General features: G+C 40.9%; 4 protein-coding genes across 4 annotated transcripts; 1 reads left to right on the top strand and 3 right to left on the bottom strand.

The window, feature by feature from the left end:
• Positions 1 to 75,939: 75,939 nt before the first annotated feature.
• CETN3 (centrin 3) lies at positions 75,940 to 88,859 on the bottom strand. Its single transcript, XM_075020034.1, has 5 exons — positions 88,725 to 88,859; positions 85,740 to 85,875; positions 83,775 to 83,889; positions 80,984 to 81,175; positions 75,940 to 76,386 (listed from the first exon to the last, which is right to left on the bottom strand). The coding sequence occupies exons 1-5, from the start codon at positions 88,739 to 88,741 to the stop codon at positions 76,343 to 76,345; spliced, it is 504 nt and encodes a 167-aa protein (XP_074876135.1). The 5' UTR covers positions 88,742 to 88,859; the 3' UTR covers positions 75,940 to 76,342.
• Positions 88,860 to 97,157: 8,298 nt separating this feature from the next.
• Positions 97,158 to 103,803, bottom strand: MBLAC2 (metallo-beta-lactamase domain containing 2). The gene is made up of 2 exons (XM_075020365.1): positions 103,320 to 103,803; positions 97,158 to 100,592 (listed from the first exon to the last, which is right to left on the bottom strand). The coding sequence occupies exons 1-2, from the start codon at positions 103,762 to 103,764 to the stop codon at positions 100,207 to 100,209; spliced, it is 831 nt and encodes a 276-aa protein (XP_074876466.1). The 5' UTR covers positions 103,765 to 103,803; the 3' UTR covers positions 97,158 to 100,206.
• A 312-nt stretch (positions 103,804 to 104,115) lies between these two features.
• Positions 104,116 to 121,575, top strand: POLR3G (RNA polymerase III subunit G). Its single transcript, XM_075019962.1, has 8 exons — positions 104,116 to 104,540; positions 106,573 to 106,701; positions 108,638 to 108,767; positions 112,910 to 112,972; positions 113,709 to 113,759; positions 119,001 to 119,071; positions 119,943 to 120,077; positions 120,519 to 121,575. The coding sequence occupies exons 2-8, from the start codon at positions 106,582 to 106,584 to the stop codon at positions 120,603 to 120,605; spliced, it is 657 nt and encodes a 218-aa protein (XP_074876063.1). The 5' UTR covers positions 104,116 to 104,540; positions 106,573 to 106,581; the 3' UTR covers positions 120,606 to 121,575.
• Positions 121,576 to 123,437: 1,862 nt separating this feature from the next.
• LYSMD3 (LysM domain containing 3) lies at positions 123,438 to 129,699 on the bottom strand. Its single transcript, XM_075019961.1, has 2 exons — positions 129,374 to 129,699; positions 123,438 to 127,212 (listed from the first exon to the last, which is right to left on the bottom strand). Exons 1-2 carry the CDS (start codon positions 129,647 to 129,649, stop codon positions 126,607 to 126,609), a joined length of 882 nt encoding a protein of 293 aa, XP_074876062.1. The 5' UTR covers positions 129,650 to 129,699; the 3' UTR covers positions 123,438 to 126,606.
• Positions 129,700 to 138,741: the final 9,042 nt, after the last annotated feature.

Below are 138,741 nucleotides of genomic sequence, written 5' to 3' on the forward strand. Positions count from 1 at the left end.
TAGCTGTCTAACCTTCAACTAATGCTGCTCAGATGGAAGACACTTCTTTACAAGAAATCTAAACTATGCTATTATTTTTTATTAAGGTTTGGGTATCATCACCAGTGTTGGCAGCTTAAAACATTGTTGTTCTTAGTGCACTGTTTGGTGTATTATTTAAGGCTGCAGCTTCTGGAGTTATGAAAATATGTCAGAATTTATGCTTAACTTTTTTAAGCATAAACATCTTTCTAGCATGCATCGTGGAACAAAATTTAAGAAAATATCCTGATGGACATGGAAAGTTCAAACCCACTCATTTAAGAAACTTAGCCCCAGCCATTTTTCTCCTTCATCTCACTATAGTTACAACAATTTCACAATTTTGGAGCACCTTACATATTGCTTGATTTGTGACTTTGGCAGCACTGCAGTAATACACTCTGTTTTTCACAAAATTATAGTGGAAGATATGAACCTTCTGTCAAGAAACCATGGTGTAATTTAGTGAGATTTCAGACTGAGTGGAGCAGCCATACATACATTGGCAGGATCTTGTACATCTAAACAGAAGATCATGAAATAAATGTAAGTTTAAAGTTTAAAGGACCTGAAAGGCACAAAGAAGCTTTGAATTTTATTGTTAATACTGCCATAATCACCCTTATTCTCCTTTTGTTTCCCTTTCTCTGGCCAAAAATTAAGAAAAGCAACATTTCTTCATCACTGTTAATTTGTTCAGTTTGGGATAATCCTCCAGAATGGGGTCAGTCCTACTAAGTGTCATAATAGCTGCAAGAAATATATAATAGCTCTGTAACCTCAAAAGCAATTGTTTCTCTGCATGTTTTTAGGACAAAAACCTCTAATTCTCATTGTTGTGTAACAAACTTGTCCTCAACTGTTGCTAGCAGTCAGATTAAACTACAGGAACACTTGGTTAAATAGCTTTTTAACCACTTAAAAAAAAAAAATTAAAAATCAGGTTTATTCTATGATTTCAGTAATCAGTGTCGTGTGATGTGCTAAACAGTCAGAAGGAAAAGCTTGGATAGATTGTACTAATTTTTCTGCTATACTTCTAGCTGTCTGTAGCAGCATGGTCCTCCATATTACAAGCTGGTATGTATTTTATTTGGTTTCATTCCATCTACTGCAGAAGGATCTGGTCCCTACTTGAGTTTCCCTTAGAAACAACAGGGAAGGGGAGGTGTCAGTATTATTTTCATCCCTTTTTCCTTCCTGGGCACATACAGTTTAGACCTTTTCTTCCAAATTACCCTTGGACTAGAGGGAATCTGACTTGGCAATTTTTGTGTGTTGAATGGTGTTATACCATAGCTGATGAACAACCAGTGACCACCTTTAAAGGATCATCTCCCATTGATTATTCTGGTCTGATCTCAGGCAAATTGTAATAATGGGAGCCAACTTCTTTAACCATATAGACCGTATTTTGAAATATTGATGTATATTTATATGAAGTCAAACATGTCAGGAGGTTCTCCAGAGCTCTTTGTCAAGTGCTTCTGAAGTTTTGACTGTGAAATCATTCCTACCTTCACTGACTAAATACCTTTACAAAAATTAGGTCCGTGATCCCTGCTAGTTGACGGTGCTGAAGGTGGATGCTTTACTATCTGTATGGTTCCTCATTCCTATGTCCCTGTGCACAAAGCTGAACTAGCGAGATTTCCTGGTGATATTGGTGCTGTTACCTGCACAATTGCGTGCACATGTATTACAGTGCACAGGCTGTCTTTACCCTCATTACTTCATGCAAATGCTGTTGAATTCAAAGACTGGGTCAGTGATGAAGGCGTTTCCTTGGGGGATTCAGATGAGCTTGGAAACAGGCTCATCCATTTAAACTTATCTTCCAACTATGTTATGATCTTAAGCTTATATCTTTTCATGGATTTTCTGACCAAAATATGATGAACACTCAGAATTTGACATCAGACATCCATGATATGAAAACTCAATTTCTTCACAGCCTTGGTAAAGTGAATTCTAGCACATATCTTTTAGCTACCTGTTTCTAAAAACCACTTAGAGTTTGCAGTAACCTCCCACTTGAAGAACAACCTGCTTCATTTCCTTCTGAAGAAAGCCAGCTGCAGATCCAGTGTCCAAGTTGCAAGGACAGACAAGGACTAACATGCCCTGCTGAGGCACGTTCCATTTGGGGAAATCCATCTTCAGGTCCTCTGCCCCAAGATGCTGCTGCACCTTAGCACATGGGTCCATCTTCACGCCTGTCAAGTCAAGAGGTCATGAAGCATCAGCTTTCTGTATGGCAGGGAACTACACCAAGGTTTCACAGCTGGATTTGGGGGCAACTTTTCTCTAGCAATTTTGCATGTTTGTAACGCAGCCTTTTAAGCACGGATAAACTGCTTCTGCTTTCCTTTCATTTTCACAGTGGAGAGTGCTAGCAGTCATCTCCTTTCCTGCAAAGCCATGTCTGCTAATGTTTTATACCCCTTTGCTGTGACTTTGTACGAGGTTCAACAAGGCTGAGTGCCAGGTCCTGCACTTGGGTCACAACAACCCCACGCAGCGCTACAGGCTTGGGGAAGAGTGCCTGGAAAACAGGAAAAATTTCTTTACTGAAAGGGGCTGCAAGGCCTTGGAACAGGCTGCCCAGGGAAGTGGTGGAGTCACCATCCCTGGAGGTATTTAAAAGACATGTAAACGTGGTGCTTAGGGACATGGTTTAGTGGTGGACTTGGCAGTGTTAGGTTCATGGTTGGATTTGGTGATCTTAAAGGTCTTTTCCAACGTAAATGATTCTGTTTCTATGACTTTGCTCAGGAGTTTCTCACAAACAAACAGGTTTGCAGGTACAACTCCAATGCAGACTGCTACTATTTCATTACAACCAGCTCTGCTCTCCTTGTAAAGGTTTTTAAACTCAGTCTCAAAATGTATGCCTAACTCTGATGCATTGTCTTGCTTCCCACTTAATTTGCCTTAAGCAAGCTAGTAATGGGTATCATGTAAATCCCATAACAAGCACAAGGCAACATGTTTGAGGTAGTTCACTTTGAGCTTTGGTAAGGAGCTGTGGCCTTTTCCAACCAATTTGAGTCATTGTCATCTCTCAAAATGCAAAGGAGGATGTGTCAGAGGGTTTAGCTGAGAAAGGACGGTGGCTTTGGGGCACAATGGTAGCAGACGTGTCCTGGAGGGCCTTGAATGGTCGGAAAAGTGGGAAAGGTTGAGAGCAAGGAATAGCAAATCCTGAGAGCTGGGACCCTGTGGACGGATAAGGGGCATGCAGGACCTCGTGAGACTTCAGCTGGTTTAAAGAATCACTTAAACTTTTGGCTATTCTCCTGAAACTTGCTTCTGCTAATATCACTGGCACCATTGTTCTGCTCCGTTGTCTAGCTACAAAATGTCGTGTTGTTCTTGTAGACATAATTATCTAATTGTTATTTGAATCCTCCTAAACCCTTTCGCTGTTCGTTTAGCAAGTTACCAGCAAGGCTAATGACATCAAGAAAATTGCTCTGAAAGGAGTTGCCTGTATACTGTGATGTATCATAAATATAGATGAATGCAAAGTAAGATGCTAGGCATAAAATGCAAATGAGCAGGGAATGAGATTCAGTTGTTCACCAGAGATTCCAGTCTTGATGGAGAAGCCTCTGTAGGGCTACCAAGCAAAAAACAGGCTTATGTTTCAACTCCCCAGCTGCTGCTGGGTAGGGACCACAACCTGTCATAGAGCACTAATTGAACAGGATGCTGCTGGAAGGAAATATGTGTCAGTGCCAGTCCCTCAGCGAAAAGCCATAAGGCAGATTCATGGAGGAGCAACACACAAAGAACAGCTTGGGCCAAAAATGTAGCCTTGAATGCAAAAGAGTCAGGAGGGTAAGCAGCCACAGGAGAGCTCTCCTGTGGCTGAGAGAAGCAAAAGAAGGTTAAAATGCCCCGAAGATTTAAATGGCCTCTGCAAGAGAAGCAGCAGAAAGACCGCTGAAGGGGATAAACAGCTGCCATGGGAGGTAGTAATTCAGTGCAATGCAACTTTATTTCACTTTGCATCTTTTATACAAACCATCGCCCACACCATTTCCCTGACTTAAGAACCCCAGGACAGCCAACGGTACAGGGCAAATTGCAGGAGGCAGTAGAGGGGGAGCGGGTGCTGCATCCTTGCCAGCCCACCTCCACAGCCGGTAGGCATGCGGGGAGGCAAGGAACACAGACACTTCTCACAGCAGTTTCGGAAGCTGCCACCACCTGAAACAAAACTTCATGTTTTGTAATATTTCAAATTATTGTTATTATCTAGATTTGTTCAAAATTAGAACCAGCGCTCAAAGCACTGAGGTCTCCCAGTTAAGCCAGCCTGGAACACCACAAAGGACCCTGAATTTCAAAGGCTTTTCTAGTTGCCTAGCAAATCTCACATGTGTAGCTGAAGTAATCAGAGCGGTTTTGTGATGACAGTAGTAATTTGAGGTGGTGGAAGACCGCTTGCATCAATGGAGCCTGCAATCTTTGGTCAGCTTGAGCTAGAAAAACCATTCCACAAATAAAGATAGGAAATCTTTTTCATAGCTCTCCATGTCTCTATTTGGGCATATGGGGCACTCAGTTGTGTTAAAACCTACAGTGCATGAGCCACAGAGCTACGTAAAAGTTTTGAGAGAAGTGCACTCCAACAACATCTCAGAAGCATGTGTGGACAGCTTAGATATGAGTTTGCTGTTACACAACTGCAAAGTCTTTCATAAGCTTCCTTACTTTCTGGAACTATTAATATTTGCATCTCACATTTTTTGGATACATTGTGAATTATCTCCTAGGAGATTAACTCCTAGGACTGGGATCAAGAAGCCCATCTAGATCATAATTTCAAAAAACCTTTTTGCTTTCATTTATCTGGTGAGTTAGGCACGTTGCTTGTGGTCAGACATGCTGTTCGGTTACATAAAATTTACAAGCTGGGTTTTTTAGCTTTATCCCCACATCTCTCATTACTTACAGGGAAGATGGTATTCTTGTTCAGTTTTTCACCCCTCCTTCCTCAAAACATCATCTGTAAGCACCGTCTATATCCTCCATAGCGTGCTGAGCTTTGCAGAGAGATTTCTGAAGGGCCAGGCACAATCCCAATGGCAGTCTGATGAAACTGCCTCTCAGCACAAACCCAAATGTACACAAACGTGTGCTTGATTTTTCCGCTGGTCCCTGCCAGATCCTGGCCTATACCAAAGTGAAAGTAGGAGCACAGCATAAATTAGGGAGATGTGAGGAAAGAGAAAAGATGCCGGAGATAATAGCAGAGAAAGAAAACCTGGGAGCAGCAGTGAGCATTTACAGAGCCTGGAAAAGATGCAGATGGGGTGTGAGGAGCAGCAACTGATACCGAAAGGGAAAAGAGGCCAACACAAGTAACATGGAGCTTTGCAAGCCCTTTTGGTGCAGAAACAAATAATTCTGAGGTTGAAGCAAAGAGTCAGTATTATTGTTCAGATAAACAGTATCGTGTTGTTCACTACGAGAGTTTGATATTCCTCAAACAGACTTACTGTGTAATTCAGACAGTTTATTATTACTAACCATCCTTTCATTAATAAACCTTGTCCTAGAGATGTCCTAGGAGTGGGTCGTCAAACCACTTTCACTAAGGGAAAGGGATTTTTTATATTGGATATTGTTTTCTGTTCCCTAAAACCTATCCTGTCAAAAGTTGGATAAATTCCTGGAACTGCCTTTATTGCAAGGATGCTGGGGAGAGGCCCAGAGAAATCATTCCTGTTCCAATAATATGGAAAAGTATTTTGCTGATGAATCCTTTTCCTTTTAGGGGACAGCCCTGTTAACAACCCTATCTGTATCTTGCAGAAGAAGAAAATCAACCATAAGCCTAGTTGAAAGGGGATGGATACAAAGGAAAACTTAGAGGGGAAATATGGAAATATATTTTTCAAAGTCGCTGTCTTTTCTGAGCTAGCAGCTATTTGAATATGACTGTTGTGCAGGAATCCACTGATGTGATTTAAAAATAAAAAGACTCTAGGAAAATACCAGTGGTTTTCATTATTTCTCCATTGGGAATTTCTGGCTTCGTTAGTAGATTCAGACTTCGTTGTTAGCAGCCAAATGCTGTATACTAAACAAAGCATTTCCTCCTAAATTAAATGAAGCTTTTGAATTATGCAGCTTTAATGCTCACTCCTCTGCAGAGAAGAAAGGGTTAACAGCATGAAATATTACCTCTCTGTGAGAGAGGAGGGATTTAATTTCAGAAGGCAAGATCTTACAGCATATCCTGACTCAGACATGCTTTTACTGATTCAGCCATAGCATTCACTTGGAAAGCTTTACATCATGGCCTTGGCAGACTCCCAGGCTTTCCCAATGCAGGCTGCTATTTTTCCTTTAGCTTACCAAAAATAGCCATGCATAGATTTAGTGTACTTGGTTTGCTGGTGTTTACAGGCATGTGAGTGTTGTCAGGATTGCTCTGGGCAGGCAGAGACTATTGCAGGTCGGGGAAGAATGGGGGAAATACCCATTCACTTTGCAGGGAGAGCCACCCACCCTACAGTCTGGGACTTTGGAGACCTCCAAGCATCTGACCTGTGCACTTGCCTTACTCATTGCACTGGCCCCATCATCTGCACGTGTGTTCCCAGCTCAGGGCCAGCCTTTCTGCCAGCTGGTGGTACTTTCCAAGGGGTTAATCGCTCCCATCTCCATGACCATCATGGTACACTGGCCATCAGGGCAAAAAAGGTAGCTGCGACTTTCTTCAGAGTGAGAATTGCCCGAACTCTGGCTTTAAACTGTTGAGCCCTAAAAAGTCAGTTGCTATAAGAGGGGATGAGCATCACAACAATGCCTCCGTACAGATTTGCTGACCTCTTTCTCGGCCCTTTTTCCTGCAGCCGGGAGGACAGACCCTCAGCTGCTATCACAGCTGTCATGCATTACAGCTCCTGGGCGGACGGAGCTGCCTTCTGCTTCATGCACTATGATGTGAAGTGACTGACACACCCCGGCACGGAGGATCCTTGGGTATATATGGCAGAAAATTGTGAAGGAAGACCAGCAAGACGCCTAAACCAGGACAGCCTTAATGCTCAGCTGCCAACATGGGCATTCGCAGATCGCTCCTTGTCCGGGAGGCACAGCGAACACCAGCACTAGCTTGTCGGCCACTGCGGGACTTCCTAAAGCAAGATATCTAAAAGGCAGTGCTCCTGCCAGCATCCAGGCAGTAGATGGAGACTGCGATTTCAGAAGGAACACACGGGTGTTCCTTGACTGTAGAAGGCAGTTGGCAATAGCAGTGAACACTCAACGAGGTTTTCCTGAGACAGCTTACACAAAACAAATCACAGCGTGAGTTACAGCAACAGGTTAGCACATATTTTTGCTGGAGCTCACTACTGGCCAGCTTCGTTAGCTTCCCAGCACGAATACAGCAGGCTGACATGCTCTGCGTCCAAGCCCAGGGTTGTTGCAGTGATCACCTCCAGTAGAATGATGAAAGGACCTGACAATCTGGTACCTTTTGGCCCAATTTCTTTCAAGAAAATTATCTGAAAATCATCTCAAAGTCTGGAAGATTGGTGAACGGGATAACTGCAAAATGTCACAAGCTGTCATAGCTCTCTCTGCTGCGCTTCTTGTCTCATTGGTCATAACCAGCCAACACCTGTGGCACAAATCCAGGGAGAAAACAAGACCAAGGCACCGTGGCCATATGGTGTGTCACCACAGCGTACCTGCTCCTCACTCTTCTCACCCCCACCAGGGAAGCACTCTATCAAGCATTAATCTAAAATACACTTCAGTTTGAATCTCACTGGGACCATGAGTCCTGTTGTGATGGCATTATTGAAAATGCCTCAGTCAGAGCTCACCTGGGGAAGGCAAAGTTTGCTGAACAGATCTGGGTCTAGGAAATAGTTTGCTTTTAGTTGTATGAAAAGTCGAGCAGGGGACTTGAGTGCCCCATTTAGTGACTGGAGTTTTCTTTGTTTTCTTGTCCCCCACAGACAATGAGGAGGAAGCTCACTGTTCAGATCACTTCATCCCAGGGTCTTTTCCTAACATTTTTTTGTATTGATTTACAGAAGACCTCACTTTCTAAGTGGACAGAAACACATATATCCTCTTGTGATACCACTTGTCCCCATATCCTTTCAGTTGCATACTCTTCTCTTAACAGCATGCTCTCTTATTTCATCATCCAACACCTTCCTTTGTTATTTTTCTTTCTTTTTACAGGTGTTGCTCATAAGAGCTGGAAAGGACAGAATATCTGTGAAACCTGACAAAAGACAGTTTCTTTTACTTTATTCAATGTATGGGGTGAAAGGCTCTGTATGTGCCTTCATCTGTACCTAGGTACATGCACATATGTGTGTGTGTGTGTGTGTGTATACGTTTTGTTTTCAGAATCTTTTTTAAATGTGCCCTTAAATGCTGACAGTGCAAAACCAACAGCCCCATGCAACTCTGGCAAGTTAGAAAGTGTAGGCTGGGCAGCCAGCACCAACCCTAATAACCAAAAATAACTGCTTGGGTCTGAACCAAGTATTTTCTCATCAGTATGCAGCACCAGGGTGTAGGAGGAGGAAAATGAGGAGTGGGAGGATATAAAACAAACAGTAAAAAGGAAAAATGTCAACTGTGCTCTGGCCTTCCTTTCTGCTTCTCACAGCCCACCCCAAGCAATGCAGTTGTGGTATGTGATGGGCTGTGTACAGAGCCAGGGTAGCACGCATACAGCTGAACACATCTGGTGAGCAGTTGCCTGGTTCTGTGCTGCAAGTCAGCCAACAGCATGCATATTTCTAAGCGAGTCCTCTGCCATTGTTGCAGAGTGGTTTATGACTTAACTTTCCCTTTGTAATAGGTTCATTCCTCCAGCCAGCAATACTGCTGTCACTCTTTCATCTTTGCCTCCCCGCTTGCTACAGCCTTCATCCACACATGCATACATGCAGTCAAACTCAGGGCGATTGCATCAGAGAGGGAGTCGTTTGCATTGGAGAATTTGATACAGTACTTCATCTGAAATGCTAAATAGCTTTCCGTCCTAAGGCCATTCCCTTCAAGGCAAACCATATTTATTTAGGTGTGTAACACCAGTTCACAGGCCTGACTTTGGCATCAAAGTGGAAAACTGTGGCTTCAGTACTTCCAGGTACAATGCAAGATGTACGTTAGTGTTATTTCTTGGGCAAGCTGTGGTTTTGTAAGGAAGTGTAAGAAAATGGAAGAACTCCCTTTTTCAGATTAGCCTCACTCAGCCAGGAGCGGCACATCTGTCCTTCCCCTCTTTTCTATTGCCCATGCTATCAGGAAAGTGGCTAGGGACAATTTTGTCCTTTCTGAGCTTTGTTTGATGTATTGGAGATGGTGGTGGGGAAAAAAGCCATTGCACAGGCTGCTACTGATTACTGTTCTCATTTTTATTATTTCTACTTTCCCACCCTGCTAGGACACCAAGGTTTCAACGAGGTTGGAAGTCGACAGCAGTAGCATGACAAAGGTTTAGATAAAGAGAAGAAAGCAGCTAGACCAGCAGACACATATCTGTGAGCTGGTCCATGTGCAGGACAGGAAGAAAGGTTGGAGAAGAAACTCTCCCTGGGCACTGGAGGCTACACCAGACAAAGAACAGAGATACAGCCATGGAAATACAGCTGTGCACATGGAAGATGTGAGAGACTGGCAAAGTCAAATAGCTTCAGAAGCAAAATTAACTGTGATTACTTGATGCAAGACATCACTCAAACCAATCAAATTGTTATTTTGGGAAATCATAAATTTGTATCCAGAGTCAGTTTGTCACTCATTAAAATCTTATAAGAATGATTAGGAAATGATCTTAATAAGTAAATGTTCTCCTCTTTTTCATTTAATAGCTTAAAATATAAGATGATCTCACCTGGCTCTTACATGACCCCTGACCACCTCGCAGGTAGGTAATTATTTTTATTCTCATCCTTACTGCTAGGATTGGACCCAGTCTAATTCTTTCTGGCACAAGCATAGCTGAAGTCTTCTTGCTACCATCTTTATCTGGATGAGGAGTATTGTCCTGGTATGGTGCATCTGTAACTCATTTATGCCAACTCATTGCTTGCTTTCCAGGGCCAGGGGCAGAGTAATGCTGCAGTAACCACGAAGTATGTGAAGAAGTAAAAAGGAAGAGGAATCCTTATGAATCCTTATGAAACAAATGAAGGGGGTGTAATCCAGAGCAGCCTCGTGATTCCTTCATAGTATAAGGTGAATTATTTTGGTGGTTACATATAATAGATGGAAAATGGTTACTTAGGCCACTTCTACCAGCCTTTTTGGCTCACTTGAAAAGCTGTTCTTGCTAGGAAATCCCCCACAGGGGGGACTTCACAGATCAGTTCAGTGGCTTTTCATGTGTGCTGCATATCTGTAGACTCAAACTGGGGATCTTATTTTATTTAAGGAGCTTCTGTGAAAGACACCATTGTTAAGATATGCAGAAATAGGCACAGTAGTGACTGTGACTTAAAGTATTGCCTAAATTACATTTTGAAAGGGGGGCTTAGGTGCATATCATTTCTTTTGACTACACAGGGGCATATTTTGCCCACAAGCATATGTCATATTTCTCAGTGAAGTTTTCCTCTCTTTCCAAGAATTACCCTTGTAAAATGATGGACTGGATCAGTACATGAGAGAAATACAGACCAATCTGTATCCTTGAAACTAACAGGTAAACCATACTGGAGAAACCATAAAACAAATTCTCCAGAATACCAATTTAAAAAAAAAAAAAAAAAAAAAAACCAAAAAAAACCAACAACCACAAACCAACAGTTTTTGAAAAGGAACATTTTCAAGTGCAAGTTACTGTAACACAAATGCAGCAGTGAATTCACTTTGCCTTTAAATTTTACTTTTCCTTACATGGAGCTACAGGCAATTGAAAAGCTGTTGAAATCTGTACTTCTTAAGCATTCTTTTCAATAGAATAACTACAGGAAACCCAAGGGATTCAAGTGCCCAACAGGTTAAGAGCAGTTTTATTTAATACATTGTCCTGCTTTGCTGAAAGAGAATGGTGATCTCTTTAAGAGACCTTTTTGATTTGCTTTCAGCTCATCCATGCTTCACAGTGCAATTCTCTATTTCTTTCTCTCCATATCTAGAAAAAAAAATAAATGCCAGTGTGACACATTTTCAGAAAGTGACAACATGGTTTAGAAACTGTCAGTACCTAATGAAGCATTTCAGCTCTATTTTATAAGCTGTGATTATCATGATCATTTTACTGATACATATATGGATTTGACATCTGCAGCCCTTTAGCCTTTTAAATAATCTGGTCAGCAAAATTGCTAGTATGTAGGTCAATTTAACCATTTCTTTCTAGGTTTTCTGGTGGTTTTTTAGTCTTATGCTCTGGGTATATTTTGCTTCTTCCCTGTAGGAAACAGAGCAGAGAAGACTTGGAAGATATTCAACAAACTCTATAAACTCAGGAACTTCTTATTACTTACTATATTTGTTCAAGGCAATGCATCATATAAGTAACACTGACAGAAAGGCTCTGACCCAAGAATTAAAGCACAGGCCAGAACTATTGCTCCTGCTGCTCTTAGGTTAACAAAATGTTTGGTTAATTGTAACTCTTCTCATATAGATCTTGAGATGACAAGACTAATAATGCGGCTGTAGGAATGAGGAGAAGAGCAAAAGGAAATGAAAACCCAGGAATTAGGTGCTGGGCTAGCATTAGGAAAGAGCCCAGCCAACATATCTGAAAACAGAAATAGTTAATGCCTTTCTCCCATTTTCAGACCCATTCACTTTGGTACCATGCGGCAAAACCCTGTGCCTGTGCTTTCTGCCTGCATTTGCATGGCACTAGCTCCCATACGATTAGCTCAGTTTAATGGTGCTGGCAATGCTGCGTGCAACCAAGCTGCTGCCGACCCGACCTGGCGAGGGGGACGGTGCAGGTGCTGTGTGTGCAAACAGGGCAGCAGTTGTGCAAGGCACACACCCCTTGCTCGTGCATGAAGGTACAAACCAGTAGATACATGGAAAATAGCAGAATAATTTGGGTTGGAAGGGACCCCAGGGTCAAGATTGGTCAGGTTGCATAGGGGTCTGTCCACCAACAGTGGACTCACGCTTACAGACGTTTCCTCTGGTGGCTGGCTTTTGCTTTGCTTGGAAGGCAGTTGATTTGGGTCCAAGTGTGACCTTATGCGAGTAACTGCGACACTAAGTGAAGCGTCTGAATGTGTGATTCCCTTTAAGCACGCAGGTGGTCCTGGTGAAGTTCTGCTGCCTGCAAAACATCCCCACGGCAATTTGGACGGAACTGATTTCACATGACGACTGTGCAGTCTGACACACAGTGTGAGTGGACCTCATCAGCAGTTCGTTATCTTGTTCATAACAGAAATCCTCAAAACACTGATTGGGTAGTGTCCCCACCCCTTGATTACCACTAAAATTTTGCTCTTACTCTCAAAGATAAGAAAGCAAATTATGCTTGATTTGCCTAATGGTTTTATTTTTCTTAGAAAACTAGAGCTTTTACATTGAAAAAGTAGTACTGTACCATTGTTCCAAGCTGGAGATCTGTAACTAAACTTCCTTTCCAAGCAATTTTGAAGAGTGTTTTTCAGAACGAGGCTAAAAGCATTTTTGTGTGTGTGTTTGTGATATGGTTGGTTGGTTTTCAGCTTGGTTCTGCCATTCTAACATAATAAGTACAATCTTTTCACGGAAACAGGTCTGTCTGTTCTTTTTCACTTTGAAATCAAGGTGGTTGTTCAAGCAGCCAGACACAAGGAGTGCAGGAGATGGTACACAACTCCGAACCTGAGCGCAGCGGCATAAGAAGTGCTGTAAATGATGTTCACAAGGTAAGTGCCACTGCATTTGGACACCTGCGCTACATATTCATGCTGTGCATGAAGTGCTTTCCTAGACCTACACAGTGCTGGTGGTAGGTCTAGCACCACGACATCAAATTTAAGTGAAAGTTAGTGATTCACGTGTGTGTGTCTGTGCCTCTGTGTGTGTACACAGAGATACTCACACATATAAAAAAATACGTAAATGCCAACTAGATTTTTAACATCAGTTTATAGGTAACTCGGCTTTCTGCAAATGCTGATTTGTGCCTCTTCCTGGAAACCACCTACAGATAGCCAAGAACTAAAGAAACCTTGAAAACTGTCATAGCAACATTTCAGATTGCAGTTGGGAAGCCTGTGCAATATTGGTGCCTTGTTTCAAAACTGACATCCAAAAATTCAAGTTTAACATGCAGCACCTGTTTGGTGCTTTTCTGAATCGGGACTATTCACAATAATAGTCATTTGCCCATGCTCTTGCTGCATGTCCAATTTTTACCCCATGGGATGCATTTTCAATAAAAATTGACCAAACTACATTCTTATTATGAATTGCCTCATGAACTTTCCTGAAATAAAATATGCTTGCTTGCTTTCACATGAAACTATAGCATAATCTTCATAAAGCAGTACTCACAGATGGGAACTCTTTCCCCTTTTCAGTCTTCTTTGTAAACAGATTTTTCCTATAAGAAATGATGAGATGAAATTCATTCCAGGAACTGTGAGTACAACCCCGTGTCAGATCTCGAGGATCTTGTTTTCATTTTCCAGTTACTGTACAAATTAAATAATCATGAGTGCCCAGTGAACAACTACGCTGGGTCAGAAGGTCTTCTAAATTATTAACAGTTCATTGCACCACAAAATTTACTACTACCTACCACAGTTTAAGCAGGGATGTACCATAGATTAGCTACTAATTAAGGACTAAACTCTCAGCTGAACCAGAGACAGTGAAAACACTCTCTTTTAGACAAGCTGGTAGCCTGATTCCAAAGTTCATGAACCGATCTGTGGTTCAGCGTAGCGACACCTCTTATTTTCAAGCAGCAGAACCAATGGATGAAGTCAGTTCTGTTCTAGTGCAAGAGATTGGAATATCGAGTCTCACTTAAAGGATTCATCACACATGTCGTCTTCTTCGACAAAATCTCCTGAATGTCTCTTTCCCTATTTTTTCACCCCAACAACACCGTGACTCTATCGGAGGCCTGGAGATTCCACTGCCACCCGCACCCAACTGCATGCCCGCAGTTTCGTGTTCATTTAGGCTCAGTGCCCAGGACCTGACGTGCTGCCCTTGCCACGTATCACCCATCACTGTGCAGCTGCTCTCTGTCTCCGTGCTGTTAGTCATGAAAGGACGAACGCATGCAGAGGTCGAGGCCCTTTCTTGTACTTTCTCACTGTTCTGCGAGAAGCGCAAGTTGGTCTACAGTTGTGCTCATTATAAGGACCGAGCGTAAGACGCAGTATGAATCAAACAATTGTAACCTCTCTCTGCTTCTGATGGCAGATTTCCTATACTCAAAATGCATCTTGGAAAATGCAAATTTTCTTCCTTTTTTTAAATTTTTCTTTCTGTATTGACCCCAGTTGTAGACTCATGTCTCCATTGACTTTCTGGCTGGCGTTTGTAAAGAAGACGAAAAGCCACTCTTTCCTCGTGGTCTGTTTTACATGATGCTCAATCCAAGAGAGCACAAACATACATGAAGGGACTTTGGACAAGTTCTAGGGAAGCTGGCTGAAAAGGACACAAACAGTGGAAAACTCCTTTGGGTTTCTTCGTCCCATAAATTCAGCTCCTCTCAGCTGGACCAGCTTAAAATTAGTGCACACATTGTTTCTGTCCTCTTCTGTTGGCTGAACGCTTGCAGACAGCAACCCTATAAAGCATGTGTACCATCTCTCTTTTTTGCCCTCTTTTTCTCTCTCACACAAACCAAAACACAGACACAGACACACACACACACACATGCGCACACACAGTCACAGCTTGTCAACAGCTTTAGCAAAGTAAAATACAAATGATAATTAGAAACATGTGACCCTAGAAAAGCAGCACAGAAACTAAAAGGTCATCTTTTTTCCAAATGACCTAATTAGAAAAGCCTGGAGTGTTGGCTACAACATAATGGTTTTACACAGCTTTTTAACATAGACTTCCTGTTTTAAAACAGCACAATTTAGTACTCCTGCAAAAAAAAAAAAAATGAATTGGCATTTAATGCCAGCAAAATTAGGCCTCACAACAACACCTGCCTCAAGCAATCTCCAGCCTGTTAGAGCTATCAACGGAGCATTGCGGATTTGCCATCCCATAATGACCATCGAGAAGCCAGCACCAGGACCGCTGCCAGCTTACGAGAGAGCCTGAAGAGGCACTCCAGCATTAGATGGAGCAGGCAGGCACGCGGGGATCGTGCACATCCCTGCCCGCAACCAGCCGGCTGGAGCATCCTCGCCTTGGCCAAGCTGGAGGAGAAGGGGGGATGGAGCAAGGAGGAGAGGAGGTGGAGGCATGAAGAAATGCTGAAAAAAGATTGGAAAAGGAAGGTGGGGGCCAGGCAGCAAGGGAAGGAGCAGATGAAGACTTCTTGCCCAGGGTCATCTTAAAAAGAAGACCATGGGGTACAGTTGGGGGATTTGCTCGGTTTAGTTTCACCTCCTCACTCCTCACTCCATGCTCCTGTTTAATAATTTTCTTTGTTCTGGTGAACATGCATGCCATTCATTTCTGCAAAACTATTAATCCCAACTTATTCATCGTTTAGCAAAGCTATATTTAGTTTATGGCTTTTCCTCATAAATCAAACCCTGCAGGCTCCTCGATTTTAAACGGTTTAATTATGGCAGCTATTCCCGAGCTGTAGGGCATGCCCCCACCGTGGTGGGAGTGCAGGGGGCTGCAAGATCGGCTCAGGACAGCAGAGAGGGGGGGGACGTGAGCTGGCTCCCAGGCTGGAAGTAGAATAACCAGGACACCGTGGGTCTGGCCTGAGTAATTAGAGAGAGGGGCAGACTTCACAGAGGAAGAAAGAGCTAGAGAAAATAGCTCGGGAAGCGCCGAGTTCAGGCCATAGTCTGCATTATTAAAGGCAGCCAAAGTATGTTTCTGTGGATTCAGCTGAAGGGAAGCCCTAGCTTTCACACGGCAGACAGGCTTAAAACTTTGCAGCCGTCATAAAGGTGGGAGGGACATGAAGTTTGCGCATCCATGTCCCCAGGGGCTTAGACGTTCTCTGCTCATAGTGGTTTCATTGGGAATCGACGGCATTGCCCATTTCTCAGGCAGTCTCCATGTCCCATAGGATTGAGCTGGATGAAGGAGCATGGAAAAATAATATATACTGTGCATGTAATATGCTGCTTAACCATTTTTTCCAAACTTGCAAAAGCATGTGATCTTCATTGAAAACTGTGTACATGCCAAGTTTAGAGCTTTACATTCAAACTCTATTTGAGAGTCTGTAATGGAAAAAAAAAAAAAAAAAAGAAAAAAAGAGATACACTGAGTTGCTAAAAAACCCATAATATTTCCTCGGCTTCATTGTTCTGAAATGACTGCATGGATTTTATTCAGCTGTTTATTTTTTTGTTTGCTCTGGTTTGAGGAGAACAAATGTCAAAGTTTAGCCTCAAAGGTAATTTTACTATGAAAGCCATTGAAAATAGGGGGTGAAAAATAAAAGAATCATAACAATAGTAGTGATAGTGCAATGCTATTATGTATTAATAATGGTTTCCTCATGGTAATACTTTTAGTAATAGTGGGTATCTCATCCATAGTTAGACGGGGGCATTCAGATATACTCCGTGCTTACAATACATACCACAGATTGAAAAAAAGAAGGATCAGTAAGATACTACATCATTTGTAATACAAGTTATGTGAATGTTTAAAGTTAGAGTGGCAATTTGCATCTTCCCTGTGTTGCACCAAAAATGTAGCCATTATCCTCAAGACTCTTCTTTTTTCTCTCCACACATGCAAGGCGTACTGAGTCCCACCAAGGCAGAATCAGGTCCCTGTAAAGCATTCACACCTGCATGGGGCTGTCTGTTGATCTGGGGAGAATCAGGTCACTAAGATGTAACTTGGTTTCAAAGACTGAAAGGTACTAATTTTATATGCCAGTAAATCCATCAGATCACAAGGAGACTGAGGAAATGCTTTTATCTTTAAAATGACAGGCATTAATAATGTTACCAGAATTTCCCTTATATATAACTTTAATAGTTTCGGGACTCTTCAATATCTGCACAATGTGAAAGCTTCTGAAATATAAAAGGCAGTGTCCCCTTCAGAGTTTCTAGCATTGCCAGCATGGGTGTGAGAAAATGAAATATGTTCTCGGGAAAAAGAAAAGGTTGGACAGAAGAGAGGAAAGCCATAACCGTTTAAGGAGACGTAGATTATATAGACACTCGTACTGACAGTATTGTGGCTGGTCCTGTAAAGACCAGCTCCAGAGCAGGGTTGCAGCCACCAATTCAAGCAGAGAAGATTTGTGATTAATTCCTGCTCACAGGTACACACGAGACGTGTTTCAAAACAACCATTGCTAGCAGCCTTGCAAAGTCAATGGGAAATTTACTACCCAATGCATGAGGTCCACAGCAAACACTCTGGAAATCCCAATGGACAAGCTCCAAGTATGATTTAGATATGAAATGTCTCACCTGTTTTCTCAGAGCATCATAGTTTCTGCAGCTTCCCTTATCCTTCCTCAGGCAAGTTCCTGGGAGCCAATGGCCAGAAAATGGCTGTTTAATCTTAAGCAAAAAGTGGATGGATAAAAGACTCTCTTGGGATTGCAGGTCATGTTTTAATAATGTCATGGTTTAATAATCTCAGGTTAACGGGCTGTCAATCTTCCCTCCACCCCAGGATAAGAAAAAATGACAAAAACCGTTTCTTTTTATGTACATGCCATTAAAAGAGCTCTGCATTGTGTACTTCTGATATACATATGCTTGGACCACGGTGGTAAGTTCATGACGAGAACATGATAAGCACAATCTACCTTTGCACTTACTCAAAGCCTCTAATAATTTCCTAGCAGGGTGCCAACATGCATCTCATCTGAATGAATCTGGAGCGAGCATGGCATGACCTGAAACAAGACTAATCATTCCCTGAGCTACACCCAGGAGAAATTTCTCTCGATACACGTGAGAGGTAACAGAGAGAAGGTAACTCATGGGCAAAATATAATGCAGCAATGAGTCGCATGGGTTAAGTGGACATCCTTGCAGGTAGTACTTACTGGCTGCCCCATGTACTGAGCATTTAGCAGCCTGTCTGGATCATTACTTTTTTGCTCTTTTCTTCCCAAGCTAATGGAGTTCCCGGGAACGGTTCAGTAATGGAACTCTGCAGGGAGTTAGTGTCCCTGCTTTTTTGTCTTCTCACCTTACTTAATCATCTTTCTAATATAGGACCTATATTAGCTATCTCATATAGGAGCTGAATCTTTGCCAAAATATGGCAGAGCTCAGAGGGTGGGGAAGAGAGATCACAGAAGCAGCAAACCACACAACTTTTTGGTTTTGCAGCGTGAATTAGTCACTACTACCCTACACCTGCTTCTCTTTAAAAATCAATGAAAAAAATATCCTGGTAAAATGATACAGGTGAACAATCAGATTTCTTTACTGAAGTTCCTGTAATCTGAACTTCTGTTCTTTAAGATACTTTTCATTAGTATCACGTTAGTACAGCACACTGAGATTTTTACAACAGCAGCAGCGATTCATTGCCTTTGTTAAAGGTTATTTGAAAGTGTGCGCAGAGCAGATCTATAGAAAATCTACAGGATATTCCATTTGGTTTGTATGATTCAAGCTCGCTGCAGACTGTACAGTCACAGCTTCCCATTTCTGCTGGAAATACTACAAGCTATTATATATTTTTTTATTAGCTATAATGTGCAGATATGGAAACTGAAGGATACCCAGCTCCTTCCACTTCTCACTTCCAGTCGCCCACTCTCTCTTTCTTTCCCTTTCACACACACGCTTCATTGATCTGAATTCTACATTTATTTTCATCAGAGAACAGATTTAGTTGATCACAGAAAGTTGCTCATTCCAAAGTGGAAAGATTTTTTGCTTTGTTTGGCAATGGGAAACATTTTTAACAGGTTTGGGCTTTCAGAGTTTGCATTTCATAAGCTAACTGCTTGATTCGGCTGAGGCAGCATGAGCAGAAAAGGCAATAGAATATGCACAAACAGCTCTGTAAACCAAGGTTCTTCTAATACCACTTGCTTTATTACCTCAGTATCGGCTTTACAAAGTTTTTTAATTCACAGAAATCCTGTGTACGAGATAATTGCTGGTTTTCCTCTTGGTCTATTTATTTTTTTTTACTTTTCTGCTCAGTGAACACCAAACCAGACAACTGGCAGTGTCTTTCATTGCTGTCTGATTATTAACACAAGCTGCAGGGTTTACAGGGTCTGCACAAGGGACTAACTTGTTTGTGCCGACCTACCAGAACCCCAAAACACTCCTTCTGCATCAACGTGAAATACTGAGCGCCAGCTGCAGCGAGTTAAACCCCAGCTCCTGGACAGACTTGCGCAAGCATCCCACTTGTGGCTGACAAAGAAGGAAATGTTGCAAAGGTTATCTGTGCCTCGAAGGCAACACCAGACCCAGGAACTCACATTTTTGAAGCTGTCGCTTGGGGACTGCTGAACATGTATATTATGACTGTAGGAGTGAAGCTCAGAAGCGTGGCATGCAAGAAACTGAGTTCTCACTAGGGACTGGGAGGAGAATAATTCAGAAGAAAATCCTTCTCTTCTCAATTTTATTATTTTTTTTTTCTCTACATAGCCAGTTCAAATAGCTGTATTCCTCAACTGCTGGGAAATCAAACACAGAGATAGTTCCTGGAGTGTATAAAGCTGGCACCCAGAAGGTGCAGGAGGCTGGGGGTAGGAGCAGGGGGCCCCCGTTAGCGCACCCATGGGGAAATAAATTGGGAAGTCACTCCAGCAGAGCCCCGTGCTGGTGCAGAAAAAGCTGCTTGCAAATCTACAGCGGGTGGGGGTACAGCTCTTGTCCAATGAACAAATCCTGCTCCAAGAGGGTATGTTTAGATGCTGAGTTTTGGAGGGTTGTTCCAGGTTTCTCCACCCTCCATGGAGAAGGGAAACAAAATGTTGGATTGTGGATGAGCAGACAGCAGTGCACATGAAATACAACCTCACGGGCATGCTGGGCAGGCATTAGGAAATGGCGCCTGCACTGAAGCTCCCACTCCTGAAGACTTTAGTCCAGCAACAATAAAATATGCCGCTGTAATCGATCTCTGCAGCTACGGCCCCTCTGGTAGGCTGCTCTGCAGCTTGAAGGAGTCATGCCCAGAAATGCAGAGCCTGGCGTGAGGAGAGCAGGAGGCCATAAACTTGACTTTACCGTGGATTTTTAGACCCGCAGAAAGACAATAAATAACTCGGTAAGCATCGCTGCAGGCAGGCAGCACTGCTTTGCGCAGGAGGGGTCAGCAGGACAGTGTGTTACAGCTTCTGGAAGTCACAGTAATTACTGAAAGAAGAACTCCCTATTGTTTTAGTATCAGTATAAGACTAAGAGGTAGGTGTTGTCCTCCTTAGCATCTGCGAGGATCCTGATATCTGACGTGGGGAGCCATGGGCAAAAGCAGAGCCAAAAATCTTTGGGCCAAGGAGCTGGATAATCAGATTTTCAGGGAGCTTCCTGGTGGCACAGTCCTGACGGGTAGCCGTGGGCACTGCAGGGACCAGCAGGTACCCTAAACCCCTGCAGTTCATCACAGAAATACTTGCACCTGAGAGGAGCAGGGGTCCTGCACTGCAGCAGCACAGGAGTATCTCTTGTTCATTTAATAAGAGGTCTAGAAAATGTGGCTTATCACGGCAGCGTGGGGTTGGGCAATGCACCGAAGGCTTCCCGTAGGCTGCTTGGGGCTGGCACAATCTCGGCAGCAAGGTCAGGTTAGGCACATGGAAGGACACGACCTGCAGAAGCGGTGTTTCCATCACCACTTCCAGAACTGCCCTTAACGGCTTGTGGCTGAGGATAGGGGAGAAACTGGGGTGCTCAGAAGCATCAAACATCCGCCAGCCTAACTGCCCTCATGACCACAGACCAAAGGCAGGATTTTACCATCAGCATCCCCGCTGTTAAATCCACCCCTGAAGTTCTTCCTCAGGGCTTATTCAGTTATATTTCAGGCCAGCCTGTGAGCTTTCCTGAGAAAAAGCCATAGGAAAAGGTGTACAGAGGCTGAACAAATTTCTCAACCTTTTTTTTTTTTTTTTTTTTTTTTTTTACCTTCTAAATTGTTTCCTTACTGGTATTTGAATGAGACTGCATCTCGCTAATACAAATGACAGCTTGACTGGAACATGCCAATGAAACACACATGTACAAGTTATGGCTTGTTAATATTAATAATGATATTTTTCTGAATGAGGGTCCTCAAGAGGTGGACAACTTCTTGATTGCAGTGCACCTTTGGATGGCTCGGACAGAAGCATCTTCCTCTTTCAGCAGGAATTTAAGTCTATAGTTTAATGATATCTCATGTCTGGGAGCTGCAAGATCATCATCATATTTTATTGGAGGTGGAAACAATTTACTAATTATCAGCAGTGAGTTTCTGAAAAACATTTTTTCTTTCTATTAAGTTTGTTTCTTACTTTTCCTCAGAGGCAGAACTGAGTATTCACATGTAGATCAAATCACTGTTAATTGGCTTGTTGCTATTTTTTTCAGATGGACTGTTAACCCATTATTTTTATAGCATTTTTACAGCATTTGCTATATTTTTAGAATCTTCACTGGTCTGTTTAATTAGTTGGAAGGTTGGTTTTTAAAAGCTAAATAAAAATTTTGTTCCAAATCAAACATTTATAGATTAAAAGCCATACACACAACCTCTTGTATCTGCACCTACAATTTTGTGGTTGGAATCAGCTGCACATGATAATTTGGCATTTGGGTTTTTCAGCGTTTTTGAAACTGATTTTCAAAATTAAGCATCTGGCCAGTTGTGAGTACAATTACCCATTTTGCATGGGTAATTGGAATATTTCAGTATGAAGACTCAGTGTTCAGTTCTGCTCCATTCAGTATCACAGGCAAAATCACATTGATTTCTTATGGCAGGATCAGACTAAGCGCATGTGGCCACTCAACTCTCATAACTGGATAAACCTTAATTTTTAAAAGTGGGGCTTTGGTCACCTGATCTTACTTTACTGACATGGATGCAAATTACAAGTATCCAGGGCTTCCTTTTAGTTTTGTAAAACTACATCATCACTACAAACATCTTTACTACAACTTGCAAAATGCTTAAGCCAGAGTCCTGTTGTGCTGGGCACAACATGTGCAGAAGTCAATCACGACACCAAAAAAATTTATAAACTATGTAAATTTTTATTATTCAGTTTTTTCTTTTCCCCACCCCAACCCCATCCCATCTTATTTATAGCAGAATTTAAGTCTTCATGTTCAGCCTACAGATGAGTGTAGTTCAATTTATTATATCAGTTAATTTAATTTTACAACCTTGTCTGAAAAACACCCTAGATTGGCTTTACCTATAAGATAGCTGGCTATGAAAAATCAAGAGATTTAATGTTTGTTTGTTTCTGTCTTTCTTTTAAAAGAAAACTGGGCTGAACTTAAAAAGAGGACATCTAAGTTAAATTCTCAACTTTGCCAGAAATTCCTTTTGTACACTTGGGAATTAATTTCATTTCTCCCTGACTCTGCTTCCCATCTTTAAAAGGGGCATAAAAACTTTTTTTTTCTCTCCCATCTATTTAGTTCCCTAACACTTCCTTGGCCTCTTGCTGTTTCTAATGGTCTTAATACTTCCAGATGCCAACGTGATACAAGTAATAATCACAGTTCTCATGATTTCCGCTGGGGCAGTGTGAGAAGGACTAGGTCTGATGAGTTTGTTGCAAGGTCACATTGGGCTTTTTAGGAATGAAGTGCTTTAGGAAAAAAAAAAAAGGAAATAATATTGCTTTAGGAACATTTATCAAGTCTTTAGCCAAAGCCCATAAACTCTGTATACCTTAGTTTCTCTATCTATACAGGAATAAAAGAAAGGAAAAAAAAATCTTTACCTTCTAAAAGGACTATCAGTAGTCATCCCCTCATGCTCATGAGGCTCTCTGTTAATGAGTCTCTGGGAGTGAGCTCCATAGAAAAAGCCCATCAAGAACAGAGCCTAATTTTCCCATCTCACAAATTTCAGACTTCAGTTGTAAGATCATGATCCCTTCCTCTGTGATACTTAAAGCTGGTGCTAGCTGCAGTAAGGCTTCTCAAAGCCCTTTTATGACTGGAAAATAAAAACCAGAAAAAATTTAAATAGGAAAGCAAGGAAATACTCTTAGGATATCAGGAAGCACTAAAGGAAAAGAAATGGGAGACAGATTCACATTAACATGTGTGAGTTCATAAAGAGGTTTTCTTTTAAAATTCTTCTCCAAAATGTTAGTCTGTATAATGAATTGGACTAGCAGGTATGCTATAAATGTAGCAACTACTGTAAAATGCCATAAAAATGATGGGTTAACAATCTAGATGAAAAAATAGTAACAAGTCAAAATAACAATGATTTGATCTTTCATGTGAATATTCAGTTCAGTCTGTGATGAGAAGTAACATTAATGATGAGAGGATATAACTGTCAAAAAATCCTAGGAAAGAAACTTAATGGAAAGGAAAATATTATTCAGACCCCAATGCTAGTAATAAGTAAATTATTACCAACTTTGATAAAATTGGACAATTAATATGTAGAAGTGCCGTAAAAGCTTGTAGAGTCTCTAGCATGCAACATGAGCTGTTGCTTAATAATAGAGGACCTGGATTAGTCTAAAACTTTCATAAACAACATCCTTTTATATTGTCCTTTACATTTGGAAAATTATCCCATCTTTCTTGAGATCTTTTCTTAGGGTGTTAATAACAGAGTAGAGAGTTTTTGAAAAGGCTTTTCAGAGATAATCTTCTCAATTTTTAAGGAGTGACTGCACTTCTCATTTGATAGCAGCAATTTTACTTTTAACTGCATATAAGTTGCCCTTGACTATAATGAGGTATATTAAGGATGTAAATATTACATAGGCATACATCTATAAATGAGTCTACGGAGCACATGAAGGATATGTACGGGTTATCCGTGGTTATTCAGGACTGCTTCTGCTGTTAGGCAGATCTATATTGAATTGGTAGCTGAGACACTGTCAGACATCTTTGGAAATGTACGTAAGTGGTAACATACAGGCCATGCATCCTATAGAAAAGCTGGTGCAGACAGCCTTTAAGGCATCTTGCTGCAGATCCAGGAACGCTAATTCAAGCCATGCCCCAGACTCAGTCTGAAGCCAGCCCTCACATCTTATCATCCCAGCTGCAAAGAGTTAGGGGTCATTTAGGCTAGAAAGCAAAAAGCACCCAGCTGTGAGCCTTTGTGTGCCCTTCTTTATGCACCTACTTTAAGGAGACTTCAGAAACTGTCCTAGGGCACTAGCCTCAGGTGAGACTTTGTTTTAATATGTTCTTACATGTTACAGGAGGCATATTTACAACACGAGAACATCTCGTGGGAAAATCTATTCCAGAATAGGTCTGTGTAAGAGGGGGTGTTTTCCTACCTGCGAAAGACTTGGTTTGCTTTCACAGCAAATTCGCGGTGCACATCAGGGCTCACCCAGAAACAGGGCTCCGCAGGCGAGCTCCCTCCCTTCGTGTCCTTCACAGAACTGGCCCCAACAATAAATAATAAATGTTTCTCTCCTGTGACCTGACAGGTAGATGGAGCATATAGGATTAGCCATAAAAGCAGTATGGAGAATTCCAGCAACATCTGATATACAGAGTTACCTAAAACGTCTCGGAGAGGTTGAACTGGGATGAGGTCTGATATTAACCAGCTATTGAGGGAGAAGATCTTCTCCATCTGGGAAATGATGCCAGAAATGTAGTCAGCAGAAACTAAATGGTAAATGAGAAGAAGCCAGCACAGAAGCGACATCCTTCTGCTCCCAAAGGCTGCAGTTTGGGTCCGTTCAACTTGTTTTTCCTTCTCGAATGAGACCCAGCTAATAAAGCACTATATAATGTATTCAGATTCTTGTGGTAACAGTGGATCTTTCTTTTTTGCATGACATTTTTTCAAAGTCAGCTTTATGTATATGATTCCCATCTGCCAAATATCTGCCCCATTTGAAATCTATATCTAGCCTGAAACATTGTGTTTTGCCCTCTGGTTGACCGTCTGCACCAGTGAAAGACATCCTTGTGAAGAAGTGCCCCTTTGCTCCTGTGGTTACCAATACTGTTCCACACAGTTTCCAAGGGTGATGCTATTATATTGCTCCAGCCACTGTATGCACCCTATTGAGTAATTTATTGGCCAAGATCCTAACAGAGGAAAGGCCTGTCTAGAATCCTGCTGAATTTTAAAAGGTAGGAATATTGCACTTCATAACAAGCAGCCATTAATGATAACCAACAATATAATTCTTATGGAATTATGCCTTGCATCTGCATGAAATTCCCAAGCATAATAAAAAGCGAACCAAAGAAGTTAACCTCTTGTGTGCCGCGCTTCCTGGAGCATAATTACGGAATAGTGGAAAGAGCGTGACCCTGTAGCTCTCCAACATTATAATTAGCATTCCCCATACTGAAGCCTATTGTCTGGAGGACAGTTTTGTCTCTCCTCTGTTCTGACTTGTGCAAAATTATACCCCTAAATGTGAGTTCATGGCCCTTTCTCAAAGCCAGCCTTTTGTTTTCAGTATAGTCCCAAAATCAATGGACTGGCAGGATATGCAGCATACATCCACAGGGTCAGTTTGATGCTCATTCACTAGATACATACGGTGCATTGTAAGAATCTATATGAGATAACAATGATTTTCCACTTTTCAAATGTAGCCACATGAGATTAGGGTATTCGGCAGAAAAATGCTGCCAACTCTTTATGTCATCCTATTAATGGTGAGTAGCAGAGTCTGTACATTTTGCTTGGATTACAGAGAAAAACCTGTTCAAAAATCTTCCCGTTTCTCTTCTCATGTATAAATGAAGCTGTGCATTGTACCTCATTAAAACAAACTAAGGTACCTCATTAACACCCTCCAAGAAGTAGTTTGAATGTCAGAATTGGAAGTCTGTATAATTCTGACACAAAAAGTTTTACTGAAGAAAAGCTCTGTTTAATTAAGGAGATACTGACAGGTTTTATCAAAAGACTAACAATCAGAAGTTCAGAATTTTGCCTAGACTGAGGTCTGGTGAAATATTATGATCCCTACCTCAATCTGTTTTTTCTTGAAAATTTCTGGCTACGTTAATGAAGGGGTCTGATTTTTTTTTAGGTTTTTTTTACCATTATGTCTCTCTTCTCTCCAAGGGGAATGAATGGACCTACACAGGTACCAATGTAACTGTGGGGCAAGTTTTCCTAATTTTGGCACCAAAATAAGTAGTCTGATTTTCAAAAGCAAAGCTCATGTAAAGCTCCAACTGAGCTCAAGCAAAGGAAGTTAGCTAGAAAACTTTTCGGATATATTCACTGTTTATAAAACTGTTTTGTCATGGGACCCTGACTGGCACGCTGGGTGATCACCACTGTTAAAAATCGGGCATTTGTTTAAGAATCTAACAGGGATTTAGGAGCAAAAAATTAAGACTCCTCTTCTTGAAAAATCTTACATTAGAAGTTCACAGAGATACTATATGTAAAAATGTAATTTTTTCTTATGGTTTTTATTTTTCCTGCAATGGTGGTGTAAGGAAATAAATACAGTGTTCTCAGATCTCTGTAACTCCATTTACTTCCATAAATTCCCAAATAAGTAGGAAAATTGTAGTCCAAACAAGAGTAACGCTCTAAAACTGAGACACAACTGCTGCTGCCTGCCCAGAAACACTGGTGTTACATGTGGTACTGTACAACTTATACTCAATTTGCCTCGGCTGCCTAGAATAGAAAAAATCCAAGCCTAATCCAGTTTGAGTACTGTGAGTAACCATCAGTTCAATTTGTCTTGAATGAACTTTTTGTCCTTAGGAAGATTAAAGAGCTGGCAGCACTGGAAACTGAAGTCTACGGTTTATTGTGGCAGAGAATTAATGACAATTTACAACAGGATCATGCTCTGAAGGACGCTGAGACGGCGTGTGCCACATTAGCGTGATCCAGGGTCAGAGCTCTGGACCGTGCCAAAACCACACAAGTCTTCACAATACCAGTATAGCACACATTGGGCTGAAATCAGCCTCGCTTTTACCTGGGATTTCCAAGTAGATGTAGGCAGTGTGTTAAAGGTAGAAAGCCAGCATCTGACTGCTGAAGCTTTTCCCTTATATGGTCCCTTTTGACTCATTTCCCATCTTACTCATAGCCAGAGCTGAGTGAAAAATTTGTGGTAAATAATTAACACAACAAATATAGCCTTTTTTCCTACTCTGCAAGCAAATAGTGATTTTTCAAGCGAACTTCTGTTCAAATTTATCAAATGCATGCTGTGCAGTTGTTTGGTTACTCCATGGCTGAACACAGATAGCTCTGCAGGCATATTAGACGACCAACTTCTGAAAGGTGATTCTGTTTAATTGCATTTGATTAACTAGGAGTTTTAGCCTTATTTTCTGTGTGAAGGATGAGAAGCAAGTTGTACCACTCTCCACCATTTTCCTCCTTTTTTTTCTAAGGCTGGTGCATTACTAATTTTTCTAACTCCATGAGGTACAGTGAAATTAATTTTCCTAGGTTTTATTTTAGTTTTTGCTCTGAAGAGTGAACGACTCAATGTGTTCTAAAATTTTCCTTATTCTTATTGAAATAAGTAATTCATTTTTAGTGTTCTTATACAGCTAATAGCTTTTTTTTTTGTTTTCCATAAGGATGAAGGAACGCATGGCACAGACCACACTAATGTATGGCCCTTATGGCTGGCACTAGACAAGAACTTTCATTATAAATTTATGTTAAAAAGTTACCTGCTCAGCTAATTGCAACAATGATTTCCAATAAATTGACCTCCATAAAAATATTTCAATTTCCTCTTGATTTGGAATCCAAGATTTTTCTGAATGGTTTCTTTATTTTCTATCAGTTGTACTTTTGTATAGTTAAACAAGTTAAATTCTTATATTAATGACAAGAAAGTTAGTATTGTGAGCTTTTCATAATTTTGTAATGAATATATAAATAGTCTTAGTTCATGAGAATTTTTAGCTATTGTATGCAGGGGTTTTTGAGTCATATAGCTAACCCCTCCCAGATTTGCTCTTTTTATACGGATGTATTCAGAGAAAAGAGCTGATATTAAGTTTGTTTCCATTATTCAGTGCCAACTGAAAAAAAAAGACCTTGAAAAAAAAAAAATGACCTGTTTTTTAGCATCTGAAGTTCCCAGTCCAGTGCAGAAGTTAAATGTCTTTGCTTTTCCACTGTGCAACGCAGAGAATGTGGTGGGAACAGAATAGCAAGGCAACTCAGCTGGAAAATATCTCAGATACATGAAATATTTGTCAAGCTGTTTTCTCATGTGAATATGCCTCTAGTTGGTATATGCCAGTCACAAGAGCATGGCATTTGTTTTATCTTCTGTCCCAAGGATTTATTTTAAAGGAAAAACTGCTGTGTAAGGCATCAGAACTGTGGAGACAACAAAGCAATGCAAGTTTAACAAGAGCTCTATCTTTCATGAGGCTAACAGAAAGAGTCAAGTTTTAATATCCTTAAAGGTCCTTTCTTCAGATAAGAATTTTATAACAAAGGAACCTTAAGGCAGGTTCCCTTTCTTCCTCTCTGTTAGACTCGTATTCATTATTGCCAAAAAGGCATCATTTTGCATTTTTTAAAGATGCAGACATCAAATATGATAGTGCTGAATTTAAAATGAATAACAACAACTATAATATTAAAACCCATGTTTTTCCCAGATGTACTGATGTCTCAATAGAATCTCTATGCAGAAAAGGAAACAAGGCACATATAAGTGTTTATCAGCTTTGCAGCTTACAAAACCAATGTCCTGAACAAAGACAGCAACACATCCAGTGGGTGTTATCTGATCAAAAACATTCCACATGTACAAATCAAAGCTAGAGGGAAAAAGAGCCATATAAAGAGGAGATAGCTGAGAAAGCAGCCACATTAGGAAAGGGGCTCCTATTTAAACAGTTAGGCTTTAAAAAAGGCAAAATGAGAGCTAAGCAAATCCCCCCTCGGGGTTCATGTTCTCACAAATGGGTCTCTGAATTGGATAAAGATACATAATGATTCTGTTTTCCAGCATGATGTGGACACTAATCTCTCTGCAGGGCATATTTGAAGGGGTGTGTGGACAAAAAAGAGAGAATTAAGCCCAAAAAGTCATGCAGGCAGCAATTGGTATCAAAATTACAATTAATGTTACAAAAGGAAATAATATTAACATCATGAAAAGGAAGACCCCTGTAGTATGCTAATGCATAATACCTGCACCATCCTAATTTACTGCTGACCCACATTGAGAAAAAACAGTGTCTGTCTATTACTCATCTCCTGGATGAGGCACTAAGGCAATGCAAGGCGGGGGGGGGGGGGGGGGGGGGGGGAGTGTCTTTCCTACATACTGATAAAATTCCCATGCAAAAGTTACCCAGTTACTGGCACTTTCTTGTCCAAGATGGCCATCCTGGAGATTGTTTCAGTTCTTATTTGTAAGTTACTTGTGTCTCTGACCATAAGGGTTCAATAAATAGTTCAATCAGTACTAAAACTGAAGAAGCTGGATCATTTGTGTATCCTCTTTGACTTATTTTCATGCCTAAGGTGTGAATTCCTCATGAAGATGTTATCGGGGGGCACACTCATATATGAACTCTCTCTCACCTATATTCCTTGGGGGTCCAAAAGATGTCAGATTATCCTAATGTCCAACCACCACCCTGGCAGCATTTTTAGATGGTTTGTTATCTATTTCCACAAAATATTAAGGTATTTGACAGCCTTTTTGTTGCATATTCATTTTTGAGCTTTGCATTTTTAAGGTTTAATATCCAACTAGTCAGTCCTGAAAAAATTTGCAAACAAATAAAAATTGCTATTAAGTTTATAAAAAAAAGAATTGCTGTTATCACACGACTTCTGAGTTCAGGGCCTTTAAAATAAGAAGAACTAAAATATGTAGAAGTTTTATTTAAAATATAAAACAGATTAGTGCTGGCAACACCAAGATAGTTCCCACATTTCACTTGCCAGAGGAATCTTCCAGGAGCTGTTTCTAAGTAAAAAAAAATACTGTGCTGGGAGGATGAAGAGGGAAAATCAATAAATGTGGGAGTTGAAATTAGCCCTGAGTAATTCTTATTTAAACATACCTCTTTCATTTGTACAATAACATTTTCCTTCATGCTTTAAAAGAGTAGTAATTAGTAATCACTTGATGCACTTGAGTAGAGGGGCAGAAATGCTATTGATACAACTGAATCAAATATGCTGGGAAACCAACAGGCTTGGATTGGCCACCATACTAAACTCGTCCATAGTCTTAAATGAGATAGGAATTACCTACTTACTTGGAAAAATATGAAGGATTGTTATTGGTATAAAATTTGGAGGTGCAGTATCCCAATCAGCTTCAGAACATAATTTGTTTTTCCACAAATGGTGTGGAAGAGCCAAGGCAATGGTCAACATCTTGCACTGAAAACTGTAGTGAATGGGATGGTTTAAATGCATGCTGTGCAAGCCAACGTATGTCTGAAAAAAGCCTCTTTCAATTTGTAACCTTTTCTGGGCAATGTAATCACCATTTTGAAGCACAGTAGCTTGCGTTTTAAGCAGGTATCTATGAATGACAGGAGTCGTCAGAGGCAGACTAATGCGGTGTGGAATAGCATAGACATCTTCGCAGCTATTCCACCAGCGTAGGACTGGGACACTGAATGTGACCACTAAGTCTATAGGAAACTCCCTTTTGCATCTATCTCTGTAGATAGGCACCAGATGATGGCAAACAGACTCAATCAAAGTCACAATTAGCAATTACATATCCTAAACCTCATGTGTGTCTCCTAATGTATGAACTTAGTGTCACGTTTCCTCCAGCTCCTGTGTTGAGGACCTCTAGTTTTGGAGTAAGAGGATGAGCGTGGAAATACTCTGAGGTTGTCTGTTCAGGATGGTGATGACACAGACTATCTATAACTCTTACATTGTTGTTTTGGGTTTGTCGTTAAGAAAAAAAAAACTTGAAGTGCTTACTCAGCTCAGAACATATTTGCTTTGCACATCACAAGTAACAGGGCAGTGTAACTATAACCCACCAAACCAGTTATGATTTACTCTCCTGACAGCAAACAGGGAAGGGAAAGGCACCATAAGATGAAAAAAGAGAGGAAAACAAAGTGGTTATTACTGGGGTGAACATTCAATCTGTGACAGGGTAAGAGGAGGAGCCACCAGTTCTGGACTTATATACTTCATCACAAATTATTCTGCTTTGCTTGCAGCCCATGACAGTGCAAGTCACCAACTTGTGATCCTTTACTCTAGAGCCCCAGGAGCCTGGGGGCTAGCACCTTGTTCAAAAGTTCATCTCATGACAGTTCCTCCTTCAGATTGCTCTGACCTGAAATTGGGCAGCAGTTTTATTTTACAATAACATTTGACAGATTATATTTTCTAACAACACTTTTTACTTGTCTTTGTTCTCTAATACAACGTAAAGCATGGGTGCCTTGGCATTTTAAAGGATAATTTGCAGAGGACCGTATCATCTGATGCTACCTTCCTTTAGCAGGCAGCATCTGCTGCCTGTGTCAGATGCCTCATTTGCTGCAGGTAGCACAGGCAGCATAGCCTATAGCTAAGGTTCCCCAAGCCTCTGCAGTGTAAGACCTTGTTTTCAACTGTTTATAACTCTGCCAAATACATTTGTATTAAACTTTTCACTATGAAGTAGGTTCTGTTTTGTTTTCCTTGCCAGTGATGTCAGATGTGTTGTCCGTTTGCATCTGGAAATCTTAATAAGTCTGGTCACCTTTCATGAAAGAACAAAGAAAACTGAGTTTTAGCAAATGAGAAATATGAAGGAAGTATTATAAGTGGCATCTCTTGGCTCCCAGAGGCAGCTATTACCTCCTCCTGCAGGTCCTCCCACAGCTGTAATCCCAGCCGACTCTTGTCGAACTTGGCTTGAAGTCAGTGCTGTGATACTCAATAGCTTTGAATCAGTGCTGATGACTGAGATAAGGCAAACTACATGAAATGCCGGGTATTAAAGACAGAACTTCTTTTGCTATGAACATGCCAAATATTGCTGATGCACCTGTTTTATGTTCAGAGTGGGAAGATGGTCAAAAAGGAAGTGGCCAGCTTTAAAAGAGAAGCAGCGCTTTCAATTTCTGAAAATAGCCCAGATACAGAACTGGGTAATAAGAATACGTTACTGAGTAAATGCATGTTTGAAACGTGCTTGGGCGTTTTTTTATTATCACACACAAATAGTATATGCGATGTTTTCAACATAAAGATTCATTTTCGCTGTTCTGGAGTGCTTCTTGTCTCCATCTACCACTGGCAGGGTGAAGATGCTGCTCAGTGACAGTGGGCAAAGGTTTTTGAGAAAGCCTGCAGTGAAATCCATTATATTAATTGATTTGCCCCTTTTCCCTGATTTTGACTGCAGTCCTTCCACAGATATAATGGAGAGCACCAGAGATGTTGGTGTATGCAAGTTAACATTCTCTGGCATACAGATTTTCTAAATCTGAAGGCAATTTTTCTAGGCAGCATAGTAATTTCCTCAGTACTCAACAGGAAGGCTGGCTGAAACTGCACTGCAGGCAGAGAAATTATAACAGGTCAGAAACTTGTAGGAGCGTTAGAGAGTAGAAGAAAATGTTGGTCATTGGCAAAAGAAACCTCTATTAGAAAATGAAAGTGTGCAATATCCTAGGATGTTAGGGACAAGGAAAAAAAGCATTCAGCATATGACATATCTGCTCTCCTTTGCTGGCTGAATCCAGTTAGATGGTACACAAAAGTGTCTTATAATGAAGTGAACAAAGATTTTCCACACCTACTAGGGTGGTAACCCTGGAGCTATGAAAGAAAAAAAAAGAATCTCTTAGAAACCACAGAACACTTGTTAGTACTTTAAAAAATTGTACAAGCCAGGAGAAAAGGTTTTTATGTTGGCTAGTTGAAAGAGCCAAGAGAACTTACTAAGAAGTATGGTGTGATTTTATTTTTTTTTCCTTTTCTGTTTGACCACAAGTCCCTCTGAGCAAAGCTGAATCTTTGCAACCTGGGAGCTTGGTTATGGGGGGAAAAAAGAGCATGAAAGGTGTGGTGCTCCTACTTGAAAAGAAATCTTGATTCACTCCCACACACGTATAAAATATCTGTGCTACACAGTAGTACATAATGGAGTCACAGCATTTTATCTGTAGGTAAATACAGACCTATAAGGTAAGTGTGGCGATTCCTCTGCCTTAAAAAGCAAAACAGTTGTAGAGACTGATGACTGTGGCGGGTGGGTTGCTTGGAGCTGAGCTTTCAAGCCTGCTAAGCAGGCAGGTTTCTGAGTCCTCACACAGCACATGGGAACCGTGCGAGGGAGTGATGGTGAAGGGGAAAGGACAAACCCCCGGGGACAGCCCTTGAATCATGAGAGCTGTTGATCCAGCATACCATTTACAGGGGAACGTCAGCGCCGTGGGACTGGGAGAAGGACAGGACTGCTGGTGGTGCCACTCTTCACTGCAGCTATTGAGCTCTGCTAAGAAGAGAGTCCGGAGAAGACTAACGCAGCAAAAAAAAAGCGTGTGTCGAACAATTGCCTCCCGAAAGCCTTGTTTTTCCCTCTGAGTTAAAATCCTATCCAATTTGATATGTTAATAAACATTCATTCCACATATGGAATTTAAAAGCAAGAATCTGCTCTCAAAAACACACGCAGCATCTGGACATGCTGCATATAGAAAATCAAATAAATAGCTTTGGAGAAAACGTTTAATTTAGAGCAGAGAAATGTCTAGTATTCAGAGCACCAGGTTTCATTCAGGACTGTCTCAGCTCCAGAGTTTGCCATCTGAGGATTCGTCTAATGTTCAGGACTAAGGGCCAAATTCGGGATCAATTCCCTTTGAGGATATGGATACTTAAATGCTATTCCCTATGTATTTAACTTCCTATAGGTACACAAATATGTCGTGACACCGAGAGGGCCAGAAGGCATTCATCTCCACGCCTCAAGGAGGTGCCTTGCAGTCTGTGGAGAAAGTACAACACACACACATATCCCAACCAGTTCAAATTGCCAACTCCCAGCGTGCATTTTTTGCTAAAAGGACGAACTTGCACTTTCAAGGATCTTCTGTGTGCTTGACCTAGCTCCCCGGTTTGTTCTTCAGCAGACAGTGTTTTGCTAAAAGCTGTGAGCAGCTGTCAGAGATGCAGAGAGCAAGGACAGCAGTGATATTCTCCCACCTGCATCCTCCAGCCCGTACCCTCCATTCCTGGTGCTGAGTGTTGTTCCCAGACTGGCCCTGAACGCTATCTGCTTGTGGTATGCTAGCTAGATAGCGGGCATTCCTTGTGTCCAGACAGCTGGAAACAACAACTGAAATCTCTTAACTGTGACCTTGAATAAGGCTTTGAACGTGGCTTTTTTGCTAACATGGACAGGAAGCACTATAATTAATATGTTTGTGTTTTGGTTTTTTTAATGATGTTTGGATTTTTTGATTTCAGGATACTTTCAAGCCTTCTGTAGTACATGCTGAGGTGTGAGACCAAATGCAAGCTGGGCATTTGAGAATGGTAATCACCCGCAGGCAGCGTCTCTGTCTGGAACTGTAAGGAAATTGCACAAAGAGCCAGATCACCCATACCTATAAATCAGCCCCTTGATATCAGCAGGGCAAGGCTGACCCACATTATCTAAGAATCCTACTCCAAATTCCCCAGACGTCCAATGACGCTAAGAATCTGAGGTCTAGGATGCTAAGGTTTTGACTCAAATTAACATTTCCTCTGTGATTTTCTAACTTTAAGATGTGTTTATCTGCACTACTACCTCTATCCCTCACACTTTTCTTAAGACAATCTTTTGTAAAGAATAAGCTTTCTTTATAGAGATCTGAAATGTTAGAAAGATGTTCGGAGAACTTGTTGTTGTAGTTAAAATAGAACCAAAGTAAAAACAAATATTCCTTCACTTATAAAAAAACAGCAAGAAGCACACTGATATAAAATCACCGCAAGAGTTTTTAATGTAAGGGGCTACAAGAGTCTAAAAAAGTTTTTATTGCTTTTGAGAAGCACAGTCTCCTCTGATCCCTGAGAGACTACTGAATGCTGTATAATTTACCAACAGCCATGGCTAGCACAGCATATTATCAGGATTAGCTGCCTTTCTGTATAAGCACATTGTAGCCCGTGTGGATCACACCAAAGACTTGCTCTGCCATGGCTTCATATGCCAGTGTGCTGAATTATTCACTGTCTGCTATCCGAGTGGCAGAGTTTGCAGAAGTCCTTTCGAAGAAATGAGAAAGGGGAGCTGGTGAGGCTGGTGCAGGGGAATGAGGGACAAGGTTTGGTCCATGAAACATGCCAGGAGGCACTTGCAGATTATTGTGTTTTGATGTGGTAAACAATCCCAGCTATTACACAGAAGAATAATGTTTAATAAAGATTATAGCTAGTTAATAGCTACGCTGAGTGCAGAGAAAGGAAAAGTGGAGTGGAAAAAGCTTACTGTCTGCCTCAGATTATTTATTTCTGGAAGCGACATTATTTTTTATTACATCTACGTATAAAATTCCTCACATGGAGCAAGTTTAATCCTCCCCAGATCTGTGAACAGTGGTTAGCATCAAGATATTACTCCAGAAAAGTCCCGTGACACTGCTTGTTATTTCAACCGGGAAGATTTCTTTTACAATTACACTGCAGTGATGGAATTAGCAGGGTCAGAGGAGGTAGCATGAGAGATGAGAAACAAGCATATGTGACAACCTCCAGGAGACGATTTACATGCGCGAAGCAAAATGTTTCCAAAACTAAGAGCCGTGCAAGCTTGACAAGCGAGTATTCAAGCGCAGTCGTTTTGAAAGCTGGGCTGCCTTAAACAGATGGGCAGCCACTGAACCAGAATAGGAGTTTATTTGCTGGTAAAGGTCAGAAGTTAGGCTAACTATGGGCACCGGCAGAGGGGAGAACCCAAGACAGTGTCTTTGAGGTTGGGGTCACTCCCGGCCCCAAATTTTGGTCAGCCTCTGTGAAGGGAGGAGTTAATATCTAGAGATGGCACTGGCATTAAATGATACTGGGGCACATAGCTGCCTCCAACCTTGACACACTCGCAGCCTCCGGCACAGCCTGCAATGCCATGACCAGTTTTCCCAAGCAGAAGTCATCACAAGTGGTTGTGTTCAAAGAGTATTGAAGGTTTAGACTGAAAAAACAGCTTTCAGGCAGTCTAATCTCGTAAAGTATTACAATGTACAAGGGCAGCAAGAGTAGGTGTTCACCTGTCAGTCTGCTGCATCGAAGACAAGAGCCTATCTCCACTCTCCCATGCACTGACTTTAAAAAAAAAAAAAAAATCACATGGGGGGGAAGGAAAAAAAAAAAAAAACCAACATCTTTGCTACAGAGACATTTTTAACAAGTATTCCAGAAAGAGCACCAGCTATCAAAAAGGCTGCCAGGACCAGAAGGAGCCATCAATCGAACAAGTTTACATTTCAAAGTTTTTTGAGAACAGTGAAAATGTCTTTACCCTCCTTGATGGGAAAACTGCAGTGCTATAGGAAAGTAGCTATTTGCTGCTTCTTACTGAAACGCATTTCTCTGAAGTGGGCCTTTAACCCTGGGAAGGGTGCTAGAATGTATAGACATATATATATATTAAGTAGCTCTCCTGAGAGCTCTGCTCAGAGCTGCTTTAAGACTGTGAAGTCAGTCTGCTCTCTTTTCCCTTTGTATATGCCATTGTTCAGCTCCAGAGCTTCTCTCTGATATTAGAGATGAACTGGTTAATTTTTTAAAACCCTTTCCTGATAGTATTTAAGAGATGGCAGAATGCATCTGTCTAATTTTGACATTTATCAGATAATTCAGTCAAGTTCCCTCATGTGACACAGCTTTGTTCCCTCAAAAAGAACCTGCTGCAAACAAAAGGCCATAGTATATTGTACGGCATCGCTGCTCCCAGATGTTTCAAAATTAAACTACTAAGCCTCCCTGGCCCTGTGAATCCTGGAAGAGTACAAAAAATGGAGTGACTCTTAACAAGCTGCATTTTCTGTATCTGTGCTACTTATTTCATCTCTGTGCTTGATTTTTCTGAGTCATTTGAAAATGATTAGGCAGCTCAAATAATTGTTTCCTGGGTATATTAGCAGCACTATAATTGTCATGTTTAGAGCTAAAGTTGGTAAAGACTGTAGTCTGCTCTGGAATATTCTAACATCCAATATACAACAGCTCACGCATAAATATTTTGAAACTTTTATTACTAGTTTCCCTAGTAGTTCTTTTCTTTGTTTCTTTGACAGGACCCCAGGTGGATTTGGTCTGACACTGTTCTTCATTTACCCAACGGCACTGCCTGAACTCTGGATTCAAAGGTTGTCATCTAGCCTTTGGCCAACATCTTGCAGTTGCTACCACACGCTGGTTGTTGCATACTCTTGTTTCTGGGTGGAAAAGGTAAAAGACAGGCCCTTGCTTCTTTGTACATGCAGAAAAAAACAAATGCCATCTACCACAATATATAATTTATGTGAGTGCAGTCACAGCCTCAAACTGACTTATTGAAATAAATTATACTTGGTATAATTCATTTGGAAAAAAAAAAAAGTTATCAGTTACCATGCCAACACTCTTTGTAAATACCATTGGTTCTCAATGAACTCCTTTTGACCCTCTGGTCTGAGGTTGTTGCTGTGTGATGTACATAATTCTCTCAACACTGGTCCATTACTTCTGCTCAGGGTTGGGGGTCAAGCCTGTAGTGTAAAGTCAAAGAGAATTAGCAGCCCTATCAATAACCAGCTGCAGGACTGCAGCCCAAATGATAGACCAGAAAAATCCAAGGAAAGATGAATAAAAAGTGGAGGAACATGCGTGTATATTCTATAGTTTGAGCAGCTGCTGTGGACTATCAACATCATCAGGAGACCTCAGTGCATTAGCATAAATTCAAATGACAAATGCACAGTGCTATTCAGAGACTCATTAATTTGCAATGGGTGCAGTGCTCATGACATATTAGTGAAAAATTCAAATGTCTTTGTAGCATTGTGAGTTTAGTTGCGGGACCTAAGTTGCTAAAACGAAAACATGTGCAATTTTTTAGCAGTTTATTAAATTATGAAGTGTGATGACTATATCTGTGCATCTTTTTAAGCAGATGAGGTCCAGTGTGCTCCAGCACCAAATTGCATGGTTTGTGTTGAAATCTCCCCCCTGTCAGACAAATTTCGAGCAGGAGCCGAAATACAGGCTGCCTGCCGGCTGCTGCAGCACGCAGGCTGATATCTCCCCCTCCTGGGTGAATTGCATTGCCACCGAGAAAGAAGGGAAATTCGGTCGTTTCATGGCTTGTGCTTTGTTATGCCTGCCTTCTCTGCCACTTTTAGCCACCGATTTTGTTGCACGATGTCTAGAGGAGTCAGCGATAGCAGAAATAAAATAGTGCAGCATGATTGTGTGCGAGCGTGATGGCTTTCTCTGTCAGTCCCTATGCACATCTGTATGTGTAGGGTAACTTACATGTGTAGGATATGGAGAGCCTTAATTACGAGTATCTTGTCTTAAGCAGTGGCTTTGTTTATCTGTACAAAATGGAGAGCGAAAAGGTTTATGTTTTTATATGGGGAACAACCTGGCCTTAGTACTCTGTCATAACATTCTGATCAGGCTTGCAATTATAACGTACGACAACTGAAATACACAGCAGTGGTGTTTATTCTTGGTGCCTTGACTCTGCCCTGTGTGTGCAGCTCCGGCACACTGCTATACCCTCCTGACCTCGATGAATACTGCAGGCTCCACCTTATACTTCTGCTTCCCCTTGGACCTCTAACTATATCATTGCCTGGCCCTGCCTGAGTTCACATGTTTTTCTGTCCACCTGGCTGTCACATCTAGTGTGGGTTTCCTTTACCAGGAAAATATACTGTAAGATAATTGCTAGTACTTTTTTTGAGGAATAAAAACCTTAGTTTTAAAGTGCAGGAGCCACAATACCTAACTGGTAAAAAATAGCTTACGTTTTCAAAGGCACTAGATTTTAGCTGCATAGCCTCTGAAAAATTTTGAAGCAACCTGATTTTTAAAGACAGGGGAATCAGCTGCCAGTTGCATGTCCAAACCTATTAGCTGCTCTTGAACATTTGGGTGTCTCTGTAAAACACAATAATATTTTATATATACATCAGTCATTAGGTAGCACAATAATAAAAGCTTTAATAAGGTTTGCAGCATCTCCCAGCATATGTCACACCTCAGAGTGAAAGGAAAGCCATTTCTCACTCTGGCTTCTCATCTGTGTCATCCCACCTGCCACATAGGATATGATATGTCACAGCTCAAAAAAAAAAAAAAAAAAAAAGACTAGAAAAAAAAAAAAGATGGCATGCTTTTACCATCCCTGTGAGGAGTGGCACATTCCTCTGTGCCCCCCAAGTATTTGGATAACCATGATGCTCGCCGGGTGACCTGGGCTGCCAGTGAGCTAGGTGCACGTGGGAAGTGCTTCGCCCTCTCTAGATAGGGGAGAGAAGCAGTCAGAAAATCAAACTAAGACTATAAATCGCTACAAACTGGCTTAAAGCTGTAGTTTCCAAATTACACAAACAGATTAGGATGCTCGTCTGCCTTCAGCTTCTGTCCCCTCCAAAGGTTTTCCAGGTGAGCCTCCCATTAAAGCCAGTTGAAGCTTCATCACCCGCTAACATAATTTATTTTCGTTACCCTTGCCCAAACGTGACGTGAACCTCTGCATCACTTTGGATCTGAGTTATTACAGATGGAAGGAAGGAGTTTGGGAAGGAGAGGGCAAGGTGCGATGCAGGCAAAGGCTGCGTCTGGGTGTGCAGATGTCAGGATCGGCTCGGGGCCACGCCGTTCCTTCCCTCTCCAGGTTTCAGCCGTGGGAAACGCTAAAAAGCTGGACCAACAGTCGAGACTGGACCTACAGTTATTTTAGACGCAGAAGGGCAGACGTTCAGCCACGCAGACCGCTCCAGGGGATTGCAAGGGGGGAAGAGCTAAGAGCGAGCAGAGCCACATCTCCATGGCCCCGACGGATGGAGGAGCACAGCAACCACCCCCCCGACTCTCATTTCCCCTTCGCCACTGAAATCCCAGTGTTGAGCAACAGAGAAGAGCCTTAACACAGGCCTGTCACGTATTTCAGGTACAGGGTCCCTGTCCTGACCGGAGCTGAAGGTCCCTCTCCAGCAAAAAAAGCCTTTGGTGGCCCTCAGCTGGCTCCGGCTCTCCGTTATTTCCTTCTCTTCCCTCCAGCCGGGATGAGACTGGAGCAAACAGCACAGTGCTGTGGATGATTGCCTAACGTGATTGTTGATGCCAGCAGGACCCTAAAGCTTAAATGACAGCTGTGGGATCAGAGGAGCCTGGAAATGAATGAGTCGCCCTTCTCCTCTCACCACCCACATCAAAAGTGCTGAGCAGGAGCTCAAAGCGGCTGAGGATTCAGACCGTTAGCTAAATGTCACTTACCCCTACTTCTGTGGAGAGATGAAATTTTATTTTGTGTGCAGCTCTCAAAAGCCCAGTTAAAGAAAACAGGGCACAGGTGGGGTTTTTTTTTAAGAAAATGTTCTGTGTATCTTATAAGGAACAACTTTCCTTCATTAGCAGGCAACACTGGACAACAGGGTTTGGTTTAAAATATAATCACCTAATCTCTGCAATAAATAGCAGAGTTTTCCTTGTATTTATGATAATGCACTTCAGGTTTAGGCATCGATGGAGAAAGCATTTTGTACCTGATCAAGAACATAGGCAAAAGAAAAGCTTCATTGCAAAGAAGTTGTTTTCCATTACTGAGAAAGGCAGGGTTTTGCTTTTGTTTCAGAAAAGCCCCAATCTATTTTTCACTTTGGGTGGGTTTTTTTATGTCACACCACTCAAGAGGCAAGCTGTTATGATCACCTCATTTCCAGGGGCGACGCTGATTTCAGAAACATGTTCTATGAAGAGGTACCTTGTCATAGATGTTGGGTGGCTGTCAGGCTAGCAACAGGGCTTGAATAGGGAAATGTCCCATCTTAAAATCCTGCAAAATTATTATTGCCTGCAGAAGAATCCCAGCAGAGGGAGTTTGATGACACAAATGGAAAATTAGATTGTGTCTACAAGCTGGCAAAACCAGTGAACTCCCCCCAAAAATGCAGTCAGTGGGAAAAACTCTGGTCTGAGCTACTCAAGTGAAAATCCAGTTGGTCTACCAGCTTCAAAAGTAAAATTTGGTCCGGAGTGGTTAGGAAGAAGGAGGTGACAATATTATTAAACTTATGACACTGTTTGTGTTAACATCTTTTTTTGTGCAGAACATGTTTGTATTTCAATTGGCAAAGTATTTACAATGAGACTAGATATACTCACCACCAAGGGCAATTAATTCAGGGTTATAAAGCTTGTGTTTCAGAACAGGCATGAATAATTCAGTGTTAGGTTGTTTAAGCGTGTTTTGTAAAATAGAGCTGCAGCTTTTGTTTTTCTTGAAATCTTCTGGAAAAAAATGTGATTTTTGTTTTTTTTTTTCTTTTTCTCTTCACCCCTGGGGAGAGCAGTGGCCTTTTGATGTTCCACGTTGACCTGCATTCCTTGCTTGTTTCCCACTAACTTGAAGTAAATGCAACTTAAAATGGGAGGTTTGCATGTAAGGAATACAGCACTAGCCCTGGGTGTCAGAGCCTATCAGATAGGCTGCGGTGCTTCAGACTGCTTTAATCATTACCAGCCTTGCTGGATTGTGAACTTTTACGATGCTGATAATCAGAAACGCACATACACATAAATGCAGTACTTGCTTTTAAGTGCAAGTCTAACCTGATAAATGACTTTACAGAGTCGAAGGGAAGGTGTCTGTGCAGTGTCTCTCCATCTCTGCTTCAGGTACATCACATTACCTTCACGTTACTCCATGGGCTACATATATAAACCTAAAAACCAAGCCTGGGTAACTGCTGGCTGATGGCTGAATTTGGCACAAAACAGTCTTTACCACCCAAACTTAAGAGACAGCAAAAGGGAGGAAGTTCTTTTACAGCCTATGCAAACTGTTGCCATAGATCAAGACACGTACAAATCTCTTACAGTCCCCATTAGCAGCTGGGCGGACAGGGATGCGTCAGGGGAGAAGATGCGACCTTCATTATGGTTCTGTCATGTTCTTCAGAACTTCCATATTTGAAGGCCCTTGTTGAGGAGTGTTTTAAATCAAGACATAACAGAAAGCCAGAAACAATATACCTGAGAGGTGTAAACTGCCTCAGTGAAGTAGTAAGGCATTAGCTCACATAATTGATGTTCATAATGTAAATCTTGATGGACTTGGTACCTTGGCAGAGCTTAGGAAACTTGAAGGTCCCACCAAAAATGTTCTTACACAACAGGGCAGGCACGGCCAATCACACCAGTCTTGGTAAGTATCATGTGCTGAAAAACAAACCACCTCAAACGGGTAATATGGGAAACAGCCTTGTTTTTTTCACTGTCTACCTAAAATGTCCTCAAAGGATGAAACCTTATGGTATTTATGTGGTAGCTGAGTTAAGCCTTTTCAGGCTAGGTCAATAACCACTAGATAACTAGCTCGAGATAATCTCTGTATCTGTCTGGACCTCCACAGCCAGAGAGAATGATGCATGGTACAGCTGAAATGCTGGATTTTCACACTTTTCTGCCCAAAATTCTTTGTTCAAGTAAGCCACAAGACTTCTGAGAAGGAAGGAGAGTATGTGCACATATCTTTTACTGTCACTCAGACCATGTCAAGCTCACCGACACCTTTTCCTGGGGACCTCCACATGAGGGATAATATTTGCTCCCACAAGAGCACAGCCCAGGAAGGTTATAGAGAAATATCGAGACTGGTAAGTCAGTGTTTTCAAGATGGTCTTTCATATTTTTATAACAAATGAGATAACATGGAAGTAGACAGGGCAAACTCTACATCCGTTTTTCCCTGTGGGAAAAGGACAAATGGGAAAGTCAATATTGAATATTTGCAGTAAGTTGTGTAGCTTATACAGGCTGTCTGCAAGTTTAGTGTGATTAAAGATTATGATTTAAAGGGAAATAAATGTGTGCCCCACACCAGCATTTTTCTTTAGAAAAAAGTACGTCTTTAATTGTTACCTCCATAGCACTTGTTGTAAGGTTGATTTATTGTTTTTCCTAGAGTGATAAATCTCAAACAAATGCTTGGATGCTGTAGTGTATGGCAGTGTATAGCAGATTTGTTTTCTAGTTAGCATTCCATATTTCTTTTTGTTTGTGCTGCAGCACAAGAGCAGCTGAGTGAAATATCCAGACCTAGTGCATCTTAGGACCGCTGGCTTAAGGAAGGATACATTAAGTGCTGGGAGAGTGTGGGAAGGAAACAAATTGACAAACAGCCAATGGGAAACAGAGAAGAAGGCATTTTTACTGCACTATGTTTACAGTTTGTACTTTCTCAGATCCTAAAAAATCCGCTGTTTTGCCTACATGTCTGCAAGACATTATAGTTCGAATTGGTAAAATACCATGCATGTCAGTGCGCAGTTATTAAAGTAACAGCTTCCCCAAGCTAACATGTGCTGAAATTCAGGTTTAGAATTGCCTGTAAATTCTGAAAAAAATGGAAGATTTAATGAAAGGATCTTCAAATTACTAAACCTAAATGGTGAATTTGCAGCCTGTCCCTTCTTACTGCTTTTATTTCTGTATGATAGTATTTTATCTTCGGAAGTCGCATCAAAGATCTCTAATCTGAGAGTGGGCTAACATAAAAGGGAGGATATACGTGTCTGTGTCTCTGTGTTTGTCCTGTGCCTGCTTCTTGAGTTTGGAAAACAGCTGACGTACAGAGCAGCCAGGAAATTGCAACGGAGGCAGGTCAAGATATTCCTGGATACGTGTATTGGGGGCAAAATAACATTTACAGGACTGCCTCCTTTATTTCTCTTTCTTTTCTAGACGAGGTACAGCTGTGGAGGCGTTGTGTGCCCGCAGAACTCCCCGTACCGTGCTAGATCTTTGGACGTCACAGACCACCTGCATCCATCACCGGGGACACGCGGCAGGTTTCAAACAGCAGCATCCTTTCTTTCTCACATTTTTAGACTTACTTTTTACGTTGTTAGAATAAGTTAAGGTCCAAGCCTTAATAGTTACAAAATGCGTTCAGAAAACTTAATTTACACATGATGCATTTTCTAAAAACACATCCATAGAGTGATGAAGAAATTATTTATTAGATATGTTCAAAAATATTGAACCAGGGCTTCCTTAAACCCCTTTTATTATGTGATAGCTTGTTTTCATCTACCTTACAGTAGTCTTCTCAGCCCTTGTTTCACTAACAAGGCCATTGCCTTTGTTTTCATCATACTTCCTCGTTATATTAATTATTTTCTGTTGTTCTTTACTTGTCTTTTGCTGTTAAGAAACTCCTCTGTGGCTGGCAGTGTAACAGAATTATCAGAAATTCTGTGTATTTGGTTTGCTATTGTCTTCTTTAATGAATGTGAACTCGTAGACAGTTTACAATACTGCATTTCCCAGTCTGCAAAACATACACAGTGAAAGAAGTCCTGTGAGAAAGAAAGACTATATTTACAATACCTCTGATAACAAACCTGGTATAGAGCTCACACCAGAGCCAATCTAAACATTACAATACTTAATAACTGAGCCACAAAACATAATCAGCCCAAAGTACACCACATTATAAAATGCTTGGAATATTTACCATTTTTTGTAGTCCTGCCACTACTAGCTGAAGTACTCGTGAAAATATTGAAATTTGTTATTGATTTCATCAAAAAAAGTTTCATAAAATAAACGTAAGGAAGTAACTGTATCTTCAGTTTAATACAACTAGTCATGCCTATATCTTCTGAGTTAATAAGTAATAATAAATCTAACAGCTAACGGTACTAAAAGAGACTAGATTACTATCTTCTGAGGCTTGGTCTAGGTGTCGTTTTTGTACAGACCCAAAGGCATGAGCCCATAAGTGGTTAGCCAGAAGGTGAGTTTGGGTTTGAACTGTAAACACATCAGCTGTTTCAGAGATGCTGCCCATGTCCATAGTCTTACCATCTCCATGCTTACATGCAGAAAGGCTTAATGCTTTCACGGAGGGCTTCATCATCACAAATCATCTTTGGTTTTGGACCTGAGGCAAGAGGACCACACTGGTGTCACCAGGCTTTTGGTGGCAAATTTCTCAGTAGATGTTTTTTCAGAGCTGCATTCAGTTGCAGTACCCCAGCAGTGTCCAGTCTTCCTGACCAAACAGATATTCTACCTTCTTCCACTAGATGAAGGATGACGAATGATGCGTTTTGTCATCCAATGTGGAGGACAGTTGATCTAAATAGCCTAGGGCTCCTTGCCAGGGGTTTGCATGGCCTCAGGATGTAGCCAGGATGGAGATGACCTGGAGACATTGATCAAGCTCAAAATTTGAGAATCCCTTCTCTTTCCCATAGCAGGATATTTGAGCTTATGGTCCTCTGAAAGCAGGAGTGGACAGGTTTCACCTTCAATCACAGGTGAAAGAGACAATCTAGTCAGACCCAAAGACCGAGTGAGGTCAGAAAGGGCAACTTTTATTTTTTTAAAAGAATTCTGGTGCCATGGGTATTTTTTATCTGCCTTGTCATCCAATTCTTTCTGTTATCTTCAAGTCTGCACAAAGACTGTAAGACTGTATTTCATGCTCCGACACCAGCTACTCCCTTAAGACAGTCCTTGATAAACAAATGCAGAAGGTGATGAAGATAAAGGTTATAGAAAGTTTATCTTTTAAATTCATATGGAGGCATTGCCTAAAACGGTCAAGTTTTCTCAAAAAGATCTCTACTCAGTAGCCCACCTAGTCCAGTTAAGTCATTCTAAATTGCATGTAAACAGTTCATTAGTCTTTTTTTTTCTTTTTCCTTTTTCTTTTTCTTTTTTTTTTTTTCATGCGTTGCAACTGAGGTGCTTTGTTTCAGGGAGAGAAACAGACAGCAAAGAGAACAGACAGCAGAGAGACACAAAGCTTCCTGAGCCTCTTCTCTATTATATAGTGGAGTGCATAATTGTTCAGAGCTGCAAAATAGTCTAAAGGGACCTGATTATGCAAATACATTAAGCATCTCTTAAAATCTTCTGAAATTATACCATATTAGCCACACAATTAAAGAAAAAAAAAAAAGATCATCTTGTTTGAGTGTGCATGGTCTTTCCTATTTGCAAAAAATTTGTTCCTCAAAAGGAGAGAATGGAAAAGGATCATGATAAAAGCCCAAATCCAGGTTACAAAGCTGGACTGCTAGTTGTCTCATGAGATATAACCCAGTGACAATTGACATTTTGTCCTTTAACCTTACCTCAGCCTTCACACAGTTGTCTGTTCCCCTTGAGCCAGGCAGATCTAAGCTGTCAATTAATAGATAATGTAAGTTTACTTAGATGTCATGTAATGCTGTTATCCATGTGGAAATACATCAAATGTCCTAGTTTGCTCTACAGGCTATGGCGCTTAGTAAAAATCTTCTCCCATGGGAAACCTAGGCTTGACAAATGCCTGAGGATTAGTCATAGTCAGCCATCTCTTTGTGATGCAAAATGACATAATCATTGACTTTTTCAAATAGTATTACACTTCTACTTTCTCCAAATAAAGAACACAATTCCAGGTTTGCAAACAGTTTAAAAGATTTATACAAAAGATTGTATAAATTTGTTATTGAATAAAGATGTCTTGCTAAATCTCAGGAACAGAAGAAGCACAATAGCTCAAATACTTGCTTAAATTTTCAATAAATTCAAGGATGTCTAAAAAGCAGTGTTTTCTTTCAATATTTGCCACAGTTTTGCATCATACTGCTGCAGCACTACATGATCAATAACTTAGACCATTCTCTCCAAAACAATTCTGATTGTGCACTGGAAGCACTAAAAAGCTTGCACAACACAGGCTGATATTCCATTGTAATAATTGTGAACTTTATTTATATTATTTATCTTAAAGTAGGGCATCTTTAAAAATAAATATGTTTTAAATAGGACCAAAAATCCATTAAAATGCTTATTTTTCCTAAACCCCAACATCCAAAACATATGGAAAAAATCGCCTCTAGGTATTGAAAGTTGTTGCCTTTATCACACTGTGCATCTAAATTCCCAAGGATGATTGATTTAACGAGGTTTGCACATTAAAAATCTTTTTCTTTGTTACAATAGAGGAAATCACAAGAAAGATTAATGCCCTCTGCATGGTGCCACCGAATTAAAATGTCTTTCAAATGTCTTCACTCCAGGAACACTTTGCTATCCAGGCCTGTACTTAGTAAAGCTTTTCTCAGTGTAAAGAATGTATTAGTCATGGCTGATGATGCTGGTGTGCTATAACCTAAATACCTGGAATATGCATATATTAGGACAAACTGGGCACTTCAGAAGGCTTTAAAGAAGTGTTCATTTTTCAGGTTGGTGTAATGGATTCCATGTCAGAAACACATGAGGCTACCCAAGGGTATGACATTCAGTCTTGACATATTTTCCCATTGCAGTGGTGTTATCTGACATGAAACAGTAATATGCTCCACCACAGCTTCAAAACTTTCTTATGCATAAAGCCTCAGCAGTATTTTCTTTGTCTGATATGACAATGTGTTGCCCTAGCATCTACTGCACTGATGTTGTACAAACCTCGTTTTTTAATTTCATCTGCTCTTACATCATGAAGAGTATTCTGCTGATCCAAATATTTTCTGCATATTCACATGCGGATTCAGGCTCGACTGTCTTAGAAGGCACCTCAAAGGCAACGGACACAGACCAGCTTGAACATACACTTCTTTCTTTAGGGAAATAGCTTGCATCCATACAACATATTGACATATCATGGAAAAAGAGCTTTCCTATCCTCCCTCACTATCTAACACACACCCTACTTTTGACTTGAGTGGAGGGATGGGGAGAAAGAGTGTAGGAAGAAACAAGACTACTGAGGTGGCTCTGGAGTGTTGGACTATGTCTGCTGGAGATGATATCCATGATGGATACAGCAAGTGTCAGTCCATATGTCACACCAGAAGACCATTTAATTCACCCCCAGTCAGAGATTGGGCCACAGGTGACATAGATGCAACACAGGTGACTGGGGGGGTACAGCTCTGTGCAAAGCAGGGAGATAATCAGTCTGATAATACAGAACAACCAGCACAACATGCTGGCTGTTTAGCTTTACACCTTCCTCGAGAGAAGTATAGGTGCTAGCACATTAATTCCTTCTGGAAGAAAGAATTAATTCGATAGCTCCTCCAAGGACAGTGCATTATATAGAAATATGCTTGTAATGCAGGACTAGGGCAATGAGCGTCCCCCTGTACTGGGCACTGGTGAGGCCGCCCCTCGAGTCCTGTGTTCAGTTTTGGGCCCCTCACTGCAGGAAAGACATGGAGGGGCTGGAGCGTGTCCAGAGAAGGGCAACCGAGCTGGTGAGGGGTCTGGAGCACAAGTCTGATGAGGAGCGGCTGAGGGAACTGGGGCTGTTTAGTCTGGAGAAGAGGAGGCTGAGGGGAGACCTGATCGCTCTCTACAACTACCTGAAGGGGGTTGTAGTGAAGTGGGTGCTGGTCTCTTCTCCCAAGTAACAAGAGCAAATGGCCTCGAGTTGCGGCAGGGGAGGTTTAGTTTGGATATTAGGAAAAATTTCTTTACTGAAAGGATTATCAAGCACTGGAACAGGCTGCCCAAGGAAGTGGTGGTCACCACCCCTGGAGGTGTTTAAACGATGTGCAGATGTGGTGCTTAGGGACATGGTTTCCTGGTGGACTTGGCAGTGCTAAGTAAACGGTTGGGCTTGGTGTTTTTACAGGTCTCTTCCAACCTAAACAATTCTATGATTCTATTGGAAAAATCATAGCTCTTGTAGCATTTGCTACATATCAAGGTGCCACGCTTAGATCACTGGTCGGCCCGGACCAGGGAAAGAGACAGATAACACACGCAGTGTGAGCGCCAACTTCCGGCTTTTATTGCGCAGTTAATTCCTTTTATACTAACAAGGGGAGGTGGGGTTACAGGTACATCACAAGGCTGCGACTAACCCTCTAACTTTCCGTGACAACGCGAGATCTTCCGAACGCCGACCCCTACAGCTCTATTTAGGCATGAAGTCAGGGTATGGATATTTTACAGTGGGGAGAATAGAAGAAATAAAGAATCACAGAACCATAGAAAACTCCAGGTTAGAAAAAACTCTGTAGTTCATCAGATCCAACCTTTCACTGAAAGCAGGGCCTTGGATTAGGTTATCCAGGGCCACACCAAGTCAAGTCTTCAATATGTCTATTAGGTGAGATTCCAGCACTTTGCTGGGTAAAATTTCCAATGTTTGAGTATTATCACCGTGAAGAATATTTTTAACATCCAGGCAGAATTTTACCTCAAGCAACTTCTGCCTGTTGCCTCATGTTTCGGCACCATGCATCCTTGTGAAGTGAGGATAACTCATTCTCCCTAACCACCTTTAAGTTATTGGAGGGTTATGATTAGAACCTCCTGAGCCTTCCCTCCAGGCTGAGCAAACCCCGTTCCTCCAGTCTGTTTCCATACATTGAGTTCTCCAACACATTCATCACCCTGGTGGTCTTCCTCTGGACCTGATGGCCTTCCTCTGGATCTGGTGGCCTTTCTTTCTTGAACCAAAGGGATGAAGATAGTTTTCCAAGGCATGGTGTAAAGAAGTGCCCACTGGAGTGGGATAATCACATCCCTAATCCACTGATTATACTACTGGTGATGGAACCCAGGACACAGTTGGCCTTCACTGCTGCAAAGGTGAGCTTGTGTCCAGCTTGCCATCCACCCAGTGAGTCCCCTGCATTTCTGACAGAGGCGGGTGAAGGAGGCATTGATGCAACACATAATATGACCACGGTCTTGGTGCTGCACAATCTTCTGAGGTGTATTATAGGGTTTGTGCTTGCTCCTGCAGATCTAACCAACAGGTCAACAGGAATCAGCCTGCCACCATAAATTTGGCCCATGTTTCATCCACAAAAAAAGAATAAGAGTACTTTCCCGAGGACTTTATGAATGATTACAGTGAGAATGCAAGACAGAGAGAATAAATGCAGTCATGATGCAAAACAGAGAGAATAAAGAGTGAAAATATAGACCTGAGCTCAATAAGTGGGCAAAAGTAAATATCAAAAGAAGATTCCAAGCTGAATAGTGTTGGAAAGTGAAATACCAGAAGAGCAGCTTAGAAATGGAGGCATGCTTTCAACAACAAATGTAGTTCTTCAGACAATACGTGAAAATTGGGTGTACTCTGCCATCTACTATAATTACTAAAACTCATTTGTTATTTCTAATTTAGCAATATGTCATGAGTTCCACCCAGGCAATTTCCCACTATCCTTCATATTCTACAAACATATAGTAAGAGACAGCACCTGTCATGACAAGCCTTAAATGCACAAGGTAAAAGATAGGAGGAAACATGGAAATGAATCACAGAAAGAGACAAGTGATTAAGTTTTTTTAAATAATTGAAGTGAATTTTAATCCTTTCACATTTAATAACAATACCCTTAGTGACTGGCTCAAAGACAAACAGGAAGTCTGGTGTAGAGCCAGATATTTAGCAAGTATGTTCTGAGTCACCATCCTGAGCCTTCAACAAAGGCCCGCGTACCATGAAAGACACTGACTACGGGGCATGGAGGTAGCATTACTGCCACATCCCTGATATGTTTTCTTAATATTTTACAATCCTATTTCAGGCAGGTTTTTTAAACAAAAACGAAAATGTACAGCTAGTCTCAGAGGGGTGGGATGGACACATACCTGCCATTCCATCTATTTCATTACTTCTCAGTAGAAAAAAATCTTTAAAATAATGGGTTCTGTTTCTAGGATCTCCATTAAAGGAGATATAAAACTCCATTTTATAATAAAAAAATGTTTTAAAGAATGCAATGAAAACAAGGGATAAACCTATAATGTTGCACATGCAATTACATTTAGCTGGTAAATGTCAATTAGAAACATCTAAAAAAGGGTAAAACTAGAGAAGACTGTCAATGTCAGGCAATAAGGTACTTTGGACCCATAAATGGGAAGAATTATGCCTTTTCAGTGTTCTTGGGTTTTGACCAGTAGGGCAGAAATATTTGAAAGGCTAAAACCTGCAACCATTTTGGTCTGCTCCTTACAGTGGTGCAGGAATGACCACCCTTGGGGGTCTTTTACCTGCTCCCTTACAAAACCCATGCAATGTAGAAGACACTGGATCATCTGCCTTGTTTACCTGGGACTGGAAAAACAAAAGGAAAAGAGGAGCAGGAACAACTTGTGCACCTTTCCTTCCTCCTCTGTGCAAGAGAAATAAATGTGCTCTGGAGAGGGTGGTTGTCCGAGAAGGAAAGCAAAAGTTTAACAGAGAGTGGAGGACGTAGAGGTGGGAGGATGGTAACCAGTGGGACATGGGAGAGGGAAGGAGGACACATGGGGGTGAAAGGAATGGACAGAAGATGGGGAGGACATGGGGTGTTCGTGATGACCAACACGCAGTGGGGCATGAGTTAGGGCAGAGGAGCAGAAGGAAGAGTGGGATTTGGTCTCTGTTGCAGGGGAGTGACAGAGGCAGAGACTGTTATTCATGAACTCTGGAAATGTGGTAAACCTGTGGATTATCCTGGTGCAAATTCATTGTGCCACAGCCACAGAGACGATGGATTCGTTCCAGAGAGGGTCCTCTAATTTTAATTAAATTAAATGCAAGCACACTGCTTCCAGAGTCAGCACAGTGGCACAGACACTTTTGGGCACCACCAAATTTAATGTACCCTGAGCCAGCCACAGAAACCATCTGTGAAATCCCCTAACCACGCCGCACTGCGCTCTGCCACAGCAAGACCCTTCCCATCACCACGTTTGCGTTACCCACCTTTCCCACCCCTGCAGAAGGGAACAGTGGAAATAACTCAGATGATAAACCAGCCTGGCACCCAAGTGCACGGATGGGGTGGGCAGGAGGCAGCAAGCAGCCCTTGGGCAGCCTGAAGCTCCACATCCCTGCTTTCTAATCACAGAAATTAGGTAGGCTTTCTTGGGACCTACCTCAGCAACAAGATGTTTGACACAGCTCCTTCTACAAAACCAATTTATGGAACATGAGCTCTTTTTTTCCCCAAAGACACAGGCCATAATTCTGCTGATATGTCAATGACTGGAGAATATTTCTTGAAAAATGCCCCCCCCCAGTAGGCAGTAGGAAGTGTTTCCTTTTCAGTCCTAACATAAGTGAAAGGAAACTGTGGTCATGATTCATCAGATGATTTTTCATCTGTGCTTTCTATACTGTTGAAATATTCCCTGTTCCCCTGGACATCTTTAACCTTTTCTTCAACTGGATGTACTCCTACCCTTGAATTACATGTATGGCCATGAAGCCATCTCATTCACCTCATTCTTTAACAAATAATGTCTGCTTTCTTAACGTTGCATTGTTTCAAAAAAAACCCAAAACTTCCACAGTGTGTTTTTAACCATACATTTAGTTCCTGTACAACTGAAATTAATAAAAGTTCCTAAGCTGGTAGAGTCCATTCATTCTGGCTGCAATTCCTCAGTACCTGTTAGTTCTTCTCTTCCTCCTGCTGCTTCATATCCTTGGAAAGTGATAAATGCATTCAATTTCTTGCATTTTTTTTTTACATGTGAAGCGTGTCTTTTGTTATTTCCCGCCGCAAGCACACTTCAATTTTTACAAAATTAGACTTTTAGTAACCTCTTGCATGTCTATCATATCTGCACTATCAGAGCTCTTATTTGTGTACTCAGTAGTCTGACAAATTCTTTTCTTCTTTTTCTGTCTGCCTGTCTCAGTTACTCCCTTTTTTCTCCCAGCATTTTGTTCTAATCAGCAGATAGTACTGAGCTCTCTAAAAATGGAAAATTGGCTCATCAACATCAGATTATCTACAAATTCCTCTGTGTTTTTACCTTCTCCCTGCCTTATCTGTGTAAAGCTGTGTCACACGCACTTTTTATGTTCATATAGTAGGTTCTCAGGCTTTGTGAAAGCTCTGCTGTTAGTAACTGCTGTCTTACTTTATGAAAAGTTTTTACCAGATGAAGTACTTCCAAACCAAGTCATGTCAGAACAATGTAATCCTTTTTATTGCACTCCTTTCTGGTGGCACCCGCAGAGAGGAGCCATTATGGCTTTCCCCATATATCCTCAATAAATCCAGAGGGTTTTAGCACTGGTGGAACTGTATTTTTTTCCATCTTTCAATCAGGGAAGGAGTAACTTTGCCTTTTTCCACTCCTGGTCTCATGTGTGCTTCCAAAGTCACTAAAGCAGAGGCCACAGGCGCACATGCAGTACGTGATAAGCAATGTGCAACACACGTCTGCTCGTTTGTACCAACATTTCCAGCTAGGAAACTGCCGCCCATCCTATAATTTCCAGACCGGGAGCCAAGGAGCTGGCTGTGATTTCATCAGCAGGTCCAATATCTGGTCCAGACCTGAACTGAGCCTGCCCGATCTGTCATTAATTTGGATACACCAGGTAATGAGGATAGTCCTGCGAGAGGCACGCTGCAAGCACTATGCCATCTAACGCAGCAGGGAAGGCAAGTCCCAGGACTCTCAATACTGGGGCTGTTTGGAGAAAGGAAAACCCTTCCCCTATTCAGTTGCTAAATTTAATTCCCTGGCTTGAGCTGCTACAGCCGCGAGAGCTGCAGGTCGGTGGTCAGGTGCAGAACACGACGATGCCGGCACGGCAGCGGATGCCACGGAGGGTCTCGGCTGGCGAAGGGCAGAGCGGAGCAGCTGTGCCAGCTGGGAAAACCTGCTCCGAAAAGCGTCTGGGCTCCCATCCCCAGCTGCGGAGGGTCCTGCCGCCCGAGGGGGTCTCACCCTGTGGCACCACGGTCCGGGGGAGCACAGCTGGGCAGGGGCTCAGGACACCTTACCCCATGTCACACCTGGAGCCCTGACAGCAGCGGGGAAGATGTTCTAGCAGATAACGTTGCTGGAGGTGGGACTGTGCCATCCAGCTGCTCACCACGCTGGGACAGGGCTCCTCGCCCCGAGGTCTCTGTTGGTGCTGCTGCTGCTGCTCAAAAACCCGAACTTCGGAAAGAATTTGAATGCTATATTTATACGCTGACAAATAAATCTACCGCTTGCCACAGATACACTGTTTTACTTAAGCTACTGATCTTTATCTCTTAATGACCAAAATAACAACCAAGGGGGAAGCTGTGCTGCTTTCTCAACATTTCAATACATTTAAGGTTGTTGTAGTATTTTAATTCAGCGTAGCTCATGTGTCGTATGGAGTATATAGAAAATTGGTTTTGTATGCATCTCCAAGAAAGCACTGACCAGACAGCTTTACCCATTCTGTCTTGACATGAAATATTGTCATGCCTGAACTAATTCCTTTATGACAGTGATCATATCTAGCACCCTGATAAGTGAATATTTGTGAAACTAGCTCTCACATAGATCCTTGTGAAGATAATAAATGATATTTATCTTTTTCAGCACTGTTGTATACTGCTTGTCATTTTATCTGTGATGTATCTAGCTAGAGATCAATGAATCCAACCATGACACTAAACAGCTAAATAAACCATCATACTCAGTATATGACAAATCTCTTGCTATCTCCTGCTTGCTCCAAGTCACAAATCTGCCTTTGTGTTAAACTTTTTGTGTCTGGAAAGGCTTCTTCTGAAGATGGATTTTAAAGCCTACCAAAGTCTGTACATTTCCATCAACACTGCTATATGATGTAGACCAGAGGTAGAAAGAGGATAACTCTTCAGTCTGGCTGGCAAACATAGAAGAGAGACCAAACACATAACTGTAATAGCAACAAAACAGCCTTCTGAGCAGACTGGATCATCTTCCCCTAGACTGTGAATTTTCAGTTAAGTTCACCATTCAAGTTTCCACTAGTAGAAGATAAGTTCATCAGATAATTCAGAAAGGGGAAATTCCTTTAAGTTCCCTCATTTCTATTTTTATTTTGCTTTTCTTCTTAAACAACGCTTGTTCTGACCCTGGAGCAAGGCCAGACACGTTGATAGAGACACTTTTCTTCTAGCTAAGTAAGAAGTATATGTTCTCTCACCTCTCCAGATACTCAGTTAAGTCCTAAAAAACATGATGGTAGAAAGAGGAGGAAAGTGTGGTCTGAGTTTCTCTGCTGCTGTCCTCCTATCAAGTCCCAGACTTCTGCTGTAGAGATGAACAGCTGAGGCCACAACTAGAAATGCTGCTAGGTTAGCCAGAAATGCAGGAGAAATGTTAAGAAGCAGCAATGGCTTTTCTGAAGAAGCAGCCCAAAACTTAGCAAACTGGTTTGGAGACAGGTTTCCCTGTTACTGTTACCTGTATGATATTCTATAAAAAGCAGATAACCAGAAAACTCCAAGTGCAGATAAATTTATGTCAAAGCGTCCTATGATAAAGGGCAGGTTGTGAGACATGCATTTAGCTTTGTCCTGTCTGCAAGCTGCCAATAGTCTGTGTTAATGCTCTCTTCCCAGCAGTATCTTGTCTGTTTAAATTCTGAGGGCCAGGATCCTCACTTTTCACTTTGTCTTCGCTCTGGAGCATCCTCAAGGAGTGTGAGACAAAATTGAAAATTCAAATTATTCAAGAACCATGATTGTGCTATACTACCTGAGTATTTAAACGTAAGTTTTACTATCCCTGAGGTCAGGTCAAGTGTCTTGTTGGACTGACACAGATTCGAGTGAATGCTTTTGCCTAATACTGGGTTTTATGCCCTCTTTATTCAGTGCCCAATGTTCTTCCTTGATTGCATGACCTTCTTTTAGGTTAGTTGTGCCAATGCTTGCGTGTATTTCTGCCATGTCTGTTGCACAGCACCACCTGAAGCAGCATGCCAAGTGAGGTAATAGTAAGTAGGAATCTCCAGTAATTGCTCTGTGTTTTTATTCCCTTGCTGCTGGTCCTTTAGCAGTTACCTCTAGGCCACGGCCAAACAAACGACGTATTAATGCTGCCGTATGTCTAAATAGTGAGCAACGAGCTTCAGAGTTTAATATTTGTTAGTTCCACTTGAAAATGAGTCATGTGAATTTCTTGTAATTAAATAAAAACAAACAAACACAAAAGGGAAAGCCTTTGGCTTCTGTTTGTCATAATCTGCAGAGACTATGGAAGAATGTCACCAACTTACACAATTTTCATTGAAGAGTGGCACTGTACAGGAGTTAGTGAGAAATGTTATGAAGTTTCGTTATATTAATCCGAGAAAATCTAGTCCTGTGATATGCAAGCAGGGTACATTAGCATTTTTTTGTAGAGGAGGAGGACAGAATTAAATATATTCTCACAATACTTTTCTGAGTTCAGTTTTGGACTTGGGTTTTATAAAGCTTAATCCCCAAACTGTCCCTAGCAGTCTAGAAGCCCCTATAGGTTCATCCCAGAACACAGGACTGTGCTGGGATTGCTTGGCAGCAGCACAAGAGCCTGACAAAGTTTTACCAGAGCTCTGCCCTGAGGGCAGACCTAACTGCTTATAGCTCAGAGGTCATCTTAATAGGGGAAATACAACCCTTTAGGATAAGGAAGTCACTTTGTAGTAGGTATTTTCAGCTTCTTCGGTGGTCATCAGAAGGGATGGGTCAGTTGCGCTGGTTAGAAGAAATAACAATCTGGAAACTCAGTGAGGTTTGACAGAGTAACTACCTTTTTAAGAGCTCTTTTTTTTTTTTAACATCTGAAATGTTATGGCTCATTTTGAAAGTAGAAATTTTAAAAGGATCTAAGAATAGTTGTTTCCAACCAGAAGCAGTCACTACTAGACATCTCCTGAGATCTGGGTGGAAATTTTTCAGTCGAGAGACGTTCTTTTTTACCAGAGCTTTATTGTCTGCACGGTGGCTGCAAAATGCCTATCTGCCCAGAGTTTGCCTAAGTAGGTTGAAAGGGTCGATTGCCTCTGCAAATAGGCACCTGTCCACTCAGACACTAAATTTGCAAGCACAGGTGTGAATTTTGGGGATGGTTTATGTAGGTGGAAATGACCCTTTCCATCACCAGTGAGCCTTCCCAATGCACCTCCCTCCCATAAAGCACGACTGAATCTCAGGAAGCCAGGAGATCCTTCTGGGCAGATCACCAGGTCCTCCTGGTGAAAGTCACACAAAAAGGAGTTTGGCAAAGGAGCAGGTCTCCTCCCTGCTTCCCAAAGTCCAGCTTTTCCAGGCTCACAGTACATCATATTCATTTAAAAGGGGCAAAACACTAGTTTGGCAGTTCTTTCAGACTGGTTTCAAAATCAATTCATCATGATATGCTCAAAATAATTGGGTTTTGGGGGGAATATGGCTAATTTTCCTCCATATAAGAAACTTCAGAGATAGAGGAGTCTCTATTGGGTCCATAGGTTCTGTTGCCCATCAGGTATCTGAATTTAACACTGAATACCTTTGAAGTGATTAGGACTGGGCCTGCAGGAGAGATCGTTGTGGAAATTACCTTTCGCTGGGGCTCATCTGTGCTGCCCATGTTGGCAGCTCTGGCAAGGCTGCTATCATTTGGGGAAGGATTTTCTATTCTCAGTCTGCCCAGATATTCTTTGTGCTTAGGGAAAGCTTTTTAAATTTTTCCTAATGCTTCCAATAGAAAGCTATAGTTACCCCCATGCCACCAACGTACCCAGTCACCGATATAAACAGAAGGAAAGGTGGTAATTCCCTCCTGCTAACCCCTGAACTGCAATGACATCTGGGAAAACATTAAAGCCTGGGTGTAATGCCTCAGTTATTCATATTAAGAAACATATTAATTCTGTTTTGCTTCTTTTCTTTTTTTTTAAATAAAAATGAATTGTAAAACCTCATAATAACAAAACATTTCACCTTTTTCTGTGATTAAAAAAATAAAATGTGAAAGAGAAAAGCAGGGCCCTTCTCCTGCCTCCTTTTTCCACACAAACCAAGAGACAGGGTGAGCCAAGGAAACTGGAAGGTGTCCGAAAGATATTTTAAGGCTAAAGGAACAGTCAGCTAGTAATGCAAGTGGCATTAGCATAACCACTAATACAACAATAATTTATAGAAAAATCATGGGTTGTATAATCCTCCAAAAGGTTCCTTTGAATGGAAAGCAATAACTCTTTAGTGAAAACTTCCACTCTTTTCAAGGGTGGATACCTCAAGGCAAGGTTCAAAGGATTTTCTTCACGGGTTTTTGTTGGCTTTTTTTTTTTGTGTGTGTGGTGGTGTTTTCTCAATATATAATTTTATAATGATGTAACTTGCATCTCTGTAAATTATATTCCATGTGTCAGAATCAAATGCTCCTAAAATACTCTCGAAAGACACTAAATATATTTCATGCATTCCTTACTAACTCTATGTTATAAAGTAATTGATACACAGCCCACAAAACATCTAAAAATACTCCTTCAGCTTAAGAGATGCCTGCAATTTCTTCTGCTGTGCATAGCTGCAGACCACAGAAACCAATTTGAAAATCCAGTTAGGGCAACATTCAGGAAGTTACAGAGAGAAAACAACTTTTCACAACCTGAGTATTTGCTTTGTTTTATACTGAAGTGCCAGCATGTTCACAGAGCTCAGGGACAGAATAAATTTCCAGTACATCCTTTCCTAATGAAAAATATTTTTCCACAGTTCTTGACATTATTGGTCTTTCTACAGTTAATATTGTATAAATCTAAATAAAAAAGGAGATACAATTATATCCAAATTGCTATTGTGTATGTTTGTTTATTTCAAGCTGTATGCAATCTATCCAGGAATATTAACACTATTTCTAAAATGAATAGAACTCCATCATTTATTTCTGAGTGTGCACGGGATTGGTTTGTTGAGGTTTTTTTTCCCTTCCTTACAACAGTAGAAACTGTTGGTATGTCCATCCTAATCCACAAATATCAAAAAAGAGGCCCATAAAAATGGATTCATGAAGGCTTAAAACACAACAGGATTCATTCTTTCCAGCAGTGGGCTCTCCATAACCTCAGATTTATTTCTGCTGCGGCAACTTTCAGCCAAAAGAAAAAAGGGGGGGGGGGGGGAACCAAACCAGGTGAGAAGTCTCTAAATTTACGCCGGATGCTCAGATAATTTTAAGAGGTAGGAAAGGGACCAGGGAAGCATTTCAGAGGCTCCTAGAGGACCCAATCCCATGGAGGAAAGGTGTGGAGCATCTCCCGCTGGCAGTGCAATGGCAGCTGGTCCCTGCAGGAGCAGGAGGTGGGGAAGAAGCTAAGTGTGCCCCATGGGGACAACACCACCCACGGGTACGACTCTTCTAGTGCCTACGATTATTCACTCCACCACCATGCCACAGGCCAGTGAAAGGACAACGTGCATTGGCTCATTACGGCTCTTCTGCTCCAGGAGTATCATCGCTCCTGGATATCAAGGGAGGAAGGAAAGAACGGCAGTTGTTACTTCCATTTCAGCATTAGTGGGAGGATCAGATTGTAAAAGTGGTAAAGAAACAGGGTGAAATCATATATTCTCAAAAAAGAGAGGAGAAAGGGATGCACAGACAAAAAAAAGTGAAAAATGTTAAAAAATTATTACCCATGGCAAATCAGATCAGAAACTGAACTCAAAAATCATTCACCCCAAAAAGTCATCGCGTGGCTGTGGGTCCATTGCAGATGGGGGAGACCAGTTGTGGGGATGGAGAGGCTGGGGCCAAGCCTGGAAAGGTGAGGAGGGAGGAAGGACCACCACACACCACCCAGGGTGGATGCCTTCACAGGGAACAGGCAGGAAGACCGATTTCAGGAATGACCTCGACTTTCAACACAATGGAAAGCCATAATGGCTAAGTAGAAAATTCAGTGCTTTAGGAAGTATTTAGCCCATATATTGCCATCATTAGTGGGGCTCTAGGGGCACCAACACAGCAGTAAATCGCAGGAGAGGGTAGTTCACACTTCTCTACTGATCACGTCCTTCTCTCACGTGCTGGGGATTTAACTTTGATTTTGTTTTCTCCCCAACAGCCAGTCCCTCCCGTCTGCCTGTAGGGCACTCAAAATCCACTTTTGCGAACTGATGCCATGCTGCCCGGGATGGATACAGCCCAGCCCAGCCCAGTGGGTGAACTTCACAAGTCCACTTACTTTTGCAGTCCCCACCAAGTGATGGAGCTCCACCAAACCACGCGTGGGGAGAGCCACGGCCAGCAAACCACACAGCCTTCTGTGTTCAACCCTCCCAAACCACCGATGAACGGGAGGAGGCTTACAGCTGCATGTACGTGCCTTTGTTCCCTGGAAAAGAAAATACCTCTTTTCATCTTGGGGAGAAAAAAACAAAAGACGAAAAGTCTAGACTTTTTCCTTCCAGTGATAGCTTTCTGAACCTTTGCGAACAGATCGCTGAGGTTAACAGAAATACACAGCTGCTCTCTTCACAGAGGGACTTAAGGCTTCTCTGTCCCACAAAGCCACTTTTTTTTTTTTTTTTTTTTTATTATTGTGAGAAATGACTCAGTTTGGGGGGTTGCGCCCAGGAACGTTACCCACATGAACTGTCAGGAAGCTGACAGTGTAATTTAGGAGGCCTGCTGTCTGCAGCATACTGGCATTAGCTAGCTCTTGGAGGTGACCAAGGAATCTTAAATAAAGTGGGGAAATGCTTTGTGTTTGACATTCGGGCTTTTTGTTTGCCTGAAAATAAGTTGGTTTTAAAAAAAAAATAATATCCAGAAACCTACAAAAAATACAGCTGCTGTGCAATAGAGAGTGAAAACTTTAAATGAATAGAAAGAGAAAAAAAACCCACTAACTTTAAGTAAATGGAGAGAATCCTGTATTTTAAGCCCTGATAAAATATTTAAGGTCATATTGAATGGAAGCACAAGGAACATCTCAGGACAAGCTGTTGTTAAACTACCGTGTAAATGGACAGGCACAACCACTTGTCCAGAGAGGCTTTGTTATACATTATTTTGAGAATTTTGCAGGCCCATTTCAGATGGTGATGTACATTTTGCTTAGAAGACCAAGGTTAAGAGAAGACTGCTAAATAACTTTTCTTGGAAACTACCTACCAAACTGTCAGGGAGGGACACAGATGGGCTTCACTTAGAGGTGCTGAATGCACAGCTACTGACCATGGGAGAGTATTGAATAAACACAGAACAAGGGAAGGGGAGGGAATAAGCAAAATCAATAGATCTTCTTTGTCTTTCCCATGGAAGCCCCCCTGATGAGTTAGCACTCCAAGAAAACAGGGTTTTCCCTAAGCCTTTGCATTTCTGTTGCAGAGAGCTCCCTACCAGCTGGAAGCATGAGAGAGCACTGCCTCCTTCCCTTTCTTCTTACAACCTTCCAGTTTGGTGGCCAGATGGTTCCTTGGTTGGCCTTACCGACCACTAACACACCTCCTGACCTAGCTCCAGGTGAGCTAGCTTTCCAATAAAGGCACTTACAGAGGCAAAGGATCTCATACAGACAAGGGGGGGTGCTTTAAAAAGCTGCTGGTTCAGACACCTGCCCTTATTTCTTCAACGTAAGCAGCTGTTCAACCTGATCCTACTGAAATGACATAACAAAGTCTAGGGTTTTTTTTTGTGAGAAGCATCCCGAACAGCATATCTGAACTGTTTGAAATGAACAATATTGCTATAGCATCTACTAGTGGTCCAGCATCACTCTTTGACATGTCCATCACTATAAATGTAACCCTGGTATCATCACTGGTATCTGAGGTGGATGTTATCAGGGACAGTTGCTGGAGGTAAACGTATCCCTAATGACCTGGCACTCAAACCTCAGTGAAATCTCAGTGGAAACCCTCAAAGGCAAGAGCAGAGGAACAAAATAAACAAACCAACAGTTGAATTTGAGAAATTTGTCAAAACTTTCTAAAACTTCAATTTTAATGCCAGCTGCTTTTAAGATGTAGTTACCTTAAGTTTCCAAAGAAGTTGTTTGGACTGCAGAACTGGGATTTTTTAATTTCAGAAAATGTCAAATTGATTCAGTCTAGCAATTGTAAAACTTTCTGTCAAAAGCATTTCTTAGTTAAAATGTAAATGAAAGAAATAATTTTCAGAAAATGGTTTTGTTGTAAAAGCACTGATTTAAACAGCTTCTAAACTTTTCTTAAGGAAAAAAGAATTCAGAAAATCCTCAATGAACTCTGTTCAGGATTCATCAACTATGGCAGGTGTATCATATATTGTATATACAATGAATTTACCTATCTGCACAGAGCTCCTTTCCACCTTGCGTTTTGGATGCCAGCTAAAGATCCATGTGGGAATTATGTCTGTCCTTCTGCCCTGGAGTACCCAGGACATTATGGATAGGTCAAAGGCTCCCATGGACATTTTTTTGGATTTATGCAGTCATCCATAACTAAATATAAACAGACAACCCTACACATTCAGCAGTGAGGAAATCAAACACACTGACACATTTTTCAGGCAGATCAACACAGCAAGCCCATGGTTTAAGTTTATAAATTCTGTGCTTAGAGACCTCCAGGTGACTTCATATCAAAATGTTAAAAACTTCAGATAAAAAAAATTCCTCCGTCTAGTGTTTCCCTTCTTTCTCCCTAGTTCCCCAGAGACACAGAGATTCTGCCATAAATTAAAAACTTTTAGCAGTAAAATAAGAGTAAAATATTTAGAAGATATTTCACATACAATTGGGTAAAACTGGAAACCTTATATTGCCAATCAACTTCCCATTTACTACAGTTTAGAATATTTAGCTTTTGCAGCTCTTTCTCTGTGACTGTTTTTCCCTTGTCCTTCTACCATTTAACTTTTTATCCTTGTCTGTAATATTGCATATCAATGCCCATCTTTGCATTCAGCATCTGTTTCCTATTAGCCTCCTCTCTTCCTTCCTGACTTGTCCCAGATTATCAGATCCAGACACAGGCTTGAGTAATCTTAGTGGATTTTTTTATTGGTATGTGAATATACACGCACACACACACATATATACAACCAACAAAATGATGTATATGTATAAATACATGTGTATATACATGTATAACATAATATACGATATGTATACATAACAACTAAGCAACATCTATACATACATCCTGTTCAAAAGGTGCAATGAATAATCCACAGAGAGATGAAAGCTCCAAGATAATGGACATATACTGACATGTGTCAGACAATATAAGTGGTCTCGGAATACCACATATAATGAAATTAAAAAAGAAAATGTGGTGTGACCCAAAGACCAGAGAAAGACTCAGATAAACTTTTTTCCTTCAGTATTAGCTCTTCCCAACATTTCAGCATACATTAAAGGGAGGTGGTCTAACAGTAACATGAAAAGCTTTAAAGAGCAGTTAGTTTCACAGCATGAGATGCTCTGTATGCAAAATGACAGAGTTTATAATACATTCCTAGTCTGCAAATCTGATTGGCTCAGTAGACCTAAGTGCTTTATAGTAAGATTGCCTCTAAGTGCATATATAAATACATAGGATAAAAATGCTCCAAGTAGACCATGACGCAATAAACTTAACTGCTGTGTTATGGGATAATGTGTCAAGAACGCCTGTTTTAATACCTACTTGATTAGCTACTTACTCAATCTGGTGAATATTATGTGTTTTCTGGTAAGGACCATTGGGTAAATACATAATTAAAGAATCCCTGCAATATTCATTCTGGGTGGGTTTTTTTCCACAAAAAAGAACAAGAGGAGACTAACTTAAGTGCCAGGGGCAACACAACTATGAAAGGGTACACCCAAACAACACTCTAAGAGAGACTTCGGGAGACAAAGGCCAAAAAATTCAAATTAAGGCTGAAATATCTACGCTGACAAACTGAAATATCTACGCTGACAAACAAGTTGTCATCCTTAAAAAGAAAGAAAATAAAATAAATGAGGGGAGCAAGAGAGAGAAAGGGAATGAACTATTAGCGAATTAATGTTAGAAAGTCAGCCCAGATTTTTAAGCTTAATTCTGAATGTCCTAATTTATATCAATTTAAATATGATGTGCTCTGTATTTATAAAAATATTAATTTATACTTCCTACAGCAGTAGCAAGTAACTCTATTAATCCACACTGGGTATTTCAATTACATCACTATTGCGATGCACATGGCACAGTGCACCATAATCTGCTTTCCTACCTGCTCTTCAGCAACACCACAGTGAGACGAATACAGTCACTTTGCTTCAGCTTCACACACTAATTCAGTGATAGAATAAAGTACTTCACAGATTAGCTTAGTCTGCAGCACTTAAAGGTCAGGATTTATTGTAATGTAAATCACAAAGCAATTTTATCTTGACAGAGATTACATACTGTTACAATATTTCTCGCTGAATCTAGTGATGCGTTTGCTTTTTCTTTGCAACTGCTGTGCAAAATTGGACTTTAGCCCAGAAAAGAAAAAGGGATGGCAGCCTGTTTGGTTTTTCAGTTACAACTTAATTTCTCTTCAGATTTTTTAGCACTCCAAAAGAAAGGTATTTAAAAAAAAAAAAAAAAAAATCACAACAAGAACCTTCCATAAATACAACCAAAACCTGCAGAATGGAAAAGTGGTTTTGGTAGATATTAGGCAGGACATCCACTGCGTTACCCTGCCGTATAATGGATACGTAGCTCCTGCTAGCTGGAATCAAATGATCTCATTACACAAGCCCGAAGCAGCACCCTGTCATGTCATTCAAAATGCATTTATTAAAAAAAAATAAATTAAAACAGATTCAACATTTATATCCTAACTAAGACAGTGAGTAGTGGTAGTGAGCCAGTGCTCAAGCATCTGCTCCACTCCCAGGTGAGCTGCCTTGGGTTACACGGTGCCAGGACGGCAGGGCACCATCCCCTTCACAAGTGCTGAATCAACTATTTTTTATCATGGACAACAAAATTTCTGTGTATTAGTGCATTACTCAGCCACAGCATTAATAAACACGGTAATTTGCTCTCATCTTCAGAGCGGCATCGGAAGGAACCACAGGTGGGCTCTTCCACGCCTCGTGAAGGCACTTCCCGGCAAAGAGGACAACCCTGAAGGGTTGTCTCAGGTACCAAGGGCAGGCATCCCTCTGGTTAACCCAAACCGGTACGTTCCCAGGGACAGGACTGGGATGGTGCAAATCCAACTGGGAAGTGCCTTGCAGGATGAGCAGGGCGAGTGGCATGGAAGGGTAGGTGGAGAAGGATGCTGCTCCTGTTGAGTGACTCCTTTAACACACCCTACCCTTGGGTTAGAAAGAAGACAAGTTAAGCACCTCCTTTGTTTGAAAGTCTTGCTGCTTTCCCAGTCTGTCTTTCAAAGGTTAGTAGTTTGGGGGCAAACCAGGCATTTCGGTGAACTCCCTTTTGTGTGGAAAACAGAAGGGAGGAGAACAGGAAAACACAATGCAGGGTGGAGAAACTTGGAGAAAGGCAGCAGCATTTTTATAGTCCTGTATACCGCAACCCTGGATTGATGTGGTGACTTGATAAGATGTTGAATTATGCAACCGTTCCCACAGACATACTATCGCATTAATTTCGGGCCCTTGAACGTAGCTAGACTTGCTGACCTCAGACTGAGCTTGTAGTTAGGATAAACAAGTTGCTGTGCCAGTGTACAAATCAAGTCTGGAATTTGAAAAGTCATTAAGACAATAAACATGATGCTAAGTTTACAGATTCACTTTTCCAAGTGAAATCACACTTTAGACTATATTAAGAAAGCTCTCTTTTTCAGTTAAAAATGCAGAGCTGCATATAAACATACAGTTGTACAACTGCTGTGCACATAATATATTTAGATGAAATGGCAAGTTAGTAGATCCTGATGGATTTTCTGGATCCCTTTCACTGAATTCCCACCCTTTACGTTTGTTTTTCTTTCATAAGGTAGGATTTTAAAACGCAAATATAGCAAAGAAGTAAAATCCATCATACACTCCTGGATCAAGCTCTGGGGCTGAGTAAGGATGCCAATTAGTATTCACAAAGCTTGCTCCTAATGAGCAGGAAAAGCAGGTGTTCATGGAAAACAGCAGATTTTAAGTAATTCTACAGTTTATAAAACTTTCTATTTATTTCAAAATGCAGTTAACTTTACAGCAATTGAAATGAGGGATTCTTGAGCCATATTAATATGTCTCAGAGTATGAAATAAGAGTAGGAAACTGTCAGACACCAGGAACAGCTTACAAAAAAATATTAAGAACTTGCAAAAATTATGGTCTTGTTTGTATTAGTTTTTTTAATTGTACACATTGGGCTGCGTAAACAGTGTTGTTGACCTGGCTAGTTTGGATTTAGGGTATATTGTTTATTTACACAGAGATTTTGTAAGCTACGAAAACAAACAAACAAACAAATAAATAACAAAATAAATCTTCCACATGAGTTTGAGACCACTCTTTTGGCACCAACTCAGTTCCAGCCAAAGAGAATGCATTTTAATCAATTTCAGAACACACAAGTCTCTTTTGGTCCCTCCAGAGCAGAGAACCCTTAGTTTATTAATTTTAGCATCATTACCCTTCCATGTAAATACTTCTTTCCAAAGCTGAAAAGAAAAACAGCCTCAGAAGCACCCACCAGATTCCTGGTGTTTTTAAGGCACATATTTTACAAACTGCAATCAAAGCAGGTTAACGGCACATTTAGGTAATTTTGATTTTTAGATCTGCCAATGCAAATAAATAATAACCTTTCAATGATCACAAATGAAATCTGATATAAATACCTACCCCCTGCACATTTTTAGGTGGTCATTTAGCAATCAGAAACAATAAGAAATGAAATGCTACTAGCTTGTGCTGAATTAAAACAAGGTCATATTATTATTATTGGGGTATTATAGGTCATTTATTCTTTTATATCTCATGTTCCTATTGATCACAGATCTTCAGAGCAGCTTAAAAACAGTTTCCACAGTTAGTAATTTCCTACTAGATTGCATACATTGTCCTTTTTTTCTAGAATAGAATCTGAATTAACACATTTCCTTGCATTTAAGCATGTGTCCTAATGCAAACCAGCCTGATGCGCTCAGTGCAGCACCATGGCAGATGTTGTCTGCAGAAGCATCCCACGGAGGGACCCTAAAACTATCGCAATATAAAAATTGAGAGGCCCCAGACCTTCTCCAGGACTCCCTGGGGCTGCCACAGGAGGTGCAACAGCTCCACTGCCTTGCATGAAGCTTAAGACAAAGCAAGGCTACAGGTACCAGCTTAATCAATACAGCTGAAACTTTAATTAGCACGATGCAAGGTTTCAACAGACAAATTTCAGGTGGGTGCAAAGACGCAGTAATTACAGATGTCAACATCCCTTCTGCTTCTGAAGTCCCCATGCCAAAAACAAGTCCTACCATAAGAAAAGATGCAGGAGTGCGAGTTTGCACTTTATCCGGCTGGATACACCATGAAAAGTTGGGAGAGCAGCGAGGTACCAGACTGCATGACTGCAGCAAGAAGATGATGTCCCTTCTGCTGGGACAAAACCTCACCCGCTGTGCTCCATCCTAACACTGTCCCTCTAACCCAACTTTGTGGGCCAGGTCTCTGGATAGATCCTGCACTGCAGGACTAAAGAAATCATATGCATTTAATTTCCACTCCGTTTGCAAAATATTACCCATGCTGAAAACACTTTTTCCATGTTTCTGCCATGCATCATGTTTCATTTCACTGAAGTATGGGGCAAATGCCTGCCTTCCACTCCATATCTGACATTATTAGGTGTGCTGGATGCACAAAGACTAGTACAGAACAGCCAACATCAGGTTCATCACTGCGTGGTACCTTAATATCAATAGGAGAGAAGTGGATGCAAATTTATCCTTCAACCACATCACAATCTCACAAAACTGTCTGCAGTTTAATTGTTTTTATCCCCTTTTCAAACTCACATGAATAATAAATACATAGCAAAATAAAAATACCTGGAGGCCTGCCACACATAGAATATCAAGATTCTTGCACAGGATTGTAAAAGCAGCCATGTGATTTAGGGATTTAAAAGTCACTTTTGAGGGGTGTGTGGGTGCTTATTTTCCGATGGTAGCAGAGGGATTTGAAAGTCCATTATATTCAAGGGCCAAGACCCAAGTGACCGAAATGCCCACCCTCCTGCAGTTCACTGTGGAAATCAAACTGCAGATCCATTAGTTACTTGGATGTGATCTGAATATTTCATCCCAAAGCTCTGCACAATATGTCAAAAAGGGCCATTAAAGGAACCAAATAGGCACTTTGCTGAAACACTTTTTTAAATGGTCACACAGCACAATTGCTCATCGGTCTTTTATGCAGGGGGAGAAAATTTTACATAAGTAAACATTAATTTAAGACAAATTTTCACTCATTTGAGCATATTTAAATAGAAGATGCTCTTTGTTAAAAAAAAGGTTACTGCATCTAATCCCCATTGCACCTAGGAGAAGAATTTAAAATATTAAATGTGTGAAATAACAAGAACTAATAAAGGTTTGCATTATTTCTGAGAAAGAGCATGGTTACTAGCAGCATTAGAAACAGTATTAAAATGACTTCACTCTAGGCAGTAAGCAATAATTTCCATCGCTTTTTATTTTGGCACACCCAAGAAAGCTGCTGTCCCCAACTTTTTAGAGCTTGGGTGCCAAATTCATCTTGACACAAGATGACAGAACAATAAAAAGAGTAATAGGACACAGACAGGGGCAGAGAGGAGGAGAGGCATAAATAACACCACCAGATGAAGTGACCATTGATCAAAAAATGTTGCGCGCAGAGATTTCCGGATCGTTTTATTGCTGTTTGTCTTTTTTTTTCAGTCCGCTCTCCCCTAATCTACCCAAGTGAGGCGAGGGGGTTGCGATGGGGCTAGCGAAATGAGGAGGGGGAGGAAGGATCACAGGTGAGATGAGCCTTGAGGTACCTGCGGGCGGTAAGAGGGATGCTGAGAGTGGGATCACGAGTTAGGGGACAGGGATGGGGGCGGTGGGAGACCCCCTTCCCTGGAGCATCTCAGAGGCAGGAGGGATGCAGGGCAGCGCGACGGGCAGCACAGCCGGGACGAAGCGGAGCGAGTCCGGCACGGGGGGAAGATGCGGGCGTGAGATGATTTTTGGAAGGAGCCTTCTGAAGAGCAGAGCACGGTGTTGCAAAGCCCGGAGTAAAGGAAGGTGCATGCTCGAGGCAGGAAATAATTAAGACGTGGGTGACCTATTTGGTTGTCAGGACAGAGAAAACATGGTCGTATCCCTCCCTGCCCAGGAATAAAAGAAAACAAAATGACTACCACATCTTTGAACAAGTATATATTTTCTCAGTATCTGCATGTCACAAGCAATTAAGTCTTTTTTCTCTCCATTTTTTATTTCAGAATACAGCTGCAAGATGCCTAACACAGAAACATGAGCTTTCTGTACATGCAAAATGCTCGGTTATTACTTGTGCTGCATAAAAGTTGCATCTTAGTTTGAAAAATCTCTATTACATGGGTGGAAGAGGCCCACAGGTTTTTAAGGTGTGTGTACACACCAAGAGAGTGAAAAGATTCTGGTATAAAAATTCCACCTGACATTTGATTATGCTGGTTTTGTTTTTAGAACTTCAGATCCCACTTTTTAGTCATAACAATGGGTCCCTCTAGTGGGTAAAAGCATAATTGACGAATTTTGTCCTTTTAAATTTCCTCTTAAGACTGCAATGTGTAACATTTGGTTAACAAGTGGAAGCTGCCCATTTGTTAGAAAAGTGAGCACGAAAAATTATGGTTAACTTTTGTGCAACTTTTTAAAAACATAAAGCACAGCTATTGTGATATATACTCCTACTGAGCTGTTTCTTTAAGCAATCAAGTCACAAATCCTCCCAGAGGGTCACTAATGTGGCACAGAAACTGCACCTCATAAACAGCTAGGTTTTAAAAAGTAATAATATAAATCAATTTTTCTGTTAAGGTTGCCCTGGATAGGGCATAATCAATTCATCAGAAAGAACTGTGTGGGAAAGACAACACATATTACCTTTTTTTTTTTTACAAAAATGAGTCACACTAAGACTTTTCCAAGTCATGATATTCAGTGTGTCATAATGCAATGAATTAGATGCTGTTAGCACTGCGGCTGTTTTTATAAATGCAGCAGCCATTATAAACAGGTATAATCAGTTCACTTACATAGCTCCAGACATCAGTACCTATTTTATTAACTGAAGAAGTCTCAGGTAGGATAGTGGAGTTATGTTTTGCAGTACCAGGGAATTATCTTACTTCCAACGGGGACAGAAGAACTGACTTAATGCATCCTTCAAACTGCAAAATCTTGAGCAGGATTATTCCTCAGCACTGAGGAAGCCTGGAGAAGGGGAGGGGGCCACAAACCATGTTCTTTAAGCCTTCAGACATTTTTGCCTTTTTTAAATGCCTTTTTAGGGGAGGTTTGTAGTATGAGCTATATTAACTAGCAATTTTTACTAATTTCATTTTAATTTGCTTGTTTGCCTGTGATTGATTTTTTTATGTATACAGAAATCACAAATAGCATACAGATATTTTACTACTTTCCTTTTTGCATGCCTTGGTACAGCACAACAGTGTGTAGTTTCAAGCTGTATTATTGTAGCTCTGCCTTTCAGTAAACAAGAGAGCACTAGGTGGTTGGGCTCCCCCCACACACACACACAACTGGATTAAAACCGATCTATTTATTATATGAGCTTGCACGGCTCCTTTTTTCAATGGGTAACTGTTTTCCAAGACATTTCTTTCCTATCGTACATTTCCATTTACAGTTGGGACAGTTGCTGTGTTGCAGCCTCTCTGCCTCCCTCCAGTAGAGGGCTGGGAAGGGCTCCTTCCAACACCTGGGAAAGCCGTTCAACCAAGAAAAGTTTACAGAACTTGGTGTAAATTACTGCACGTTTCTGCCAACATCAATTGTCCAAATTCTATTCACACCAATAAAGCAGGCTTTATTGTCAGTCAAACTTCAAGGTCACTTCCTCAAAAAAACCCAAAAAACAACAAAAAAACCCTAAACAAAACACCAAAAAAACCCACCACAACAAAAAACCAAGAAGAAAACACCCTTTCAGTTCATTTTATGAAATTATAACTAAAATTAAAATAATGCATTCTTAATTAAGCTCTATAATAAAAAAAGTTTATCCCGATGTTATAGCAAGTATTTCTGCAAAACATTCTAGGCAATCTTATTTATAAAGTGCTGTCTAGCTACCTAGCTCTAAATGGATCTCTCTTAGTAAAGTAGCCCTTTCCTGTTAAGCCCATTTTTCATTCCTTTAAGAGGAATATTATAAGGGAATTATTCCTTGAAATTTATTTACTTTTTCCTTCGGAATTTGTCTAAATATTCCTTTATAAGTGGTTTTCAAAATCGTAAGGGCTAAAGAGTGACAAATACAATCTCCAGTGGCTAAACATTCCTGTTTCATTTCAAAAAGACCTGCATATGGAAAGTTCCCACTTACTACATATTCTGAGAGCTATCACTTCTGACTGCTAGTAATTGCCAACATGTTCAGTTTGCTTAGCAACAGTTTTACAGTAGATGAACCTTTTGTGCTATCATATAAGTAAGATACTTGCAGATTCTCTAGATGTTTATGATGTTTCTACTGATTTTCTCTTAATGTCTTTGTCATTTTAGCGGGACTGCCCAAATGGATTTGTCCAGATTTTCCCTTGGTGTACCTCAGGGAAAGTAGAAGCGCTCAGAACACCAAGCCCTTTTCCCAACTCTGTGGAATCATTTTTCTTTTGTTACTCAAGGATGAAAGCATTCTCAGCATCCCTACAGACTTACTTCAGTGGCAATTATCCCTCTGCAAGAGCACTATGGAAAATGACTTCTGCAAAAGTTTTGCTAGTGCCAGCCCCTATTTTCTACAAATTCTTGACCTAATGGCAAAGCCGAAGAAAAATGCAGCGCTCGCTCCAGATATGGTTCTGTGTGCAGCAGAACAGCAGGGCCCAGTTTGACAAAAACAAGTAAAGGGTTCCTCATGCAAGCAGTGCATCCACCAGATGTAAGATGACAAAAAACTCCAACTATGTGAGGAGTTATAAGCAACTACAAGCAATCTACGGGGCAGCTGGATTTAGTGCAACTGTCCTTATCCTCTGTTCTTACTGAAGGGTTTCTCCACACTCAGCTTCATGCCATCATCACCACACACAACGTCCTACAATGCCAGTCTCGAGTTAAGCATCCTCCCGAGCTGCAGCCACCGTGCGAGAAGTGAAGATGTACCCACGAGCTATGGTACGAACTTGAGGGGAGCCCAGGGGCAGAGATCCACATGGACCCGGACTCTCTCCCCTCTGGACTGCTGTTCCTCTTGCACAAGCCTGTGGTTCAGCACGGACTCCCTGTCCTTCTGCTCCGAGCTCGGGGCCAGCTGGGTCTCTTCCCAGTGCCTCTCTGCTCATCCCTCCCTTCACAAACTTTGCCTCTTTGGCCTCCACTCCATTGCCGGCCAAGTTGTTGTGGTTTTCCTTTTCCTCTTTGCCGAGCTCCAAGGGCACGGTTAAGTGAGGCTCTGCTGCATGTGGTGAAGACAGCCACGTCACCAGAGCACTCCGGAGGTGTTTCTGAACTCGGGCAGAGCCTCCACATGATGAGGCATATGTAACCTTAACATTGGCATTTTCTGACTTTTGATGACTTAACTGTGCCACGGAAACTTTCCTATGAATAAACACAAACCAAAAATGTTTGACATGACAAACTTAGTATTGAAAAGACTGTTCTAAAATAAGTCAGCAGAGTAACATTTGGTATACACCGCACTCCGACATGGTATTTTTATTCATTTGGAGGTTCTCGATTTCCTCAGAGTTGCATGAGATTAATTAGGGAAGTGATGGACTAGTTGGCACTGTCAAACTTTTGTTACAGTAAGCTCTTAAAGAGAGGCTCCAGTGGATTTCAGTGCAATGGACTATGACATTCCCTTAGCTGCCATTTTTGGACTTCTACCAGACATCACTGCCCTCCATAGCAGAGGTGACATTTGTCCCAGGTACTCCAGATCAGACCCTGCTATTTTAACACAAGTCTAGAAATAAGGCACACATCCACACCGCAGCTTTGAAATAGGTAATGACTGTTGAACCTTGACACTATTCTACAACAGACAAGATTTAAATGTGCCACCAAATGACACTCTTTCTCCTCTGATAGCAGACACAGAATGAAAAGACAAAAACTGGGAATCTGTATCCTATGAACTACCAGAAAGCACCAGGATAGGCGTGAGGCCCACAAAACATACAGAGTTGAACGCATGTGCCAATGCTGGGACCAAGCTGACAGTTGCAAGTTTAGAGCTGAGATCTTACCAAGCTGTAAGACTCCAATCTATCACAATTACTGTCGGCTGGTGAATATCAAGAAAGGCCAACAGAAATTGCAACACCACCAGTACACAAAAGAGTAAGCAGCTCACCAGTCAGCAGCACAAAACAAGCATGGTTTTGGAATGCAAAAGTCTCCCAGACAGTGAAATGCAGAGAAAAACCAAAACCAAACATTGAGACAGTATCACTAAATACTAGGCTGATTGTTTCTTTTTCTTTTGTGCCACTCCCACAGTCTGAGCAACTTACAAGACCTCCCCAGTTCACTGGCCTGTGCTTACTGAGCATTGCATTATTGTTACCTAGCCCATAACAAGTGCTGCCACATCTGCAAGAATAAAGTAAGGTTTTCAAGTGTGTTGCAAAAGCTAGAAATAAGGCCTCAATCCAGAAAAGACAAAGTGCATCTTGCTGGAAGAGCTACAAACAGAAAGTGACACCTAGGAAGAAATAATTACCAGCCATTTACAGAGGAACAGAACAGTAACATCCCCATAAAAGTCAGTTGTTCCACCGCCACAGCAGAGTATTAGAAACTGGCACATTCAGAATAAAGGTATAATTCTTGGGGAAAAAGGTTTTTGATTACTATTATGGGACCTTTTCAGATCTCTATCACTTCTACTGTCTGCAGAAAATAAAATGTCCTGAAATACTTTATGTAAGAAGTTAAAAGCAAAGCCAGAAACTACTGGACAATTCTTGTATTGTTCCTAGAAAACACTTGTGAAGACCAGTTCACAGGCTCAGTCCCAAACACTGAATCTTTTCCCCTAAATATTCACCTCCCACACAAATCTAAGATTGCAAAATACTGATTAAAAGTTGGGTTGTTTTTTTATGTTTGTTTGTTTGTTTTAATAGTTGGGTTTTTTAAAATACGTTTTACATTTTACACGGGTGGGTTGTTTTTTTTTGCTATTGGATTCTAAAGCATTTTACTTGACTTGCAAGAAGTTTGCTGTATTTATTCCCAAGCAAGATTTTCTCTTGCATGGCAGAATCCTTCAACTCATTTTTCCCCTTTCCCAGCAATTATGCTGAAAATAATATAAAAAAAATAAAGTATGTCTATACTACATATAGCAGAATTTGTCCCCATTAACACTCATCTTCACCCTGTATCCTATGATACACCAAGTGAACTACCAAAAAGCACCAGGATAGGTGTGAACCCCACAAAAGAGCAAGAACCTGCTTATAAAATCCACCTTTGATACAGCACAGAGGAAGTTTTACTCAAACTTTAAGACTGAGATATTAACTGAACATTAAGAAGATTTCAATTTCCTGGCAAACACCAATTACTCCTTCATTCCCCTGAATTTCATATTAATTTTATCCCCATGATTCTTCCCCATTATATTTGCATAATCAATTTTGGGGAAAAAAAAAAAGAAAAAAGAAAAAGGGAAAATGAAAATATCTCAACAGGAAGAATGTCCTTTCCTAGCAAAGGCTGTTTCAAAGACATCTCTCTGAGTGAGAGTGACCCAGCACAGCAATCCCAGCTGATGGCCACATACCCCACTGGGGTTCTACATGAGGTGTTCTTGATCAGCTGTATGGAGCCACTCCTAGTCATTTTGAATTGCTATAACTTTCTGTATGAATGGACTGGTATTGATGGCTTAGTAGAGAGTAACACAGTATTTAACAGATAAGAATGTTACAATACACACTTGAAAAATAATAGGAAAAATCTATTCACTCTGATGACCTTAACTTCTGTCTACAATAAATTCCAAGCTCTGATTGTTTGTGCAGGGTAAACCTGTTCATAACCCCTGGATTACTGACAGTTAAAAAGCAGCTGCTTTTCTGACAATAAACACGGGATTAACCAAGGTTTAAAGTTATATTTTTTATATATATCAGGAAAGTGAATTTTAAAAAGAAGAAACTATGAAATCTGGCAGATCAACCCACAAGAACTCTTCTGGAAGACATCTGGCAAACTAGAAATACGTCCAGCCTCTTCAACTACTTTAAAAGTTCATTCCCTGTGATGCTTTTTTTCTAACTAGATACTGCAGAAAAAGCATCTACTCATAAACAGTTGTCATTGTCTCCACAGCTAATCAGAGCTGCAGATACTGGAGAGAGAGCTGCTGGCTGACATCTGGATGATTTAAGCACATTTTTGATACAGTTTATCATCATGCATAGTTGCCTGCCCTTTGCTATCACACAGGGGTAATGCAGAGTTAATAAACTGCATCTTTGAGGATGCAAATGCTTGCTTATTTAATGTTACCATTCATCTAGAACAGTGGAAGTAGAAGCCTATAAATGAAGAAAAATTCTTTTCCCTGGAGGAGTTTACATTACAGTCCAGTTCAGATTAAACTACAAGAATAAGACTGTCAAGCAGCAATAGTAAAGAACATTTTATTGAAATGGAAGTTTGTCAAACCTTATGTATCAAAACTAAGGCCACAGCTAATGCTAACACAAAGTCAACCTCAAAAGGTTCTTAGAATATGATACAATTTAGAAATCTTATACAAAGCTATTGTACAAATGAGTAGTCAAACATTCTGAAATGCAGCATTACTTACTTGTTCTAAAATGATAAATCAATTACTCTACTGATAATATTTAATGATACAAAGTACCAAACTATCAGTGCATGTAACCTGTCTTTATTTTGGTCCTGTGAGGAAAGTAATTTTCTGCATCACTCCGGCTACAGAAATGAATGGAAGTACAAAACATTGTAATGGAAGCTGCCCATGACTCCTCCCTTTTGTGCTGAGTTCATTTCTTTTCTTCTAATGCTAAATATCTCCGGTCATAATAGCAATGAACTCTTCTTGATTGACTGTAGAAAAAGAGAAAATCATTAGACAAACAGCAAACATCCATAAACCATAAAAGAAAATAATGCATATCTGTATTATACTATTTACTTAAAGGTTTCCCAGTTAGTATTTGTTGTGTCTGAACCATTACTCATCAGGGTTTATAAGTTTCATTTTTTACTTCTAGAACAACAGAGATTTTGCATATTTTTTTTTTTCATATAAAAGCAAAAGCCAGAACGCAAGCTTAATTATGTGGAATATTTAGGCCAGAATCTAGCTCACATATAACATAACAAGCTATTACTTCTAATTATGAAAGTAAAAATATTCTAAAAGTAAAACACGATAGAAAAAAAACACTGAGAAATGTAAAAAGATGGCTATGCAAAACCACAATACTTATGATTTTTTTAAGATCTATTAAAATGTTAAAAATGGTAGATAAATTTTATTAAGTAAGTGCTTCTCAATCAACAATACTGCAGTTCCCATTACAATCAAATTCAGTTTTATTCTTAAAATTGTGATTCAGGCATTTACGTCCAAACCGGCCCCCCACCTGAAACTATGCTATTTCTCCCTCTCTCAAACCTACAACACTTGCCAAACAAAAAATTAATTTGAAGATCATTTACTAATGATTCCATGAATCAGTTAGAATTAAAATGGACTTTTGACAAGCTCTTCCCCACCTGAACTTTCTTCATTCTTCAGTTATAATTAACAGAAATTTTACACAAATGTACTTGAAGAAATTAAGTCATAATAATAAATTAATTAGCAGTCATTAATTATTTTGCTGCACTTATACCTGAGCTATTGACCTTAGTCATATGTTAAAACAGAGCCACTGTAAAAGAGTTAACCAATGAACATGTTCACTCTGCAACTAATTACTGTAGTAGGGAATGATTAGAGTCAGTCAGTGGTATGGAAAAGACCAGACACGTATGAAGAATTCTCCCTGACAATCATCTGTCCCAGCCAATGTGCCCAAGCTATTTCTAAACAAAACACTGCAAAGTAAGAGCTAGATTTACAGCTAGAGTAACATTAAACAAATTCAACTGTTAAAGAATAAAAAAATAAACCTAAATCTGCCCTGTTGTGACACATGTCAAAGAATATGAAACAAGTAGATTTTAGTCTAGCTTAGGACCCTATACTCTGAAATATCAGTCCATCACATAGCTACATCAAGTTCTACTACACAAGCACTATGTTGTCCATATGACTTTAAAAAGCATTTCCACAGCTTTGTCACAGTAACAGCACAAATACAAACGTCTTCCCCAAAATACTCTCTGGTTTAATAGATCTTTGTTAAACAATACTGCAGAGTGGAAATACAGTACTATAATGACAATCAAATTTTGTAACATTCAAACAAACTGCAAAGTGAAGCGTAGTTAGAATTCCTGTAGCCCAGTTAATCCCCATTAATCCTCCTCAGACTTAGGAGCTGTTCACAAGTTAAGCACAATGAAATCAGAAGCAATCACAGCCTTTCCTAGCATCAGATTTCCCTCAATTCCATTACATAAGTGATCATAGAAGAACAAACTAGTATCAGAGCTAATATGAAGAAAACATTGACTTAGGCTCTAGATAGTTAAAGGAGTCCTCCTCAGACTTAGGAGCTGTTCACAAGTTAAGCACAATGAAATCAGAAGCAATCACAACCTTTCCTAGCATCAGATTTCCCTCAATTCCATTACATAAGTGATCATAGAAGAACAAACTAGTATCAGAGCTAATATGAAGAAAACATTGACTTAGGCTCTAGATAGTTAAAGGAGCATATTATTTCAGTGTAGGGTTTTTTTTTTCCCTAATTCTGTGCCAAAATCTGAGACCTAAGACTGAATTGTGTTTCCTACAGATGCATCCACACAAGATAACAAAAAGCTGCATGAACTGACAGCATGGAGTTTCTAAAAAACAGTGGTACTCCAAAACAGAAGTCATTCCTAAAACCAAGAATACAAAAATAAGACTAACTACATTTTTAAGGCAGATAGAAATATGCCAAAAATACTTTCTTCTACAGAAACTTACATGCAGTATACCAGTATATTCCAGTTGTTTTGCTGGAAACGCAAGGTTTCAAGTAGCCTGGGTATCACACAACAGACCTTACTACACCATGAGCAAAACAATCTCTCAAATGTAAGAACAGTATTAAAGCACAAGGGCTATTACTCCTTTATTTGAACTATCAATTAAAAATGCTACGGACTAACATTTTCAGATTTATTTTGGCAGGAGAAGAAGGAGAATTAGATGACAGAAAGATTTTTCTACATGACCCAGATGTTTAAGTTAAATGGAACAGTGATTCACAGGATTATTTACTTTTTCAGAATGAATCTCAAAAAGCTATAAACAGCATCGGTTTTCTTTAAAGAACAGAAAACACACAGAACCATAAGGATAAACAGCACCATATACAAACATTATGCTGTCAATCTTCCATATTCAATCTTGTGCTTGAATGCTCTAACAAAGAGAATGAATGGATGAATGAATAAGGAGAAACTGAGCCACCCATTCTTAGCTGATCAATTTGAATTAAAAAATGTAGCACTGACCCGAAAGAGTTATGACTCAGTAACCTTCCTGAAAGGAGCTCATGGTCTACATTCAATTTGTAGTGACCAGATAGCCACATGACAAAAAACATCCTTGATCCATGATGCTGACATCTCAGTTGGCAGCTCCAGGAGAGTGACACAGAACAAAACATGCTTGCAGATGACTTCTACTCTCACTCACCTCTACAGCTACACCTTAAAAAACAAACAAACAAAAAAACCCCCCACAAAACCAAACCGAAACAAACAACCCTACCTAGACTAGCAATCAGTCTATCGGATTGAGAAAATAGGCATCATTCCTTGCCTGCTATACAGCTACTGAAAAGAAGGTTAATAGGTATCCTATTGTCTACCAGAATGCGCAGCTGCAATCCTGTGTGTCACTGCACACAGACAGGTGCCCGAAAACAGGAGTTGCAGCTTTTACTATACTAACCTGCTTCAATTATCTTACACGAAACACTGAGAAAAAACAAAATCTATTTTCTCAGGATGCAGCTCCAAGAAAATCTGATCAAGCAGTGAGACAGTTCAGGGATCTAAGCAGCAAGAAAAATAACACTTAAAAACCTAAATGATTTATTTTCCCCTGGCTTAGCTCCCTTAAACACCTCACCAGTGGGATCAGATTCTGCCAGTGCAAGAAATGGGTGGGAAGACACAGCTGGGAACACAGAGGAAAAGGAGAATTATGCAGCATGGATTTATTAAGGAACCTTGGCCTCAGACCATAGCTCCAGAAGGAAAGAAATCACACACTTTTCTCAACACTTGGTTTAGTAGTAACAATGTCAACATTAACACTTTTCTGGCAGTTGAATCACTGACCTTTCACTATCTTTGTCTCCAGGCTCTGTATTTACACCACTACAAAGGAACAGAAGGTTTGCATTTACACACCACTGACCATGTTTAAATGTCCTGCTATTGCTCTTTAAAGAAAAGGGGTTGTTTCAGTACTTGAGTAATTGTATTCCCAAGTATGGATAACAACCATCTCAAACAGCATAGTGGGGAGGAGTGCCTGTCACAAGGCTGACAGCACAATTTTTTTTATTTTTTCACTAGTAATGAGAGTTTTGAGTCCCACAGATGTGGCAGCTCACAAGTAGAAATACTATTGTAACTGGAAAAGTTGATGAACTGCTAGTGAGATCTCAGACATGAATCACCATCCTGAAAGAAAAACTGAGAAGTAGGTTTCAATGACTGTTAAAAATGCAGTGTTTTTGTGCATGGTCTCAAGTGAGTGGTCCCTGAAATTCAGATACTAAGGTTTCTGGTGTAACCAGAAGGGTGTTGTCAAGTCAATGAAAAAAACTTAAGTGTCAGTGTTCATGAAGATTTAATAAGCATAGTATCAAACTGGATTTGTTAATTCATATCTTTATCTAGCTAGTACATCCGCAGCCCACTCTGTATGGACCTTGTCTATTGCCCAGAGCCATTTTTCACGCTATGCTCTTCAGCTCTCTGAGGTTCAGAAGTATGTTAAAGACCCATCCAAGCTGATCCTGCATTGACCCAGGGTACATCCAGCATGATTTGTTAGCTTAATACTCCATATCTGACTAACATGCTGAAATCACAACAGTGACACATCACCACTTAAGAAATATTGACTAGGCGATCAAGAGAGGTTCTCTTAGCACTGTAATCCTTTTACTGATTTATAAGGAAATTAAAATGTAATGTAGGTACATGGAATCTCCCATGTACCAGTTCAATTACTTCCACCTTCAACTACACTTTCACCCATCTTTTAATAGACATTGGTTGAATAAGAGTTAGTGGTGAATCAACTTTAGAAATCAACTTAATTTTTAGACTCCAAGATGTGTTTCCAGGACTAGTAGCTGTCAAAACCAACAATTTCCATTATTTGTAAGTTAAATTAAGTTTGAGCTGAAAGTTATTTAAAAGGAAACCAAAGATGACATTTTCACAACATAACCACATTTAAAAAGGGGAGAAAATTAAGAACAGACTATATGGGTTTTTGTTTGCTAACACATACTTTCTCCATCTCCATCCTTATCAAATTCTTCAATCATAGCCCGTAGTTCTTCATCAGACATATTCTCACCCAATTCTCTAGCAACTCGGCGCAGGTTTCTGAGACTTATTTTACCAGAGTCATCATCATCAAACAATTTGAATGCCTTGAGTATTTCTTCTTGTGGGTCTCTATCCAATATCCAGTCTGTCACTATAAGAAGGATACTTAAGTTAGACTAAAAAATTCTGAAAGCTCAACTCAGAATGACTTTAGCAGACTGAGGCAATAGGAAGAACAGGTACTTCTGATTTCACCCTCTTTCATTTTTTATATTTCTATTCAATGTGCATATTTGTTTGACTGTTATCTGATCTCTCTCATCTCTCTTTTCCCAAGCTCAGCTTCTTTTTGGGACATACCTGTTGCAGTGGAAAGCTACATGGCAATTTAGACAGAGTCATGTTTCCAACGCACTTTTCAATAGGAATTCAAAGTATACACATGCCTCCTCTGTTCCAAACTTACCTTCCAGAAAAGACACTAGCTCTGACAGATGAAGACGTGCAAATTTTTTTATTTTGTAAGTTTTGAGCAGGATAGAATTTTGACTTGGAGAGGACACTGAAACACTAAGTAATGGAAAACATTCACATGGGACCTCTCTTTCAGATAAAAACCCACACTAATGGAAAAACCAAAAAAACCCAAGCCCAGGGGTTATGAAAAGGGCACTGCTATGAACTGCAAGGTGTTAATTGTGAATCAGTCTTTATTATTTCTTTTATCACAACCATTTGTCAGTTTCTGTAACAGAAAAGACAAACTTGCCACATAAAATATTTTTCTAGTAATTCTTTCAGACCAACGAACTGTAATATATCTTCACATCTTTGTACCTGCTAGTCTTGTATTACAGGGCTCGCTATTTATGACTTTCATCAAGCCATTAAAAACACATCAACCCCGTTTGTGCATAAAGAACCACTTAGCATCTGCTGCTGTCTGCAGATGGATTGTCTGCTATGGTTTAGCGAACTTGACAGGAAAAAATTAGATTCAAGCTCATATAAGCTCACTACAGCAATGAAGTTTGTATGTCTACATAAATTTACTGTAAATCTGAGGGATTTAAGTATTTTCATTTAAAACTACGCTACATGACAGTATTACATCATTTGAAAAATTCTACCTTTTGTGGAAAAAAGACAACTGCAATGTTAGCTAAGAACAATAAAACACTAGGTCTCCAAATACTACAGGTAACATGGTTGTACAAAACAAGGCAAAATGTAATTGCATTTTCATGCATTTCAGATCAGCCATTTCTACATTTAAAACCATAAATAACATAAAATTATGAAAAATTGATGGCTCAAGAATTGCTTAGCCATATTCAGCAGCTCTTCACAATTAAAGCTTCTATAAGCTGTTTTCTCTAACTCCCTGATCTTTCTGCTAGAAAAAGTATCACGTTTAATTTTGTGTCAAGGTAATATTGTGTCATAGCAGCACTCAAATCGTATTCAAGTTTTGGGACAGGTTCAATTGCCTTCCAAGTATATATTGTGCTTTCTACAAGAATTTTCCTAGCTTCTCACAGCACTTATTAAATGTCCATATTGATAGCCAGGACAAAACCAGGAAACAATGAAGAATGAAAAGACTGAACATCAGGAATTAAAAAAGAATTACACAGTAATTACAGTATATTCAATCATACAATATTATAGCATAATGATGTAATTATAGTGGTATTATTATTACTATTAAATCAATACCTTTTCTTTTTTTTAATTAAATCAGGACTGATCACATATATTTCCCCATAGGCTTTATTTTGGTTCTTTTCTGACTTATAATTTGTTGTAACCTGGAATACAATTACAAAAATGTTATCTGTCATTAGCAACACATTTTGTCCAATCCTAACCTGTTAAATCGTTAAAATTTGCCACATTTCAATCAGTAACTGTTTTGCCACATGAAGTAGATTGTTATTCATAGCCAAAAGCAAATATGCATGTACTTCTTTTTTTTCCCAGAAAATTTATAGAAATCTAGTAATTTGAACACATGGACTAGAATAATGAAATAGACATATAAAGCCATACATGGAGAAATCCCAGAGAGCTTATTTTTTTTGTAAACACAAATTGTATGCAAAAGTATAAATTATGTTTAACAAACAAAAAATCTTCAAAGAAACTTAAAGTCTAATCTTTAAAAATTCTGCAGATCACTACATAATCAAAGTATGTCAAACTAGCAATACACAATCTCCAGATGAATGAAACAGCCTAATGGAATTGCACTGGTTTTATCAACAGTTGAAAATCCTTAAGTACAATACTTAATACCTTCTTCAATTTTTGTTATCTTTATTATACATGAAGTCTGTATTCAGTTTATGGTTTCTCTGTATATACACTTCTTCCCATGAAATTCAATGCCAAGTACTTTTCCACAGCAGGAAGGAGAACCCCACGAAATTCATAAACAGAAGAATATCTACATTTTAAGTTAGCATTTATTCCTTTGTGCAAGTTTGAAAAAGATTAGGACTGTGTATACTCTATTTCCTTTTATACTGTGGCTATCATTCATCTCTACATATCAAACTGAGTATTCAGAATACAAAGATTTATTTTCCTCCAGTATTGACTTTTATTAAGAAAAATACGAAATGAAATCTCCCACTTCTATTTCTTAATAATACTAGGTAACTGAAAAAGTACACAAAGTACTGCTTCCAAATTGTAGTCACTACTATAGGCTGAATTTCTTTGAAGGTACACAATCAAACACATACCAACTTCATTAAAATCTTCAAAGGTGATCTTGCCTGTCGCTTCTCGATCATAATCTTTAAGTATTTTCAGTACATCAGCTTTTTTCACATCAAAACCCAAGGCTCTCATTGCCACCTTTTGGAATAAAATGGAAGTGCAACCATATATGAAGATTAAAATACGGATTTAACAGATATCTTTTTATTTTCAGTAATTACCTTCTTGCCCAAGACAGAAGGTGCGTATCAGTGGTTTAGCAACAATAATAAATAACATTAATAAAAGGAAAAGAAAAAAGGAAAAAAGCTTTGGATATAAAAATTGCCTAAAACTACTATTAGCAAGTGAAACATCAAGTTACAGTGAAAAAACTAGCCTTTGCATTTTCAGGGATTTTACAGACTGGACCAAATGCTTCTTAGGACAGTAGATTTATTTTCCTCACTTTCAAAAACATTTCAAGTGCTGACCCTTTTTCAAACATAAAACTGAAAATCATTCTTCAAACTATTCTTCTTCAGTATTCATACTAAGTGTGTATACGTTCGTAGGTTTATAAGTCCTCTTACAAGTGACTTTACTGCTTTTCCAGTGAACAACATAAACCAACCTATTTTTTATTTTTCCACTGGGTTAGAACTACACACTTAGTTTCCCATTTCAACTGAGATGGCAATTTCTCAGCACACACTACCTTGACTTCCTCCATACTGATGGGCATACACTAAACCAGAAGTGGAAAACCACAATCCTATTGAATGTAGCCATTCAAAAATCTATGCTATGTACTTATTTTGTTGAGATATTCTTTTCTTTATGTATTTCTCCTCTTCTATAGTATTATCTTCAGGACCACAGTAATTAAGACAGCTAAGAAACAGCTTTGCAAGTAATCATGACAGCTGGGAATTCAAAGCATGCCGTAACTGGAAAAAGCATATTAACAGTCCTGAAGCAGTCACCAGTACTACTCCACTCACTATGGCCTCCAGCAAAGATAAAATACTTGAATTCTGAAATAAAAAGAGAATCACTATACCCAAGACATTCCTGTAACAGCAATTAAAGTAAAAATAAGACCTTTTTTTTTCTTTCTTTCTTTCTTTTTTCCTTCTTGGAGTTACTTGGTAGAGCCAGAATGTGGACTGGATACCAAACCGGTTGGATTAGGTATTCCTTCCCAAAAGAATCTCACCCAGCAGGTGACAGAAACACTGGCCTCTCCAAAGCCACTTTTTGTTCTCAATGCAGTATAATTAGAGTAAAAATTCATAAAAGGTTTTAAGAGAGTTTAATAAACTTCACATACTACTTCTAGAGACTACAAGGTCTCACTTGAGGTACTCACTCCTAGAGGTACTTACTAGGAAAGACTGCCATCCTAACCTCCATTTGCTGATGGCTATCAACAGGAGAAGCCTTCATTGAGAAGAGCAACTACTGAGCTTCCCACACGCACAGCAAATAGCGTACCTCACTCCTACAAGTCATAGGCTCCCTGCTGAAAAATGCAAGTGGCTAAGCTCTGGCTTGTAGTCAACAGTTTTACAAATTTGATTTACATCTTTTTCCTAAGCACCTGAAACCTGTGGATTTTCACAACACCAAGCTTTATACTATACAGTCCCTTTAAAAAGAACCAAACAGCTTTCCAGGAGCTTTTCCCACTTAGTCATCTGTCCAAGCTTAAACCCTGGGGAGCATTCAGACAAGTGTTATGCAGGATGCTACAGCAATTCTGTTACTGTGTCAAGTAAATAGTGTAGGAAGAAAAGCTCATTCTTACCAATCCAGTATTTCCTCACCCTCCTGCCCTGCCCTCCCTGCTCCCCCCTCCCGCTCCCCAATATCCTCAGTCCTTTAGCCCAGCAAGAGATCTTGAACATGGAACATTTTTTAAAGATACAGCCAACATCTTAAAAACTCACTAAGAAACAAATATATATTATCTGCCATAAAATTGTTTACACGAAAAAAACTTTTACCTTTAATTCATGATAATTTATTGCTCTATCTTTGTCTGTATCAAACAACTCAAAGGCATCTTTAATTTCTTGCTTCTGTTCCTCAGTCAGTTCTCTTCTTTTCTTCTTTTTAGTTTTGTCTGCTGAAAGCTCATTCCTGTATAAGAAGAAATTAAGTGTAATTGATTTCTACTGGGAAGATACCACTGTAGATAACATTTTCCACCAATTAGAAACTCACCGTAATTGCACAGATCATTACCTTCTCTATTCAATCTTTTCCTAGCTTGCCCTCCCAGTTTAAAATAACACTTGAAATAGACAATTCCTTTGTGAAAGCTGAATGACACCTCCACTCCCCCACCCAAAATAAAATCCACACAGGTGTTTTGGTTAATAACAAAAAAAGAAGGTAGAAAAACTACCAGTTAAAAAGAATACTTGAGGTTACAAACTAGATTAGCAGTTGAAATGATACAACTCCTGAAAACACTTTGCTTCTAAACTGTTGCTTAGAAGAAAGAATTTCGAGACAGACAGGCTGCTGGACGCTTAACTAGGCCAGACAACCAGGTTGTCTGGCTACTAAAGTGGGTGTTAGGTGCCACAAATCGGCTTTGCTGCCAGTAACAGTTCTTAGATAAATGGCATTTATGGGTATTTTTTTTTTTAATCCTTTAAAATCACACACATACACACTGTTCTAAAGACTTCTTGCTCTGTTTTGGTATATACAAATTATATACAGAGACAATTCCCCCCCCCCACCCCTAAGTCAGCAGCTCTTGTTCAAAGACAGCCCTCTTTTCCTTAGCTAGTCTAGAAAAAAGATTAAGTTTGCAGGTAACAGACAGAAAATAAATTATTTGTATATTGGCAACAACAGTTGAAAAAACTGACAAGGATGGCACTGATAGAAGATACTTTGGACCAAGCTAGTAAAGGGTAAAATTTGCTGTAACTGGGCTTTATTCACATCAATGAGATTGACTGCTGTATCCAGAGTAATTGCTTGGAAGGTGTCCATTTTAAAGCAAGAACTCTAAAAAAAAAAAAAAAAAAAACAAAACACAAAAAACAATAGTAGATTTGAGGTAACAGGAAATATCAATAAGGCTGTTACCGTACTCAAGGTACAATCCTGAAAGATGTGGGCATGTGTGAAGCTCAGCAGCATACTGTCACTGTGATAAGCATGGCTAACTGCAGTGGTAAATCCCCTCCATTCTGTGATCATGAGGCCACATCAGATGTACTGAGTCCAGCTGTGGACACCCCAGTAAGAGAGAGATGTACAGAAAATGGATACAGTCACAGGCAGACAACCGTCCCTGATGGCTGCAGCATGTCACGCTTAAGAAGCTGAACGAGCTGGGTTTGGTAGGACCAGGGTGAGTGGGGCAGAGGGACTAGGTGGGCAAGGGTTAAGGAGAGAGGATCTAAGCACTGTCCTTCACTATCTAGAGGGTTATTACGCAGAGGACAGCTACATGCTTCCCTCAGATGAGCACAGTGAAAGGACAAGAGACAACAACTACAAAATGAGAGGAGAAACTGCAGCTGCATCTAAGTGGAAACATTTTCCCAGTGCGAGTATTTATGTGCTGAAATAGTTGCACTGGGAGACTGAGGAGTCTCCATGGTCTGAAATAGTTGCACTGGAAGACTGAGGAGTCTCCATGGTCAGAAATTTCTGGAACCCAGCTGGAAAAGGCGCTCAGCAACCTCATTCAGTTTTGAGTGAGACCTGCTCTGAGCAGAACGCTGGACTAGATGACTTCCAGAAGGCCTTTCTATGCTGTCAAGAAAAGGCTTTTTACACTCATTTGTTTATTTGCACCAGAGGCAAAATGCGTTCTGTGTCACCTACTGTACAATGCATAAAAATTACTGACAAGTGAACAGAAAACTGCTTTTCAAGGATATTTATTTTCCAATCTCCTGTAAGGAGTTGCTTTTCTGTCTCCTTTGTTAAGGCTTTGCTAATTTTAATCAAAACCAACGATTAAACACACAGCTGTGATTTAGCTTTCAACAACCACTGAAGCTACACCAGTAAAGATTCCAAATACAGACAAGAAAAGTGCAAGCTGCACAAGCAGGACCTGCCTCAGACCACAACATCCTCAAAGAGTGAGAAATCCTTAGCAGACCAATTGGGACAGCATGATTTCACACAGGCTTTGGATTACTCTAGCTTTTGGAAGGACTAAAATAACTCTGAGCTGGCTACCTAATTAGGACTGGGAGAGCAGCTCAGATGCAGAGAGCCCACATTTCGTGAGCTGCGATAATGAAATCCATTTAAAAGCCTGAAAGCAGATTAACGTTGAACTCTTCTGGAAGAAGGAGCTAGCTACTCAAGTATGTATTTAGCGCTCAGCACAAAATAATTTTTTCACGAGATGGAGCAGTACTTAAAGGCAAGTAGTTTAGTGCCACTTCTTCTACAACCACTTTTACCCTACAAAGCATGAAGTTCTCAGACTTGAAAACTAAGGATCGTGTAGGCCGAGCAACCATATCAATGACGCTTAAAGGCAAGGACTTGCCAGGTACAGAATTCATAAGCCAGGCCCCTTTACACAAGTTACTGAATCGGAATTAAAAAAAACCCAAACAAACAACGAAGCTCAACGGCCTAACTTAACGCCTACTAAAAGGCTTTTTGAAGGGACATTACTTCAGACAATCCAGGAGCGACCCTCTCAAGGCCAGACGCACCCCCCCTCGGTGAACAGACGGCTGCCGGGCCTGACCTGCCCCGCGACCCCCGCCGAAGGGATCAGACAGAAGCGGCCGGGGGCCGCGGAGAACCTCCACCGGCGCTCGCCAGCACCCAGGCCCCGCCGCTGCCCGCCTCACCCCGCGTTCCGCCATCACCTCCCCCGGGCCGCCCCCCGAGGAGCCCCCTCAGCAGAACCGCCCCGCCCGCGCTCCGGGGCCCGAAGGGGATGGGGGGGGTGGGGGGACACGACACGGGACGACCACCCGGCTCATACCGACCTCAAGGCCAAGCTCATGCTGCTGCCGGGCCGCGGCGGGCCGGACCGGACCGGACCCTCCACACAGCCCCCGCCGCGCTCCCTTCCCCTTGGAAACGCGGCACAACGCCGGCGGCTGCCAACCCGCGCCCTCTTCGCCCCGCCACCGCCGCCTGATTGGAGGCTAGAGGAGATCTTCCCGCCTCCCAGCGCCGAGCGACTAATTATTGGCTGAAAGGCTGCCACTCAAGCGAGAGAGGGTGTTCCTCTTGCGCCGTCTCGGCGGCAGGCGGGGCTTTGGCTGCGCGGCGCGGGCAGAGGTGAGAGGCCGTGCCGGCGGGTCATGGCGGCGGCTGCTCCGGCACCGTTCGCTTCCCCCCTCCCCGCCTCCCAGCACGGCTGGCGGGCTCCCGGGGGCACCTCGGAGCGCCCCTGTCCAGCCTGGGTGTGCCGTGGTTGTGGCAGAATGCTCCCCGCGTCGCCGGGCCCTGCCCGCTCCCTCCGCCGCTGGGTCGCACGGCGCCATCTTGGATGTGGAAGTATGGCGGGTTGTGGAGGAGCTGTGTGAGACGGCTCTCACGCCGTCCGGAGCCGGGGAGCGGGCACTGGCCTGCGCTGCGGTAGCTGTCGGCGCGCCTGGGTGTCGGCAGTGCTTTGGTGAAGTGGCCTGGTCTCTTGTCAACTGAGAACTGGTGCTCGCTGTGCAGCTTCAAGAGGGGCTCTGGGAGCGCTGCGTCAGATTCCTCAGGATCGTGAGGAGAGATGTGATTCATAAGCGTATTTTTGCAATATGTATATACACACACATAATATTCAGAGTTTATGGAAAAAATAAGTCTTTCTGACATTGTACTGACTTTACATTCCTAAAAATTTTACAGGGAAGCAATCTGTATCGCATGAAGACTGAAGACCTTAATATGTAATTCCAGTTCTCATTGCCGTTGATGCTTTTGTGTTTTGCAAACCAGTGAATGAGCCAACATTACATATTCTGTGGGTGGGAGACAGCTCACTGATAAGAAAACACAGACTTGGAAAAAGTGCTGCCTCTGTGCTCTGGTCTGTGACACAATGGGTGACCCCTGCGCCTTGCCATTTGGGATGCCTTGAGCAGAGTGGACTGTTTATAACCAGTGCTGAAACAGCATAGACTGGTGTTAGTAGCTGGACCATAGGGATGTTCAAATCTTTCCTAATTATGTGCTAAGCTGTCTCCCTAGATTCACTGAAAAGACTCAGGCAGTGAAAAAATGCCTTCAGGCATTTCAGGCCTGTTCCTGTCAGGACTGACAGCACGTTTTGAAGGTGTTTTACATCTGCAGACACCTAGTTTTCCAGTAATAAACTAGTAGCAGGTTGACCTTGAGTATGCACTGTTGGATATGAAGAGCTGGATTCAGTAGGCATGCTCAAGTTGTGTTTTTCCTGAGCAAAGTCGAGCAGAGATGAGGCTTGTTTGGCTGTCTGTTTCTATTACCTGGTCCACAGATCAAGTAGGCAGGGTCACTGTAAGGAGTTTGTCATTGACCTTTAGTAGCTTTGCAACTAAAAGCATAAATTACAGGCAGGTTTGATCCTCAACCTGTTCTGTAGGGAAATTTTTTATTACAGGTTTTTCATTTCACTCCTTGCTGTTTGGATAGATCTGCAATTAGATGCATTCATCTGAGCAATTGTATGTTTGCTTTGAAATATTTTTTTCCCCAGTTTGGAGCAGGGTGTTTGGTACAGGTCCTGAATACAGGTCTCGGGACGCCTTGCTGGTAGCTGTGTGCTCAGTCCATGCTGGTCACATCAAGGTGGTAGGTATTGTATAGTAAACAAACAAGCAGGTATACCCACAAATTAATTTTTTGTGCTTCATACAACACATTTACATGGCCAGAGAGAAAAGGAGAGCACTGACTGAGTGGTGAGAATACATACCTGGGGTGGGGGCACTAGTGTCAGTGTCCTGAGTATACCAACAGCCCCAAATGGCCCTGTCTCACCTGGGACCCCCACCCACACCCCCTCTGCATGTTGTTCCTGGAGCTCAGCCTAGAGGCCCTTGGTCCTTGCCTGAGCTGCGTTGGAGACAGACCTGCCCTTGTGCTGTGTGCTGCTGCTGCTGCTGGCCTACTGACTGGACTTTGTGGCCTGGCCTTGAGCTTGAGTCATCACCTTGCAGTTGTCTGGCAATCACTGGGCTGCTGATCAGCCCGGTTACCATCAGCATCCCTGCACTCCGTGGGGAGGTCCCTATCCTTACCTGTGTTGAGGTTGCCCTTAGCTTCCAGCTTGTCCTCTCATGCAGCACCCCTGTCCTTGCTGCTCCCTGGCAAGTAGACTCAAATACCTGATACTGAATGACCCTCTGGGTATGCTTCCAGGAACTGGAGAGCCACATTCAGGTCTCTACTTCTAAACTTGCAAGATGAGCTAGAAAATTGCCTTCTTGCCTCCTAGGCCAATGAGCTTGCCATGACTTTAATGAGAAGAGATGCACGGCTGACTAAGCACTTTCCTCTAGCCTTTAGTTACCTAACACGCATACAGCTCTCCTCTTGCATGTTTCCTACCAGCTAGTAGGAAGCTTGCTGACTGTGTGAATCCTGCCTCTAGGTGCTTACGTGCTTCACTGAGCAAGCGAGAGCAAATCCTCCTGCAATGGTTTCAGGTGGTAGAGGTAGAACTTGCTCTTCTGCTAGTCGACCATGGTGTTTCCAGAAGGGACATGCAGCCAGGTCTGCTGTATCTGCTTCCCATGCCTAACCTGGTTAGGTGACCAGGGAAGGTGGGCTTGAAAAGATAAGGACAATTAGGGGCTACAAAATCCACAGGAATAATACACTGCTATTTTCTCTGCCTCCAAATTTGATTATTCCTGGCCAGTCTCATTTGCAAGTGTAGGAAGGGAGAGTGTCTTACCATTTACAGCCCTTTATATTTGTAGTGATGTTGTTATTCTTTGCACTAAACTGTCAGATCTTCAGGGCAGAAGGTCTCCAAGCAGACGGATTCCTAGTGCAACTGGTGCTGTTGTTAATGGGATGCTATGCCAAAAGCTCTGCGCCGGAAATCAAAATGCCACTGTTTGTAAATTTAGTAAAGCTGGCAGCAGTGCTCGTATTGCACATGAAATGGAGGTGCCAGGAATTTAAAACTGAAAAGACAGGCTCAAATAGTAATAGCTAAATATAAATACTAGATTTTGGGTATGGTAGCTGTGAGTTTCAAACTCTTACATTTTCAAAGCTGGCTAAACCACTTCTAAAATTACCTCTTAGGAGTAGAGTGGATAAATTAGAGTATCACTAGCATGTTCCTCACACCTGTGTATTGCCAGCTTAATAATTGTTTATTTGTGAGGTATCCTTGAAGGCTTTATTATTAGCTATATCTTCAGCTTTTAATTAATTTTCAAACTCATCTGTTGCTATATGAAAGCCATTTGTGGGGCTGTCCGCCAGCCAGATCTTCCCTTTTAGTGAGTATGTTTTCTTTTCTATTCCTAATTTTATTAGTATTTGAAACCACAGTACTGTTCCCTTGTCCTAAGCTGAATTTGAGGGTCCAGGAGATGACAAACCTCAACCTGGCTGTTCAAAATCGGATCAGATACCAGAACCTTCTGCTGTAAAACAAAAAGCTGCTTTAATAAAATTAATCCAAAAATTTTTAAAGGAGTAGTTTTGCTTGGGCAGATGCAACTTCAGGTGTTGTTTGTTCATGTCACTCTTACAGAAAATCATACAGCACAAAATGAAGTGAAAAATTAAAGCCATATTAAAAATGTATCATATGTCTTTGCCAGTTTGATGATTGGAAATGTACTCCTGTGTACCTCTGGATCAAACTGCTGGGAAGTATCTTACTTTCTAGCTCTGGTACAGTTACAGAAGTGTTGGCCAAGGACCCTTGCTGAGTCTTCTCCCTGTGTCAGGGTTCTTTGGTTTGTTTCTCCTATGCTTTCCAATTTTAATTGCTGTTTAATGCCTTGTAACCTTCCCAGGACACTGATGGGCACATACGGGAACACACACGGACAAAGTCAGTTATTAAATTGGTGAGATTAGCCCATCCAAGAAAAGCTGAATAGTTGGAAGAACCACATGCTGAAAATGGTTTTTGATAGCACAACAAAAGCAAAGAGCAGGTTTGTAACACTGTTGGTTTCTACTTTGTAAGTATGCAGTGAAGCTTTTTCTTTTGTTTTCCCTGTAGATTTAGACGCTTTTTGTTTGATTATTTGTTTTGTGCAGAGAGATGTAGTCCCTGGTGGCACCTTTCTGTGTGTTCCTCCTCTCAGCACAGCAGCTCTGTGCCTGCCCTGGAGGCAGCTCCTGCAGGTATTTGTGCACCTGAACGACCAGGTGGCAAGTCTACTGCTCCTCCTCCAGCCCAGCCTACGCTGCCCAGGCTTGTCGCCCCCGCGCACCGCGGGCGGGAGGTGGATAATAATGACTTTTATTGTCTTTACGTAAAAGTAGAGGAGAGGAGCAGAGAAGGCATATTCCGCTTGTGAGTACTCTACAGAAAGCATTAAATGGCCTGGTGGTGTGATGACACCACACAAAGCAATGCGGCGTTAATGTATAAGCTAGTAGTAAAGTGATTTAACACTAGAGTTACCTGGGCTAATTATGTCTCTCAGAGGACTAGATTGCATTATGACTAGCCTGGGTATCCCTGTGCTGCGCCAGTGTGTGCAGTGTAAATATAACCTAACATGTTTTTACCAGCAAAACCCCTACAAAATATTTAGCTTCAAATAATGTTAAATTTAAAATAAAACCCAACGAGTGCTTTCTGATTGCTTTTCCATTGCATCTGTTTCTGTGCTTCCTAATTCAATTTGGAAGTGAGGGGACCGAAGAAGAATTAGTTTTGGATGAAGTCTGATTGAATTTTTAGACACAAGCAGTACTGCTTAATGATTTCAGTAATACATGCATTAATTGTAAATAATAACTTGAAACAGTGTTAGTCGAATTCTTAGACCTAGATTTTAAAAGTTAAATATTCATAGTTCCTCCTTTGCCATGTATTTTTCCACCCTCATCTCCCTCCCTCTTTCCTAACAGGTCTCCATTTTTTGTTTTCTTTGCCTACAGATGTCTGCTCTTAAAGGCAAGGTGTTACACTAGGCTTTATCAGCACTTGTTCTAAAGCTCACTCTAAGTTCTGCTATATAGCATCCTACAGTCCAGGATTTAATAGTAATGATGCTTTTTTTTTTTTCCTGTCCCTAAGAATGTTCTTTTTAGCAGAAACATCCCATGTTTCTTTCATAGTGACATGATGGCAAATAGAGATATTCACTGATGTAAAAATAAAATGAGATGCTGTAGTACTGAATTAATTAAAATGACTCTTTCATTTCCGTGTGTGTTAGAAAGATGATTATAAAGACCCCTTACTCACCTGAGATAACTACCTCACAACATAGCATCTATTGTGAAATACAAGGTGTAGTTCAATATGACAAAAATAATGCAACACATTCATAGTTGCTATAAATAAAAATAATATGTAACCAGTAAGAAACTGGAACCAGATTGCAGGCACAGCAGTATGAAAAATAGAATTTACATTTTAAAACTTAAATTCGAAGTGCCAAAGAATGAACCAAAACACTGACTGCTGTAAAGAAATCCTTTCTACATCAGCAGAGTATAGGCTGAACATGAAATAAAGACATAGTGAAACCAAGGTATGAGGCAGCCAGAAGGCTGTTCTTATTTATGCAAAGATATCCTGTGTGACTAAAGCATCCTCCTTAAAAGCTGTGGCTTCCTTCTCCAACTGGTAAGCTGTAAAAAGGACAACTGCAAATACCCTCCATACAGAGGCTAGAGGAGTTACAGGCATGATGGAAGACAGGATCAGAATTCAAAATCATGTTGATAAATTGACGAGGTAGTCTGGAATCAGTGATACAAAATGGAATGAAGGCAAATTGAAAGCGCTTTTTTTCATAGGAAAAACTCCAGTGCAGAAATGCAAGATGGGAAGTAACTGGATAGCAAATATTCTTACAGAACAGAACATGGATGTTACAAGGGACCAGAAATATGAATCAGCAATATGATTTAGTAAGAAGGGTGCAAACATCTAAGGCAAAGATGAACATGTTCTGTTGGTTGGTGCTGGCGAAGCTTGAGTGGAGTACAGTTTTGCAGAGCATAGTTTAAACAGGAATAAAGGAACTGGAAAGATCTAGAGGGAAAAAGAAAAGTAATTAAATCTTTCCTTATATGTCATGTTTTTAAGCTTACAGTAGCTGACTGGGAACAGTCTTCTGCTATGTAAAAAGATGTTATATGGACACTGCATACAAGAATAACCGATTAATTTGTAGAAAGGGATAACTTGGGCTGAATATGAAGAAGAGTCTAGGTTGATCAAGAAGGCATTGTGGAATGACCTTTATGGCTAACAGTGAGCTACAGGGCTGCCCTTTCTCTGTTGCATTTCTTATCTAGTCCTCCAGAGATGGTGGAGTTCATATATCATGAAGAAAAAGAAGCCATTTCTCGGAGTGAGGAAGAGAGAGAAAAAGTAGGGGGGGACGTGTGGAGAGGCATAGACAGAAGTCTGGGTATGTGTGAGGAAGCAGCAGCAGAGGATGTGGGACAAAGGAAAAAGTTGGTAACGGGCCAGAAACATGAGGAAGTTGAAGGACCAGAAAAAGTGATGGAAAACAGGAAGAAGTGGGGGCAGGCAGACCAGGGAACCTCTAGTTTTAAGCAAATGTTCTGCCTCTCTGCATGAAGATAATGCTAAGTGACCGCAAAATGATCATTCTTGGCCCTCTATTTCTTACTTGTCTGCAAAGAAGTGCAAGAAAGCATTTGATTTGTCATCTGCAAACCAAACCTGTCCCCTTACCTGCTGAATTCCAATAAGATATACTCATTCTTGTTGCTAGGACAATTTACCATATCAAATCTGATGTCAAATATGATGATTTTCACAGTACGTGTAATAACAAACTTCCTTCAACTTGTTGGCAAACCCATTTATTGAGAAATGAGTAGTGACACTGATAGATTTTGCTTACAGTTTGGGTTCCTAGTTCTCCTGCTTCAAACACCAGGGTAGGACAGGAGGTGAAGTGCTTGTAACTGGGGCACCAAAATCTTTTTGTGCTGTGCTGTGGTGACAGTGCCACTAAGTCTTGATGTGCATCACAACTTACTACTGACCCCAGATGACAGAGAAAGGCTTTGCACATCCTTCATTAGAATGGAAGCTGTGTGTTGCCACATTTTATAAACTCAGATCTGAGGTATCTTAACTTCCACTAGAAGTTACCTTGTTCCTAGACATGTAATGGGGAATGATTGATACACGGTTGTACAGCACTTTGAAATGATGACACCTGATCAAGTGGGTTAGTCCTGCTAAGTTAGGTTGTGTGATAAAAGACTCCTCTGCTGTCACCAAAAAGGACCTTGGAACAAAGCTGGGTGGGGGACCCCAGTAACACTCTTGACAAGTGGAGCCTCCCAGCTGGCTGCTCCCAAGTTAATTTTTTTATTGTTTAGATAAAACCAACATTGTAATATTTTTTAATTATTTTCATTTAATTGCCTTATTTACCTTATAAACCCATCTTATTTCTACCTATATTTGCCTTCAAATTCTGTCCTCATCACCCCATAAAATTCAAAATTTAACAAGGTAAACTAGTTTTGAAAATAAGATTGTATTTGTGCTAATATGCAAAGAGATTGACTTGAAGACTGCACCCTGACACCAGAACTCCTGGGAGGAAAACAAACGCATCATGTTAACTGAACAACCAACATATGCCTGAAGTCCAGTTATCAGTTGTCTGGAAGGAAGCATATCTTCATTTTTAAATGAACAGGTGCATTTCACCTTCTCCATTTATTCTTGGCTTTATACAGGCACGTTCCTGCTGGTTTTCATGACAGCAGCTGCTTTTGTTACTCACAGACTAATTTCCACAAAACTTCCAGAGTTAGCAGTTAAGAAGGAGTCTTACCTTTTACCAGAAACTAGACAGCAAGTATGCTATGAATTATTTCAAGCTCAGTTATGTGCTGAACAGAAGCTATGTGACCATTTTTGTTTCAACTACAGTAAATAGTTGTTATTAGCTACTGTCTTGTGTGGAAATAGTAATCTACATCACCACAAACTGCAACTGACCCCCAAATATATACTTTCATCGCATCCATGTTTTCTGTATGCAAATTCTATTGAAAACTTTGAAAACCTGAAATTTGTGTTAAAATGTGGGGGTTTTTTCCAAGAAGTACCCACTCACGGTTTTATACAAGCTTTGCGGCATCCGTCTATGATAGGTAAATGTTTCTAATGCAATCTCTTGCTCAGAAGCATAAAAAACACAGCTAGCAAGTTCTGAAGATTTTAGACTCCATTTAGAATGAAAAAGTGCTTCTCTTGAAAAATACCTAGAAATTATGAGTGGACTGCATAGGATTATAACATTTTTTATTATGATTATATATGATAAAGTTATTTTTTTATGTGTAAACTGTTGTTCAACATCACAAAAGTCTTGACAGATTACAGAGCAAAACTTCCCATCTGTTTTTTTTTTGTCAATTCCCCAATCTACTGAAGACTCCATTAACATACATTTAGATTTTACAAATAAACCAGCACAGTTCTAAATACCCAAGATGTTGCAATATTTAAACTTACACTGTATGTTTTAAATATTTAATCCAGGTAGCGTTAAAAGGCCACTGTCAAACTCTTATGACTAAAACTTTCTAATTCTTAACAAAAATAGTCAGAGCCAGTTCTTTATACTTAAGACATATCACTTACCTAGTAGTGAATTTCTTACAATACAAAAATAATTTCAAGACCCTCAAAAACTACTTTCAACTAGATTATAGCAGCAGTTTACTGATATGCTCCACTTTGGGCTATGTTCACATAAAGATCACTTCTGAGCTAGGAAATGATTCCCTAGATTTTGGTCAAGGACAACAACCCAGGCAATTGCTGTTATCTACATATACTTAATGGACTTAAGCATGGCTTAATAGGGAATTCTGACAGTGATCTGGACATTTAAGGGTCTTCTAGCTGATACTGAGCACAGATTTAAACACAAACGATGGAACATATCTTTCCTTTTGAATGGGCATGCCTGTGAGTCTTCTCTTAGGAGCTCAGGTTTTACAACACAGTAAAATCTGGCTACAGGGCTTCTAATATTGGATCAAATAAACAAACCCATAGTGGTGTAACACAAAATGCTAATCCAACATGATCTCACTGTTCTAATGCACTTTTGCAAAATTTTAGCAACTGGCATACACACTGGCAGGCTTTGTGACAGAAGAGGTCTCTCTGTCTACGTTATTGCACGGGGTTATTACCAGTGCACCAGCCTTCACAGAAGCATAGAGCAAGATCACTACTGGTATTATGCCACAGATGGCTAATTTGAAGGAATTCAGTTACTGTTGGGTAACCTGTGATACCACGGCTTCATCTGGATAACTGGCGTAAGCTTCAGTGCTATGTATTTCTTCAGCCATTCTGACTTTCCCACTTGCCACCTCAGATCTCCGATTGTCCATTGTGAACCCTTGGCTATCAAGAACAGTGGCTGACTGCTATGTAAATAGCAGCATGTGTCAGCAAGCTAAAAAGGAGAACCACACCACGGAGTTTGTTCTGGGCATCTTCACTGAATTATTTTTTTGCTTCTCAGGCTAACCTTTTGTATTTCTTCCTTTGGCCAAACAAGGCCAAAATAAAAACCTCTTGGCTTCATTTATGACCGAAGTCTACCCACTGATTAGACACTCCTCATGTAATACTCTAATGTACTTGGATTTCTCCAAAAAAGAGACTATGATCCGAGTGATAACAGGTCTTTCAAGTGCTGCATTGCTTCACCTCTCCTGCCCCCTCACAATTTTGCTTCATCTCAGAGATAGGCACTGCTAACAACAACTAGGCACATCACAGGCTATCAGTATAAATCCTGGTGAAGAATGTATCCCCATAAAGTGAAAGCCAAACAAATAAGGTTAAACTGCACTAAGATTTGAGGAAAACATTTGCACACTTTTTAGGGAAGTATGTATGTCTATATACAAAAATAACATCAGACAGTGTCCTTTTAAAAAAGTTAAATAGAGAAAGAGACTGTTAGAATAATTACACAAACTCTAACCATTTCAACAGCTTTTAAATATCACACGTTCCATTTTCATCAGCAAGTTGCAATGTCATTTAGCATTTCTCAATGTATTCAACTTTTTTGGAACAAAAAAATGCAATGCACTTTACGTTTCATAAAAACCATATACACCAAACACTTCATAAGCAAACAGTAAACAGTTCAAATTACATTCACTTTGTGGTAATAAGGGTACCAGCCGTTTAATACAGCACCTGCAGTAGGGCAAGGTAATGCTAAAGCCTCCATCCTTCCCCTACCACAGAGCATTAACAGCCAAGTTACAATCCAGTCACATAAAAATACTCTTAAAACACAAATAAAACCTTTAAGCTTGTCACGGTCCAGTTCTCTCAAATTTACAGAACAACGTACTCTGTAAATAAATTTTCTTTTTTATGAGCTCATCAGAAAAAAAACAAACACATCAAGCAAGGGCTCAATCCACTTTGTACAGGCTAGTCTAACACATTAATTTATTAGTTCACAAATTCTCTAATTCCTAACTCACACATCTATAAGCAAACCAGTTCCCCAGCTGACGGTGAGAGTGCTCATTCTTGCTCCTCTGTCATGGTGCAGGTGTTTCCCTCACCACACTGGTAAGCATGAAAGCCTCAACAGTCCGTCAGCTGTTGGATCCGCATCAAAAGCTTTTTGGGTAAGCTGATGTATCTACACCTTCCAGCTTGGAAGTTTGGTCTATAGCACTTCCACATGTTAGTGGATTCTAAAGAAACTGCCAGACAGCTCCTTTGCAAAGATGCAGGCAATGATGGGTGCAGCAGACACCAAGCGGCAGGTGACAATGGCTGCAGAATGGCCCTTACCTCTTTCTGCCCACTGAGTCCTGCATAGGTGTTGCTCTTGCTTTGACCTAATGGCGCTGCTCCCAGCAAACGCCATGTCTTAACACAAGCTGCGTTAGGCCAAAACCTGAGCAGGACTTGAATGAATAGTCACAAGCCTAGTGCTACATCAACAAGGGTTCAGGCATGAATGTAAACCCCTCTCATTTTGGCATACATGCATCCATCAGAATCATAACAAAAATAAAACAATATATTTCAATCACAGTATGTGTGCAAACAAGCCCTGAAAAAATAGAAAGAAAAATGGTAGCTTTGGCTAAAGCTACTAGCTTACGTACTTTCTATAAAAACAGCAGTAAAGTAGGCAAAAATAGGGGGAATTTTTGCAGCTCATCTGTATCAATTTGCCAGTGCTTTACTAATGCATACTGCTTTTGCTTGTATCAACACTTTCACAAGCCATTTGGTTTTTCAACAGGGAATAGATCACACAAAAAGCACTGTCACTAAGAAGTGACTCTCGAATTTGTAATGCGCAGTGCTATGCTTGCAATAGATCTCATGGCACAAGCAGAAACCTTGTGACAAACTCCAGCTTGCGAAATGTAGTTGGAAGCTAACCGATACAGCCTTTCTGCCCCAAATATGTTAAAGTGCCCAGGCAGTACCTTCTCCACAAGACCTCTGTCCACCAACTCCATGAGGCGCTGGCAGCTTGCAACGTAGTCGCTTATTCTGCTGTAGGGAAGCCAGTCAATCATGGATCCATCGTACACCACGTCTCCGCTGAACAAAATCTTCCGGTCTTTGTCATGTAAGCAAATACTGCCTCTTGAATGACCAGGCATGTGCATGACAGTAAGCTGTCGGTCTCCAAGGCTTATCACATCCCCTGTGAACAAATGTGTTACAGGAAAACTTATGCATTTATCGTGTATATTAAACACCACAAACAGTATGACCAACACAGACGCTGAGAGTTTATGCATACTATATATCCACAACAATGGGCGCGGGACATTTATTTTCTTGGTGAATGCCAAAGGCATCTAAAAGATACACTTGACAAAAGGGTATTTTCTAATGATTGTAATAGTTAACACAGGCTTGGGCTGTATTAATTGAATCTGTGCCCCCCCTCACCCCAATGAACTAAACAATGTGAAAAGAAATGTGATAGAGAACATAAAACAGGAAACAAACAGAACATATATAAGCCGGGTATCTTTTGAAAGTTTCCAAAGTAAGTATTTCACAATTTATTACCATTTTACCCTCGCTTCACTTGCCTAGAATTGCATTGCTGTTACTTTTGAAAGGCAAAAGGACAGAACATAAATTGCTGGAGGAGAACCAAGACTGGCCTTCACACACTTTCTTCTTATTATTCGATCAGATAAATAAAAATAGAACTTTCTTAACATTAGGTCATTTTTTTGCCAGCTTAAACGTGAATGCCTTTTCATTGTACTAGCCATTGAACGGGTACTTTCAGCAGAAAGTCAGTCTGGGGATGGAGAACAGACTAAGTCTGCTGTTGATTTTAAATTGTAACGCCAGTTTAATTATAAATGTGCAAACCCCATTAACTTACAGGTGGTAAATATGTAAACTTTAGGGCTGTGTAGGGAAAGACGACCAACACATAAGCAACCTTCCCAGAAGCAGCTGTTTAACCACTATATGAAACAGTGCTAAAAGAAGTAACATCCAGTACCATTGTAAAACTATGCTTAAAACTGTGATACGCATTTCAAGTTCCAAGGAGAAGAAGTTACCAAAACTCTACTGTATTAGAAATCTGAAAAGTTACAGATCTGTCTCACACCAGAGACATGCATGCCACAAATTTACTCAAGGCTCAGCAAGCCCAAAGTTACTTAACTCTTGAAAGGCAGACCTTCTGTGACAGGACCTTTGGATTTCAACTGAGAAGGATTACTGAAAATGCTAGAGCAGTGTTTGGAAGTCACCGAAGAGCTAACGCCTGTCCATGCTGTACCCAACAGTGGAACAGATACCTACGTTTGCAGAAGCAGCTAGTTTCAAAATTACCAAAGAGGATTTTTAGCCAAATTCTCTCTCAGGGAAATGCTGGGAAGCCTTGGCAGCAGAAAGAAAGAGACTTGACTATTGAGAAGATTGTGCAGAAAATGCCCGTATTGGTAAATGAAACCACAGTGGAGGTGGTGAAATTAATGGAAGACAGTGTTGCAGTGGGTTTCAAACTGCTCCTGGCACTGAAAAGAATAAAAAGAAACAGCACATGGCACCCAAAATTTAAAGAAGTGTACAGAATTTAAGAAAAATTCTTAAAATCTGAAGCTGAAGGGACAGCTGAAGGAAACTGTGAGTCTGAGAAGATACAAGTGACTAGGAAAACACTAAATGGTAAGACACAATACAAGTAAGTGCAATTTTAGCTAGAACAGCCAAAATGAAAGGTGCTTGAAAGATCTGGTAAGATTAAGGTAATGCAAAACCTAAACAAATCAAGCAGGCAACATACAAGTAAGAGCTGCTGCTTTGGATTGTAACATTCTGTGTTTTCAGTGTTACTGGATATCCTCACCCCACAGGAACAACACATGCACTGAAATGACATGCCACTTCCATGCAGTATGTCTCAATGAACATTATCATCTTAGAAACTCTGATGTTATTTTGACAGCGAGTGTGCTTGATTATTTAATAACTCCTCCATTTAAAGAAAAAACAACTTAAAGCTTCTGTTGACTGACTATGGTTAAATGTCACACGAGATCCTTCTCTGAAGCCTTCAGCAAGTTCAGTTCTGCTCTTCCAAGCACCTATGTGGGACAGCCTAATACGGCCAAGAAGAGACTAAGTCCCCTGCAAAAGGTGTCACCTGTCTGTCAGACAGCTACCCTTCAACTTCTGCTTCACCATATTGTGCAGGTAGGTTGTTTGTTGCCAGCGTAACCTAGTCTTTGTTACCTATGCGAGACTAAATGGAATTTTTTTTATCTGTAACGAGCCACTTCTGTAAACGCTGCATTTGCACAAATTCTGTAAACCCAAATCGGTATTCTTTGCAGTACGTATTTCCAGATATTGCTCTGCTCTTTACACTGCTATGCCTGGACGGTTTATAAATAATCAGGGTCACCAGACGCCAGAACTGACTGACACGGTGACAGGACTGTCAGAAGCCTAAGGCTAGACCTGGGGTGTCAGCCGCTCAAATTACTGTCGAGTGATTCTCATTCTAAGGAAAAAAAAAAAAACCCCGCACCAACAGGCAAAGAGGTTAGGCAAGCACAGGGTATTTGACACATGTTTCTCGGCTCCCGCCAAGGCTTTCGGAACCGGCAGGAGCAAGAATCTGACCCGCTACGCATCTCTTTCGTCCCGTGCCACGCCGAGGACCGCGGACGGCCTGCGGATTCTGCAAAGCGCCGTGCGGGGCCCGAACGTTAAAGCCAAAACCCACCGGTGTAACCGCGACACGGAGCACCTGCACCAAGCCCCCCCGCCCGGCGGAGGCCAGAAAGCCCGCTGCCCAGGCCTCCCACGCAAGCCCAGCACGACTTCAGCCCGGCCACGCCAACTTATCAAAAGGGCCGCGGCCGAAGCGGGGCCGCCGGCCGCCCCTTACCCTCCTGCAGCAGGCGGCTGGGCCGGACCGGGGGGACGCGGAAGTGCCGTGCCCGCCAGCCGGGCCGCGGCGGCCGCCCCACCTCCCGGTCCGACAACCAGGTGACGGCCTCGTAGTTATCGCCCCGCAGCAGGGCCGCCGCCTCGGCGCTGTGCACCGCCACCTCCTCGAAGTGCTGCAGCCCGCCCGAGTGGTCGAAGTGGACGTGGGTGGCGACGGCCAACAGCGGCCGCCGTCCGGCCCCCTCGGCCGGCTCCACCAAGCCGGCGGCCCGTAGGTAATCGGGCAGGCTCCGCAGCCCCAACCCGGCGTCGATCACCACGTCCCGCTGCGAGCCGCGCACCAGCCAGATGTTGGCCCGGTTGCCCGACTCGTAGAAGCGCTCTTGGATCCAGAAGATGCCGTCGCCCAGGGGCTTGTGCGCGAACCACTCCAGCGCCGACATGGCCCGCCCGGGGCCCTCCTCAGCCACCAGCTTTCGCCTCCTCAGCCCCCGCCCGCCTCAGCGCCGCGGCGGGCGGGGCGGACCCGGGCCCGGCCCACTGCGACAGCGGCGGGCGGGTGAGCCAGCGGGGGATCCGTGAGGGAGACCTGAGGGGGGGGGAGAAGCTCGGGCTTTGCGTGAGGGGGCCGGTGGGGGGGGAAGCCCCCCGTTCTGTGGCGGCAGGGATCGGGCGCTGCCCGGGGGGAGGCGGTAGGGACCCCGTCGGAGGGGAGAATAGAGCCGTAGGGCGCGGGTTGTTGAGGGGAGCGGGGAGACCCTGCGGGGGTGTCCGGCGGGCTTGGGGAGGGGTGGCGGAGGGGCAGCGCGGGGAGTGGGAGAAGGGGGCGAGGAAGGAGCCGGGGGGCTCTGCGTTCTCTCTCACACGGCAGGGATAAAGACTGTTACCTTCGGGGGCATCAGGTGAAAAAAAAAAAAACAAACCAAACCCCGACAAACCAAACCCACAAAATCCCAGATTTCAGTCCTTTCTCCTGTACCTGCTCTCCCCTTCCGCTGATCGCACCTGTCTCTGGAAACCAGGGGTCCGAACGCGATCGAGAGGGGTTTTTTTTCCTGAGGAAAACGCCCGATAAGGAGAGAGCTCTTCTGGCTGCCGAGTCTCCTCACACCGTTCCCGCCAGCCGCCTCCCACCCGGCGGGGACCCCCTTTCCACAGGCCTTCCCCGCCCGAAGACCCCCCCGCTGCCTTCCCCCCGACCGACAGCCCGAGCCACAGCGTACGTAGTTTTGAAGGGGTTTTAAAAGCTTAAATCTGAAACGCGCCTCCGCGTGTCGTAGAGCAAATCGCGCGCAAACTGGTCTTCACGCACCAAAATGCCCCCCGTCTGCTCTGTCAGGCATCCCTGGTGGCAGCCAAAACGCTGCTTGTCCTGGTAACTTTGGCATGCTGGGTGACTTTAGTCGTATAGCTCAACTCTTCTTTCACCGTTTCTGCGATCGTCTTATCACTGTCACCTCATGATGTCGGTAGACATAAACCACCTAAGCCAGTATCCTCGAAGAAATCACGAGTTTCGGTAAAACTGCGGAGTCGAAATACCGCTAGTTTTAAAGGCCGTTACTTCTCATCAGACTAATGTGCTGTTTCAAAAGAATCTTACCAAGAATTAGTTTTAAAGCAGCATTTTAAAAATGGACCTTTATATTCACTAGATTTAATGCAAACAGTGTGCCTTTCCTTGCTAACTGGACGTCGCGCTTCACTTTTTTTGTTTGTTTGTTTTCTTCTGCTGTTGGTTCCCTTTTTTCACACCTAGATAATATAATTGCTCGTGTTTGGAGCTTTACTGTATCTTTTATCTTTCTTCATTCTGCCAGGCTCATATCTTGCTTTTCATCCTGTTCTCAAATAAGCTTGCTATTTTTTTTTCCCCAGTTAATTAAATGCTCAGGCTTGGCTTTTGCTTTGTTGTCTTTCTTAAAATGATTTATTTAGGTCTCTTTGCTTATTTTTAGACAGTTTTCTGTGCTGCTGGCTGATGCGGTAATGTATAATGTGGTTTTGTTTTATCCAAGCAGAGTTTATTGCTGTTGAAAACAGTAAGTAGAGGAATACTTGCATCAACCAGTGCCTCACTGGCATTTAATAAAATGGCCATTGCTTAAAAGGCATTGGGCAATCTTAAAAGAGCTTAAGTATGCATTTCTTTGGTCCTAATCATAGTTTTCTCCTAGATTCCTTGTTACTTTAGACAAGCGTATGAGAAGCTGTAGTTACTGTGATGTTTCGTACTTCCTGTTTGAATTCCTCACACACACTAATGGTGGGAATAGATGTGATGATACAGGTACAGCAGCAAATCTGGAACAGACATGTTCTTGCCAAGCAGGGTGCAATACGGTAACCTTGCAATTAATGGTAAACAGCACGTGGGATTTCTGGGCTGGGGCCTTGAACTGATCTTTACACAGTCTTGGGGAGTGAGCACAGTAGTACTTTGGTTCAGCCAGGCTTCTTTTGGGGCCCCTTTCTTGACATCTTCTCTGCAAAAAGTGTCTCTCTCACATTTTGCTTAACTTGCCAACCCATGGGTCGTATAAGCCTGAGATGAAGAAGATTGGCATAACAGTGAAGGTGGTGAGATGTGACTGTAAATGTAGTTTTGCAGGCTATTTTTCTCTTACACCCTTATTGAAATATTTTAGTTACAATGAACCTCCTTTTATCAGCAGTTAGCTTGCAGACATACTGGAGTCCTTTGATGCTTTTACCTTGAATCTCTGCTTTTGGCTCCTTGTCAGTACACAAAGCTAGTTACAAAGATAAAGGAAAAAAAAATAGATAGAAGGATGAGGAAGCCATGAGTGACAAACACAAACTGGTTTTTGGAGACAAGTTTAGAAACTGCAAAACGTATTCACAGAAAGTTCTGGGTCCTTGAACTTTTTTCCCCTTCCCCATGCCACCCCCCACCCCACCTTGTTTCTAGTTCTTCTGTCCTGGTTGAACTCAAGTCAGTGAATCTCAGGTTAAGAAGAAGAAAGTTTTAAATTCCTTGGTTAGGAGATAGTTTCAGGCATGCAGAGGTGGCTAGCAGAAATGAGGAAAAGGAATTGATTTTAGGCATGCACCAAATTTATAGTATGTGGAAGAAAGTTAGATGGGCATTAAAAATGGCTTGCTATTTAAAATGATCTTTGAGAGTGGTTTTAAAATTACTGTAATCTTTGTTAGACATTAATTTTATAGGTACATGCATTTGATACATGTAACAAAAACAAATCTTTAAAAAACTGTAATATTTTCAGTTACTCCAGATGGCTGGGTCAGGTACAGGAAGAGGACGTACTGCATTTACCTTCAACATTGACGCTCTTGGCTTTGGTAAAGGTGCAGCTCTGCCTGATACCGTGTCTAAGCCTCCACCAACATATCCTGTAAGTACAGCAAGTATCTTAGAGCACAGTCTCTGTGTTTAGGTAAAGTGTATTCACTCTCATGTTTAGATAATGTAATGAAATACAAGAACAACCCTAAGCACTTTAGGTCAGTTTTGAAGTATTTAATGTAAATAATTTGTTTTCTTATTATTACTTCCTATCCCTTTGCTAACTGTTGTATCCCATATTTAACTAGATTGCTTGCAAGATGTTGATTCGTTAAAGTACTCATCATGATTTGGTTTTCTGGACATTACAGTAACAGAAACACTGGATACTGAATTTATCTGAAATGGAGTTACGCTAGTCTTTGAAGCTGGGAATGGATTTGCTGATTTTAGAAATTTACTGTTGATGCAAATGTAAAAGATTTTGGATGATTGTCTGGTACCTCAGTAGCCAGCATTTGAAAATAATTTGAGAATAACTGAAGGATATTTTATGTAATTAAGGAAACTTAATTGAGATTTGGCATTTGAAATGTATTTGAAAATTAAAGGGGAAGAAAGAGCATTTTCTGACTGTGTTTTGCTATGCAGGGAAGCTTGGACAATTTTGAGGTGGAAAAGTAGTTTTAGAATGTTGCAGTTTTATATAAGAGCACTTCCCAGTTATGTCAGGATTTGATCAAGGTGCATGAAATTTTTCTCAATCTCATGTTATGGTACAGAACTTGCAGGTTTGACATATATTTGGTGCTATGCTAAGATTTCTCTGAACAGTTATTTCACCCAAGGTTTTGCCTTACTGAACCAGATGTTATATATCTTCTCAGCCTGCCTTTATAATTAAGTTATGTGATTTCATTGATACTAAGCCATCTGTAATTGTTCCTAATGTGAATGTTGCAGTCTGCTTGATAGCACAAGGAAGCTGAATTCTGTGTGAACTGCAGCCTCTGCAGTTACAGTCAGCAGTGAGTGGATCAGCCTTGCAGGAGAATTACTAGCCCCAGTGTATCTAATGTATACCATGGAGAAGCTAGAGATGCTTTCTTCCTTCTGTGAACAGAGTTTCAGCAATAAATTAAACTTGTCAGGGGGAATCTAGTGCCATTCAAAAAAATCAAAGTTAACCCAGTGGCATAACTAGGAACGATAAAAATTGCAAGAGTTAGATTTAATGACTGGGCAGTGACCAAAAGTATATTACAGCTGTTGACTTACAGTGGAATTACTTTAAGCAGTGAATTGTTGCTATTGCATATTGCTAATGGACACATTCTGAGTTCTTACAAATTTCCTGTAAATGCAATTAGAAACCCAATTAAGGAGCAGCAGCTTACCATCAGCAACATTAGTGATTTAAAATGTTGGCCAGCTAGCAAATATAGCTGGAAGCAGTAAACTCTGTTCATGCTCCAGCTCTGGTACTTGTGATAGCACTCTGTGCTTTGCAACCTCCCACATAGGTATTGATTGTGCACCATCTGTCCTGTGAGAGAAACAACATCCATTCTGTAATTTTGTCTCTGGCTCCAGTGTTCTTAAAACTGTTTTTGGGGTGTCCATGTGATTCAGAGTGATCATACTTCATGTAGTTAAAACACTGCTTTAGAAGAGATTAAGGCCAGCTCTACTCTGACTGAGGAGAGAAGCAGTAGTTTGTGATTGAGCTAGGCTGGTGTGAAAAACTGCTTTTGGCAATTAAGAGCTTAGCATGACTATGAATGACTATTTCACAGTTTTAATACTGTTTTTTTCTTCATTTCTTGATACATTTTTGCAGAAAGATACAGCGAAGTTATAAAAGGTACAAATTTAGTTGTAAACATAGTTACGCATGTCAGAATGCAATAAGGTGTACTTGCCAAGTAGCATAATGCATAGTTGTAGTCTTCTGTGATTAGCTGTGTTTGTTGTAGCTTTTGTTAGTGTTCCTGTATATTTGATGGATATTAAGACCTTATAAATAATAAACATAATTTGTACAGAGTACAGAAAATAAGCCAGTGCCTCTGAAAACAGGAGAAGATGAAGATTACATGTTGGCCTTAAAACAAGATCTTAGAGCAACTATGAAACAAATGCCATATTTTTTGGCAGTAGAAGAAGATCATGAAGGTTTGTTTGTGTGCTTTTTATTTTTATTTATGTCTTCAGTACTTATTATTACATGAAGGATGATGTAGTGAAATGCATGTGTTGAAGATGTATTTTGTACTCATAATGAGGAATAATAATTGGCAGCTTAAGATAATAGGGAATTTTTCTTCTTTTACACTTATTGAAGTTGTAGATCACACCTACAAGTGCTGTAACCAGAAAACAATTACTGTGTGAAAAGGAGAGGTATCACACATCTGTTCCGTATGATATACAGTAAGAAATATTTAGACCAAGTGTATGCAGTCCTTTCAATTATATGCTAACCAATACAAGTGAAATACACACTTCTACATGTTAAAATGCCTTAAAAATTTTGCATTGGAGCAAAGAAATCTGTAGTACTAATGTTGAAATTTAGATTCCATTTTATTTGTGTAAAGACATACTTAAAATAATCAATGCTGTATTTAATAGTTGGACATTCTAAAAGGTACTAATTTTTTTTCCCTGAAGTCCATTCAGGAAAGATCGGTAAGTATTACTGACAAGTCACCTCAAATACGAAGATCGAGATGAGGATAAGTAATTTACTGAGGTTCACATCAGAAGCAGAGCTGGATTATAAGCCAAAACTTGATTTTATTCTACTTGACCTAAGAATGTCTTTTGCTTTTCCATAATTAAAAATTAACTGCTTTGTTATTGTTTGATAACAATAAATGCTTGCTGTACTTGGCATCCAGTCATAGACCATTATACTGTTAAAATCCAAGCTTCCTGGTCAGAAAACTGAGCTGGTGGGAATGAAGGAAAGGGGAGCAGGGTAGAAAGACTTTAGTGTCTGTTCACCTTGCTGTAGGGGCATTGTAAATCTAGCAGTCACAGGAGGTTATTACTTTGAGGAGTGCTTCTTTTCGTTTGTGATTTTTTTCCTAGTTCTATCATCCTCCTGAGTGCTTGTTCTGAATGGTATAAATGGCAAGTGCTGTTACAGAAAAATAGGAAATACAACATATTAGGAAATGCCGCATGTGTTAGACCCTAGGCCAAGTCAGTGCAATAGGCAGTTGCTAAAAAGCTTTCTAAACATGTTTGAGAAATCCAAAGTGGACAAACACTGGATAATCTTTTCCTTGCTATCTTGAGCTGATTTTGAATAATGAGAGCTGGCTTGAACTCTAAAATGTGAGGTTCAATTTCCACCCCAAAACCATCAGAATATTTTCTGACTTAATATTCATGATGTCGATACGATACAGGTACATAGTCCAGTCGCCTCTGAGTTTTTAGTAATTTTTGTTCATGGCGTAGTGGTGAATTCTAGAGGTTTTGAGAGTGCGTGCAAATTTGTTTTTTATTAGGCTTTGAATGTAGCACTGATTAACACACCTTATTCATTGTCCACTTGTTCTTGTACTAAAGCACTGTTTAAAATGGAGCAGCACTCTGCAGTGTGAGCAGTGAACACACTGCTGACCAGACATTGCGGCTCACAAAATGCAGAATGCTTCCTCTGACCTGCAGCTGGAGCCCAGCAGCCACTGGCATGCAGCAGGCAGCTGTAGTGCAGCACAAGCACAGGGCCAAGGTGGACCCTGAGGATGCGGCCAGGTAAAACCTTGGTTATGAGGCAGGGAGAATAGACCTGATCTTCATTTCTAGACCCCTTTATGATGGTAGAAGAATTCCAAATTACTCTTTTATCACATCTCCTCTTTCATCTTCTGAGTAAACAAATTTCTGTCTCTTTGGATTCTCATCTCACTAGAGGCTTGCCGTACTCTTGATCTTTGTCAGGCTTGAAGTTTGCTATTTCTGTTCGAGGCACAAAAAAGGGAAACTGCTATGCCTGAGAGCCGGTCAGGGTTATTTCCAAGGAACCAGCTACTCTATGAGAACTTACTGTCTCTCTTTTCCAACTTTGCCTCATGTGACCGTTCTTACTGTTCACCTCAAAATCGTCTTTGTTTCTGCAGCCTTCTTTCTGAGATGGAGCGATCGATCTCTGTTGCTGAGTGTGCTCCTTAGTAGCACTGCCAGCTTTGAAGACTGTTTTTCTACAAAAACTGGCAGCTGCAGGGAAAGCAGGTAGACAGCCACTTGATAGACTCAAATAATGCTTCCAATGTTCTCATCTCCCCAAGGGTAAGTTGGTAAGTTGAGGTAACTTTTTACTGAACCTTTAGTTGTAGAAAAATGCCTCATCTGAGGGGTGGGGTATAATTACATCAGTAGTGGTCTGCAGCTTAAAAAGTTTGCTTTCATCTCAGTCACAGTATGCAGTTGTCTCTGGGACTGCATTATGTGGCAGAAGTGGCTTACGTTTAAGAAAATTGCTTTCTTGCCCCAGGGTAGATTATTTTTAACTGATCTTTTCTGTTACCTCTTTTACAGCCCTTTGCTCCCCTGTATTTCATCAAAACATCTGGTGAGACTAAAGGAGGGGGACTGTGGGCTGGAACTTCTAAAATGGCTTTGCTACAAGAGCAAGTGGCTTGTTTTAAACCCTCAGCACAACATCAGTGAGCCAAATGGTCCTTTGAAGTGTGAGAAGGGAAACATTTTAATTAGTTAGGACATAGCTATCTATCTTTCATTATTCAGATAGTAAATGAAAGCCACATCTAATACTACCTGGCAAGTTTGATGGGTTAGTGTGCCATATAGAACAGATTTTCATCATTCAACACTCATTTTGAGTAGCAGGTGTATGCTACAGTAAGTTCTCTATTTTCTTCAATTCATAAGCTATGCATCATTCATATTTTTTCCTGTAGGTATATCTGCTATGACTGGGTGACTGTCATCTTGGCAGTGGATTGGAATTAATTCATTAGCTGTGAGTGGCGAGAGTCAGTCAGATCTATTTTTTTACTGATGACATCAGCAATTAGTACTTCACTAAAGAGCCTTGAGCTGAAATCAAAACTACTAGTTTCTTTCCCTTTCTGTGCAGACAGTTTTCTGCAGCATCTGTGAAGGCCACCTACATTAAATGCCTCTTGAGACACTGTCATTTTAAATGCAAGCTTTTTGTTGCACAATTCGAAGTAGGTCTTCTGCTTGCCCTCGTCATAGCTAAGTTTAAAAATGAGCTTCATTTCTGATGCCTTCCTTCTCCCTTCCTTTTCTCTGGTGAGTATGTTAGAATTTCTTTGACTGCAAAGGTCACAGTTTGTTACCATTTTTTGTACAATACCCACAAAAATTATCCCTGCTTGGGTAATGAGTTATTAGTGCAATCAGAGTCAGTAATTTTGCAGTAAGTGGATTTTGCAGTTGGGCATGGTCATTTGCTAAGAAAAAAATGGGACTGATTTAAAAAACCTTAAGTTTGATACTGCTTTTGTCATTAGAGATTGCACAAGAAAGTTTTTTTGCAGTATAAATGGATGTGCTTACACTGTATAACTACTGTATTATTTACAATGCATTTCTCAGTTTAGTTCTTGTGCCTGGACAGAGGTTGAATGGACTAAAATGTGTTGCTGCTGCTTACGACACATCTCTGTTACGCTGCAAAGCTTTGCCATTGCAGAAGTACTTGAAGTCTTGGGAGTTGATTATGATCAGTCTGAGATGCGGCCTTCTGAGACTTGGGAGTTCTGGATACTCTTTATGATTAGCACAGTGGTGATAAATGTCACTGACTGGTTTTGTAGCAGAGGTTTGAGTGTGGAAACTCTTGAAGAGTTAGCGTTCATTTGATGTTTCAACCTTGTTTCCCTGACTATATCTGCATTTAATGTTTTCATGCTTTCCAAGGATAGAAGTATAAATTACAATAATTTTGGAGGGTTGGGTTTTTTGTTTGGGTTTTTTTTTGAGGGGGGGGGCGGGGGGAGGATGTTTTGATTGAAAGGAGATATCCCAAAAATGCAAAGCAATATTTGGGGGTTTTGCCTTTTTCAAGGGGATATAAAATCCAGGTCTTGCAAGTACTTAGCAAATTATTAGTCCTGGGAATTAGCATGAGAACTGCTGAAAGTAGTGACATTTAACTGTTTTTTAAGTGTTTGACAACAGCACAAGAAAGTGTTCAATGTGGAATTAAAAAAACACACTGTATGTTTAGTTACAAGAAAATATCATGGACAGTGCCTGGAGTGCCTTTTTAATTAATTGAATTCAGTAACTCTTTGTATCCTTCTCTATAGTAATTGAGAGGTATCGTAAAAAGTACCAGAACAGTGGAAAGGAGCATCAAACATGGACCCCGGGTAATATCTGAGATTATCAAAGGCTAATTCTTTATTAACCTGTGAAATGTTCTGCTCTTTTAAATGTTTGATTCATTATTTTTCAAGCAATAAAAAAGTATGCAAATCCTTACCAAGTCATGTATTCCCTGTTGAGGGTTATGCCCTTTGCATGTTTTCAGATCAAGGCGAAGTATTGTTTGTGGAAAAAAAAATAAGAAAAAAAAATCTGATTTTATTTATATTTACTCAGTTGAAACAACTGAGTTGCAGCAAAAAATGCAAGCTTTAGTGCTCACTCTAGCTTACATTCTTTCTTACTCACCAAGCAGATACCAATTTTGAACTGGGAGCAAACATTGATGTTACTAAAAAAAACCCAACCTGATGTCTCAGTCACAGGTAGCTGGGTTTTATAACATTGAACTTCCACAATGCTATCTGTATAGCTCACTACTGCAAACTTAGTTATAGAATGTAAACAGAAGGGCACATGGGCCACTGGAAGAGCTGAACTTTGTCTCTTTGGGGCAGATGCCAGTTGTCGTTAAGTGAGTGAAATGCTAGTCCTTGCTTGGGTTCCTCAATTTAAATTACAGCTACAATTCCATTAAACTGTTGTGTGCTAAAACACTTAGGCATGCATGTAAATAGGACCAAGCACAACAGGAGCCCCTACCTTTCCTTGGTGGGTGGCAGGGGGAGGATTGCTGTTGTAAATCGTTGTTCATATGTATTAAAGCTATTTTCTGTACAGATTGGAGAAGACTCCCAAGAGAGGTGAAGCCAAAGAAAAAGACCAAAAAAGGTATATTATATATTTTTAAGAAGCATTAAGTACGCATCAAGTACACACTAGTTGAGTGGTAGAAGATGTACTGGAGCTTGTTAGGGGAAAAAAATGGTAGAAATGTTAATTAGTCTGAATAGTCAGGGGTTTTGGCAGATTTTTTCTAAATTTATTAATCAGCCTGTCTTTTGTGGTTTTTGCTTTTCTTCTGTAGGATGTTCTAAGTTACCGGAACAGATTTTTTAACATATGAGTTATGTAACAGTGGAAGATTAAAAACAAAACATAAAACTTTTTGTTTTGAAAGTTTGTATCTTTAGTCAACAGTCTTCTTCAATGAATAGCTGGCTGTTCAGATTTCTTTATTTTGGGTTTCTTAATTATCTTGTTTATGATTTGGTTGACATGCATTTTTTTAAAGCCTTTTATTAAAGGCTTAATTATTAAAGGCTTAATCATGTGATTTAATAAATCACATGATTTAATGTAGGTTATTTTCTATTTTCCCTGGTTTTACATTTTTTGTTTATTTTCAGCTTTCTTCTGCAGAGTTGTGAACCAGATCCTTCAACAGCAGTTGGAGCTGGTATTGCTTGTTCTTACAGGAAAATCTTTTCTATTACACAGCGTCATACATGTATTTGTTTTTCAGAGTGTTTTTTAGTATGCATGACTTATTTTAAGTTCTCTGTAGAAGTCTGTTGGTCTGTTGATATGAAATAACACTTGGTCTTCGGTATCTAGCTGTCTCATATAATTGTTTATTTTCTTGTTCTCTTTATCCAATTTCATGTGTCATTTTTCGGTTCAAGGATAAAATAGAAAAAGAAATGTGCAGTAGTCATGGAGACTGGCTCAGCTGGAAGCTTTGTTCCTTTTAAGAGCGTCCTTGAGAATCATGGTACTAAAGGTAGACTGCCAGATTCAACTGAAAATTAAATACTTATCTGCAAAATCTCTAAAGATTAGACCAGTACATACCTACATATTTTTTTTTCCGGAAGAAGAAACTGCATTGGCTTTTATAAGCCTATATGTAATAATTAGCTCCTCAAGATCCAATGAAATCATAAATGCTGATTTATTATTCCTTGTTACTATAATGTCATTATCATAAACAAAGAGAGAGTCACTGCTCACTGTGGAGGATTTTTCCTCTTTATGTTGTGCCAGTTTCTCAATCTGCTCTTAAAAGTGCATTTGCTTACATAGCTGTAATGACAAAGATCAGCTGACCATCAGAATTTGATTGGATTAAAAAAAAAGGTTCCTCTAAAAGCAAAAATCATGTGGTTTTAGTTTAGGGGTTTTTGAGAATCCTGATGATACAGAGGCCATACAAAAGTCATGTGACTCAGGAGGTTTGTAAATAGCTAATCAGTGACACATTAGCCCTTCTGGTACATATTTTTATTGTATTTTGAGGACAGCCATCTTAGGTGACACTTTATAACCAAGTGGAACAAAGGTGAGGGAGTCAACAGAATCTGCATGGGAATTCAAACAGGCTTCCTACCATTCTACCTTTGTAGATCATAGAATCATTTAAGTTGGAAAAGACCTTTAAGATCATCAAGTCCAACCATCAATGATGCCCATTAAACCATGTCCTGAAGTGCCTTGTCTATGCGCTTTTTTAATACCTCCAGGGATGGTGACTGCACACTTCCCTGGGCAGCCTGTTCCAATGCCCGACAACCCCTTCAGTAAAGAATTTTTTCCTAATATCCAATCTAAACCTCCCTTCCCACAACTTGAGGCCATTTCCTCTTGTTGCTTGGGAGAAGAGACCGACCCCCTGTCGTGGTTTAACCCCAGCCAGCAACTAAGCACCACTCCCCCCCCCACCCAGTGGGATGGGGGAGAAAATCGGAAAATGAAGTAAAACTCATGGGTTGAGATAAGAACGGTTTAATAGAACAGAAAAGAAGAAACTAATAATGATAGTGATAACACTAATAAAATGACAACAGTAATAATCAAAGGATTGGAATGTACAAATGATGCACAGTGCAATTGCTCACCACCCACCGATCGACACCCAGTTAGTCCCCAAGTGGCGATCCCCCACCCCCACTCCCCCCAGTTTATACCCTAGATGGGACGTCCCATGGTATGGAATACCCTGTTGTCCAGTCTGGGTCAGCTGCCCTGGCTCTGTCCTGTCCCAGCTTCTTGTGCCCCTCCAGCTTTCTCGCTGGCTGGGCATGAGAAGCTGAAAAATCCTTGACTTAGTCTAAACACTGCTTAGCAACAACTGAAAACATCAGTGTGTTATCAACATTCTTCGCATACTGAACTCAAAACATAGCGCTGTACCAGCTACTAGGAAGACAATTAACTCTATCCCAGCTGAAACCAGGACACCCCCACCTCGCTACAACCCCCCTTCAGGTAGTTGTAGAGAGCAATCAGGTCTCCCCTCAGCCTCCTCTTCTCCAGACTAAACAGCCCCAGTTCCCTCAGCCGCTCCTCATCAGACTTGTGCTCTGACCCCTCACCAGCTCGGTTGCCCTTCTCTGGACACGCTCCAGCCCCTCCATGTCTTTCCTGCAGTGAGGGGCCCAAAACTGAACACAGGACTCGAGGGGCGGCCTCACCAGTGCCCAGTACAGGGGGACGATCACCTCCCTGCTCCTGCTGGCCACACCATTTCTGATACAGGCCAGGATGCCGTTGGCCTTCTTGGCCACCTGGGCACACTGCTGGCTCACATTCAGCCGGCTGTCGACCAACACCCCCAGGTCTTTTTCTGCCACTCTTCCCCAGGTAGGTGGCAGGAGTGGTTTGGGGATGACTACACAGTTAGATTATGGGTGTTGTCCCAAAACTTGTGGGATCATTCACCGGGTGTGCAAGCCAGTAACACACAGTCAAGTTATTAGCTATTTATTGGCAGTTCTGCACAGAAGGGGGTGCTAGGGGGTGACCCCGCAAAGCTAGCACACCCAGCACTAAAACAGTCATTGATTTATACATTGTAAATTAGCATAATTACCATCTCATTGTTTATCAACCTTTTACTGGTACCCATAATTCTATATCTTAAAGCTGATTGGTGTATAGTGCCTCATCTTCATTTAAAGGTGCAGCGTCTTTTAATTTTTCTGTGCAAGCTCAGTGGGTGAGGGTCTTCAGGTGGACGTGGGTATCCAAACTTCTAGAGGTGTGGTCTTCATGTTATAATTAGTTAAGTTCACCTAAAGGGCGTGTTTTCACATGGAACAGCCAAGCTTCTTGGGCAACCAGCCCACTAAAGTTTCTGGTTCCTAGTTTTAGGTCAGTTTGTTCCTTCTATTCCATTGTCTTGTCAAGAGTTACTTACCCAAGTGATTTACATCGATTACTTATCTTTTGTTCCCTGAGTTTATAAAAAATTACAACCATAAAGATTTCAGTATCACCGGGACGGCTTCATTTTGACACACCTCTCCTTCTCCTTTTCTGTTTTCCCTGGATGTTTTAACCTAAGACTTGACCACCTGCCTTCTTGGTGACAAAAATTCAGGTAGAATTCCACATCTCTCCCACACCCTGGGCTGTGGACCACAGTATCCTACATACCAGCAGTGCTTGCCAAAAAAAACCACCTAAAGCATGGACTGGGTTCAGCTTTTGAAGGCCAGCTATATGCATATGTATGTAGCAACCACATGTGTGCATTTAAGCCCAAGTACTGCAAGAACAGGTATTTGGAATGATTAGATTGTATTCCATTGTACGTGGATGTAAGGAGCTGTTTTGCTTGAAGTTCTACTAACGATGGGTCAGTGTCTCTAATTTTATGATAAGCTCCAGAGACGCCCAGCATTTAAGGAAAGATGTTGCATGTCTGTTTTCATTTCCAGGCTGTTTGTTCTATAGGCATTATCTCCAAAAGCCTGCAGGGGGTTGTACAGAGATGGTAATTTTGAGTCGCACTTTCCACTTGTTTTGTTTAAAAGCCGACTTCGTTCTGAATGTGTTTGCTTTGATGCTGTTCATATGTTATTACAGAGCAGCTTGACTCCCCTCAGCTCTGTGCGGTGCTTTTGTCACATAATGCCTTCCTGGGCAAAACACTGAAATGAACTGAATGTTATTTATGACAAATGCTTTTGACAAAATACAGTTGTCTTCTTAGCAGCTCTTAGTGTTCTGCTTCCTTAAATATTAGGCCAGATAAAATACATAACCACATTGGGTTACTATCTGCTCCAGAAAGGATATCCCTTACATCAATGCATACTATTTTTCTTTCTGATACCACTTAGTCCAGCCTAGTGTAAAAAAGGTGCCAGTTACATCAGCTCACTTGTCTGAAGCTACCTTGCCCATCAGAAGCTGTGTAGCTACACCAATATGGCACTTTACACAGGCAGTTTTACCCTGCTGAGAAGAGCTAATATGTGTTAGGTGCAGCTCTGTGTTTTAAGTTTCATGTGATCATGCTGAATATAGCAGGAGAGCCAAAAGGCATTTATGTTGTGGAAACAGGACGTCTCACAGGGCTCTCTGTAAATGCTGTAACATCTCTCACTCTGGAGCTCTTTGTCTCTCCTTATCTATTGGTCAAACGGCACTCCTGGAATTGGGACAACATAAGTTTAGGGTGCTGCAATTCAGGTAGCTCTTACCTGGGTATATGGAATGCTATTTTTGACCTTCACCATATAGTTAAGTAGCATAATGAGGTTGGATTGTAGGGAGTAACTTGATAAAAGATTATGTTCATGAATCAAGGGACTAGGTGGAAATACGCACTGTGGACTCATCAGATGAGAGCCAACTGTGGTCCAAAAGCCATCGAGCTGCAGTAACATGTCTACTGTGTTGGAGCTAATAAACTGCTGTCTGCCTTTTTTTGATCTGTCTGAAGCAACCAGCTGTCATTAATGTGTTGCATAAAGTAGTAACATTAATGAGTGTTTATCTTTTCAAGATCATGAAAAATAGCAATTGAGATTTTGTTCTAGTTTCTTACCATATTGTTAGTATGTAGGTGAAAAGTACTTTGTGAAGCTGAAGATCATACTTTGGCCAAACCTTTACTCAACTGCCTGTTCAAAGTGAATTTCAAACTGGCTATATAGGCATCACTTACATAAGTTGGGCATTTATACCTCCATGAATGATATAGGTCAAAGTCTAAGGTAATTTTAATACAGACGGTATGGGATTTCCATGGCATACTCAAGAGGTAAGGTCTTTAAGAGCAAGTAAAATGAGAATTTGTGTTCTTCCATATTAAAAAAATAATAGTGGTGTATTTTTTTTCAGCAGGTGCAAACCCAAAAAAGGCAAAAAGTTTTGAGTCTAAAAGTAATCTGGATGTGTTGAAAAAAATTGAGGTAAGATGTGCATACTCCTTCTAAATTGTACAACAGAAATTGCTGAAGGAAAATGAAACCTTTAGTATGTTTTTTGGTACAAATGGAACAACCAGAGCACCCTTTTTCTGGCCTTGTCTTGTAACTCTGACAGACAACTGTTCTGCAACGTGGTAGCATAAGGGAGAGGATAAGGATAGAGCCTGGCTGTGGAAACTATTTTCTTTGCTCCTGTTTGAACACAATGACCAATTGTTCTGCACCGGCTAACAATGTAGCCTAATTGTGAACAGCAGAGCTACTATTAGAGCTTATGAAGGAGGAATTGGTGCCAGAGCTTTTAAATCTATTGCTGTTTCACCAATCTACTGATGTTGGAAGTTAAACAATTTACTAAGTTGAGAGGGAAGAAACATATAGGAAGAGAAACTTAGGAGGAAAGTGACCTTGGTTTTGGAGGCGACTACCCACCTAGCAATGGGAAGCTTAGAGGTGAAACAGCCTTGTATGTTTTCTCTTGGTGATCCATCAGTTGTTTGGTGCAGATACACTACTATATATAATATGTGGTACTGCTTTATCAAATACGACATGGTCTTCTACTGTCAGTTATTCTAACAGTGGATGGTAAAGGGAAATCATCATCTCAGTTTATTACACAAGACATACTTTTTTAGACTTCAAGTCTGATGGCTAATGCTTGATCAAGTAAGTCTGTATGAAGTTCTCGTGCTTCACATCATGTTGGTTTAAATATTGACAAAAAACATTTGCACAGCATTGTTACGCTAGTTGTCTTGCTGTTAACTGCAGCATAACATTTTGGTAGTGTGGAGGATATGCTGTTGCTGTGACATGGGATTACCTTGTAAAGGAGATTGCCTTGTGACAGGAGTTAGAAAAGAAGGATGATGAAGAAGAAAAATCTGAAGATGAGGAAGACAAGAAAGAAGATAAACCAAAAGACAAAGAAGGTGATGATGATGAAGAAGAACCAGAGGAAGATGATGAAGAGGAGCATGAAGAGGTATAATGTTTTCCTATTTACACAAAGTCAGATCCCACTCATCGAGTTCTGTGTTGGCTGTCAGCCAAAGAAATGTCCCTAGCTTCTCTGACACTGAGGGAGAGTTGTAGTGAGAGGCATTATTACATTAATTTTCTTGGCTGCACTGCATTGTGTTGTAGTTAATTTAAGTGGGTGTTTTAGACTTGTTACTCCCAAAGAGCTCTGAAAAAAAGATCTTGCAAGCAGGAATGTGTCCTGCCACAATCAATACATATAAACTCTTCCTTCATAGATATCAGAACTTCATTACAATATTCTCCTTATTGATTCCCAAGAAATAAAACTCCTATTACTGTTTCAAGATGTGGGTGCTCATGTGCAGTTTAAAGCATGTTCCTTTCATAAATTGTCTCCTCCACAGGTAAGAGTGCTAGATGTTTTTTTTTTCTTTTTGTTTAGGAAAATGACTACATTTCTTCATATTTTGAAGATGGAGATGACTTTGGTGATGGCAGTGATGACAATATGGATGAAGCAACGTATTAGCTATTGTTGCTAAGTGGTACACTGCTCAAGCCTTACACTACTTGAAGTAGAATTCTGGAGGTAGGCTGAGTATCAACAGAACTAATGCTTTAGCTCTGTTGGTTTCAAGTATACTCTCCAAAAACACACTGAACAATTCTTTTTAATTGTACTATGCTGTAAAACAGGATGTGGGATCCTTTGTTTTGTTCTTTTGCCAAACGTTCTGCAGACATGCGCCTTTTTAAGGTTCTCTGGAATGTCTACTGATGGAGTAAGCTATATGCCATTGTGTTGCCTCTGCACAGAAAAAGAATGTATGCATTTTAATCAAAATTGTGCCTAAGCATTTGCACTAGTCAGTTCTATGCTTTAGCAGTCAAATCTTGAAAATAATAGTGAAATTCTTGATGACTGCAGCAAAAAAGAGACATGGCCTTTATGAGTGTAAGCTGCTGTATTTGGCAGCTGACTTCTCTGAAGGAATTTATATAGCTTCTGAATTCAGGTGACAAACTGACAACTAAGCACTTTAATATAAACTGACTTGAAAGGACCTTAGTAATATAGCCAAAAAACATTATGAGAGTATTTTGAAGAGCTATTATTCTAGTTAAAAGAACTCATAATTTTTAGTATTTTGGTAAAAAGGACTATAATATGTAACTGAATCACAATTAAATATGAATCAGTGTAAGTAGTAATTAAGGGTCGTTGAATTTAGAATGAATATAAGGCAGAATTTAAGACTGGAAATTAGGGAATTCTGGTTTTCACCAGTGGCACACAGACAGTGAAGAGAAGTTCAGTCATTCACCTCAGTTTCTCTGCCTCTTAAGGCAATACTAACTTTCTTACCTCACAGACCTGTTAAGTGAGATGGCAGATGATAGCTAGCTGTGTAATTGTTAATGCATTTATTCACTTTCCTACAGAACAAACACAACAGAAACTTAACAGACAGCAAATCAATACAAAAAAACCAAAGATGTAGCAAAAGAATGTGGTATTTTGATGGATGAGGTTTTAGTTAGGAAAACAAAACAAGAATGCTGAGAATAACAAAACCATAATGTTTGGAACATCAATTTTATTTAAGAATCAACAGCTGAAGTGTAAAAAACTTATTCCTGAGATCAGACACTTGACGAACAGAGTGACAGAGCATTCCCCATGTCCTGTTGTCCTTTGATAATACAAAATATTACTGGTCAGTGCTGTTACATTACTGTTGATCAGGGCTCCTGCTGCTGTTGTTTTTTAACTTTCTTAAAACATTCTGTTTCTGATAACTAGTGCTATTATAGGTCTAATGAAAGAACAGTTTTAAAACAAAGCCAAGTCTTTTATCAGCAAAGGGAACTACAGAAGTTTTCCTTGCAAGTTTGGCATTCTGTCAAGCAGTACTTTACCTCACCGGTGACTGGAAAACTGTACCGCATTACTCTATGAACTTCTGTGTGCAATAAGAACTTATTCCTTAAGGTGTAGCTTTCAAATGTTCTAATAAAATACATACTGGTTGTAAAGAAAGTGAAACTAAAACGCTATGCAGGTCACACCTCAGAGGTATACCAATTTTATTTTGAAGTGTTCATACCTATACAAATAAAGTTTAATAAACATTCTGCTGCATTGCAAAGGAAATGTATTCTCTCTGTTCATTTTCTTCTAACATCACACATGCCAGCAGTTGTTTCCTCAACAGGTGTGCCTGTTTCTTGCATGTGATATACGAGAGAGAGACAGAAGATGTTGTAAACAAGGTGAGCATGCTGAAAATTAAATTTGGTTGCCTCAAATGTAACTAATATTATGTTCTACTAGCTGTTCCCCCTGATGCAAGATGAACAGGGAAACTCCTTGCCTGTCACACAAGGAACACAAATAGATGGCTTTTGCCAGACGGAACCAGAGAATTAACACTGGAAGAGCATTACTGCACGAGTTAAATTTTGTCACAAGCTGTGGCTTGCCTGAACAGGTACAATACCTTGTTTTGTAGCAGACACTAATTCTGGAGGACCAATGACTTTCTTCATTCATCATACTGTTAATGGGAGAGACAACTGCCTCCGTGCTGTACTGTTGAAACATATTACTCTAGCAGAAATCAGGTCCTTTTGAGACCTTTAAAAGGTGAACTATGGTCACCTCCGTCCTCCAGAGGGAACTGCAAAGTCTTAGGATGGACCCTCTAGGACTAGTTTAACAATGGCAAATGAGGCCAATGCTTACAAATGCGCTAAGTTCTGCAATGATACAGCTCTGTGCCAAGGCACTTCTGAAATGAAATGAGATTGTGCTGTTCCAGAGGTGTAACGCTTGCAGCTGCTTTTATAAGCTGATTTTCCAATTGCTTAGAATTTATTGCAAGACCATAATGTTGATAAAACCTAGACCGTTCTTTGGGTCTCAGCAAACTTTGGGTTTGGACAGGCATATATGCAAATCCCATCTTAATAGCACGGCAGACAAACATGGCTACTTCATACAAGAAGGCACTGCTTTTAGTGTGTAGGTATCCATCTAAGAATTTCACTGATCCCCACCTTCATTTTTCCTGCCTATTTCTTAATCCTCATTTCACAGAACTAACAAGTTCTCAGAACTTTATGCAGACAAGTTCCAAGTTCTACAAGGCACCACAGGATAAACCACTAAGGCTCCAGTTATGTTATGCTAGATGTTAATGCTATACGCAGCTACTGCCAACAAAATACCTGTTGGCCAAGGATTTTTATTTTAGATCATACACAGAAACTAGCCAAAACAAATACAAGTAGTGGCCTCCTGTAATAAAAATATGCAAAGTATGTAGAGCTAAGAATACATTATATGCACCACTTTCACTGCAGTCTAAAATAAAATCTTTATTTTATGTATATTACTTACGTTCTTCTAAAAGCAGAGGAGCAGAAGTATTTAAAATAAGACTTGCTTCCTCATTGAGGACTATTTTACAAAGTTGTATTTTCAGCCCTTATAAAATAGTTATACAAAGTCTATTAGTGACAACATACTCCAAAATATAGCAGATTTAAAGCATTTACATTTTACATGATCCAACAGTGCAATATGCACTTGAATTTAAAACCAACTTCCTGATCAACAATGTGTTGTAATTAATCTAAAACATGATTTATCACTCAGTTGTGGTTTTTTTTTTTTTTTTAAACAAGTCATTTCCTAAAAGACTAGCTTTACAGATTTTAACTTAAATCAGATTTAAGTTCCATACAGAGCAGTTACCCTGTTTATTCAGGGCTGACGTCTGATGATGCATTGCCAGTTCTGTTGTACTTTGGGAAAAACAGTAGATCCCTGCATCCTGCAGAAAGCCAAGCCAGCTGATGCTTGTAGATTACCAGTACCAGGGAGTCCTACAATCTCAGAAAGAGACCTACTGTATCTTCTGATAAAGTTAACTCTCTAAAATAAAAATACACTCTAAGAAACATGCTACATAATAAAATAGTAAAAACACGCTAGGCTCTTGGCACAGTCCAACGGAACAGCTATCCCTCGTGTTTTTCTAATGACTGCTTATCCTCAGGTAAATAAAGGCCTGTCACACTTAACTCAGTGACAGTATGCCACAGGCCTTCCACCACTGTAAAAACCCAAAGGCTGAGACGGATACACTGGAGAACTGTTCAGCTGTACCACCACAGGACGAAAAGCAACAGTTAACAACCGATCCCTTTTTCTCACACATCAACAGGACAGAGACCTTCCTGACCGAGTCAAACCACAACTGAAGTTCACTTCTATACCGATGGCAATACCCATTAGTTCAGGTTGGGCTTATGTTGCATCATCACAATAGCTAATTTCATATTCTTTGAGAAGAGGTTTCAGAAACAGAATGAAGGGAAAAAAGCAAACCAGCAAATACACTTGCAGCAGAAAACTGACACATTATGTACGGAGTTTCAGTCCTACATAGAAAACGTCTGTCTTCATGTACTAAAGCTCTGTTGTCTGGACTAAAGCAAGTCACCTTTTAAATTTTTAGCCGTAGAAGCTCTATCACATTAGCCACCATAAACTGTTCTGCAATGCAATTTTTCATACAGCCTTACCCAGAACCGGTACTTCAGTATTCATACTTGTGTTACTGGCGTATTCTTTTCATGGCAAGTACTATTTTAAAAGATCTTTGAAAACAACTGTTAGGTGAAACAGGAAGTTCATGCCTGTTTGCAGTCCCTCTTCTAATGTGGAAACTGAGCAGTCTCACTATCTCCACAGACACCACTTCGATCAAAGGGTTCAGGAGCCACAGATCACCATTCACAGATCCAACTGTACAGCATTTCCCTTCAAGCTTTGGCCTGCTTCAATTTCAATAGGATACATTAGAAGTTATCCAATTCATGTCCACACACTTGGCATGCCAGAAGAATATCTGTCCCACTTCTTGGGGCAACAGATGCCCCAAGAATAGATGGGGCATGAGTCTTTACTTTCAAAATTTAAGTTGATAAAGCACTTTGGAATACCTCCAATAGTTAGGGAACACTCACTTCATCAGATTTTTTTTATACTGTATATACTCAGTCAAAACATTCAAAGGAAAGCTTATAGTAGTAGTTTAAAGCATAGTGATTATTTTTCCATTTCTCTTTGTAAGTCCTATTCAAGTCAGTTATCTTGGGCTTTGGTAGCAAATGGTACTTTGCACAGGGCAATGGAAATCCTACTCCACAAGGCAAATATAACAAAAAAAATTACAGGCAGCGTCTCAGTTTTTATTTAAAAATATTCTCAGTACACAAGTACCTCCTTCCTTCTATAGGAAGGCTCCAGGATTATTTTTTTTAATCTTGTAGCATTTTCAGGTAGGGAAGAAAACGGGAAAAAAGGTTGTTCATGAAACCCCAAGTGAAACATATGAGAACAGAGTGCTTTATGAATACACTACTATGTGAAGAACAAGCCTGAAGCTGCAACTGGTCTATTCTGCTGCAATTTAAGTTTCTTGCTAGCAGCCATTAAATCTCATTTGAAGTTTTCTCAGAGCTTTCAGGAAAAGGTTAGTGTTTGAGGTTCCTGGACACACAATCATTAGCATACTCAGTACCCACATGACTGCTGTCTGAAGAATCAGTTGGTCCTGAACTGAGATTAACTGGAAAGGAAAAAAAAAAATCCATTGGCATAAAATAAGAACTACTGAAGCAGTCACAGCAAGGTGCCACACATCTGCACTTCTTTCGTCTTATGCACAGCTGACCAGATGAGAAGTGCAGGCCAGTCCAGTCCAGTTTTCAGTAGGATACCATAGAAGGATGTAAAGTTTCAGCAAGACTCTCTGAACTGTGTTGAGGCAGCATCACACACATAAAAAACAATTATCCTACTGCCTACACTGAAAAGTACTAAGGAGTGGGTTGACCACAGGCACAAAATCTGAAGATTTCAGCTTAAGTATCAGCTACTGCATCTATTGAAGTCACTTTTTTTAAAAAGAACTTCAAAGTGGCAATTAATTATGGAATGATTGGATTTAAAAAAAAAAAAATGTATATCTTACTCTACAAGATTATGAGAACCCAGTTTTAACTGACAACTGTAAACCTGATAGTAAAATGTCAAGTGTACTATGCATTCTATAAATACTTTAAGATGTTCAAAAGTTAGATATCCCCAAATGCCCATTTTAGGGCTGTAAAACATACAGTGAGACTCCTCGTGTGTTATTTCAAACTACATTTTTTCACCTCATTAATTACAAAACATACGCCTATCAAAATAGAAAAAAGTGCAAAGCTTCACAGACAATTTTATACCTTAATTTATATCCCAATCTTGCATTAAGATTGCCTGTCTCAGGCATAGTCAAAGATTACATGACCCACAGAAATATCCTTGTACTGGAACACTGCCCATAAAGGCAAGTCACACATCAGGACACATTTTCTCTGCGTTCCAGATGCGTTTTGCATTCTGTGGTTTCCCCTTTTTCTAATGGTATGGTATGTGTCCATGAATAACAGTTGCCTGGGGTTTTCCACTGTTAAGGCTGAAGGTCTCCTTGATTATCAACATTCATAATATTTGCTGGATTTATTCCATTTTCTATGTGTTTCTGATGCGATGCTGCTGTGACAAACAAATGGGAAGATTCCATTGTAGAATGGTGACTGACATCTGCTTTCACTAGAACTTCATAATACAGGAGATAGAAAACTGGAGTTACTATGCCAATAATCAACATAATCACTACAGCTGTCCACCATCCTATACCCCAATCTGCTCCATAGTAAGGATCCTTGCATTTTTTAGTTTTACCATCAGTTTCAAAACAGATCTGTTGGGCTGCTAAGGCAGAAACAACTTCATTAAGATTCTCTCTCTTTGTATCATTACACTTCACTATTTCTTCTATATCTCGATCTACTTCTTTTAAGAAATTGCCAGCAGTCTCACTAGCAGAGAATTTATCAGGTGACATTTCCTGCATTTCTGGGGAACAGTGAGGAGGCCGAAGGACTGGTCTTCCTTTTGGAGAGACATGTGTTTCGGTCAACAGGCTGAACTTTTTCACTGGAATTTTGATAGACCTCAGGGCAAAAAAATCTTGATCGTTGATAAGATTATTAACTCTCTTGATGTCTGCAACCTAAAAATAAAAACAACAGTTTAAATATCAAAGCCCCATTGAATCGAAACACTTTACGAGTACTAACTACATCCTTGAGAAACACAATTCTTCCCTAATGAAACAATGGCAGGGCCTTTGTTTTGCCCTTTTTTTTTTTCCAACCGGACACCCATTCAAACAGTATGAAGTGAGAAGAGGTCAAAGACCAAATCTGAACAATGTTAAAGTAAGAAGGTAATTATGCGGTAACAAACCTCCTCACTTCAGATAAGAAGACTGAAAGTCACTGCACACATATATTCACTTCATGTATATTCATCTATCAGTGGCAACCATCTCTCTGAAATGAATGGGACTTTACCTCAGTGTTTTCAAACAAAGTAAATTACTGTGGGCTCCTAATTAAACTCAAAACTTCTGAGTAAGGAATATTAAAAATTACAAGCCTCCAGTTCCTCCAGCCACAGCTGAGATTTGGAAACTCTTTCTGCTTCTGAGGGCTAAGGCAGAAACCAACTGTAACTTAAAATGGTCATCTTTCCCTCATCAAGTCAGCTCTCCCCTTTCCCTATTCTTGCTCAAAATGAATCTCATTTTGCTTTCAGTAAGTTCAGATTTTAAGTTGAATGTGAAATGCTCTGCAAGGATTTAAGTGCCCATGGAGAATTACTGCCTTCATTCTCAGACAGTAACTCCCTCAACATGGAAGGCACAGCCACAAACCTCACCATAATGAAGTACTTAAAAATCAGTACTTTTTTTGCAACACCTGGTAAGCACACAGAATTGTGCCCCTTTTAATATGCACAGTACCTGAGTTCGGCTCCTTCCTGTCCTCACTGGGAGGACATCTACCTCAGGAGAAGTTACAGACAGAAAACAAGTAGTCAAGAGACCCTTGTTGCTGTGACTGCTCCACTTACAACACAAATGTGGCCAGAAAAAGTAGGTTAGGGCGATGAGTGCCTACTGCCTGCGCTAACCTTGTAACATCAGAAAGTGTTTCCGTTTCTGTGACAGTGGTTACTTGTTATGTGTATCACCCCAAATAAATCAGATTAGCATGAAAGACTGCCAAATGCAGCATTCACCCCACTGATTACCGATTCCACCACAACCCAAGTGACGCATTCTGCCTAAAGCCCTGGACCCCTCTTCCACATTCTCCATGAATTTCCAAGAAAGACTGCAACTCAGTCACCTTTTATTTCTTATCTGAGGCCTGATCTAGTAAGCCTGCTCAAAATACCTAATTATGGTGGGTTCTGAAGCCAAGAATCGGTTCGTGAGGCTAAGGCCTGTCGGTATTATGAAAGTTACATCAAGACTTTGGTACCTAAGCTCATGACAGGAGGCCCCTAATTTTGTTTCTGCCTGAAGAATTAGATGACAACAAGACTCCTGTAAATATGGATTTTGAGTTTGACTAGATTTGACCTCTTGAAAACTGCACAGTTAGCAGTCAGTCCACCAACACGCACAGCTGATGCCCTATTAAAACTGCAAAGGCTAACGCCAACCAAGACAGAAGCCTCTGCCTTAATTAGTAGTGGCCAGCCAAAGGTACTGGGTAGGAAGGACGTTCGCCAGACTAATTTAAGAACTCTTAGCGAGAAGTGCTCGAGGTCTGAGCACCAGAAGGGAACTCTTGGGTCCTGTGGGCAGAGAGCTCCCAGTGGTCCCACTCGCTCAGATAAACATTTAGGCAAGTTAACAGAATTTAAAACTACAACGAGACGGTCTTTTTTTGCCTTCCCTTAACGGAATTTGGGCTCCACGCAAACCCTGCAGGCGGTTCAGCGACACCCTCCCGATCACCAAACGCCGACAGCGAAGTCGTCGCTGGCCGAAGTGCCCACGCGTGGCGGGGCAAGAGCCCGTGCCACCAGCCAAATCGCACGTTTGCTTCTTACGCTCGCATTAAAGCGACAAAAAAAAAAAAAAAAAAAAAAAGCCCGTGGAACTGCAACTCCAGCAGGCTCCACACTGTTACCCTGACCCTCTCACCGGCACTTTTCCGCCTCCCCAGCAGCACGGACGCGTTACCTACACGGGCGACCAACCCACGCGTGAAGCCGGCCCACCCCGGGACCGCAGCAGCCCGCAGGCAGAGCCCCGGCCCTCCCTCACCCCTGCTGTCCGGCAGAAGGAAGAAGCGGTAAGCACCCGGGGGACTTACCGAGCAGCAATACTGAAGCGCGATGGCGTTCAGCGTGTCCCCTTCCTGGATGTCCTTCGTGAGCAGGACGATATCATCCAGCCGGTCCCTCGACGCGCTCCTCCGCACCTTCTCCCTGCCCCTCGGCCGCAGCTCCGACACCTCGCCGCCCTCCTCCTCCTCCGGCCCTTCGCTCTCCGCCCCCGCCGCGCTCACGAAAGGCGACAGGTGACCGACGACCGCCGGCTGCGCTACGGACGGCGGCTGCGGGCCGCAGCCGGCGCCTCTGCCGGCCATTCTCCGCCGCTCCCTCTGTGGAACGGACCGCAAGCCGTAGCCCTCTCCGCCCGGCGATCCTCCCCACCCCCCCGCCTCACCCCGCTCCCTTCTCGGCGAGGCTGAGAGCCGGCCCCTCGCCGCCGAGGGGAGCGGAGCGCCCGCCCCGGCCCACGCCGCCCCGCTCCTCCCCGGGCACGGCGGGCCCCTACCTGCCGCCGCTCCTCATGGCGACCGCAATGGCGGCCGCCCCCGCCACGTCCGCAGGGCGACCCCGCCCCCAGCGCCGGCCGCGGGCCCGCCCTTAAAGGGCCCGCGCGCTGCCTGCTCCCGCCGCCGCTGAGGGGAGGCGGGCGGGAAACCGCCGCGAGCGGGGCCGCCGGGGCTCCGGCTCCGGCTTCGCCCCGCTGAGGGGGTCTCGCCGCGGAACCCGCCTCGGGTGCTGCGCGGCGTTTTCCCCGACGTGGGGGGAGGCCTGTGACCCGCATCGCTTTCCCCTCCGCTCCCCCCCTGTTGCCTCGGCTGAGGGAGATCTGCCGCCGAGCCGCTCGGAGCTGGAGGCCCGGCGTTGCCGGGCGGTGAAGCGTCTCTCCCCGTCCCTCGACAGCCCGTGTCCGATCGCGACGGGGCGAGGGAGCCTAAAACCCGAGGGAAGGAGCGCGGGGCTGTGAGGGAATCCCCCCAAACACACACACACACCCCCCGCGGCGGTGGCCGGCCTCGTCCCCGTGTGGCTGAGGAGAGTCCCGAGGCGTGTGGAGAGCAGGTGGGCATGGGGAGTCCCTCCCGCCCGTCAGGTTTTCTTCTTGGGACGTCTGTCCTTCTGACTGCTCCGGCTTTTGGAGGGGTCTCAGGTGCGGAGCTGTCGCGTGTTTGGGCCAGTAAGATAATTCTCCAGCTTTCCCTCCCGAATAGAGTAATTTTCACTAGGAAGGAGCTGACAGCAGCTGTTGCAGTTGCTGAGGCAACAGCCAGGAATAGGAAGGCTAACTAGTAAATTTAATCTAGCGTGGGTCTCTTCTGGCACCGCCTTGGAAGGAAGTTTTTGATTACAGCAGGAGCAAGTACAGTATTTTGTACAAAAGCTGACAGCTCTAAGGTTCAGCTGAGTATGTTGCGACAAATGATTCCATTGTTGCTGGAGACAAATGTGGTTGCGAGTCTGGTTCCTCAACAGATGAAATCTAATCTTAAAAAAAAAAAAAAAAAAGGGCAATTTTAAATCGGGGGTTTTTTTTGCCTTTTGTTTTTGAGCTTTATTATATGACATTTTCAGACTTTCCTGAACAACCAAAGAGGTTAGAAATGTGTTTGGTATTAACAAAGGCAGAATTCTTTTATGAATTTAGTTTTGAAAACTAAATGATTTGAGTCTGAAGGCATAAACGTAAGAGCTAACGACTGTGTAGCTCTATTGAGGGTCACACTTCACACCCACAGAAGCTGAAGAAGATTGAAGGTATGTTTCCAGGCGTTGTAAAATAAGCTATCAAGGTGCAGTGTGTTCTTGTGTCTCAGCTTATTTTAAAGACTGAATATATATATATTTCAGTATCTACCTTAAAATAGTGCTCTGTTGTGGATGAAGGATGGATCGGGTAAAATTAAAGTATTCCTAAGGCTGTCTATGTACTCCCTGGCCAAATAACATCAACAAGAAAAGCAGTACATTTCAGCACAGATGTTCTGGCAAGAGCATATAAGTTTTATGTTGGAAGTAAGAGGAGGTTTGCATGAAAGAATATAAACATTCTCAGGTGACAGAAATCAGCAGTAAGCATAAAATGGCCAGATTAGGCAGGTCTGATTGCTGCCCTTTGCGGACAAGCATGGAACAGTACTATCGTGTAAACAGGATTTCCTTCCAGCAGAAAGTTGGGCACTGTTGGTAGGAGCTAATTTTCAGGCTTTCTAATTCTGCATTTGTTAAAATATTGCTGTAGATGCTAAGTGTAATTAGAATTCCCTCAAACCAAAGTTTCTTACAAGTCAGGAGACTACTTCTGAACCATTTAGGAGCCTAACTAGGGATCTTTTCTTTTCTTCGGAGTATTTCATAGCATATTCCCAATCAAAGCCTGCTCAGAAATAAGCCTTCTATTTTTATCATGGGTCAGATGTACAGCGTGTGCTAATTAACATAGCTGCACTGAAGGCCTTAGATACAATAAAGACAAGCTTGGATTGTCAGATTACATGACAAATGGTGAACGTACTTGTAGGGGTCCCAGAATGATTTTACATGTTTCTGGGGATGGCACAATGCATGTAGATCAAAGCTTCCACCAACTGTATTTCCAGCAAGAGCAGTACTGAAGGTGACAAAATTGAATTAATTTCCCATAAACCCTAAGTTTTCTCATGGGATCTCAAGTTGACGAAACGTAATTATAACTTAGTGAATGAGAATTCCATCTATTAAGAGGTGTCATGCCACATCTGGCAAAGAATGTCTGCAGCACCAACCACTTTTTGTTTTGTTTTTTAAAGGAAGCTTTCAGTAATAGAAGTGAAGCAACTCTAGTTGTCTGTAGCTGGGAAACTGATGACTCAGACCCTATTCATGCTGTTGAAAGACTGTTTTATGAGACCCGTCAGAGCTGTGGGTGGACCTGGAGAGGAGTTTGAAGGCAGACTTCATATGCAGCGATGTCTGCAGCAGTGTCTGGTGATTGTCCCATCATACACCACTAATGGCATATCCTTTTGGATGTTTTCTTTAATCTTGGGGTGGTGAGGCTGCAGAAAAGGTCAGGGCGGGGAATTTCACCATTTCTTTTATCTAAAGAGGTGTACCATCAGGTCAGAAAAGAACTGCTGAAGCAGCACTCTGCCTTAGAGGGGGAAAGAAAGTATTGGAGTTTGCTTTGACCCTGCTACACCCCTGTGTGTAACCATTTGTAACTAGTGACATTTTCCCATCAATAACAAAAGGGTATATTCCAAACTTGATGAACAAGACTGTAGCTGCATAGCTCCCATGAATGCTAATAGGAATACAGCCTTTCTCCATCCCCATGTAAGTTACTTTGCATATCCTAATAGTGCATTCTCAATGAGCAACAGGGTCAGTGTTAATCACTCCATGGCATTCCAAGAGCAACTGCAGGGATCTCTACCACATTCCCCTTGGTCATGTTATATCTAGTGTGGCTTGATCAGAGCTAGGAAGTTAAGTATACACATAGGAATATTAAAAAGATCTTAAGGAATTAATAGAAAGGAACTGTAAAGGAGATGTTGGAGGACTGATATAACTTGTTAGTAATTTTTAATGAAAAAAAAAATTCTTTCTATCTGGAAGTTACATACATGTCATGTGCCACCACTGTTTTTGTAAGTCTTTAAGTCATTCTATGATTCGGGACCACAGGGCTAGATTTACATTTAGATAGCTAGTGCCAAGTATCTAAATGTATGTTTTAGTTGCTTGAATGCTGTGATAAGCTACGACTTATTAAAAGATTCACACAGAAATAGATATACAGCCTTTGTCTGTCTCTGCTTCCCTGCTTGGTACTTGGGAATGGCACTAAAATTGTAGGAAATGGTAATGTCAAGTTAGATCTGCAGCTCCAGTGGAGTCCAAACAAAGTGTGAAGTTTGCTAAGCAGTGTCTGACTGCAAGATATGTAAGGTGCAGTAAGAGGATCTATTTAAGAACTATAGAAGTAGGCAGGAAGCAAATACTGCTAAATCTGCAGACACTTGCAGAGTAGTCTGTTCTCCAGTGGAAGTATTTGCATGTGTACATTTAAGTATTATAATCTGGGCCTTGATCCTCAGAACTAGCAGAAACCCTTTTTAGTTAGCAAGGTTCCAACAATTTCACTCTAAAATAGGTTAAAAATTACCACAAAATTTAATTGTTTAATTTAGTACTGTTATGGTTTTAATGAGAATAAATGAAAATTTATCTTGGGATTGAGACTGTTATTTCCCAATTTCGTATTTCATGTATTTGCTGCTTCCCTTTGGTTACTCAACATGAATTGGTTACTTTTTAATTAATTTTATTTAAATTTAATATGTATTCATAATAGAAATATGCTGTGTACCTTCCATAACACAGCCAGTAGGGTGCATTGGTTGTTTGATATTTAGTTTTCAAAAATCTGTAAAGAACTGCATATTTGCTTCTGATTTACATTTTTACTCAGCTCAGGTATCTTCTGAATAAAAAAATCTACCAGTGAAACCATTCAGTTATAGTAGAGACAGTATGCAAAAATGGAGTATAGACTCTTGAAAATTTATTTCAAATTATTCACAGATGGATTTTGCTATAAGATTCTGAATTCCTATTCATATACCTGTATTCATGAATAAGAGTTTCTGTAGTGTGATAACTGAAGTTTTTTTTTTTTTTTAGTGATTGTCATAGATTCCTTCCAATTTTAGCTGGATGAACCTGTAGTTAAGTCCAGGAATAGCTGTTACTTTTTGATATGGTTTCCCTGAGTAAATGAAAGAACCCTTTCAGTACTTGTTTTTTTCTCTGAGGGAATTTTTGCACTGTACTCAAGTTTTTCCTCCATTCTTTTTTTTTTAAAACAAATTAAACATTCAGAGCTTGTTAACTTTTAATTTCTGCTTTCTTTATCTCTCAGTTTTTGGGAATTTGATTCGTTTGCATTGTCTGTGGGTTTCAGCATTGTTTTTAAAACGTGGACACCAGAACTTTATGCAGTTTCAAGTGTCCACCCCATTACTACTATGTACAAAGGTAAATGATTCCCCCACACCAACTACTTGTCACTAATCTACTGTTGATGTATCTGAAGATCACACTAACTCTGTTTTTTTTTCTAGTCACAGCATCACATTGGACACTTACGGTGAGCTGCTTCTCTGCTAGAGTTTCTTCACGTGAAAACGATCCAGAAGATCATTTGTAAGGTATAACCTATATTTTAGCTTTGAAGGTATTCTGCAGTGTTAACATGACTTGTTTTAATGTAACCAGCTTACCAGGTGAGCCATATCACTGTAATACAGTAATTTCCTTTCTGCTTATATTGACATCACAAACATACAGTTGTGATTTTTGTATTTACAGGGGGAGAATCTTGAGGAGCAGCAGATCTATTTGTAACCCTTGTTAGGCTACATAGTAGAAGTATTTTCATTTGTTTATATTTTGTTCATAATCTCTTACTGGAGAATGCTTTTTGAGATCTACCAGGTAGTTTTTAATCCATTTTAGAGCACTGCACTGCTTACTAGCATGGCACTGTCTTTACCATACGATAGTGTGATTAAAAAGTAAGTCCTCCAACCATTCAGTTCTGTTATACCAGCACAATTACTGTCATTGAAATTTATAATCTTTCAGAATTAAACCAAGTTGCACTATTTGTATAAGATCACATATTTATTCCATTCATTTCTTTTACCTCCTTACAAGTGAAATCTCACATCAGCCTTTACATTATTTTCTCTATGTTTGCTGCATTTATAGTCTAAACTTCCTTTTGTATCTTTGGAATTGATTGTTACAGACATTTAAAATATGGTTATTAAACTTGTCATTGTCTTGCCAACCCAGTGGTTTTCTCTTATGTCTTTAACCTTCTTTAACCTAATTTATACACTGTAATTTAAAATGTCTGCTCTCTAGTTCCCTTTTCCATAACCTGTACACTGATCTATTTTGTGTTTTGTTTCTGATTTAATTTTTACTATATTATTGCACCAAGATGCACACTTATTCAATATTTTTTTCTTGATTGTAGAACACTGGCTTTTTGTCACTCTAGTAGACTCTTCTGCTTAATTTTGGAAATAAAAAAGCTTAAGGATTTTGATAGTTTTCCCCTCCACAGGAAGGAGCTGAATGTTGTATGGTATTTTTTAAGCATTGGTATTTCAGCTGTGGCAGAAGTTTTCTTTGGCCACCTTGGTATGGAAAATTCGCCCTTACTGGTGGCAGAGCTATGTAGGTATGGTTGCATCTGCATTGATACAGACCTTTCCTTGGTTACAAGTCCTCCAGCACATGAGTTTTTACTGCAGATGTATTCTGTATTGGTACATTGCTGCCTACAGCTACAACTGAGAAAAGCTTTCACTGGTAAACAGTCCTTTGATGTCATTCCACTGAGTGGGAAAGTGCCCTTACACAGGCCCTGATACACCCGTGCAATCCCGTCAACTGTACAGCCTCTTCTTCCACCCTTCTACTGTTCTTCCCACATAAAGAGAGGCATACAGGCAAGCGAGGGGCTTGTCTGGAATATCCTAGCATTACTTTCATGCTTTGTTTTAAGCTTCTCACGGAATAGTGAGAATAGTGGGGTATGCTGAACAGCTTTTGTAAAAGTGAGAAGGAATACTAGAAGTGAGTGGGAGCAGGAGCAGGGAGACTATCTCATGGTAAAGGATCTGATTCAGAGTCTTGAAAAGCTTTGATATATGAGCAGGTATGGCATTCACAGTCTCCTATATTGATAAATATTTGAACTGTGTATTTAAGGTGCCTTAAATTTTCACCTATAATGGCATGCAAGTGTAATTTAAACTGTTGAATTAATACTCCCTGCTCCTGATACTAGTAATAGTAATGGTACTGTAATTGTAAGCATCTTGTTATACTTTTTCAAATTTGCAGTATAAAGTTGATTTAAAAAAAAAGAAAAAATTATCCTGTACTATAGCTATGTGTAATCTAGAATATTTATCAGTATAGAGCTTAAGAAAAGGTTATTTTTCATACGAAACATGCTGGTTTCAGTTTTGACTTTGTCACTTTTAGATAACTATAGCATATGTTAACAAATATGAAAGTACTTCTAAAATAAATCACCCCATTCAACTTTTTAAAGCATTTAAAGTATGATCACAAATGTCCAGTTTATGACATAAATGAGAGTGATCGAGCAGACATAGAAACTCTTTGACGAGAGCATTTTCATGAATTTTAAAACAGATTCCCTCCACCCCTGTTTTCTTACAACTTTTGTCTTTCTATTCGATTCAGCTTCTATACGGGACAGCAGAATGTGTCAGAAACCTTTAAGTTCTTTCAATGAGTATCAGGCATGTTAATGCAAATACACTACAAGTAATCCCTCCATAAGGAGAGACAGTAACATAGCCCACACGATGTCAGGAAAGTGTTTACAAGATATTAATATGCCCACTGTGACAAGATGTATTTAATGGGAAGCAACAAGGAATTTGTTTTATTAGTTTTCCTCCACCCTCAAGTAATAAATCTTAAAAGCTTCAATATTGATTCAATGAAATGAATGGCTGAATCATTCTGGAGAGGCTCTGACAAGTGGACAAATGCTTCCATGGTTACATTGTGCTATGCAGTATGGTTACTGAGCTTTGTTGGTTTCCTCCCTCTGCCATTGAAGTAAAATAACAAACCACAGGGAAGCACCACACATGGTGGGCATAAACTGGAAACAACTTTAAAAGATCAAGTTAGCTGATCTTATACAGATTTTAAGCAACATGGGTTTTATTGATTTATTCTGTATACCCTAAACATGCATTTCAGTACTTTCTCCTTCATATATGACTTTCCCACGGAACATTTTATTTCTTGTCTGAAACACCTCTTGCTTTTGATTTGCAATGCCATAACTTAAAAGGCTATGTGAGAGCATGTTTCATAGTAGTGTTACATGAGTTATGTTTTTCTAGGAATATTTTTATATCAAGTGATGTTACTGCATCAATGTGGGCTTCTGCAATACCTAGATAATGAACTACAAATCAGGTATAGAACTTTTATGTGCAGTTGTTTTAGGGTGCTTTGCAGTATAACATAATTAAGTGGTTTGATTTTCCATCTCCTTGCGTCCAACGTACTAAAATTTCAGGTGTCACAGGGAAGAGGGAGATAATAAACAAGTAACTTTGTAGATGTCACATTTTAAAAAATAATAAAAAGTAATGACATACAGTTATTTCGTTACCTTAAAAATGTTGCAGATCAAGCATTACATTAAGAGAAGGAAATCCTGAAGGCCTTAGATTTCATTCAGGACAAAGTGTAAATGAAACTGAAAAGAGATGTGCTGAGAGTAGTTGCATCTTTTTCCCCCTGCAGACGAACTCTGAAGAGAGCACGTGTTATCCTCTGTGTTAGGTTTTGTTTTTTTTTTCCTCTACGTGCTTGAGAGTCCCCAGGATCACTGTCTCAGCATGAGAATGCTAAGATGTTGCCATGCCCCTTTGCAGACACAGCTTTACAGCAAGGATGGATGCCAGGATTCCCCACAGCCGGGAAAATAAATTCATAAAAGTGGAGGATAGTTACTTCTGAGACAGAAATTTTGGCTTTACAGCTTTCCATTGGAAGCTTACATTTATTGTGGGTACTTAATTTCACATTTACTCAAGTAATAACTCTTTGATCTCAAGGGGAAAAAGTAAGCAACAAATGAGTAAACACTTTAATGTTTCATGTAAAGAATTTCAGAAAAGTGAAGAGTCAGCTCTTAAGTTGAAAAACATAAGTTATTTGTGTTTCCAAGTAGTTTTTTTCCTCATTCAAAAAGAAGCAACCAAAATACCTGTCTGTGAATTGGGAAAGCAAGTGAAGTTGTATGCAGCAGCTGGAACCCTTTTGCTTTTATCTTTATTAGTCTGAAATACTTTTTGAGGACTTTGAGATTAAGAGCAATCTAGATGCAAGAGATTATGGGGAGTTTTTAATATTTTTATCATGTTTTACCTTCCAAAAAATGCACTTTTGCTAAGTGTTCTTTTTGAATTTACAGTCTAGTGCTTGACATGCCTTGAAGTTGTGTGTTTTGATGGATATTTTATGAGAAATCTTCTGATTTGTTGCATACTACCTACGTTGTCAGTGACATGCCACAAATGAAGAGCTGGACACACTTGATTGGAAGAAACAAGACTGCAATTTATTTAGCAACAAAAACTGCACAAGAGGAGCAGGCAGACAACTCTTGCCAAGTTCTCATCTTGCGCTTCCTCCATGTGACCTACAAGCCAGTTAGCATCTACTGTGGGTTGAAAGAAGCCACTGAACATTGTGAGACCAAACCATCTCTCCAGAAATGGCATTCTTTTTGTGTCATTATTGACACAAAAATGGCAGAAATTGTGTCAAAATTGCACACTGGATCTTG

This window comes from Buteo buteo, chromosome Z (genome assembly GCF_964188355.1).
Source record: "Buteo buteo chromosome Z, bButBut1.hap1.1, whole genome shotgun sequence".
NCBI lineage: Eukaryota > Metazoa > Chordata > Aves > Accipitriformes > Accipitridae > Buteo > Buteo buteo.

Excerpts from the sequence above, each read along its gene's own strand:
- CETN3 (XM_075020034.1), bottom strand. Across the intron at positions 83,890-85,739 it reads TAAATTATCATGAATTAAAG|GTGGCAATGAGAGCCTTGGG; the intron begins GTAAAAGTTTTT and ends TTATTCCAAAAG. Across the intron at positions 76,387-80,983 it reads TAAGGATGGAGATGGAGAAA|TCAATCAAGAAGAGTTCATT; the intron begins GTATGTGTTAGC and ends CTTTTTCTACAG.
- MBLAC2 (XM_075020365.1), bottom strand. The coding sequence starts at position 103,764 with ATGTCGGCGCTGGAGTGGTTCGCGCACAAGCCCCTGGGCGACGGCATC. Across the intron at positions 100,593-103,319 it reads CAGCCGCCTGCTGCAGGAGG|GGGATGTGATAAGCCTTGGA; the intron begins GTAAGGGGCGGC and ends ATTTGTTCACAG.
- POLR3G (XM_075019962.1), top strand. The coding sequence starts at position 106,582 with ATGGCTGGGTCAGGTACAGGAAGAGGACGTACTGCATTTACCTTCAAC. Across the intron at positions 112,973-113,708 it reads GCATCAAACATGGACCCCGG|ATTGGAGAAGACTCCCAAGA; the intron begins GTAATATCTGAG and ends TTTTCTGTACAG. Across the intron at positions 113,760-119,000 it reads AAAGAAAAAGACCAAAAAAG|CAGGTGCAAACCCAAAAAAG; the intron begins GTATATTATATA and ends ATTTTTTTTCAG.
- LYSMD3 (XM_075019961.1), bottom strand. The coding sequence starts at position 129,649 with ATGGCCGGCAGAGGCGCCGGCTGCGGCCCGCAGCCGCCGTCCGTAGCG. Across the intron at positions 127,213-129,373 it reads CGCTTCAGTATTGCTGCTCG|GTTGCAGACATCAAGAGAGT; the intron begins GTAAGTCCCCCG and ends TTTTATTTTTAG.